Raw genomic sequence first — 144,179 nt, 5'->3', positions numbered from 1 at the left:
GTATGTAAAACACAATCACTTCAACAGGTGAATTTTACAACAGGCAATGGCCTGGGTGGGAATCAGCCTTCAGGGAACAGGTGCTATAAATTAAGGGGCAAGAGGAAACTGAACCTCTTCAGACTCTGTGAAGAATGAGCTGATGGGGAGAGAAGAAGGATGACAGTAGCAACCTTCCTTCTCTGGCATATTTTAAAAATTTTTGAAACAATTTTTCTTCAGGAGAGTTACCCATTTGTTCTTCTCAACTAGGACAAAGAACTCTCAAATAGCACTGAGTGATGTGCCAAAAGGTAAGAGAAGATAAATCCACATGCAATCAGTGGTCTATCATTTTTTGTCATGAACCTTGATAACATTTTTACCCAGGAATACTGCTATGAAACTCCTTCCCCAAATGCTAAAAATGAAAATGCTAAAAAAAGCGAAGCTAAAAAAGGTGAAGTAAATTCATGAAAAATAAATGTCTTTAGTTATTTTAAGTACAGATAGTCTCTGACTTCCAAACAGTTGGAATGAGACCCTGGCTCAGAAAGACTGGATATCAGGCCTTTTCTTAAGTTGCTTTCCATGGCTTCTCATTCTGTTTTACCTCCAGTGTGTTCTTTTCTGTTCTGATGGGGGCTCGAAGGGGGGTTGGGTCAGGGAGCAAGGCAGGGTTTGTAAAAATTATGCTGGGCTGCAGCTCCCTTTTGGTGTGGCTCAGTGTGTTCCTGTGGGAAGAGTGTGAGATGAAGTCTGAAAGGAGCAATGTGTGTGTTCTACTTGTCAAGGAAGTCCAGCAAACTACGCTTTGCTGCTGCGCTTAAATCAGAAGGTATATAAAAATTCTTTTTAAAAAGTCTTACATGTCACTTCAAAACAAATGTTTCCCTTATTTAGTTTTCAACGTGTTTCATTTTTCTAGTAAGAGTAAACTTAAAAAAGAAAAGAAATCTTCAACAGCTATCTTTTTTTCTTTGAGAGGATCTGAAATGTAGTTGCTTATCCATAACCGGTTTCTGCTCAGACTTGCCAGCAGCACAAGGGTGGATGAGAGGAGGCATCAATCAACTTTGTAATGTGTGTGCTAGGAAATCTAATTATCTGATTATTGCTGGAGCACCACAAAAGCAGGGCAGTGAGTCAGGGAATGACTGTGTGATTAGTAAGCTTTGTGGTAGTTTCCCTGGAAAGGAAAGTTGAAAAGCATCACGTTCAAAGTGAGTGCTGTGTACACCATGTTTTTCTTCTGCTTTCTTTTCTTGCAGTGTGGAATCGTGGCTTAATATAAAATTAATTAGTTTCCCATGCATATAGGAATATCTTCTGTGGTCAGCCAGGCAGAAACACTGAACATATAACAACATGCAAACCACTGCATAAAGGAAACGCCTCTTTTATACCCGCAGGGAACTCTTTAGGAGTGCTACAAGTTTGCCCTTTACAATGCAGATTGTGGGGTGAGTAGAGGTGACATGCAGAGTCAAGTGAGTGGGTCAGGAAATGAGCTTCGGTTTGTGAGGGTTTGTAGGATGTTCCCTCGGTACAGAGCGTGGTACAGATGCTCTTTGCAGTGTTTCTCCCTAGCACTCACAAGCACTAACAGCCCCAAGAAGCCTTTTTACCTTTACTCCATAGCTATTGAAAAGGCTCTTTTCTCCTGCAGGCTGCCGGTGATGTGGCCCAGAAAACGATAGGGAAGAGTGAATGGGCATAAAATGTGTGCAGGAGCTGATCAGTGAAGGAAGACTTTGTGTTTATGTGGTGCATTCCTGTTGCAGTAAGCTGGTAAATGATTAGGGGCTATTTGGAATTAAGGAATGATGAAATCTTGTATATACAGGCTTCATTCTTTTCTCAGTAGGATTTGAGGCATTGCTGTCCTTGGCAGGGCAGATGAACTGGAACCAAGTCAGAGGATGTGGCTCATATCAGTGAAGGACTCCTGGGTGTAGGCATGGAGAGCCAAGAAAATAAATGGGGCTGGCTATAGATGCAAATTCCTCTTTCAAGATTCCAGCCAATAATCATTCAGATTAACTATTGCAAGGGCAGGAGGGAAGAGTTAAAAAACCTTTTTATTTAATCTCATTAATGTCTCAATGACAGAACTGGGGGGGGGTGAGGGGAGGGATCTGCAGGGGTGACCTCTGTGAGGAGAGGCCAGAGGCTGCCCTGTGCTGGGGGCAGTTGGCTCCACAAGGGACCTGCTGCAGGACATGTGTGAGCCCACTGGTAAAGCTACTTGAGCCTCTGTGACAGCACATTTAAGAAAGGGCAGAAAGTGCCCAGAAAGAGGAGCAGTAAGGCCAGAGGAGCAGGAGCCCCATGGTAGAGCTGGTGACATCCCTGGGGGGTCTGTGGCACGTGGAGAACCCGCAGCAGGGCAGGTCCTGCCCCTGGAGGGTTGACAAGGGAGGGGAAGCTGGAGATGGGGGAAGGGGTGAGGGGGGAAGCTGAGCCTGGGAAAGGGGAGGAAAAGTGTTTTCTCTAGGTGTTTAACGGTTTGTCATCTTTGTTTCTGAATACCTGAATCAGTAATTAAAATGCTAACTGACATTAAGTTTAATTTCACACATTAAGTCAATTTTATTTGCAACAGTGGTTTTTCCTGTCACTTTGACCCTTGAATTCTCTCCTTTTTGTTCTTTCTGTTTTCTCCCCTGCCCTGGTAGCACATGAGTGTGAGCAAGTGGCTGTGTGTGTGCTTGGCTGCTGGCTGGGGCCAAGCCATCCCATTTTTGTGTGTTCCTTTTAAAATTTGTGAATTCATTGTGTGTCTTTCTCTTAAAAGATATATATTTAAAATTGTAGGCTGATAATATGAATTATGGAACACAGTCTGATGTATCTCTTACTTTTTAATGACAGACCTACTCATTTATGCTAATAAGCATATTACTTTGAAGTAGGAGTTCTAATTAGTTTTCCTAGAGCTCTTGGTAAGAAACAACAGTACAGTGGCAATCCCAATAACAGATCTTTGCATTCTTAAGCCTTGTTACCCCACACTTCCTCAGGAATTTGGAAGAGGTGATAGTGATAGAAGGTACACTCAGTGACAGGCTCCAATTGCAGGTGGCTAAACAGCCTTGTAAAATAATCCTCTCCTTTTTGTTGGAGGTAGCTTTTAGCTATTCGGGCTGTTATGTATTTGAAATTATCACACTCCTGAAACCTGAGGTTACATCAATATGTAGAGAATTAATCTGCAGTCAGTTTGTACAGCAGGTACATGTACCTGCTTTCTGAGAGTAAAATACAAAGTGATCCTTCCATAGCAAAAGCACTTTAAAAACAAGAAGTCAGAATGCCCTTTTCTGAGGATTAGATGTGTGAGTAGATGATGGAAATTTCTTTCAAATGACTGTTCTAGAAATTCCAGCTAAAGGAGGATGAAGTTAGTGCAGATGAACACTTGAGATGGAGATGGGCTCACATCTTTGCATCCGGCAGTTTTGCAAGGAGAAAAAGGATTTCATTATTGTCAGTGGCATGTAATGGCACTCCATGAACATGAGGAATGCTCCCCTGGAACTGATTAGCTGGGCTGGGAGCGCTGGGGGGTGGAACCCTGGGCAGTGGAAGGCAGGCATTTTTAACAATGGACTAGGTTTTGTTTGATTTGCCTCTTGTACCAGTGTAGCATCACTTGATTTTGGCAGATACATAATTAGTTACAAGCTGGAGTGAAGACAGTTCTTTGTTCCTCTTCTTTAACTGTCATGATCCAAGTCTGGATGTGTGATGGCAACTCAAGATCGGTGCTTTTCCAGCTTCATTCCTTCTGTGTACTGGAACTTAACTGTCCTCAGCTCTTGTAAGAAAACAGATCTACCTTTGGACATTATGGGATTCTAAAAGTTCTAAAGACTAGTTTTCCAATTTTTCAAGGGTAAATGTATTCTGATTACTGACAGTTTTATCTGTGTGATCACAGCATGAGCTGTCATTACTGAAGGAACAGCATTATGTCTTATGTGCCAAAGAGACCAAAAAATAACCTTTTCTAAGGTAAACAAAACCTTATGCAGAAAGAATTATCACCTGCATTATGTTGTACTCTTTTTATTTTGTCAGCAGGGTGAATATTTTAACAGAATCCAGATATTTTAAATATGACTTGTTTTTCTGCACTTGGACAGGATTTAGAAGTCTGTTGTGACTTTTAGTTTAAAAGCCTGGGTATTATTTGATTACAGGGAAGCCCCACCCTTGGTCTGTTGGTGATAAAGCTGTGCTGTGCAGCTTTGAGGTCACTGTTTAGGGAGTTAACTGACCTGGTTTTTCTTTGAAAGTTTGTTTTCTTTCAGTAGCTTAAAAAAAAAAGTATGTATTTTTGTAAAAATTGATCAGTCTTCGGAAAGTTTATTTTTTAAAGGCTCCTGTGTCTTTCAGTCTTTTTCAGAGAAGTAATTTTTATTCTTTTAGATGAGTCAGTGGCCTTGCCTGACAGGCAAATCCCTGCTGAGCAGATACTCCTTTCCAAGTGCCATCCCTGGCTAGATAACAAACAAACAGAAAGGTCTTAAAAATTTGCGGTTTTTTTCATTTTCTCCCACCCCTTTTTTAATGTGAAATAATATATAAATCCTGTGCTTGTTTTCAGATGACATCAAGTTATATGTAAGTTCCTCTTCAGGAAGAATTTAAATTAGTTAATCTTTTTTCACCTTTCAAGCAAAATTTTAGCTCACTTCTGGCACCATTAAATATGCCATTCACAGGAGTGTAGGTAAGAATGCAGCCTTTATTTCTTGATCCTTAACCTGGATTATAATGAAATAGGTCTTCTGTCAAAGACAAGTGCTGGTATCTCTTCAGCAGTTGGACTTGGTTTTGAGTCAGTCTAAATTTGATTACCACTGTCATTGGTTCCAGAGCAAGAGGCCTTCAGAGGTCATGTTGGGAAGCTTTGGAAAGGCAGAGCAGATCATCTCTTTTTTCAGATCTGGAGCTGCAATTAATAATGTCCTTTTGGGCTTTGTCTGTTACTTTTGACCGGTTTTAAATGTAGAAGATGAAACACCCTGTTCAGGTTGCACTGAGCAGAATCATAAAGAAATAAGAATATTCCAACCTTTTTGAGGCTTCCTACTCAGAGTAGTTTGGGAGTTACTTGTGTATAGAGTCGTAGGTTAGTTTTACTTTCTGTTGTAATGGTATTCAAAGTGCTGAACAATGGATAGATCCTGTACCATGGAAGAATCCACAGTCTCTCTAAGCTGATTATTATGTTTTACTGTGATTTAAAATGAATCTTATTCATCTTCAGGGACTTGGGAATTTGACTGTTTTCCCTTTGTAAGATACAGTAGTGACCGTTCATGTTCCTATCTTCAACTGAAAAAACTCAGTTTTTAGGGGCAGTGCTGCTGAATGGAGTGGTTTGTTACACCTCTTCTGGTTGCTACAACTATCTCATAGTGGATCAGATATATGGCCTAATAGTGTTCTTGATATTTGCAGTCTTTGTGTATCTTCTCTTAGTAACTTGAGGACTAAGCTGTTATTGCAGTTTGGGGAAGTGATTCCCACTCTGCCTTAGCTCTGTTGGTGCTCAGCCTGAGTATACATAGAAGCTCTGGGCTGCTTTGTGGTTTACTGTCCTGCTGTGCTTCCCCATGTTGTCTGAGATAATCAAACATGAAGATGTGATTATATAAGATCCTTGCACTGTCCCCAGCCCTCACACAGCTGACTGCACTTACAGGAGGATGATTTTTAGGGAGAGAAACATACTATTTTCCTCTGAGTCTGAAAATACTCCAGTGTGAAAGATATTACTTTTATTTTGATTGGGTTAGAAGACTTCAGAAATATTAGAAGAAATCAAAATTTGATGCAGACTGGTTTGACAGCAGATCCAATAGTACATACACACTCAACTTCATGGTAAATTGTAAGCACTGCTTGAGGAGGTTCACAGTTTGAAATCTTTTAGGCTGAGCTGTCTCAGGAAGCTATCAACAGTGGATGAAAGCTGCTGGACTCGTGTGTGGGCACATAAGAATGTCATCGGAGAGGCAGAACACATTTGTGTGTTCAGAACTGCTGAGCACAGACAGGTTCTGGAAGTACCTCCTGGCTGTAAGCTGTGTGTGGCAGGGATTCAGCAAAGGTGGTGTGCCAGTGAGAACCTTACATGGCTTTTTAAGAGGAGAAGGTTTAGTTTGCAAATGGTCCCAGGGGTCCCACATGGCCCCTTGTCCTACCTGGGTTCACTCCTCTGCAGGGAGACGTGTGTTCATCCAACAGTCTGAGCTCCTGTAGGAAGAGAGTGTTATGTGCCATATGGATCTTAGGGAATTGGTCAGACCATATTGCAAGGATCTAAAGAAGCTGGAATTCTGTATATTCCTGGGATAATTTTCCCTTTTTTTTGTCGTCGGGTTGTCTGCAATGTGCAAGATATAAATATATTTTTCTTGCTATGTATTGTATTTTTATTGCATGATAGATGACAGGAATTGTATTTGCACAGTTTTACCTTATTTGCTATACTTTATTTCCTTGTGTTTTACCATGAAATCCCGTTTGAAGAAAATCTGTTATGATTTAAGGAAATAAACAAAGGCTTGACAGGTCAAAAAATGCATTTATAGTGTCAACCTTATTTACTTAGAAGTCCTTGTGACATGCAAAACAAACAGTATGAAAATAAATCTTGTTATAGTCTCTTTGTAAGAAACTAAGGGAAAGCAGCAGATGTCCCATATGAATGCAAAATTTCCAAGAATGGCTGTCCTGAAGGGAAAACCAAATAATCCAAATGCTGAAGCACTATAAGATTTTAATTGCATACTTGACGTAGATGCAACTAGCCATTTACGTTTATATACTTCTGTACTGATTAAAATGCTCAATTTTGAAAAATCCTGGCCCAGACTTTCCTAGTGCTGGTAGCAGAGTGTGGGTGGATGTTGTGGGCAGGCCTGGGTGCCAAGGCAGGCCGGGGAGTGTTGGGTGGTGCCACACAGGCCGAGCTGGGTGGTGTTTAATGTGCTGCCCGGGGGTTCTTTCCCCTGTCCCAGAGCGCCCTCCCAGCACAGCCGGGAGCGGTTCCACGGCCCTGCCTGCAGTTTGACTGAGTCTGAGCAGCAGGATCATGGCTATTGCAAATCTTTTCCTGCAAATTTAGTGGCTTTTTTCCTTTCTCCTTATTGCCTAAAAGTCTCTTGCAGCGGTTTTAATTCCAGCCTCAGGTGAATAAACAATGAAAATTGAGTCCTAAGAGTGAAGAGCTTGAGTGTGAAAGGATGACCTGCTTTTTTATCACACTACCTGAGTAAGTCTTCCAAGAACAATAACGTGTTAATCTGCATACAATGGGGGCTTAAGCTATCTGAAAGGAACCCATCTGAGAACCTGGTTTCCTTTTAAATGATAAAGCAGGGCTTAGAATTCGAAATGGCACCTCTGGAAGTATATGTGGAGGCAGGAGTCAGCTTTACAAGCAAACTGAAACTGGAAAATAAACTTTCTTGGTTTAGCAATTACAGAAACACACAGTTGGAAATTTCTCTTTTTTTGTCTGAAATGTGTAAATAAGAAACATGATTAGTCACTTCATTTTTGTTATTCGGATATTTTTGTCTCCTGACTCCTAAGATTTGCATACCAAAGTGAGCAGCAGCCTTGCATTTGGGAAGTATAAGACTGGAATACTAAGCACTGAGTCTCCAGGGCTGGAAGAGTAAATTAGGTGACTCTGTACCATCTTCTGAAGTCTGTGGTGATTGGAAAACCTTACACTGAATATTCTGTCCTAAATTAAATGAACATTTACATAAATCTTGGATCACATGCTGCCTTTAAGCCACATTTGTGCGGATAGAGCACAAAAGCTGCTCAAAGCTCCGGAGGAAGCCTTTCTGGAGGTGCTGTAGGTGATTTCCTTTGTCAGGAGTCTACCCCACTGGCTGAAAAATCCTGTCCTTTCATTTGTAGAGATTAATGATGCAAATTGAGGTAAGTCCTTTATATTAGTCCAAAAGAAAAATATGCTGTTGTTTTTTTTTAATTCTGTCTGGACTTGTGAGCAGGCCTATACCAGTAATTAGCTTCAAGCTTAATCCTTGAATAGAAAATAACATCCGAATTTTGTCAGCAAGAGCAATAACCCAGATTTCTCAACTAGAATAAATCAACCCAATTCTAATTACAGCAGCTGATTTAAAGTGTTTGTTCGATGTAGGAATCATGCTGTGTTGAAAGTCAAATTCACCTGTCTTGAGTAATGAGTTCTTAAAACAGAGGAAAGCAAATGGCCAAGCAGTCCTTTATCTAGTACAGCCTTCAGGCCTCTAGAAGACAATGGCTTAGGACTTGTTTGGGCCAGTATGTCTGTGTGGACTAGAAGATGAGGAAAGGATTCTTTCTGAATGAGGTACTACAGTGAAACTAGGGAGATTTCACTCTTCTTGCATTACATAATTTCTGGGTACTATTTCCATTCTTGTTTTAGAAATTGCAGTGGTGGAGATGGTGGAGGGGAAATAACCCCATCTTCCCTCTCCCTTTCATAGTCTTTAGCTGTTAAAGGGCAGAGACAGACATGCTACTTGTAGAGTGCCTTTCTTAAGTGTAGGTGAAGTCCCAAACAGTGACAGAAATGTTTTGAAACTAAACAGGTTCTAGCAGGGAATGGCACAAGTCCTAAACAGTAGTTGAGCCATGATTCTGTTTTCAAGTTTCAGCAGCATTCAGGTTTGCTGAAGAGTATCAACCTTCTGGGCCTTCAATCAAAAAGACACTTTCAGAATTGAAAGGAAGTTTTAGTTACTCTTTAAAATGATGTGGTGTTAATTAAAGAGCAGGACAGTATGGGAGAATGGAATAATGGGACAGTATTCTCTCATACATCTCCACATTGTTCCTGACCTGCCACAGAGATTTTGACTAGCTGTGAGTTAATATTGGAGCAAGCACTGAACCTTCCTGCTGCCCAATGGGGAATTTTGGTGAAAGGAAGCATGGAAGATTTCGATTTCTTTTTAGGGTTTTGAAGTGAAGAAAGACTGATATGTAAGGGATAACAATGGGAGATTTTCGTATTTTCTAAGGCAGAATAGGATAAATTCATGTTAAAATTAAGATTTATTTGTAGGTTTTGTCTGAGACACAGTGGAGCTCTGAATTTGATAAAAGGCAGTTTTGTGAAGATGCTTTGAAACCTGTGATTGTTTACAGTTGATGAACCAGTTACGAGTGAAGCCACTGGAAAGGTGTCAGTGAACTATCTGGGAAAGATTAGAGTAGATGTGAATCTTCAAGAAGGAAAAGGAAAAAAACCAGCCTAAATAGCTAATTAGATGTGCTCAGTAATGTGAACCCTGGAGAGCCACATTTCACCCTTTCATGGAAATCAATCAAAAGCCCGGCATTGCAGCAGTAAGTTCCTTTCCAGAGGAATACGTGGGTTCATCTCTGTGTTTGCAACCTTCATTTGGAGTTCCACGTTGTTTGCAAACCATTTAAATTAAACTAATGATGCAGTGGGAAGTTTTAAAGCAGCCTGACATTAAATTAGATTTCTTGTGCCAAGATGCCTGCTTCTGAACTCTGGTAACTCCATCTTTATTAAATAAACCTTGATATCATTAAGGGTCCTGCAGATGTTTTTGCTGTTACAGGGTATATTTGCAATGTTTATTATGTGTCTGTTGCCCTACATCCATGTTACTAGGTTGTACTTTCAGAACTTGGGCACTGCTGAGAAAATTGTGTTTGTACACATGGAGTGTTTAAATGTTGGACAGAGATATTTGATTTCCCTTGTAGGGGCTTACTTTTTTCCCCCCTATTCTAGACCTTTGTATGCTAAATATTAATGTTGTCATTGGTTTCTTTAATTTTTTTTTAAACACAATGTCTGTGGAAGGAACTAGTGACTGTAAGTCAGCTTAGTTTCTGTACCCCATATTTGTGCTGAAGTGTTGCTTCATTTGGAGAGTTCAAACACTGTGATGGGACACACAGTAAATGGAAAATACAGGGAATAAGTCTCATGTGTCTCAAAAGCTTCAAAGGCAACATTCTTCCCCCAGTTCATTTGACTTGCTGTGTTCCATAAAAAAAAATGTTCCCTAGAACCTAAATTTTAACAAACTTAAGAATTTTTCTGGCAGTAGGTAAAATATGTTATTACTTTTACACTTGATGGTAAAAATTACATTAAAGTGACTCTTCTCTTGTTGCACCACTGTATTTACACAGTGTGTGTAAAAAGATCCTTTTGTTTTAATAATTAAACCTTAGATTTCTTTGTTCTTTTGAATTCTCAGCTTTACTCTCATCACCAGGCAGTGTTGCTTTGCTGTGTGAGAACTTTAGGGCAATATACTTGCTTTTCTGATTTGCCCTCAGTCTTTTGCTACTTGCTTTTCTTGTAGTTCACAGAACCAATTGTACAGAGATATTTTCTCCATGTTTTTTCTGATTCCTTGCACATCAGGATCCTGACTTATGTCGAAGTTCCTTGCAGTGCCCATGTTGTGCTAACTGTATATGGAAACCCAAATAATTTATAAGGTGCTAAAACGTTTTAAAGTCACTTCATAAGTTTCCTCATATTGTCGTCTTCGGGATTATTTGTACCTCTGTATTGTCATGAAAACCACTCAAGCACCCATCCTGTCTCAGGACAATGGAGGGCTTGGATGTGGAACAGCTCATCTGTTCCTGTGGATGGCACTGGGTCAGTCACAAAGGGTTCTTCAGTCTGAGGGAAAACTCTAAAGGTGAATGACTATTAATGTAAGAGAAGTTTAACAGGTGAGAAAAGTTCTGTTGTAGTTGTGACATGTTGGGAATTGTGCAGTTTGTTCTCAAACAGCAAACTAAATGTTACAGCGAGGGCAAAAGCGTGTGCAGAGGTTAAAGGGAGACTTTTCCCTTGTTCCAGCTCTCCACTGTGACTTAAAAATTGCTGTCTTGAAGGCAGTTATCTAAATAATGTGCAAGACTGCTTTAGCCAGGTGACTCCCTTTATTTTTTCTTACATTTTTCTACAAGCAGTTTTTCTATTGCAAGTTAAAAGATGTCAAAACCCATCAAGGGTCTTTTCAGGTTTGGTTTCAATAATTTTAAATGTTCCTCCCTCCTGTGTATAACGCCTCAGTGAGCACGGAATGATGGATGCCATGTAATGGCTCTGCAGAATGTAACTAAAATAGAAAGATCTTTCACATTCAGAAAATAGAAGTTATACAAGATTGATGTTTCATGTGCTTCAGAAATAATAAATGCCCTTCTTACTAGCAAATATAAATTGTAACGGAAAAATATGGGTGGGCTTCCTTAAGTGAACTTTATTTTTCTGTCTGTGATGCATCTTTTTAAACTGGCTTCTACCTTATTCAGCACCTTCAGTGCCACGTAGGAAAGAATTCCTTTTTTATTCTGAAGGCAGATACTCAGCATCAGAGTGTATCAACTTAGCATCAGGCTGAATCATCAGCTCTCCTTGAGCAGTCTGTCTTCTATTGGAGTATGTATCCAGATGTATTAGAAACTTAAAAAAAAATAGCTTCAGCATAATGATCTTTTGCCCTTGTTGAATCAGCCATGAACGTAAAAAGGAAAATATTTCATATTGGCTGCAACGTAGAATTATTTTCTCATTAAGAACCTGAGGAGCAGTGATATGGTTTGAAATTGAAATTAATTAGTTTCTGCTGAAAGCACTTATTAACTCTTACTATTGATACAAATACTTGGGGAACATGATCCAATGAAACACAAAATCAATGGTATAAAGTAGTGTAAAGGGGTGCAACAGAACTGTGCCCTTATAGTGCTCATTTTAAGGGATATCAGGGAAAGTGTCTGTCAAAGGAGAGGAATGAGGAATTTGCTCCCCAGCAGCTGACTGCTTAGGCACTACAGACATCAGACAATTAGAAGTTCCTCATTGAACACTGACAGAAGCAACCATGTGGCCACAGACTTTCCAGGACTGGGATGTACTGGGGAAAAATGGCAACAGTAGCAGGGGGTGCTGCTGGGGAACTTCTGTGGGAGCAGCTCAGGGGCTGCCCTGTGCCACTCTCCCTTGCCTCAGGTACTTCAATTTGTACGTATATAATGAGGATGCACTTGTCAAAAGTACTGGGAGGGGAAATAAAGAATCCCAAATGTGCACTGGTAGCAAACGTTGGTCTGCATAAGTAATTCTTGGTTGGGCCTCTGGTGGTAACTTGCAAGTAATTTTTATTTTCAGAGAGCTTCCTTCTGGCAGCCCTCCTCACTTAACATGATAATGAAGCTGCTCACATCCTGTAGGCACTGATGAATCAAGGTTTGTGCTACGTAATTGCTTTAGTTACTGAGTTGTTTAAAGGTGGATTTAAACTTATTACCCTGCAGGTTTTTGCATTAATTTTCCTTCATTGCTTTTATTACAGTTAACTCTGACAAGATCAGTTATCTCCTTTTCTTTTATTATTATTTTTTTAAATAAAAGTATGTCATTTTTTTCCTTTAGCAAAGTGAGATTAAGTTGCATCAGAAGAGAATAGGACATTACTTTGTTTACCTACCCAATGTTATGTTTGAACATCTACCCCCTTCCGGGAGAAAAACAACTTGCAGTTGTATGCTTCAATCAATAAACTGCTGTTAATTTAATGAGGAACACGGTGTGTTAGCAATATTTATTGAGTTTAGTAGAAGCTTTACAGCACTTCAGTAAGGGAATGTGATAGAATGTCTGATGCTCTTACCATTTTGAGAAAGTACAGCGATGTATGTGACTGAATGTCTTCAGTCCACCCTGTGCCTCTGTGTTAACAGTCACCCACAGGAGACTTTAGTGTTCCAGGAGAGAGACTGATTGGCATTTATGACACAGTAACACTAGAGAAGGCCATTCTTTCTCGTATAAAGATACACATTCTTATACAGGGCTTCATTTTTACTTTACTTTTTAGAAGCAAAGCTCATTTTAGTGAATTTCTCAAATACTGTAAGAGAACATAAATGCTGTGTAAGTTTTGGTATTACAGACCTGCTTTCTTTACTAAAGACAGAATTATTTTGCTACTACAAAAATGTTCTTGACCCTTGCAAAATTATTTATTTCAATGACAGTGACAGTAAGAACTGACGCCTTTGAGGCCTGAACACTGAATTGGAAATATAAAGTCTTTCTGGAGCTTCAGATTGAAGTCCCAGAAGGGATGATTCAAACCTTTGTCTCTTGGCTGCCAAATTAAGGGGGGTTTGCAGTTTGTTGTGACAGATGTATTGGCTGAGACCTTGCAAAGTCAAGTGCCATCTGGTCTGTTTTGGACATCAGGAGTCTTTGTCACAATGTGGAAGAATTAATTTTCCTTGGTCTTTCCAATTATATAAATGGCTTTATCTTCATAAAATGTCTTTCCAGTTTGTCTGTCTAGATTCCAATAACATGGGCTCTATATGAATCAAGTGAATTTGTCCCTCTAGTGAAAGGAGCATATGGGGTGAGAAGGAGCTCTCCAAACATTACAGGATTCCAAAATTGTTGTTCCACTGCCCAGCAAATGCAATTCTCAGAGAGCTGACTTTGTGCTGGACACCTGCAAGATGAGCTGCAGCAGTGCTTGAGAATGGATCAGCTTAGGTGTTTTCTTCACCTAAATGCTTTTTTGACCGTAAACCAGAGATCCTGTAATTCTAGTGGCGGATCTTGATGAAATCTTTTTTGTTGTTGCAAAGGAAAAAACAGGTGACACTCTGTCTTCCTCTGTGTGACCTGTCACATGAACCTTCTCATCTTTAATTTGTGTGTAAGCCTTAGTAGGTCTGAGCTTTTTCTACTAAGATGCTAATATCTTGTCAATGCAGAATATTATCACTAAACTAGATTTTAATTACTAGAATCACAATGAAAAAGAAACTTTTAATAACAAGCTGTAGTGCACTTTCAAGAAAACAAAGCACTAATATTCTGAAGGTCTAGAAGTATTGACAGTATCTTCAGAACATATCATTTTCAGGGCTCTGAAACGAGTGCTGAATGAGATACAGTAAAAGACTGTAGCTGATGGTTTGGTATCATACAAGGAGTTTTTGGGATCTCTGGTTTGTTAACTGCATATGCTTATTTACAAGCTTGTCCTGCACTGTTTCAGGATACTTTTGGCAGAGCTGAAATTGGAAAGCTATTCCAAATTATTAATAACAAAAGGGGAGATTAGAAGAGGCTGCACTATGGATTGTCCATTTTAGTACCCAGTACAAATCTACGGAGTGTACTACTCTAGCTTCAGATATAGGAGATCTTTAGTGGTACAGAATTAATTTGACATACTGCATGTAAAGATGGTACCTCTCTGTTTCCATATGGTTGTTTGTGTTTAGGTACCTATCTCGTGTATAAAATGATTCAGTGTATGGTGACTGCCACAGGATATGGATCCATGTTTGTTATGGCCAAAGAAACTGGGAGCTATTGATACTGGTCTTATTTCCTCTGTAGAAAGCAGAAGATGACTGAGGTACTGGGGTTTCTTTTCTGTATAATAACCTCATTAGAAGTGGGGAGTGGACAGAGAAGGTTGACATCATGCTCTGAAGGATACCTGTAAGTTTTGTCTTCGAGTTACACAGGCAATGGTTTGGTTTCCAAAAGATGAGGGGGTAGGTCCAAGGAAAGTGTAAAATAGATAAAGACTGTGGGAGATGTTGAAAGCAAGAAAAATCCCCATGCATAAAACAATAGTCTCATTTACTAAAAATATAAATGAGAGGGGAGTTGTTTTCTTTTGCAATTACAAACAACTGTTAGTAATATTCTAAAAATCAGTACAGCTAGGACTAATCACTGCAGTAATAACAGATTTCCTCCCTTAGTAAAAAGGAATGCTCCTAAGGAATTAATTAATTAAAAAATACTTAATATACCTATTACTTGAAGCAATCTTATCTATCCATATTTCCTGTTCATGCAGACTAAACTTAACAGCCTGTTAGACTTACAGACCCAAGTCATAGTGTGGGGTTTCTCACTTGTGATGGTAGCAGTACACAACATTTTCTGGTTGTTCCTGTCTTGTCACTGGTACATTTTCTGTTTCTGGATTTACACAGCTCTGGTCTGATGTTTCAAAAGTTGACAAACTTGTATGTGTGTGTGTTTACAGAAACTCTGGATTTTTGGTGCAAGTTCTTAAGTAAGATGTTGCTCTCTTTCTGCAACAACAACTAAAAATTGTTGAATGGAAATAGAATAGAATAGAAGTTAAAAAAACAAATGTTGCTTGTAGCTCAAAACACTGTCATTTAATGATACTTAACAGTGGTCAAATGACACAGTAAAGACTTTAATAGTCTTTCACTGTATATTGCCCCTCTACCTCGAGCATACCACTAGAAAAGGTCACACACCCTCAGCCAGATGAGAAATCATTGTGCAAATGTCAAAGACTATAAAAATAACTGCAAGGGACTTTAATTGAGTCTTGTGTCCATACACTGTGTCCTGACGTGTCAGAACTGCACACTGACAGCTGGCTGGAGAGGACCCTTCCAGCTGTGGCCTGAGGCTTCAGCTCTGTGGGCTTGGCCTGGGCACAGAGGTGACCCAGGGTTCTGGTTTTATCAAGATTGACCATGAGTTGGTCTTTACTGGGGCCTCCAATCATGGATCAGTGAACTTGCTTTCCAGTGGCCAACTTCTCGTGGTTCAGACCAAGGCTGACTTCATGCTATGAGTGAACATGGTGAATTCTGTTAATAAACTTACTGATCTTCCTCCTCAAGAACTGTAGAAAAAAGTATCAGCTGCACTTGGGGCAGTGGCAGAATGGAACTCCTTAAAAACTGTGTGCAAGGCACAGTAAATTCAGGATTTAGGATTTCAATGTCCTGTATCCGCTCAAGCTCCGTCCACCAACCCACTGGGTTTATGCACAACTTTCGATGGCAGGAGAGCAGATTAATGGCTCATTTTCTTTGTAACAGAGGTTGTACAGGTGTGAGATGAGTTTTTGCCTCACTGCTGCAGCTAGAACCTGAAATGGAAAAATAAATTGCTGAAGATGTCCAGTCATGGAGAGCTGTGGCTTTCCCATATTGAGAAAGATGATAATGCTTTAGGTAACTAAATATACGTTGCTACAGAAATTTGTAGTGTAATAAAATATGTTTTAAGTTTCTTCCTGAGGTTTGAAATAGGAAAATTTCTCAGTGAGGGCATTATTATATATGAGCTATATTTTATGACTAAAGAAATCAGCTGCTGCATTTTACATGAATGCTACTGCAATTTTATAAAATGCAAATAATAAGTTAGCTACTGCATTTTCCATGAAGACTACACTGTATGTGAAGATGATGCTTATCATGTGTGCAGAAAATGTGTGCTTCTTAGAAGAACCCCTAAAGAAAATTCCAGTAGAGTTTTGAAGATAAAACCAATTTATTGGACTTAGACTTGTATTACCCTTAGATACACAGCAGCTTTGTAATCCTAAGCAAAGTGTGCTGAGGATTCCCTTGTGTGTCTGAGCATTTGCATTCCTGGTGAGGTTTTCTGGTTGCTCATAGCTTTCCCAGTCTTTCTGGGGGGATGAGCCATGGAAAAGTAAAACAGGGCAGAGTCTTGGTGCGTGTGCATGTATTTATGGCAAGAACACTATAATGTATAGATTAGTCTAGTTAGGCTGTTGGTGTGATTTCTGCTGGCACTAGAGAGAAATTACATATAATTTTGGTGCATTATTACTGAATCTATTTATGTTGGTTGAGTAGAGGTGTCTGAGCTGATTTTTTAAATGATCCCAAGTTAAGGTCAATAATTTATTTTGCTAGTGCCGACATGTGAGAATATAGCCACGTTATCAAATGTACTAAAATTAAGGATTTGCATGCATGGATTTCCCTGTGCAAAATAGTTCTATATACAATTTATATATACAGGTGTGTTTCTGATAGAACACACAGTCATGGCAGCCATCAGAAATGGTTCATAAATGTGACTTGTAGAGAGGATACGTATTTACAGAATCCATCTATTTACTTTTAGATTTCAGAATGAGTCTTGGATTGCTGAAAAGCTGAAAGTAATTCTAAGGGCTGATGTGTTCCCTACATTGCTTGGCTCACTTATTGCTAAAATTTATGCAAAACAGTATTTGTAGCACAGGGAAGACTAGCACTTAATGAACTCCTATTGGAACAGAGCTTTAGTGTGGCAAGTTGTAAGCTTCACCTCTGCTCTGCCAAATCTGGAGTGAATCCACTAATTTCCAAGTTGCTGTCTCTAGTGGTAAGAGGTTTAATAGGAATGTAAGCCTGTGTGGTGTTCTGGTTTGGGGGTTTTTATTATAAATTTGCAGATTGAGAAAGCAAGTGCTGTTGTGTTTTTTTCTCCTCCTCTAGTTTTTGTTACTTACCATTTTCTATTTCACTGCAGCACTACAATAACTTTGAAAATTTAAAACTTTAAAACCTTGAGATGCACTCTGCCCTTTTCCAATGAACCTGAAAGTGAGAGTAGTTTTAAACTTGTATGAGGGATAACCTAACCAAACTGCTCTTTCCTGCTTCTTTTCTTAACACCACGCAGAGCATCAGGCAGGGTTTGGAAACTGTTATGAGAAGTGTTCTAAGTGCAGTTTGCTGGTTTGCCTGGGCTGTGGCCAGAGGGATTGTCAGCACTGTCTGTGCCCAGCTCCCCTCTCAAGGCCAGGAGGGAGGGCTCGTGTAGCAGCACAGTGAACAGGAGCCCACCAGCTGCAAATTAAACAATGACCTTTTTCAGTGACAACCTCACTTGGATTTAGGGTCTGTCAGTGCTCAAATTTTGACACCTGAAGGGAAATAAATTCACTACTGTGAATTTGTGTGATATTGTGTGATAACTACTGTGAATTTTGTGATAACTGCTGAGGATTTCTTTCCCAAAACTGTTTTTCTAAATGCCTTCTTGTTCCATGGAGGAGATGGGGTTTGATTGTCATTGTCTGCATCCATTTTCTTTTCTCGATGCAAGTTGTCCAACTTGCTTCTTATTACAGGTGCATTCTTTGCCTGATTTTCCAAGCTTGAACATTTTAAGAGGAAGATTAAGCTAGTTTTCTACATTGAAACGATGTCTTTGATGAGGAATATTGTATTGCCATAATTAAAGGGAGGAGGTTCAGTACTTTGACCAGAAACCCTTCAGACTTGTACTCTGATTCTCTTTGTTGCACCATTTAAACTTCAGAAATAATTAACTTTAAAATTATTAACATGATCATGTAATACTGCAATAACAAGTGTCAAGTGTAATTGCTCAGTTGTGGTTTCAAATTCTGTCAGTTTGATTTGCTGATCAATTATCTTATGGGATTTATATTGCAAGACAGTAATGAAAACTCAGACTCCAACCCTCCCACACTGAACAGGACAGCAAGGCAAGCTTTGAGAAAGGAATCCAAGTTCCTCAGACTGCTTCATGATAATGTAATGAAGATAAAGCTTTTTAAAATAGCTGTATACAAATAATTTATGGTCAAATGTCACTGCAGAAACTGATGCCCCTAGATGGTGCTATAACTCAGATCCTGATTTGCTAGGAAGGCATTTTCCTGATCAGTTGTCCTTTGCTCAGATGATGTATGAGGCTCACAACAAAGTTAGTGTGAGCTGGATTGACTGGAGAGAAGAATTAAACAGAGGAAATGTTATGTAACATTACTACTGGTGAGGTCTCTTTAATAGTATGAAAAGATTGAACTGTACATTTGTGAGGGATTTGGATTTTTGCCTTTGTTTTGTTCTGTTGATTTTTTGTTTGTTTGGTTGGTTTTTTTTTTTGTTTGGTTTTTGGGGGGGGGGTTGGTTTTGGTTTTGGGATTTTTTGGAAATATGCAGTTGATGCCCTGCCAGGAAAGAGGGTCACAGGGATCTGTCAGCCACATCTGTGCATGCACAGCATGGAGACTTTGCACCTGTGTCGTACCTTGGGTGAATAAATAAGAATCGTTTGCATTCATTTAGTATAAAAGTAAAGTTGATTTTCAATTAACACACTGAATTCTGCAGAAGTAATGTGTAACAGTGCCATCAATTTAACGTTAGGCACATCTGAATGTTACCATATCAGTTTATCCCAAGGGGAGCAGTGAAACCAAGCCAAAAGCTTTATGTTCTCATTGAAGCTCAAAATTTGAGGAGATGTGCTCCTGTTAAATTTCCTTCATGTAAATTGATATTTGGCTAGATAATACATTTTCTGCTTATTTTGCATCAATTATATAGGAATAATTCTGATAAAATTCATTTTCCCAAGCAGAGCTCTGGACACATTTTCTATAATGATACGTTTCTGATGCAGTAGATTTGCTTTTCATTTTTTGTTGTTTGAATAAGTAAAACCAGAATGTCACACCAATAGAAGTACAGTGACATAAATAGAATCAGAGACATGTTCTGACTAGATATCACTAAAATAATCTCTCTGAGCTATTTTGAGGCACTTTTTAAATTTGAGTTTTTCTGCGTGAAGAAAAACTTGGCTTTCTTGGGACCTTTTTAAATTATCTTTTCCACACAAGCCAATTGCTGTTATTTAACATTGCTAAGCAGTTGCACAGATTGAATAATATCTGTAAAGAAAACCTTGGTACTGCTGGGATCAATAAGTTGGCTTCAGCAGTTGCATTTTAATCAATCCCAGTTCCTAACATTTATAGAATTTGTTATGATAAATAAAATTCAATTTCCAGCCATAGATGCTGTGTGCTTAATTGTGTGTAAATAAAACATAATTAAGAATAAATGAGATAAACAGCCTTTGAATTAAGGTAACTATTTCAAGGGGTCCTCAGAAACTCCCAAATCAACTCTACCAGTTTGCAAGTACTGTAAGGGTGGAATGTCATCAAGTTTATAAAGTTGGTTTTGAATTGTATTAAGATGCTTTTCCTGGTGGGGGTTTGGAAGTGTTTGGAAATGTCAAGGTGCACCTCTGTCACATGAAGAGATGACTTAATACCTCCTCCTAATGCATCCAAAGGTGTGAGTGAACACCACCCAAGGAGCCAACAGAAAATCTGCATCCTAAACTGAAATTCCAGGGGCATCCTCTGTGTCCAGTTCTGTGGAATCCATCCATGGGCCTTTTTGTCATGCTGAGAGTGCAAGGACTATTCCTTGGGCACTTCAAAGATTGTTTTATTTTTTTCTAATATATCTTCATATTGGTTTGGTCAGTCAGTGGAGAACCTGCACAGCTGAGTGTCAGTGAAATTCAGGTCCTTTCCTGTGCCTTTATGTGCAAGACAGTTTTTATCCTCCTGCTCTGTTCCACTGGTGCAGGTTCGTCATCAATCACGAACTGCCGAGATGTTACTGAGGTCCTAATTTGATCTGTAAATCTTTATTACTTTTGATAGTGCACGAGGAGGGAGCTCTGTGCCTTGGCTTTAGGAGTTTTCATGACAGCTGAAGGAAAAAGTATTGCTGTGGGTTGAACAAGCGGAACTGTGAGTGCTCAGAAGTGGTCATTATGGAACCTCCCAGCTGCACGTTCAGAGATATTATCTGAGTGATAGACACGGGGCTGTAAAACATTCCCTGCTTTTTAAAGGGTCATTAATTCCTACATCTCTGGAAATGAAAGCTAATATGCAAAAAGAGGGGAAAGTAATTTAAAAATCAACCAATCCAGAAGGGCTGCTAAACCCATGATGTACATATTAAGTATCTGCTTGTGCAAACTCCTCTTCAGCAAAATGCTTGAGCCATTTGGCTGTATGACAAATTGTGCCAGAGACTCTGATCAATAAAGAAGCTGTTTAGCCCTAAGGTTGCTTCCAGCAGGGTGTTTGTCCAGAAATATCTGTGAATTTGGTGTGGGTGGGGTTTTGTGTGTGTGTACATGCCCAAATGTACATTCACATTTGTTAGACTTGTACGGATCTCTTAAAATTGGAGGCTTAGAATTGTAAAGCAATTAGCTGGAATATTGGAGGGGGTTTTTCTGAGCAGTTAAAAACTGCCACTTAATGGCCTGCCATGTGAAAGTACTGCTGCACAAGCCCTGTGCCTGCCCACTGTGCTGAGCTGTGGGAAGTGTCCATGGCTCAATGCTGTGCCCACAGAGATGCCCCCTGGGAGTGTTGTCTTCCTTTAATAACAGACCCCTGTGACTTCACTGCTGCTCAGCCCTGTTTGCCCAAGTGCACCCAACAGAACTGTTGCTGTGGAAGTGATTTTTACATCTCTTTGTGAATGAAATTCCGAGGGCAATTAGGTTTTAGTGTTCGCTGTGGGAGTAGGGAGGCAAATAAGAATAAATACGTTGTGTGGAGCGTGTTGATGTTCTGCCTTTCTCCCAAATGTAATCAGAATTTGACAAACCATAGAAAACCTGCATCAAGAGTGAGTTTAGACCCACTACTGCCATTAGTTTCTGTATAATAGAATTAAACTGAAAATAGAGTATATTTATGTTCATGATTGCTTAAAACCAGTCATTATCATTTGGTATAGTGATGCCAGTGGGCTGGGGTAAACTGGTATTAGTTGAAGTAAATCCAAATTAATGTAATGGCCTTCCCATTCTGGATGAGTCAACAGAATTAACAAATGATGTAATCTTGTTTAGTCCTCAGTGGTTCATATAAGTAGTTCATAAATAGCAAAAGCAAATGGTATGTCAGGACTGCCTGTGATCCAAGAAGGAAGGGATAAGCTTGCTTTATTCTCCTCTACAAACCTTCCTGTTTCAAGAGTACCTTATAATTTGACAAAAGACCTTCTAGTCTTAAAAGGCTATTTGGGACCCTGTTATAGATCACTTACCCTTTGAAGAGAAATAGTTAGCAGGGTATTTGCCTTGCTCTAGCCCACACATGGCAGAATAAATATAAGGGAGAGGTGTTTGAAAGCCGAGGGGTCTCTTGACTCCTTATTTCCATTAGGAGTAAGTGAAAAGCTGGAGCCTGCCCCAGAAGAGACCTGTGTGCTCAAGTGCTCCTTAGCCACCTAACTCAATGATTTTGTGTCTGCTTTCAGATCTGGACTTCATCAGAGTGAATTACATGTCAAGATGACATTTTTGTCTTTTAAAATTTGCTTCCCTGACGTATTTGCAAGTATTGCCTCAAGAAGTTGGTTATTTTTTAATGTCTTTAGTAGGGAACCATGTCCTTCTTTGTTTTGCTGTGACTTGCATTCTCTGCTCGGTTTTTTTATTCCAGAGTGCCTTTGTTCTGGGCCAAGGCACTATAACATTTGCTTTGAGATGGTTTATCTTTCTATTACATTCCAGTGAGAAAGGATATCAAGTCCTTTAAGCAGTGGTCCTGCTCAGCTGGGTCAGAGAAATGCTGTAATTGGAATTTGAAGGAGAAATTTATTTTCCTGGCTGAAATTCTGGTGGAAACTAGATTACACTGCAGAGATTCTGAGCTGAGCTTCCTGGGGTGATGAAGAGCTTTGCTTCAGAAACAGCTTTTGAGGGTGGCAGTGAGGTTCTTTACCTGACTTTTACCTGTTTAGAAAGAGGAACACAAAAGAAATTACAAGTGTCAGAGGTGTCCTCTTCTACAAATTACTCCATGAGTTACCTCTGCCTACATTTTTGTTAAAAAGTAGCTGCAGAATTAAGTTTGCAAATGTCAGCGAGAATTATGAGTAACTAAGGGATGCAGCCAAAAATTCTTTTTTTTCCCTGCAGACTATTTCCAAGTTTATCTCCTACTTAAAAATAAGAGGGTTTGTGTTTCAAATTTGCAGTTTAATTAGGTGCAGTTTTCCCCTGCAGATTGTTCACAAGATGAAGGCTTAATTTTTTTTTTAACTCTATTATTTTCTTTTTCCCTTTTTTTTTTTTTAATTCTTATAGATATTGTGCAGATTTTAAACCTTTAGGCAGCATTGTAATGGAACAGTTCCCCTTGTGTTTAAAAACCAATTCACATGCTGCTGGATGTTTTTATATAGAAAAGAATTCTAAGAGCACAGATTATGATATGAAGATCACTAAACTTTATTAAACCTCTCAGTAAAGATGCTTATCTTTTAAATTATCCCACCCTTCCTTTGCCTGTCAACCACTACAGTCAGTAATGAGGAAGGAAGATTGCTCTCTTCACCAGCAGAGAGTGTGTCAGACTCACACCCAGTGGATGCTTTTGGCAGCTGCCTTGGAGATTAATATTGCTGAATTTTGCTGAACCCCCACTGAACAGCAGGTTCTGACAATGAGAGGTTCTCACTGGGAAGTGCAAAAGGCAAAAACGAGCAGTGGTAACTTTTTAGCTTATTAATCAAGTCAAATTAGGCTTGTATCAGTGGAGTCATGATGATGCTTTGGAAATCAGCTCTTGGCTTTTAGAGTACAGGAAGTTTCTGCTTGTAATGCTTGGAGTTACTGCCAGTACAGGTTCCCCTTCTATCCACACATCACACCTCTCCTCTTCTCTGGAATGCTCAGTGACATCTCATCTCAAAGCTGCTGTTAGGGCTCTGTGCTCTACAGCTGGTGCTGTTATTTCAAATTTTATGGAAATGCATCTTGCACTTTGTGTATTCAAATCTCATGAGTAAAACCGCATATTAAATGTTATATACTTAATTTACAACAAAGTAGGGTGTAAGGGGCTCAAAAGTGAAAACTGTGTAAGCTCAAAAGAATAGAAATACCCAAATGATCAAATCCTCCTTCCAGTGCCGTAACAGGTCTATAATTTGTAGCCCTTCACTACAAATATCCTCTGTGTTCTGGAATTGCTGCTAAGACCAGCAGTTTCCATGGTTTGGAATACCAGCTTAGTAAAGGGAAAACAACAGGAGCTGGAAATGTTTTGGTCCTCAGCTCGAATGGATTTGAAAGTTATGTTTAATTTTGGCCTTTCCACAGACGTTGCTGTAGTGTATAGCCATAAATAAAGAGGCTATAACTGAATTGTTATACTATAGTCTTGTACAAACAGGAAATAGCTTGAAAGTGTCTTGAAAATACTGTGCTTATTCTAGAGAATGGGTTGAGGCATTTCCAAACTATGAACTCACAGAAAATGACAAAGGTTTTTCTGAAAGTTATTTTAGTACCTGAATATCAGTCAACTTAAAACATTGCAGTACTGGTTTTAATATTGCTAAGGAGGAATAACTCAGAGCAAATCAAGGGAGCTGTGAAGCATAAACCAACCCACATCAGATAAAAGGTACCTGTGATTTTGAACCAGCCTAAACATGGTCTTTTGAACCTGCCTGTACTGATTCCAATGTCTCTGGATAAAATCACTGCAAACATGGTAGAACAGGGAGGCTGGACAACTTCAATAGCTTTAAGGCTGATAGAGACCCAGAAACCAGGGAAACTAAGGAGGTACTGCAGGAAGAACCTTCCTTTGGCCTCCTGAGTTTCTGTCAGAGCAGCTTTCCCGGGGCTACAACCCTGTGCAGAGCAGGGCTTGGGTTGTTCAGCACAGCCTGACATCTCACTGCTCCGTGGCCTTGATGGAATCCTGTCAGAAGGGGCATGGGCAGGTTATTTTGGGATATTTATCTTGGGGTACTCTTGGACTAAAGAAACTTACCTTTATTATTCACTCTTGATTTTAACATCTGTTCTGGTGCTGAATTTCATTTTAGTTTATCCCTTTATCATTCCAGTTGCCTTCTGTAACTTCGGTTCTGTTCTTCAGTAGTTGATTGGAGCTAATTGGATCTGAATTCTGGCACTGGAACAAATTGAGAAGAGCAAAGTGATCTCATGGTCTTTACTGCAATTCGGTTTTCTTTTGATAGTCATTCTGTCATTCTGTTACATTTGGGCTCTTGGCACTGCTCTCTGTTTTTAGCAGAGCTTTTGAGATGTATGAATTTGTTGTTTACAGTGTAGTTGACTTTGCTAGGAAATTCATAGCCATTCTCAAGGAGGTGAAATATCAGCATCCAGTTCTAGGTAATTACATGAAAGGAAAAGGGAAACTAATTTTTCAAATTGTCTTTTAATTTCTTTGAATTATTTGCCTGTTATAGACAATATATTTTGTTGTTGTTGTTTTATTTATTGAAAATGAGTACTGAAGTGATGGAGTGAAAGCTTGTTATGCAGAGTAATAAACTGGAAGAAAAACAAATCTTAATTAATGATGAGCATATATAACTTGCCCAAAAGACAGTTAAGCTCCTCGGGTTCTACACTTCATTATAGTAGGGACTGTATTATTATTATTATTTTACTGAGAAAGAAACTCAGTTCTAGGAAATCAAGATTTCTTTTCTGTTTTGACTGTCACATGTTGTACTACATTAAATTGGCTGGTGTCACAACGCTGTTGGCATCTCGTTTCTGACTCATACTTGTGCATTTGAACATGAAATGAGGAATTACTTTGTTTTTATCTGTTGTTTTGCTGTGATGGGGAAGTGACTTGGAGTTCTGCAAAGTGCAGCCAGATTTTCTGGTGTTGTGTTCCCTATGATATAGACTAACACATGGAAAGCCTGAGAAATTTTGAAAGGCAATACTGAATTCTTTCTATTCTTTCTCTTCTTTAAAGAGAGAAAGGGAGAAGGAATTCTATAGAATTCTTAGTCCTGAGCTTATAGTGTTAAATGCCATTTCATTATTGCTGAGGAACTCTGCTCTTCAAGGAAGCAAATTAAAGGAAATCTGAAAGGTTAGCTCCAGAAATGGACACTCTGGATTCTTTCTTACAATTCCCTGTCTTCATGCAGAGATTTCTTTTATTGGCTGCGACTGGAAAAAGTATTTGGAATTTTAAAAAAGTTTTGGGGGAATGCACCTGCTGATACCTAGAGGGAATTGCTCTGGGCTCAGATGCTGTGCTTGCATTTGACAAGAATTCCTGCTTCACTCTTCTACATACATTTTTAGACTAACATCTGAGTTTTTTCCAAGTCTGGAAATTTCTCTAAATTTGTCTGTTCTAGCCCCAAAATAGACCTACAGACAAGGAGGCAGATGGAGGCCAGTGCTGGAGGTCTGAAACCCTTTTTTTTATTTGACATCCCATCTGTATGTGCTGTCTTACTGAAGAACCCATGCTGGCTTTGTTTCTGAGGTTAGGAAGCCTGTGTGCCTAACAACTTTGAGCTTTGGCAGTAGCAGTCAATCTAATCCTCTCTCTCGAGGCAGTTTCCAGTTGCTCTGTTTCTTACTCACAGCTGCTTTGTTTATTTATTTATTTCCCCCTACTCACCCGTTGATTTACAGAATCATTTTTTGTCTTTCAGCTGGCACTTCAGCCAGTAGGTTTCTGTGCAGTCTGACAGTTGCCAAAGGCTTTCCTCCTGTTTCTCTCCATTTCTCCCAAATACAGTCAGGTGACTGAAATAAGCTGTTGTAGCAATTCAACACATGCTATAAGCTCTCATGGGAGAGGAAAGGTTGGTTTGATCTTCTTCCTGCTCAACTGTCTTAGGTGGTTGGAATCAGAACAGTCACTGTTTTCTCGAGCAAACAAACCACAGATACTGATGCAGGTGCCAGTCAGGCAAGCACAGCATGTGTGGTTAAACGAGAACACTGTACAGCCTCACATTCCCATTGTCTTCCCTGAAATTCAGTAAGAACATCACAGCTTACACAGGCTGTGGAAACAACTTTCTAGTTATTCTAGACTACTTTGTGAGTCATTATTCTGCACTCTTGGCTCACAGGATGGTTAGAAGGTTCCTTTCCATGTGATGGGGTTTTAAAGCTTTTGATTTCTTTTGTCTGTAAGGCTCCCTGTGGTCCTGCAAGTGGAAGAGGAGGATATTACTGATTTCTTTGTGTCTCTGAGCCTGAAAGATTCAGAAGGGGAGGATCTAATGAAGTCAACCCCTTGTGCTGTTCTGTTGCAGTAAGGGTCTGCAGATAACTGGTAATATATACAGTAAATACAGGCCAGAATGTTCCTCTTTTATTCCAAGTTTTATTGAAATTGTGAAGATGAATGAGATATCAGAAAGAATTGCCATGGAAAGGGAATTTTAATCAGGGTCAAATCATTGCACACAGCTGTGACAGATGAATGCAAAATTTAGTAAAGTATCTATTGTGAGGCTGTAAATTAGATGTCTCAAACAGTTGACATACTACTTGGCAAGGTAATTAATCTGGGTCAAACACTTGCACATAAATTATTTTTGCAAACAGTTCCTTGAGATGCTGAGATACAGCCAGTGAATTTAAACTTTGAAAGAGATAAATGCTCTCTGCTTGTTGATCATAGTTTTGGAAGAGGTTAAAAACCACTAATTTGTAGCACTCACTCTCCTTCTTTCTTTCTCTCCAGATATTTGAGGGAGTAAAAGTTGCTGGAGACCTCACCCTCGATTTCAAGTGATACTAATTTGTTTTGTGAAGGGAATTACAATCCTTCTGTTCAATATCTTGCTAATCCTTTTGGAGGCTGAAGTAGAAAATTTCTAAAGCTGTATGTCTGTCTCCCTCATTAACTCTCTTCTTGTTTCATTGCATCTGCCTGTAATTATGTTGTTTCACTCAGGGATTGTTAAAGCACTACCCCTACAACGTGTCTTCTGTCGTTCTTCTTTTGGAAGGTTTTTTTACACAGGCAGGTAAAATAAACAAATAGGAAATTAGACCTTGCATATTTTCATAGTTATAGCTTAAAACTCTGTCTGGAGCTGCAATATGGGAAAATGTAATAAAATTTGGAAACACTGAGGTTCATCAGTTGGTTTCCAGTCAGGTGATGTTAAAGGCCAATGTTTCTTTGATAGTTTTCTTTGATACCTCATTTTAATTAATGAGTCAGATATAGCTGGAAGTTTTGGAAATGAGTCTCTGGAGAGTTATTGACAGGTGGCATGTATGGAAGTTTTATAAAATCATTACTGGCAGCCTGTCTTCAGCAAAGACAGGTTGCAATGTGGCTGTGCCAAGAATGTACAAGCAAGTTTTTTTTTAATTGTAGCTTGTTGCATTTCAGAGTAAAAGCTGTTATGAGAGATTTGTAGAAATGCTTTCTGTGTGGTTCTGTGAAACATTCCTCCCCAAGCAGAGCACAGTCTGACTAATCAGTCATTCCTAATTTAGCAGTGTAATTTTGCTAAAACAGTATGTTCTGGTGTTACTGCTTTTTGGTTGCCGTTTTCACGGTTGAAGCACAGCTGAGCAGCCGATGCCTCGGGCCCTCATTCCGGGCTCCTGCAGCAGCAATGAGCGACGGCAGAGCCTGGGGCACACTCACCTTCCTGCTCGGCTGGAATCCTGGAGTACTGATGCACTCCAGGAAACTGTTTGCCCTTATTAGAGGTGTCTCCTGCAGAAAGCCTGGCCAAGAGAATTTTAGGGAGTTCTTCTGTAGGGCTTAACTTCCTTTATCAACCAAATCCAAAATGCATTTGACCTGATGCTCACCTGGGGCAAGGGGGCTGAGAATTGACAAAAGCAAGGACAGAAACTTCATTGAACATTTATGTGACTACATCTTGAGGCTTTCCAGAGTTTGTGGATTCACATGTGCTCCTTTTGAGTGCGTGTGTTTATGAAGAGAAATAAAGAGAAATAAATGAAACTGGTTTTGATACAATTAAATAAAATTATTTCAGTAGTTAGACCCTACTTTGGGATTCAGTGTTTCATCACTGCTAAGTATAAAGACTCAAATGCAACAAAAACGTGCCTGAATACATCTGGTATTCAGAGTGCAAAAACTGGGTGTTTTGGGTTGCCTGTGTTCAAATGGATTCAAGTTTTCTGCATATCCTAAATACTTAAAGTATCTTAACAGACAAAATGTATGTAGCAAGGCTTACATTAAACCTTTTAGAATGAGGACCAAATCTCCACTGCAGACTTACTGTGTACCACAGCTTTCCATTTGGAAAAGGGGAGGAGGAGAATATGGTGTGAGAGTAAACATATTTAAGGTTATGCCATATTCAGTGGCTTTTTAATAGATACATGAGTTTTTAATCACTGCAATAGTAGGAGCTGCTTGGAATATCACATAATAGCTTTGGCAAACCTATAAAAGAGCAGTCCAGATTCAGGCCATGTGTCCTCATGTGATCTGTGTGTGTGTACATGGATACCAAGTTCTCATTGATTTCTACCTTGTGTGAGAGAGAATTTTATGTCTCATGCATCACAAATACAGGCACACTGTGCACCTAATAAGCTTAATATATTTCTTTCTTATTTTCCCTTAGAAGGCCAACTTGAAGAACACACAGTATTGACTTTGGTGTTACAGCTTAAGACAGAACTCCACTGACTGTGATGTTTTGCTTTGCTCTGACGTGAAATTGTGCATCCATCCAGGCTGCAAGGAGCTGACAGAGAAAAAAATCCCACAATACTTCAGACATCTCAGTTCAGGGGCTGCTGAGCAGCAGCAGCACATCTTGTTGTTTGAGATGATTTATTTCCACATCCTTTTCATTATTCAATTCTGATGCTGCTTGATATGTTGTCTATCAGTATGCTTGCATCTTCTGATTTGATCTCAAGGTGTCACCTTGCCTTTGCAAACCTGTAATAACAGCAATATATAGAAAGATCCTTGTCAGCTTGAGAAGCCTCTAGTGCAGCTGAAGAATGTAGGTAGTGATCTGACTCTGCTGTTCACAAATATGACTGAACAGAACATCTCCCAGTCAGATTTATCCTGTTTGCAGCCTGAATAGTAAGTACAGTAAAATCATAGTAGTGGTGCCCCTAAACAGGCATTCTTGAGATATAAGACATATCAATTTTCATTATTTTTAGGAAACTCATGCCATGGAATGTTATGGTCTGATGTGTTTGTTCTTCTGATGTGCAGTAGTTCATGTTATTCCTAAATTAAAATAGACTTGGCTGCATTCAGCCAAATCATAAGCCTTCAACATACTCATCACTGCTCCTTTTGATATGTTCTTTCCCAGTACACTTCCTTCCTGCTCCCATGGGAATGTTCACTTCATTGCCAGGTGAACAGCAGAAACATTCCCAAGCCAGAAATGCATCAGTAGATTGATCCTTAGCACTCGCTACACTGCCCAAGATGATCCCTCAGCAGGTCCCTTACAACAGTATTCACTGCAGCTTCAAGCAAGCAAAGAAAAGGAGCTTCTCTCCTTCAATGTTTTAGGTAAAAAATAATGCAACTCTCCATGGGAAATCAGTTTAACTGCTTTCCCATCACAAGGTGAAAATTTCCTGCCTAAAGAGTCATACTAAGGTTGGGAGAGGAGAGTGAGGGAGAAGAAATACCTGGACAGCAAATCTGTTCCATGGTGATACCTGTTACATTACTTTTGTTTGCAGCAAGATCTCCTCCAAGTCAGCACTCTGCAGAAGAACCAGGTTATTGCACCTCCAGCAAGTACACAGTTCCATAACTGCCACTGCTGAAGCGTTTGGGTACCAAAGGATTCTGAATTCAAATGGTGCAATTTCAGTGTGGGTTGAAAACATTAGTATATTACTTTGCAGGTTTGTACCAAAATAAGCTTCTGTTGTCAAGCAGAGGTTTCTGATAATATTCATCTATGAGTTACTGTCTTACAGTCCCTACATCCTACAAAACTGCACTATCAAAATTTAATACAATTTTTATGCTGTGAAAACGCAGGGGCCTTCAAATTCAATCTAGATTAGACTCTACTTCATAAAAGCTGATGGAAAGAAAAAAGTCTTTCCTTTTATCTGGCTCTACATTCACTGCTTTGAAGTTTAAGTATGAAACAATCATCTAAAATGTTTTCAAGCATCAGCAATTACAGTAGCATTTTACATTGATCAAATCTTTTGTTGACATAATCTCTTGTTATATAAGATGATCATTGTCAGATAAAACAGAAGTAGAAAGACTTAGTTATTCTGTGCTGGTAGGCCCTGTTGTTTTCCAACTGCTCTGTGCACTCCTTTTCACTGGGAGCAAATGAATTTTAATGGGCTGCTCTGTGACATTGCATGACACTCTACCTCCACTGTGGTAAAAAGTGTTGAGATTTGTGTTCCAGTGTCCTCTAGCAGCAACTGGTTTTAATTTCATCTGTATGCAAACCATGCAATGCTGAACATTAACCAGCTTCAGAATGTTTAAATTCATCATTCAAAAGGTGATTTTGCCCTTTCACGTCTTAAAGCAAAACTTTGGCTGAATGAATTGGAACATTTCTGACTAATTAATGAGTTTTATGTGTCACCTCGTTGAAGAAGGGATATAAAAGATGGATTAAATGTTGCCTGTCTTCCTCCATCATTAGCAAACGTGGTTGTGCCAGTGTTTGTAAAGTTAGCACTCATGCATGAGAGAGGGATTAATGGGATCCCTGCACTTCGTCCTTACCTGCAGACTTGCCACTGGGAATACAGAAATACAGGACTAGCAAAGTTTCTGCTATACTGTGCAAGAGAACCAGTGCCAGTCACTCTGAGATTGAGCTGGAGGTTTTCAAAAGCTGGAAATGCAGGCACAGAGCTTTTGCTAAGGAGAGCAGAAGGTGCCTGTGTAGTCTGGGAGGCATGAAGAGACTTGAGGCACCTCTGTGGAACAGAGTGAGCAGTGACTCATTCACAATAAAGCTTGAAGGGTGGAGTTATGAATGAGTAAAAAATTCTTATGGAATTGGGGCATGTGTTTTGATTGAAGTATGAGCAGCTTTTCATGTGCTGAATCTGTTTTCCCAGCTTGCAACAAGGAAAATTCAGCTGGCTTAGGAATCATTAGGAATGATTTGTTAGGAAGTGTGTGTTGGAAATGTTGCATCTCTAAGAAATGCAGGAGCCAGCCTTCATGAATGGAAGTCGTGGTCTTAATAGTGAGTGACTTCACCTTTTCCAGAGGCTTGGGTTTTTTTCCTTTTTGTTTGGTTTTGCGGCCTCTTGAAGTGTGCATCAGCACTGGATCGGTACAACTGCCTGTTCAGAGACATCCTTCATAGCAACACACCTGGTGAACTGCAGTGCAAAAACTAGGATTTAATTTAGAAAGGAAAAAAATCTGTCATGAGTATGAGTGCCTATTGTTTGAAGGCAACAGAACCATATGCTGGGAGGGAGCTGCCAGAAGGGATTCCCCTGATTTAGTCCACAAGTCAACACTGAAAGGATAAATTAATATATTAATATAGTAATTATTATAGTAATTAAAATATAATAGAATGGTATATTAATTAATATGTTACTATATTAATCATGCATATAATTAATATGTTAATGTTATAATTAATATTAATAATAAATAAATGAAATGTGGATTATGTTGTAATGTGGCAGCAGTGGAGGAAAGACTAATTTTTTCTGAAAATCACTGTTGATTAGCACTGATGAGTGACAAGAGAAAGTGTGTCAAATTAAGTGGGGTTTTGATGCATTATTTAATTTAAATAATTTTACCCCAATAGGTAGGTACTTGTCTTTTGCTGACCAGAACATCCAGTCACTCTGTCATTGATTTTGCTTGGACACATCAATATGGCTTTGCTGAAACAAGCAAAACTTGCTCATTATCTTCTCTTGTTCTTTCCAATTCATCACCTGGGGCAGTCCTGTCTTTATATCATTTAATAAATCCTACCACATTATCCCTAAGGCTCTGAGCACTCCAGGTTGTGCTGGATCTCCCAGCCTTGGATCTATTTATTGATGCAAGCACAAGCACGTTGGACTCAAGGATTGCAAACTGTCTCTGAGGCACAGCTATAAAAGCAGAGAAGTACTTCTCTAATTTTGAAAACCACATTTTCCCTTGTAAATCTTATTGAGGCTTTAAATTGTAATTTGCTGGTCATTTCTTGTACCTGATAATACAAAGACTTTAAGAGGCAATTTAAGATTATCTGCTTATTTGTTTTTATCACCACATGGAAGTTGCTCAGAAGGTGAATATTTTGAAATATACTTCTACCTTAGAATGCTTTATTTTTCTGCACATCAACATTTGAGTTATTGACTCTGAATCACAAATATGAAGAGCAGCCATAATTTAATGAATCTGTGCTCATTCTTGTTCCTTGACCTCCTTCCTCCTCAGAACCTTCAGTACTTAACTGTCAAGTTTAGAGCTTAAAGCAGCAATGAGGAGTTGAATTTGCTTCCTGGAGGTGACAGGTGTGTTGTCCCTGTGTAACAGTAATTCACTGCTGAGCTGCTGATGCTACAGGTTCTATCTGTGGTGGTCAAGATGGGAGTGGATGTTGAATATTCTTGCCTCCTTGACTGTCTGACAGCAAGTCAGTTTGGTGGTATGAAGGCACAGTGGGGAAAAAAGCCCAAACCAACCAAACCCAGTAAGTTAGATTGGTGGAAAAAACAGTATGAATTACTAAAGTAAAATTAATGTATCCTATTAAATAATAAACATGTCGAAAAGAAGAAATTAAATATGTCTGGTGAAGATGCAGAACAAATGCAATTTCTAAAATAATTCCAAACATATTGTGGAGAAAGATGTTTCTACAAAATGAAGACAATGAAATTATTATCCAAAATAGCTTAGTCCCATCTCACAGGGACATAATGCCCCTGTGAGATGGGACTTGAAATTAATGTTAAAATCCTGAAATGAACTCACATCAAATTTAACATCTGTGCATTAACTAAGAACAATCACAGAAAGCATAGAACAATTTCATTTTCCATCCCAGAGCTGCAGTTTAGATTTTACAGTATTTGGAATAGTAGATCACATCCATAGTAAACTTCAGCATCTCAGTCTCATTTTAGAAACTTGGGAAGTGAAGTAGCAACAGTAGACTGGGAGGAAGATTAACTAAGGTCCAATTCAGCAGCACAAAGGAGCAACCTCTTCCACATTTCTTTCAAACCACATGCATTTCCTGTTTTTCTTATATCTTGCAAAATAATGAACTAAATATTAAGATGAGAAACACTGACATTTTGGATTGTAAGATTAAGAAAAATGAAACTTCTTATAGAGATAGAAATCATCAGTTAACCTAATAAATGCAGTAATACCTTTTTACTTTCAAATACCCCCCCCCCCGAGTATCAATTGCTGCTCCTTTTTAGAGCTGCATATTTAATTATTTGTGTATAAGCACAAAGGATTCGGATGTGATAAGGCAGGATACCATGTCCAGGTTTTGCTTGAAGGTTTGGAGTGAGGTTCAGGTGCTTATTAGGGAGCACAAGGTGTTCTCTCTGACACTGTGCAACCTGCAAGGAATCAGTTCTGTGACCAACTGGATTTACACCATTCTGTCACCCTGTAACGCCCAGCTCTTCATAATTTCTTTCCCTCTGTCTTTGACTCAACTGGAATTTTAGTTTTAGTTATTATTGTCCAAAAGCTTGTAATTGAACCAGATGATTTTTTTTTTATCAGCTAATCTGGAAATTAAATAATGGAGCAAATATAATTAAGAATGGGGTAACATTATTTTCAAATTTATGTTATGAAAGTACCCTTTCAAATGATCTATGGAAAGCACATATACTTTATCTGTTGGTGAAATAAAGTCTGTATGAGGGTAGAATGAATGTGAACTGTGAGATCACCAACAGAACAGAGCAGTTATTGAAGTAGCACCATAAGAGTCAGTAAAACAATTATTCTTAAGTATCAGTTCAGTATAAAGTATGGATGAGATTAACTCACAAATAAAACAAAATTATTCTGGACACCAAAAAGGCCATGAGAAGGTGAAGTATAAACTGCAAACTAATTCATATACCCTGTCAAACCACCCAGAGTTCTCTTAATAAAGCTCCACATGCTCAGTGCTCTATGTGCTTATGCTGGGAGACCTAATAAATACGCTAATTTGTCATATGGTGAGTGAAACAAATGAGTTATATTTTCTATTAGCATTTTGCTCTTGTAAATCTTGTAACCAGCTCACACTTCATGTACAATTTATGGCACAATTCATAAATTGCTCTGGAAACTCATAGAAACCTATATCTGCTCTGAAAAAGGCAGAATGTTTTGCATTTTTCAGAGAGATGTTTGAGATGACAAGATTTCTTTTCATCTTTCTATCACATTAAGCCACTGTTTCACCATTTTCATTTTATTACTGTCTAAATTTATGTTGACTTTGCTATTCAGATCCTTTCATGTTCTCTGCCTTCTCTCTGTCTGTGAGTTGTTTGGATAATGCATGGCTTTATAAAATTCTTTAAAGTAAATAATATTTATTAACACACTTGCTATGGTATTTGACAAATAGCACGTGGCCTTATAGGCCTTATTCTAGCAATATTAGTTTTTGATAAAAGTTCTAAAATTGAAATCAGAGTAATTTGATATGTCAAGAGAGCTTAAATTTCAGCTCCCTGATTCTTGCTGTAGTAGTTATCAGTTTAAGCTGAGCCTTTTCACTGTGCTAAGGTCTCTCATTTAAGTTGTGTTGCCTTTCCTATAGCAAAATCTTTACTAGGGTTCACAAAGTTCCTAATAAGGGTAGAATTGCATGGACTGTGATGCTACTGAAAGAGGATTCACACAACCTTCAAGTTACTCCTTAGAAAGGAAAAGCCACCTCCCTGGCATTTGACTTTGTGTCTCAGCTCCAGAATCAATTATAGTGAGCCTCCAGCTATTCCCATTTTCATAGGAGTTTATTCTATATAGTTAGTTCCTAATTTTATCTCCTTCACTTCTTGCTCATATTTATTGAATTGCATTCTGGGCAATCAGTCTCTCTTCCAGCAGGAGTCATGTCAGTTCTTTGTTCTTTTGGGATCATCATGATATCATTTATCAGTGTTTCCCCAGGGCTTCCCAGGCACTTGCTGCAGTGTTATGTAAGCTTTTTAGATGAGCAGAATTGGCTGCTGATAACAGATTACCTTTCTGCCCTATGTTCTTTCCCCTCAGCTAAGAACAGATGCAAATCACAACTACTACCAGCCGAGTAACAGCATAAGTCAGTGCTTTGTCTCTGTGCAGGCATCCCTGGCAACATGCTAAAGGGTTTCACTGCAGAGGGACCCAGAATTTTAACTCCCAAATTCCCTTCTTTCTACAAACACAAAGTCTTTTTTACTGACTTGGTTATACTTCCACTGTAGTTTTGCAGCAGGGGTTTCTGCAATGCTGTTCTGGTGACTGTCAATGCTTTCCAAGGTCTCTCACACTGTCAGCTTCTTGATGTACCAGCAAAAGACTGTGTGGGTGGAGTATTTAATGATGTAATCTCATTAACACAGATATAGGGCTTACTTAAAACTGCCTAATGTTTGCACAAAGCCTGCCTTTCACCTTCAAATAGAGCTATAAAATTGAAGTTACTTTTCCAATTCATTACATTGTTAATATTGCTGAGAGAGTAAAGTAAGACATTAACATAATCATTTAAAAGATTTTTTAAAACGGATTTGAAATCTTGTCCATGTCTTTACGTAGGTTTCCTCTCAAAAGATGTGATCTGTTGTTAAAATCAATCAAAAGTGTCCCTTCTACAGGAATTATGTCAATTATGCTGATACTTTAATTAATTTTTCAGTATAAAGCAGTTTCACCGTGTCTTATTTATAGTGGAAAAGAAACTAATGGGATTTCAGTAACAGTGGCTTTCCAGTTGATGCAAGTTGGACAGTCTCGTCAAGCTATGCTGAGAGCGTGGGCTTGTTTGTTTACAGCTTGTCTGGTTTCCTGTCAATGCTCAGTGGTTTGCACTGCTCAGCCCACCAGAATTCTGTTATGTTTATTTATTTAAAAAAGGAAATAAACTTCCGAGGACTTGGTATATCCTTTCTGTAATAAAACACACTGAGCTGTGCTTCCTAGAATCTGTGATTATAGATTTGATTGGGTCGGGTGCCAGTTGAAGCTTTTGCTTCTCCCATGTGTTAGCCTAAGCAGTTGCAATTGGTTTTGCACTTAAAAATTCCTTTCGACACTTCCTAAAAAAACCCCAGAAAATCAAGGAGAAGGAAAGTTTCTGCGTTGTTACTGGCTGCAAAAAGGTAGAATAAATGGTTCCATTACCTTTGGAACTGCAGTCTGTACAGTGAATATTGTGTGGTTGGTAGAGAAAATCCAGAGTATCTTTGCTGCCATAATTTCAATGTTGATGTAATAATACTTGTGAATGCCCCCCTTCTGATTTCAGTGGTGTGATCTAAAATCCAGCTGCAGAGTTAAATGTTGGTGTCCAGTTGAGCCCAGTAATGTGAATAAAAGTCAGTTATTAAGATTAGTCACCAGACTTGAGCGTGCAAAGCAAATATGCTTGACCCTCTGGTGTAATGTCAGTGTTGTCAGGGATTATTTCAGTAAGTCTAACTCGCAAGGAGAAACCTGGAGATGCCTTCCTGGATCATCTGTTGTCATTTTTTTTACTTAGAATGACCTCTACAAGACCCATGATCTTTGTACTGTGTTTATGTTCTCAATAACAGAAAGGTCTTTCTGAATGTACATTTATTATACATAACATGATCATTTTAGTAGTCTGCTATTTCTGATTTGTTTTTAAGTTTGTGCTTAAACTATACTTCATAGCTGAGAAAGAGTGAAGGATTTTTGAGATGTGATACACTGATTGTGATTTCAATAAAACAAAAGATAAGGAATGAAGATACAAATTCAAATGTCCATATTCCTCTCAACTGTGAAAGTCAAGAACCAGCTTATTCTTTTGTGTCAAATACATCTATTTCAAATGCATTATTCATTCCTTGTGGTGCTTATGTGGATTCCCAGTTTCGAAATACCTTTCCTGGGAACACTTACTGCCCATAAATAACCAAAGTCACACTAAGTATAATATTTATTAACTTATAGCTGTGTAAATTATATACAGGTACACTAGTCATTTGTATTTAAACAGAGAATTGATTCCTTTTGATACTGAAAAACATCCAGCCTGTATTATTAAGTTTTCTTTGAAAATGTTAATGTAACTAAGCTGCAGGAAAAGCTGTTTGAATGCTCCGGAAGCCACCAGTTATTTCAGAAGAATACAATTATTCCAATATTACACAGATTTAAAAAACAAAACCAACAAACATGTGGTGTGGTATTATTGACAAAACCGGTTGGTTTTACTTTAAAAACATGTAAATTTAAAGAGGCACTGACTAAAATACCTTTATCTCCAAAGCTGGATGCTCCATACAAAGAACACCTCAGCAGTTTGAAGTTTGGCCCATACAAATCTAACCTTGAACTGTTGTATGTGTTGTTGCAGATCAGCCGGGGTCAGGAGAACACGATCTCTTCTCTTCTCAGGATGCAGTAACATGGCCCAGCTCATTGGCAGCATGAGAATCCATGACCCAGCAAAGACAGAGAGGTAGGTGTAAGGCCTTTTTTTCTGTTTTGTTTCCACCATCACCACACTCTCTGTAATTTGGGAAGATGTATTGAATACCCTGTAGCTGCATAAGAACATATGATTGTTCTTATGCCTGTTCTCCTGGCATATAACTGTTGCTGTTCTCATTTGCTGTCACAATAGTCTCATCAGTTCAACTTCTTAATTAAATTGAAATGGGTATGACAAATTCATTCTGATTGATAGTGTTGCCCTTGATTATCAGGTTGTGAGCTGGGTGTTGTGTGCTCTGGGTGCTAGTCAGTTGTCCAAGAACATCAGTCTTTACCCACTGGTGGTAGTGGATTGCCACTGAACTTGAAGAATTTGCTTGCACTTTAATTTGCATGGGTTTCGTTTTCAAAATAGGATCAGAACTTTCAGTAGAAGTGTGTAACCCAGAATGTGCATTATGAAGAGTTACAAGTGTGAGTGTAAGGGCAAGCTTTGTTTTTGGATTAAACAAGAAATGCCTGATTAATCTGAACTGTAGAAACATGGTGGTATTGACTCTGCATAAAGGGTAGGAGGAGGTTTGGTCGTTACATCTGTCCCATACTCTGGTTCTGTGTGGCTCATTATGCTGTGAGATGAGCAATAACTCAGAAGTAGCTTTTTTAGGACTCTTGGATGGACCAACATTATTTTTAGTTAGAGTGAGTACTGTCTTTTGATATCCAACTTGCTTCCTGAAGACAGGGAGATTTTCTATATATCTTCGTGCTATTCTTGCTTAAAATAACCAGCACAGACAAAACCTTTACCCATTTGCTCTCTCGAGTACACTTTACTTAAGACTAGGTGTTATGATTTAACTTTCTAAAAGTCTGTTCATCAACATTGGTTTAATAGTAACTTCAGCTTCATATTTCTGTTTTATAACCTCAGATGCTTTACAACTTTAGTAAAGGCAGCAGTAACAGGAACAAACAGCCTGGACTGCAGACTTGCCAGTGAATCACACCCATTGAATTTGAGTTTCACTTCCCTCCTTTGCATGTATCCAGAGAACCTCAGTTAGTGACAGATGGCAGCTATGGCCCTCATGCAACTTTGTGCCCTAAAGTATATAGAAACTGTTGGGCTGTATGAGCACCTAACTATTTCTCTTTCAGTCTTTAATGATGATAACTTGGCATAAATTGTAAAAGGAGCATAAGTTCCTTCTTTCCTTGACAAGACATACTGTGTGTATACTATGGAGTATAACATCTGAGGCATCGTGCCTTAGCTCACACCAGCAAGCCAATCCTTGCTATTTGGAATGTTCCATATATCCACAGGACAACACATTTCCCTGCTGAATAATGATATGCTTCTTTGTAAACTATAGCCATAATATTTAGTGGATTATCAGGAAAGGTGTGAAATCCAAATAGCAGATTTTTTGTGACTTATCTATTAGTTGGGGATCATAGCTGGGGAGGGTTTGTCCAGCTTTCAGGAGAGCATTTGGAAGATTGTGAGGAGGCTGTAATTGAAACTAGAACCATAATGTATCTCAGTGTCTCATGATACAATGAAATCTTTGCAGGTTGATGCAATTAGAAATGACAAGTAGGAAAAACAAAGTCCTTTTTTCACGTTACAGTGCCCATTTCCAAAATAAAATGCTAATCTAATATTCTGCTCTGTATAAGATGTTTTTATGCTATTTGTGCCCTTTCAGATGCTTCTGGTTTTCAGCAAGGTCTTGCTTTTGGCTCTTTTATGATGACCTGATTAGAGTATAACAAGAGAGTTTATTTGCTCCAAAGTTAAAGTAATGTAATTAAAATATAGCTAACTATAAAATGTACTGGAGTTCAGGAGTGACCCAAAGTCTCGCAAAATTAAATTTTGCAACAATATAACCGTCCCCCCCACACCAGCAGAGCTGTGTGCTCTTGCTGTGACCTTCAGGGGATCAAGGCAGTAACATAATACATCACATACTGTATGTCTTGGCCTTTTTTCTGAACCTATAAGTTCCTTTTTTGTGAACTGCCTAATGCAATTCTGATAATTCTAATGGTGTGTGCTGATCACAGCTACACCTATGGAAGCTCCACAGCTCCACGGGCTGTGTGAAAACCTAAATGAAATGGTGAGATCTTTTCTGTGCTTGTAAGTGTAGCAGAAAATCAGCTGAAAGGGGAAGATGGAGGATTATATAAGGAGCTGGGGGACTAGTATATGCTGATTTACAGGGTGATGGTTAATCATGTTCCAAATATTAGAGTCTATTCCCTTTTTTGCTTGTGATAGAATTCTTACTTAGCAGGGATTACTGTCTGTGCTACTTAATACAACGATTAATCTTCCATACAATTCACTAAAGACTTATGTTCCTGTCATCCCTGAACTGGTGTTTTGGATATGTAATTAGAAAGTAATGTACTTATGGGTAACATTCCAAAGCATCAGCAGCTGACCTGCTGTGAGGGGATGAGTTCTCTCCAGTGGGTTCCAATGCCCCTCACACACTGTGCAGCTCTTCAGCAGGACCTTGGCAGGCTGGAGATGGGCAGAGAGGAACTGTCTGAAGTTCAACAAAGGCAAGTGCAGGGTCCTGCACCTGGGGAGGAATAACCCCAGGCACCAGCACAGGTGACCTGCTGGAGAGCAGCTCTGTGGAGAAGGACCTGGGGGTCCTGCTGAACCCCTGCTGCCCTGGGGGCCCAGAAGGCAAATGGTGTCCCAGAGTGCATTAGGAGGAGCAGTGCCAGCAGGTTGAGAGAGGTGATCCTGCCCCTCTGCTCAACCCTAGTGAGGAACACCTGGAGCACTGTGTCCAGTTCTGGGCTCCTCAGGACAGGAGGGATGTGGAGATCCTGGAGCAGGTCCAGTGAGCACAGCAAAGATGATGAAGGAACTGGAGCATCTCTCTTATGAGGAAAGGCTGAGGGAGCTGGGGCTGTTCAACCTTGAGAAGAGACACTGAGAGGGGACCCCATCCACGTCTATCAATGTCTGCAGGGAGGGGGCAGAGGATGGACCAGGATCTGCTCAGGGAGGGCCCAGGAATGGGACAAGAGGAATGAGCAGGAACTGAAGCCCAGGAAATTCCACCCGAACATGAGGCAGAATTTCTTTACTGTGCAATGACTGAGCACTGGAACAGGCTGCCCAGAGAGGGTGTGGAGCCTCCCTCACTGGAGCTACTCCAGAACAATCTGGATGCAATCTGTGCCACGTGCTCTGGGATGGCCCTGCCTGAGCAGGGAGGTTGGACCAAGTGACCCACTGCGGTCCCTTCCAACCTGACCCACTCTGTCATTCTGTGATTATACTTACTGACTTTTTCACTCAAGGCTCTTTATCTTGGAAGACATCTCTAACTACTTTATTTCAAAAATAATTTTGGAAAGTGGATTTGATATGCAGGATGATTATTTTGATTATAAAAAGATTTCATACTATATCGGATCTAGGCTTAGTAAACTGATAATTCACCAGACATGAATTCTCTTCTGTTTTAGATACAAGTATATCTAAAATAATGTTGAATGCAGTGATATATTCCTGGCAGATCATGCTTAATGTCTCTGCAGTTATGTATTAACTGAATTAATGCCAAAAGAAAAAAAGAAAAAAAAAAGGCATTTATAAGTCAAGGGTTGAATTTTGATCTTGGGATTAAAGCACTTTCTAGCTGGATCTGCCTTAGCAGAGGAAACAGAATTTACAAGACACATGGAAGCAGACAAAGGAGGAAGCTGTTTTATAATAGATGCCACAGCATTTCAGATATTTTAATATATATTAAGCCTAATGGTGAAGAATTGGGGATATTAGGCAATGTGGATCCACCAACTATTTTCTCCTAATGGAGACCTGCACAACTAGAGAGTCCAATTGCTCCTGGCACTGGGAAGGAAGACAGCTTTGGACAATTCTGTGCTAAATCTGCTTGGTCAGGCTTTGTTTCAAAGTGTGGAGTTTCACGTTCAAGAAAAGTGCTACTCATCAAACCAAAAGCCTTACAAAAGGCATTTCAGCCTTTTTGTTTTCACAGTGGAAAAGAACCCTATTTATAGCAAGAGTCCAAAACATTTAATACACTTGTCAGTAGAACTACTTAGACATCTCTCAATTACCCAGGGAAACGGGAGATAAGAATGGGAGAGAAATTAAGTGTAGTACAAATTGTATGCAAATTAGGCTTATAAGAATATATTCAGTAAGTTCGTTTTTGAAAAGCCTGTAAACAGATTGCTGTAGGGAGTAGGTGTGGGCTGCTTTAAACATCAGAAAGCAATCAGAATGCAAATGTCTTCCCCGCAGTGACTGGGAGCAGGGAGAGGAGCAGCACAAAGGCAGGACCATCTTCAGGCCCTTTACCAATACAAAACTGTGAACTGTTGAGGATGGACCGTAGATCCAACGACAGCATCAAACACAAGGGAGGGGACAAAGTATCACTGGAGCCCTAAATCAAGCATAGAAGAGGATTAATGCAAATGAAAAAGCAAAGAGAACTTCCTGATGACAAAACTGTTGCTCTAAGTCCCACAGCAGGATCAGAAGCTGCCAGCTCTGTGCCAGTGTCTGCTGCACTGCTGGCCTGGCTGACCTGCTCCTGGCTTTTAAGTGAATTAGAGGAAGATAGGAAAGCTTAAAAGTGCATGCTGACTTTTTCACTTTTTCTTTTGCCACATATTTTCTTCCGCAAGTGTGAACAAAATTCATTAACTGTTCACTAAAAACATTGAGAAAGTCCAGAGGTGCAAGAGGGAACCATCTATTTCATCATCATGGGATTTTGTTGCTGTCAGTATGTGCAGTAAAGGCCACATTTTGTCTTCACACACAATGTTTCCTCACTGGAATCCAGGGACAATATAAGCAAAGCAGTGGTTTCTTTTTAAATATTCAGTACTTAGCATACCATTTAAAAAACTTTGAATAAACAAGTGGTTTAGCTGTGCTGGGAATCACTGACATTGATAATCATCCCCTTCACGTGTATCCTCTGTAATAATTAGTCTTACATGTTCATTGACTGATTACACAGCATCTTCCTATTTAATTCAGAGTGCTACATCCTCTTGAAGATACTGAAAATATAAGCAGGTGTGCTTTCTCACTCAGGAAGGGATCTCTCCACAGAGTTGGTACAGACTGCAGAGTCGGTGCAGAACACATGCTTCTTCCTTGTACTTAAACTCAGTCATTTTCTGCTTTCTTTTTTTCAAGAAATATCCCTTTCAATATATATCTGATCTGAATTCCACTTTTTCTCAGTGATAAAAGCTGCAGAGAACTCAATACTTTCCAGTTTGGGATGTGGCCTCTGCTCACTGGTGACTGTCCTTTGTTGATGATGCCATGGAAATATTCCCATGATGGTCCTGCACTCTGTGGAGGTCCTTCATTTAAGATTGAATATGTTGCAAATGAACTTGGAATCCGAATAACAAATTGGTATTAAACCCTCTTAATTAAAAAAATACATTGTTTATTAAGCTATAAAAACAGTGTTTGAATTTCTTTGAGTGAGTTAAGGAATGAGAACTCTGAATTAGTTAAAAATGCAGTTGTGGTGTTTCTACCCTGCAAGGCTTCATAGCTTTTCATTTTTAATACTTCTCAGATAACAAGTAAAATAGAATAGTAAATATTCCTGTAGAATAGTAATTATTCCATAATTATTAATTTCATTTAAAATTTGCATTTGTATATCTTTAATTAAAATGCAGTATACTGCAATTAGGCTATATTCTGCTGGTAATATCATCCAATACACACAAGGAAATGCAAATTTAAGGCTTAGTCTGTACCTAAATGTTATCAAGGAGCCCTTGAGGGTAATATCCTTTGCATCCAGCTACTATGGATATACTTTGCACTCTGTGTACACTCAGGAACTTGTAGGGACTGGTTTTTTTCTTCTGTATATTAAAATAAATCATAGTAATTCTGTTCCTGTTAAGAAGTTTATAGTTCTGGTAGATAAAGGAGATCAATATCAGGCCACTCCTTTGCAGTCAGCACCATTTTGCCTTCTAACAATGCCTGAGGGCCTGAAGAAAGGACAGTTATATTTTCAGTGGTTTGAATCTATTTGAGTTGTTTGCAAACATTTCTATTCAATATCTTATGTGTTAGCCTACAACTCTTGAGGAAAAGCAGGTGGGTGGGTAAATAGCTTAAGTTTTATTGGTCAGGAATTGAAATATATCCAGACTATGTGTTTGTCCTATTAGAGAGGAAAAATTGAGTTTTGCATGATTTTATCATCAGTGATCCAGTGAGTTTGGGTGGCGTGTTGTAGTACATACCTATGCCATTAAATGCAAAAAGATGGCTTTTTTTTATCCTTTCTCAGTTTGGAGAAATAAAAAGCATTGAAAAGAACCAGACTGTGCTCTCTAGATACAATGTATGGACTCTTGATTTTTTGAGAACCTATAACTTCTTTTCTTCAGGGCATTACTTTTCCTCTCTTATTCTATTTGGGAGAAAGACTTTCTTTTGTGAAATATCACCCTCACTGATGTTAGCCTCTTTCTGTTAAAAATTAAATTTAATATGCTAATTTGATCTGAGCAAAAGCAAAATAATCTCCTCTGCATTAGTGACTTGTATTTATTCCAATGGAACACTAATTATTTCTCTAAAACTGTTTATTTTGGACTATAGTAAAGAATCAATATATAATAATCACAATATAGCAAACATATGCATCTTATCATGTTATCATGTAGCTTAAAAGATTGGTTACTTCTCATAGTAGTTTTTCAAAGCAGAATGTACTGAATGACCTCTCTGAGGCTTGAGACAGTTTGATACCACCAGAGCTCTGACAGAAATCAGGAGGGACTGGAGACAGCAAGTTTGTTCTGCAGTTCTAACAGTGTCACTGGTTGTCAGGACTGTACCTGGCCGTTTACTCAGGGCATGGGAGTCATTAACTGGTTATCCAGGGGATGGAGGAATTCCCTGGCTGTTGGTCTGTACAGAGGAGCTCATGGAGCAGTTTGCACCTGGCTGATTGGCAGCACTCTCAGCCACCTTCACAGTCAGGAATTTGACCGATGGCTTCAGGATCTTTCCAGGGGCAGTTTTGGTTGGTTCTCCCCTGCCAGCTCCTGCTGTGTCCAGTTCAATTTGGTGCTTCAATTATGGCCCTGGGTGGAGTGTCCAAGAGATTTCCTGCTGCAAAAGAGGGCAAATGGAATGTAGGCAAGATATTTGTATGTAGTCTATAGATATAGTCTATAGAAACTGTTCCTGTAGGTGTGAAAATGGTCATATATAGTTAAGATCAAAGCAACTACAGCACACAAGATAAAATGCACGTGCTGGAGTGGTTGTGTGGGTCCATGGGCCAGCTGGGCTGGGAGATTGGAGCAGAACAATGGTCTGGGTGGTCTCTCACAATCCAGATGTGGAGGACACTGCAAGGACAGAGGCTCCCACTACCTTCCAGACAGACACTGGCCACCCTGGTAGAGAGATCTGATTCCCCATATCAGTGTTACCTGGTCCTAAACAATTAGGGTTTTCTTCTTAATGACCACTCTGTCCATGGATGTCAGTGCAGCAGAAAGCACCATTAAAAATCAGTGCCCTTTTTTGTCCTGGTAAAATTTTACCATAAAATGGTTAAAATACTCTATTTTCTCTGTTTCATTTAATTCATAACTTGTTCATAAAGTCACTTTTGACTGCAGTCTTTCCTCACTTCTGTCTCTCCCAGATACTTGCACCCTGTCAGATCTGTCAGCTCAGCTGCTTAAATGAGCCCTGTCTGACCTGCTCCAGCTCTAAGAGGATCTGAGGGAGCTTTAGCTTTTCCAAAGTAGTGATCAGATAGTGTTTATTGGATTAATAATTAACATGACCGTGCTCTTGCAAGTATGCATTTTTTATTGCTAATTCCATTTTGATAGTAATTGAAGCTGATTTATGTTTTCTCTTGATAAACAAACAAGACTCTTTGTTCCCCAGTTCACTTTGCCAATATCTGCAACTTCCTTTGTTGACTGTTCATTCCAAACAAAGAAATAGCCTGAAACAATTATTAATATAGCTAGAAAAAAATTTAAAGCTTACTTTAGTTTAAAGCTTCTGTCACTGTTATGATGCAGCCTTAATAAATATCTCATAGCTTCTGCTTTCTTTGACTTACTTTGTTCCTAGCTGACGATAAACGAGGCTTTGAGTGATGATGCTGATGGAATCATCACCACTTTGGCAATGAAACACTTCTGCTACTTTTTCAGTTTTTCTTTTTTTTTTTTTTTACCAGCTTGGACATGGTATCACTTTTAGATGCATCAGACCATGGCAATTACATAGACGTTATCACCAGTGTAGTGTTTCCTTAATTTTTTTTCTTGGCTACAAGACATGATGATCCTCTTCCATTTGCCTAAAATGCTATTATGTTTCCCACTGAGCTGTAAAATTTGTTTTCCAGCTTTCACTTAGCAACTTTTCTTTGTTATTCATGGTTTAAATGGTAGTAATTATTCAAGTGTAAAATAAGTATGCACCCTCTGTGATAGTTAAATATGTTTTTCCACTGTGCAGTACTGTCTGTTGATTTATAATGAGTGATTATAATGTATTTATGTAACTGTATTTAACCACATATAACCATGTTTATATAACCCCTATAACCATGTTCTGCAGAGGATGAAATGGAACATACATTGTGGGTCTGTGCTTTAGGATTATGCATCCACAGTAACAGCAGAGAAGAGGAATAAATTTGGGTAACTGGGAGCTTTTTACAGCAAATATCTATAGAATGTTTGAAAGCTGATTTTACTCAGTGAAAATCCCTAGGAAGAGGGAATGATATCATAAGTGAAAGTGTTGCTAAATCATGTAGGGTGCTCATGTCTTATAAGCGAAGGAAATTGTCTCCAGAGCTTTTCCTCCTGTTTCTGGTCAGACTGAGAAGGAAACAAAGCAGGGACAGGCCTTCTCCAAGGCTCAGGATGGAGCAGGCACTGATGGCATGAGTAGGGTGCTGAGACATCCCAATTTCACGAGGGCAGCCCTGGAGTGAGAGCCACCATTTGATACCAGACTTTATTTGTGAGGTAGCAATTTCCTTTGGTTTTCCCCTTTTCAGACCTTAGAGCACGGAGCCCTGCCCTCCAAAGGGAGTGTTTGTCCCGTGTAATCCTGAGCCAGCAGCACAGTTCTCAACATCTCCCCAAGAGAGACTAAGATCTCGTGGCATGGCTTATGTAGTCTACTGATGGGGAGGCTGTTGGGGCTCAAATCCTTGTTTCCATAAGTTCCATGCTCAAACACTGGATAGTTTTAAACCACAGTGGAACTCCTGTGACTGAACTAGGAGAGTGCAGCAAAGCCCTCCCACCTGCAGCATCATTTCTAGGTAGTAGCTGTTGTGACAACAGAAATATGTGGAGGTGTGGATCTTGTCCTATGCTTCAGCAGCAATAGGCACTTTTTACAGTCACTAAATGCTGTTGTGAATCTTGTCTCTGTGGCAACCATCCAGAGCAAACCCCAGCATGTGCTTCTACCTTCCATTGCTTTCCAAGCCAGGCAGGACAGAGTTCAGTTTGTCTCCAAACCAAACACAAGAGATGCACAGGGCAACACTGAACAGCTGTAACTCCAAAAGGGAAATTTGCCTGATTTTGTGTGCACATAGCATATTATTAGGAATATTCTACTAGGAAGAATAGGGCAAAAATATGTAACATTTTGTCTGTGTGTATATTAGGAGAGAAGGTGGTTTTCACTCAGATGCCTTGTCTGGTTGGTTGTTTGATGTACCTTAGCCAGACATGGGGCTGAGAAAGTGGCTGTCTTGTGCTCAAATGGAAAGATTTGAATATAAACAAAAGGACTGAATTAGAATAAATGCACTGTAATCATTTTTTCTCTATACACAGTTATAATAATGCTGCTAGTCATGGTGCTGATGTTTGCAAAGCTGCAAATGATTAACTAGGGCAGATGAAGATTATTTGGTGCTTCCTGGGGTTAGTATAAATTTCCAAAATATTGGGAGACACTGATAATTTACGTGGTAGGAAAAGAAAATGCTGCTTTTGACTTTTCTTGTGTTCCCTTAATGCACATCTGTAGCAGAAGATAAAATGTTCTGTGTGTGCTTGTTTGTGGTGGTTGCTTACAAAAACTGCAGCTTGAGGGGCTTATCAATATTAATATACCTCTGCAAGGCTGAAGTTCCTCTCATGACATGAATACTTACAGTAAGAGGCTTGGATACAAGCATCAGAAAAATTTTATTTAAATGCAAACATAAAAGGACCGTTAAGGGTAATGTCTAGTGTGTGTTTGTGTGTACCTTATTTTATATGTGTGTATATATAGAATCTATACATATACATGCATGCATAAATATATATGTTCACATATACATGTGGACGTACAAATTTGTCAAAGGGTAAAGTTTAAAGCTCCAGGGTATGTTTCTTGAACAGCTAATGGAATTGCCCGAGGTTTTCAGGAGAAATTTGTAAATGCTGCTTGTGTGTGCACCAACATCACCAAAGATGGAGTTCATGGTCTTCAGTGGGAATAGTTGCAGAACACTGATGATCTGTAAATCTGCCAGTCAGCAGTGCTGACTGTGTCATGGGGGTTCTTGTGCTTAAGTGTCCAGAAGGAATTTGTTTTAATCTTCATCTCTGTCTTCACAGCTGGATGCTCTCTGGAAAAAAGTGGTGTGGGGGTTTCTGTTTGTTTAACTCTGCTGCTTGCTGAACTTCGGGAAAAGACTTCCTAAACTTTGTCTCGGGCTCTGACATAGCCCGTTGTAGCTGGTAAATTCCTTGAAAGCATTAGACAAGAATTCTCTCTGCCACTTCCTTGGAAAGGGTGCAGAGGCAGGAGAGCCACTTGTGCAACTAATTGTCTTTGTTTTATATGTAGTCATTGCTGTCAAACATTATACTTTAGTAACCAAGTGCATTATTTGGACAGGTCTCTGACAACCATTTGCAAGCAGTTTAACCTAAAGCAGTTACTGCACTGTTCAAAGTTATAGCAATGGTTTTCCTAACTTGACCAAAGGGAAAAAAGATTAAACCTTTGCTCCTTATTTGTCTTTTCAGATAGCTGTGAATGAAACAGACTTTTTTACATGAAATGTCCCTGCAAAATTATCATTAGATCAATTTTTTTGATTCCAAAAATAGAAAGAATATTTACAAGACGGAAGAAAAGAAACAAAATCCTGTTTTATTACATTTTACAACAGTGGGGGAACAAAACCATTAATGTTTTGGCTGTGAATTAGCGACTAGTTAAGAAGTCTTGCAGTTGTGCTAAAATGATGTGATGCTGCTCATCTTTCTGGCATATTGCTGGTTCATTGCTTTTGATGCTTTCTTGTTCCCTAAAAGAGTTATAATATGGGATGAATTATGCTGTAGTGTGTGTGCCCTTGCATCTCTAAAACTGTGGCCCATTACTTTGGCTCTCAAAATAGATGGGGGGAAATTTTGGTATAAATAGCTTCAATACAATTGCTAGGAAAAGCATTATATCCCTGTCATTGGTGTCTATGAGAATACCTGTCTCTATTTCCAGTCAGATTTAATACCCTTGGGGTCTAAATCAATAGCTGCATTCACTGATGGATGGTTCCCTCAGTGCACAGTCCTTGTCCTCAGGTGTAAGAAGTTTATGGATGGAGAAATATGTAAAAGCAGGAAAAGACTGAGGATGCTTTCTTGTCTGTGTTGTGGAGCTGCTCTCCACAGCATCCTACAGAAACAGGAGGGAGAGAGACTCCTCCAAGGGACAATCCCAAGCAGCTTGATGGGTCAGCCCTCTGTACTGAGCTGTCCCTGGAGAAGGTCACCCTTCTGGTGCAGCTCTGAGCACCTGCAGTAGCTGGTGACCAACAGGTGTCTCCCTGAGGTGTGTCTGTGGACTCTCCCTTTCCATACAGAACAGGATACTCGGATTGCTTTGGCAGGGAAGGATGTCAGAAAGATTCCTCCAGGGAGAGGAATTGCAGACTTCCTTTCTCATGAAGCTAAATCCAGATAAGAGAGAGTGTGTCATTGAAATTCAAATTAATAAAATATTTTGGTGTTAGAAGTCTGAGTTCATGCAAATGTGGCCTTTATACCTGCTTTAAGTACAGCTCACAGGCAGAACACGTGTTTGAGAGGCTGCAAACAGTAGGAGTCAGCTGAGTTGGTTTAAATGTGCATCCCCCCTGCTGTGATAATTAGCAAAAAGTTGACAGAGAATTAAACGTGAGGGGTTTGTTTCTTAAACATTGCCTTGTGGATGAAGCATAAATAATGAAGCAAAATACGTCCATAATTAATATTTTGTAATTCCTACAGTTCACTGAGTATTAGATCAAACTGCAGGAGCACTGGAATATTAAGTAGCTTGTTCTGCTCTTTAAGGAGCTGATATCAGAGTTCTGATCACACTTCTTGTTTTTGAGGCTGTAATGCAGACCTATTTAGAAACCCACAAATAGTGAAGAATTCAGCTTCGTGTAGTACTGGGAGTCAATTAAGAATTGTCTGCTGTTCACAAACAGCCAATTTTAGAATTATCTGGCAGAAATTCAGATTAAGTACTTGCTTTCCAGATTAATAGTGAGGAATATGTCTTCCCTGCTGGCATTTTGAAACATTATGGGAGTCAGTCCTGGCTTCAGCTGGGACAGAGTCAAATTGTATATTAAATGGTAGACAAATGTACTCATTCTGTGATGGTGAAAAAGGATCTGAACTTTAATTCAGAAAGAATAATCTGACCTTTATGAATTTGGAGGTGGTAAATAAATGCTCTTTGAAGTATTATCACTCATTGCATGATAATGCTGTAGATGCAAACTAAATATATGTAAGTATAAAAAGACCTAGAATACCTTTTATGTAGTAGTAATTGCTAAATTTGAACTCATTTAGGAACAAAGTTGGAAGTTGCCAAGCATTTTGTGAACTTATGGCCTTTCTAGTGTATAAAATTCCTAGTAAATCATTAAAAAAGTGTGAACACACCTACATATTTCATGGATACATTTTCAATTTATGAGTAGATCCTTTTCCATGGTTTCCATCACTGAACTCTGGAGGTTCAGACACTATCTGCAGCTTTGGTTGGTCACACTCATTACAGAGTGAAATCTTCTTGTTGCCTCCTGGTTCATGTTAGTGTTGTCCTTTGGATTTGAAGACCCATTGATTTGATTCTCTCACTAAAAATTTGTAGAATATGGAAAAAAATCTGTTCCAAATCAGTACAATTTGTAAACAATTTCAGGATACCTTTGAAAAGATAGGACATGGTTTTGTCATTCTGTCAACTTCTCATAATTGACGAGAGAATTTAAATAAAATGTGTGGGCATTTGTGAAAGCAGCTCTCAAAAAATTGGTTGTGAGAGTTTTATGCCTGACTCTAGACACCGTGTGAGGGAGGTGGGGATACCTGGTGTCCTGAAAGCAACAAGTTAGGAGGACAGAGTACTGCAGGGGCAAGGGCTGGTTGTTTTTTCTAATCTCAAAGTAGAATTCTTCCCTCAGTATTTGACTCCTGAACGTGGAATCGAGCAGAGCCTTGCTGGAACAGGACACCTGTATGTTCTTACCCCAGGGCTTCTGCTGCCTCAGCAGCCTCTGTAGTGTAGAACTGCCTTTTCAGATGAGAATTAGCAAACACAGATTTTGTAATACAGCATTAACAAAAAAGCTTGAACGATTTTTCTGGGTTTAGTAGTGCACAATCTGGGAAAAATTCTGATTAGGACAAGTGATAACCTTCCACTTCAGTCAAGCCACGAAAGAATTTATCTGTAAGAATATTGAGTTAATTCTTGCAAGCTCAGTTCCCAAACTCATCAGCAGAAATCCAGTCTTACTGTAATTATACACTTAGTTTTGAAGATTTTTACTTCCTAGTGACTTGGTTGTGTTGATTAGTCTGAGGCCATCAAGAGTGTTACTCAGAGATTGATGGCATAGAGATGTTCTTCAAATGAGAGGAACTTCAATTTACATGGTTTAAATCAAATCAGGATCAAAGTAGTTTATTTGTCTTATTAATGACACATAATTATTCAACAATCAGGGAACTGTAAATTCAGAATTAGAATGTTTTCTATCAAGTTTCTAAACACATGTATGCTTTTATTTATTAAAATGAGATATCCGAATTCCATTGCATTACATTAAACACCAGAACAAATTTGCAGTGTTTGAAGTAAAATTACTTAGAGTAAAGGAGGCTGTTAGAGCTAAACACAAAGTCCTCTCTGCCTTTCACAGCCTCACAGGCAGCAGTGAGGGTTTGAAATCAGGAGCCAGCCAACACCAGCATGGCTCAGAGGTTCATGCTGTCCTTCTGCCCGTGTCCTGCGCGGGGCAGGAATTGGCCCTTCTGTAGCCTGGTCACCAAGGGAGAGGCTCTGGTTTGGTCTCCAGCACAGAGAGAAAAGATGACACAGAGACTGGAGAGGCCACGTAAGCAGCAACTTTAATTATCCTTCTATCTTCTCAATACAGCCTTTGAGAATTGATAAATTAATTCTGGGGGGACACAAATGTGACACTACAGTGTTTCAAGGACAGTGTGACTGCAAAGTTGTGTATTACATTAATGTAATCTGGTAAACAAGTTTAAGCTCCTTCATAATTGTGTGGGACTCCATGCTGATCGAAGTGGAATAGCCTGGTTATGTGTTATAGCAGTGGCTTGTGTTCCTTTGTGTAATGTTTAATATTTGGTGAGTTCAGGTGATTAAAAGCACATGTTAACCTTGGATCCATAACTTCAGTTTAGTTTCTAGTAAGGAGGACATTGTCTTGAAGAGCTTGGCAGCTTGAAATCTTTTGCAAATGAAGAACCTTTAAAGTGAATTTCTCCATTTGCAGCTTTGTAGATCGTGGCTTGCAGTTCTGATACCAATTTTTACTAATGAATTGAATCCTTCCTAACATGATGTCAAATTCTGTTTCATTTTTATCTTGCATAGGGTGAGATGTTGCTTTTTCAATAGCAAACAGAATGCAAGATCAAAGAGAACTCTATGACTCAAACGTTCCGAGCATTGATAGTGTGAATTAACCCATCCATTTCCTTAAAATAATCTTTGCATCCATAAGAGTTACTGAACCAGGGGCAGAATGGATTCAGTGTCAGCTCACTTATTTGGCTTAGTGGCACATCAGGAAGCAGTGCCTTCAAAGCCCTGGTAAGGGCAACTCCAGTGTGTTGTGTTCTTACTGACTTCAGGTATTTGCATCATGGGAGCACCCAGCTGGCTGTGACTGCACCTATCAAAGAGTGTCTGAGCAAACTAACACTGGCACACAACACCTGGAGTGCTGGAAACACAGAGGAGCTGCAGCTGGTTTGGCTGGATTGCTGCAGCTCCTCTGTGTTTCCAGCACTCCAGGTGTTGTGTTCCAGTATTAGTGGTTTTCCATCCAAGCCACTGGCAGCACTGGAGAACAGGTTTTAGAGGTCTGTGTCCTGCTGGAGTGCCATATGGGTTTTTTTAAATCATGGTTAGTGCTTATTGAGCTTTTTGAACTTCTTTCGGGGTGTGTAGAGGTGGAACTGTTTAAAAAGTTGTTACAGCTTCTTATTGATAGAGCAGGTGGAAAGTTTGCACTGGTTCAGCACTAAGTGCCACACACCCCACAGAGAGCCCTTCCCACCCTGCATCTGAGCTGGGGCTGCAAGGCTGACAGACACACAGCTGAGAGCCAGGACATCTTCCAGGGGTGGGCTCAGACATCTGAAATCAGAGTTAACTCTCTTGGATGTTATAATCTTGCCTCGTTTTAGTAATCTCAGAACAATACTTCTGATTAAGGGCAGAAATAGTAAGTACAGATTACATAACTGCAATTTCTAGTTGAACTTCAGTTGCTTATTCTGATGAAGCTGTGTTATAAACATAGCATTGGATTGTTATACTGCTCTTTAGATAGTGACAGATTAAAGGTAAGGCAGGAAAATATGAAAATTAAGGTGAGGTGAATCTTCAGCTCCTTTGAGGAGCAGAGACTTTGAGTGAAAGGACTGGTGCTATGGTTACATGATAGTTACAAGACTTAACATAATTCAGAATTATTTGGAGGTCTCCATAATATCACTGACTTCTGGCATCCTTTAAAGACTGTAGTGGCCACCTGATATTTGAAAGCAAAGGAACTCCCTCCTATCAGTGTTCTCTCTTCTGCTATGGGATTCCACCCTAGGATTAGTACTCCTCTTTTATATTTTGTGAAATGCAGTCATTCTGAGCAGATCACTGTGGCAGCAGACATGGAGACTCCTAATGCACTTGCAGTGCCCATGTCTAAAGTAGCCCTGGGTTAGTATTGTTACTAATGAAGTCAACACTGATCTGGGTTTGTTCACCATGCTGCATAATTTAAGTCTGATATTTATACCCCTCAGTGTCATTTTAAAATGTAGCATATATCTTCTGGTGCTTTGTGTTATTTATTCTTTATCAGCTTTTTAAATTTAGCAGGGTGAGTAGGAGGCCACCCCGTACACGGGAGGAATGCCAAGGAGCCCAAGTTTTGGAGGAGGCTGCAAAGGGAACCAAGCTGGGTTGAGGTGTGAAGAGCTCACTGCAACAAAGGCAGTGTCCCTTTGCTCTTCATGCTGCTTTTCTGTAAACTTGCTCCCAGCTGCAATGGAATTTTATTCTCTCTCAGAAGTTCTTTGATACCCTATTTACAGTTGCCATCTGGCTCATCAGTCCTGTTAGATTAGACATCTGTGCCCTGCTGGTTCCTGCTTTCACTGCATCCTGGATATCCTTGGGCTTTTCTTTCCCCTCTGCATTAACTGCCTACAAATTTGTTCCTTGGGTTCCTGTGCCCTGATCACATTCTTTCTGGCCAAAACCACTGAAGAGAACCTCGTGGCATGTTTGTTGCCTTTCCCCACCAATTCAAAGGGGAGTGTTAATCCTCTTGATTAAGGTCAGCTTCATCTTCATAAATTCTGGGGAAAAAAGAAGCATCATGTACCTTGCTTCTGCCCCCTTTGTGGTAATGGCTGATGGCAGGCATTTTGAGTAAGGAATCATTCACAGGTTGGTTGCCTTTAATGGTGTTTTGATGATATGGCAAAATTCCCAGCAGTGCAGTGATGTGATTATGAGGTGTGAGAACATTTTCGGGATGTTTTGAATATGAATGCATTCATGTCTGTGAGGCATTACCATCCTGTGGTGCTGAGCCATATTAAACAATGTTATTTATAGTTTCATTTTTAGTCTTTTTATTCTGACACGTTTACAGAGAATTGAGAATATATCAAAATATATATGGTCATAAATAAGTCAAGAAAATGTTGAGATTTTTATGTGTTTAATATTTGTTTAAGTCATTATTGAACTTCTGCAATTGCTGAACCTCTTGCATTTGATTTTTTTTGTTTTATAATGCAACAAATCAATGTGAAGCTAAAGTGTAATGTTTTTTATTTTTTCTGTTTCATTCTATATTGTTTTTTTAAAGGTCTTTTTCTTTCTTCCATTGATTAGTGTAACCAGTGGCAGATTTCGTAGCAGCCTGTAGTCAGATCAAGTTCTTTCCATCTGTAAACAGAAAAGTCCTTGTGCTTATGTTGTCTGTATAGTCTCAGTGAGAATCATGCAAGATTTAAGTGCCCTTGCAAGATGAAATGCCAGACCTTGCTCACAAATCAGCTCTTTAACATACCTAAAGGAAGAAACTGTATCATACTGTTTTATGAAGAGTATGATGAGTGAGGAAAGATTCAGTCTTTTTGCTTTTTAATTACAAGGTAGCATGGAGGTTAAATCAGACAAATTTTAAACCCCCTATGCTTATGCTCAACATTTCAGTTACATATATCCTTGGCTTATGAGTATTCAATGATGGTAAGTTTTTATATATTCATATATCATTTTATATATCTGCACATGCACAGATATATCAATAACATGAGACAGTTAAAACATTCAGCTTTATGATTTGTGGAAAATCTGTTGCTTTTTGTGGGCAGCTTTGTAATAAATGAGTGGATTGTTCATAACTGGCATCACTGTGCTGTAAAGTATTCAGAGATATGTGTTATGTTACAGCAACTCCTCTGGCAATCTGTCCTTCTGAGCTTTAGTCTTACAGGGACTCTGGGACCTCAGGGAGTGCATATCTGCATATTCTCCTGCAACCTCTCACCAGGAAATGGAGAACACCTCACTTTCCCATTCTTTGTTTTCAACTAGTGAAAGAAAGTCGCTGAAAATCTGTATTGCTGGTGAGTGACAACACTGCACTCTCCCTGTGTAACTTCTGATTAAACCAGTGCTTTGGCCACCTCCTTCAGGTTGAAGGCAGTGAGAAGGGAAAGATACTTAGCTAATTCAATGTAAGATTATTTTATTTCTAGTTATAGCTAAATATAAATCTTTAGCAAGTACCTTTCTTATTAAGAATGAGATTAGTTAGTTTTTGTATGCAGTTTGCAACTTTAACACAATTAGTGATCACACACAATATAGAGATCATTAAGAACAAAGTAAATGTGAATTCCTCAGTACTAGTATGGGTGGCTACAGTAGCTGCCTTAGCACTCAACAAGATTTTTGGAGATACTTAATGATTTATTTAGAAAATGGAGGAGGAATATTAACTGGTTTGAGACATAGAGAGAGAAGCGTATTTTTCCTGTTTTTCTTTATCAGAGAAGAGTTTAAAGGGTCCCTATAAGGAAAGTTTTCTGTCACTTTTACATTTGTAACAACTTTTTTCTGTCCTTGCATCCCAAGTTGTCCTTTATGCTGATCATAAAAAGCCATTTCATTCAAGTGCAGACACTTCTGTGGTGGAACCATAATGCAGGAGAGGAAATGAAGAAAAACATCATTTCCAATTAAAGCTGCAGAGAGAATTTAGGTAGATGGAATGTAATTACACAGATTGGAATCTGTCCAGTGTTCCAGGTCTAACAGCTCTGTAATGAAATAAAAATCTTTTGTTTACAAATATATTATTCTCATGAGTGCATCCTGCACTCAGTTCCAACCACTTCCAGTATTACCCAAATGAAAAAAAGAAGACAGTTTGCTGCTGTGAGTAGCAGTTGCATTGTAGGTGCATCCTTTTGTTGATTTGTTCTATGATTTTTTACCTCTTGAACCGTGAGATCTAATTTGTCAAATTTCATTGTTCTGTTTTTTCCACGTTCACCCCTACAGGAGATGAAATCCTACTCTGCTGATCAAAAACAGGTGGTTCATTACAAGGAAGGGAGGTCTGATGGGTTTTTTTCCTCTCTCTCTCTCTCACAAGGGATATCAGGAAGGCAGAAATACCAAAAGTTTGGTCTTTGCCTTCTGCAGTAATAAACTAGTCTTGATTTAAATCCATTTCTCATTCCTTGCTGAAGGTCAGTGTGACTGTTTTAGCTGTGGACATATTTCTGGTTACTGTAGGGGGATCCTTATCTGGAAAAGTGCGGTGTGGGGTTTTGAGGCAGAAAGAAGAAATTAATTAGAGTCATCATTATGTTTTAATGAGCTCAATTTGTTCTTGAAGGAGATTATTTCTTGTATGTTCTTCTGCCCAAAGCAGTGGGGGAGGAGTGTTTACTATAGTGACTGTTGATAGACACAGAGTAAATAGGCTGACAATCCAGATACCATTTGGGATGGGTGTGAACTCAGAGGTGCTGTGCCCTGACAGATCTTACTGCAAGGAAACTTGGACTTGGACTTGATTAGTGTTACCTACCCCTGAAATGATCCAAACAAGAACAGTATCTTTATTATTTTGTGCTGTGAATAGTGTATCTAGGCAGCCTTTTTTAAAAAATATTAAGAAAGCCAGACACCAAAATTTCTTTGACTTTCAGTAACTAGAAGAACATAACTCTTTTTAAGCAGATAGAAAAATTGGTTTACAACAAGCAATTGCAAAAATGAAATGCATTTCTAACCTGAAAAAAACCCCAAAATTTCAGCCTTAGAATATCAGGGATGGAGTTCCACTGGGGGAAAAGAGGAGAAAAACCCCAGTAACAAAAGTGTTAATGGACTGTGACACACAGAAGGTAAAGCTGCATGGCTGGATGACCTTTATGGCCTTAAACTCCGTGACTTGGAGCCTGTCACTGATACTGCTGGTATAGTCCTGAGCTGTGTTTTTAGCACACTTGATATGAAATCATGTATATTTTTAAAAAATGAAATTAAAAAAACCCCAAACACACAAAAGAGTCGTTCTAAACACAATTCCTTTCTCTATCTTGAAAAGGAAAATGCAAGCAAACTTGTGTGTAATACTGAAAATCCATAAATTTAAGCCATACCTTTAGCTTCTCAATTACCAGAAAATTGCAGCTTACTAAGCAACTGCTGCAGAGTGGAGCTACAGCCTGTTAAATATTTAAGTACCGAGAAAGAATCCTTTTCTGAAAATTGTTCCATGGCTATAAAACACATCAGTTTTAATTTTCCATAGTAAGAAGTAGTTGTGCAACAGATTCCTTTCATTTTTTACCGCAGGCACTTGGGATTTTTAAAAAAGTAGATAAAATAGTAGATTAAAAGTTATCAGTAACCCAGCTCTACAGCAGTGGTCTGTGAAAAAGAAAGTCCCGTTGTAGTAGGTGCTGAGATGCAGAGTTCAATACCAGTTCACTCTTGAATCACTTGTGATGCCTGGTGGCTTCTGTGGTGCTCATACAATGGTCCTTCAGGAAAGAAGCACTTGCAGTGGAAAACAGGTTAAGAGACTGTGTGTGAAGTTGTGTTTTCTGGTTTCAAATGAACTGCAGCACAGCAGCTCTGCACTTAGGAGATTGCACGCCAGTGTATCTGCACAACACAGCCTGCCTTCACCTCCCCTCGGGGCTCTCGAAGCAGACTTCCTGGTAGGACTCCATCATCCATGTATGAGCAGCAACTTGGAAGCATTGTCTTATTCTTCTTCTGCTTGGGATAGATGCAGGCTGGATTTGAATAGATAGATACAGACTGGATTTGAAACCTGGGAGCTCTGAGGTGCTTTGCCTGGTCAACAGGCACACAAAGATGGGAGCAGAGCCTGTGTCTTTTTCATTATCCCTGATATTGTTTTGTTGATTCAAACAAAAGGATGTTGCAATTTAAAGCATATGGTTATTCTGTAGTACTTTTTTCCTTAGTATTTGTGAATATCTTTATTAAACGTACTTAATTATGAGTCTCCATAACACACTTTTCATGTTTGAGATCTAAAAAGATTTACTTGTGTGGAGTCTGGCTCTTCACAAACTGCCCACACTGCTGGTATAAGATGGTGAAAACCACTGTGACCCAGTAAAATACACTGTGATACCAAGTCTGCAGTGGTAACTGCCAGCTGTTTTCCCACACTCCGTTTATTTAGATTAGCAAGCCAGTGAACACAGGAAGAGGAAAGCAGCAGGCACAGGTAGGCTTCTTATCCATTTCTGCCTGAGGAAATATCTTCATAGGAAACTGTCTGACAAAGCCAAAGAACCAGGTTCCATACATGGATGTACTCCTTCATATAATTCTTCTATAAATAATTAATCTTCCCAAGCTTCCAGGAGTCATGGAATAACTATAAAATGAAGGTGCTGTTGCATCATCATTAATTTGCATTTTCCTAATGATGAAAATCTGTATCTGCAGATGGTGATTAGTTTATTATATCTGATAAACATTGTATGAAATTTAGATTAGTTAAGAATAGCATGTAACCACGTAGACTGATGGTCTTTGTAATCTTTCTCATGATTAATTAGAGCCTTAGTAGTGGTTTTGTCTTTTTTAAATACACTATCAAATGTATTCCTGAAAACATTTTCAAAGGTTGTTTCCCTGCAGGCATGATAGGTACAGATATTTCGGTGAAGTTAACACATGGATCCAGCCTTTTCCTTCATCCAGCAGGATCCATTCAGCCCTGTTATGACTCTGCAGATCTGCAGAATTCAGCCCCCGGGGTTTCAGCAGGATGTCACTCCCTTGGCTGTTCTTTGCTATTCTCTCTTTTGCTCGTGTTTTCTCCTTCCAGTCCCTTAGTGTAGAAGTCAATTTTAAATATCGTACTCCTTGATTAGACCTCCTTTCAGGAATGGTTTAGGATCATCAACCCTGCTTGAAAGAGAGGCAGGAAGAGAAGCAGTGGGGAAAGGGAGGAGCCCAGCCGAGGTGTGCCGGGTGTGCAGCAGGAGGAGGCAGCAGAAGCCAGCCGGCCTCTTCAGTCATTCACAGCATCTCCACAGGAGACGTGCAGGTGAATTCAGTTTGTTTCTGCCCAGCAAATATAAAATTCTGATCAGGCCACATACTTTCTTCTTCCTATTCTCCACAGAATGAGCATGAACAGACATTATGAGCCAACTCTTGCCTTTTTCCAGGTGGCTCCAGTAGTTTTAATCTTTGCACGTACTCAGAACCAAGTTGGATAGGAGGTTGCCTTTTTATACAAAGAGATGGATCCAAACTCCACTGGACTCAGTGGGATTCTTCAGCATTAGTGGCTTTAGCAAATTTAATCTTGAGCCCATAATCAATTTTATAACCCTACTGCAGTTTAAGTTCTGCCTTTTGCCCTCTAATCCTTTTACCATTCCTCACCTTTGAATTATCCTCCCTCTCCAAAACGGGTCTCTCAGTTGAGTCACTGTACATTTTGTTTAAGCTGCTTGCAAAATTTTTAATTAGAATAGTTTAAGAACTGAATCCCTCCAAAGATTTTCCCTTGCCTTGCTTTTTATTTTTATCTGTTATTTAGGATTATGCAATTTTCCAGGGAAATACCCTTTTGGAAGACAGAATGAGGTTGGCAGTACAAGCTTCATAGTGGGTTTAGGGAACATTTGCTAAAAAATAAATTTCAAAAAGTCTCAAGATAATACTACTTTTATGCTTCTTGCAGTACTAATCAAGGGTTTGAAAGAAGGTAATTATTTTGTCTTGAAAGTTCCTGTGATGATACTGTGATACTGCAAATATAATAAATGATGCTTTTTAATGGACAAATGCACATGTATAGAGCTATGCTCAGTCAACATATAAGCTCTAAAATTAATAAAATGCATTTTTAGAGTTGTATTTACAAATTTACAGAGCAGTGGCTAATATTGGTTCTTCAAAGAAGTGAATATACTTTCTAATTTATTTCCTCATGCCCAAAATAATAATGGTTTTAAATAAATTAAGAACCTGAATCTTCACCCTACTTTTTCTGTTGCTAAGTGCAGGCCACTTCCAGGCTTAAGACATTTCCTGTCAAGGTAGTTTTAAACTGACATATTTGATATGTCCTATACATACCCTGTACCCTTCTTTTGCAGTTGCCTGGAAAGCTTCAGAAGCAGAACTTTTCAGAAAACCTAAATGAGTTGAAGTCCACAGACAGATACCATGTTTTCACTGAGTTTTGGAATAAATTCTGAATTATTTAATGGACCCTAAGGATGGGAATTGGTGATAAACTGCAAGCATTGAGTGCTTACAGTCTGATAAATTTGAACTTGAAAAGACATACATTTTGAAAGGGGGAGAGTTTTGCATGTGAGGAATTTCACATTTCTACTGGTTATAAAATGCAGATATTGCTGTGCAGTAAATACTGCAGGCATGGATACACAAGGAGTATGCTAGAATTTTGCAGAACATACAAAGCTTGTTCAGGATCATGTAAACAGCTTTTCTAAACTGCAAAATTATGTGAAGACATGTCTCAGAAATGTTAATTTTATTTTTCTTACATAAGCAAAATAGTAACAATGGTAGATTTTAATTTGCCAGGTCACACAGATACCATTCAACCAAGCCTATAATAGCCAGAACAGAGAACTGTCACTAAGACAGCAATGAAGCAAACAGGGCTGTAGATAGGGTAATAGTGGCTTTTTTTAAGACCTGTCAACCTCACAAGCTAAATTCACTGTCTTGGTGATTTGAGATGATTATTGGAGAGGGAGGGAGGGCTGGATGGGGACAAGGATTTTCATAATAAGCCACCCCACCCAGGAAGATTGTCTCTCTTATCTGCTGGTATCACTCAGTCTTAATGTTTGAGATCCCGTGGTTCAGTTTTTATCAAGGATCTATAAAGCATCTTGATCCTGCTCCACAGCTCTTTTACAGCTCAGGTTTCACCATTATTTTTAGGAGAGGACCCTGATGCTTCCTTGGGAAGCACAAGGCTCAGTGTAATAATAGGACTCAGATAAGCCATAAGAAAATTCCTGCAACAATAAAATAAGGAATAGGACGACTCTGGGAGCAGATTGGGTCATATTGTACTGTTCAGTCTGTCCTTTAATTTGAAATTCATGTAACTTCCCAGCCTGTCTTTTAATTTCCTTAATACCACTGGCTCCAGGCCTGTCTCGTTATCTGCTCACTGTTTGCTTGTGCAGTTCTTTTCTGAGAGCTGAAAGCTGACTATGCCATTTCAGAAGCTTCTGCACTAGGAGTGCTTCACAGATGTGTCCCTCCAACAGGGACTGCTGGCAGCTGTTATTCATAAAAATGGATAATGCAGCTGCATTTTAAGCAGAGTAGTAAAGTAATAGTTAATGTCCAAATAAAATTCGTATGCGTATAATAACAATTTTTTCTGTACTACAAATAATTCATATATTGACAAAACCCCCATCTATTCTATATGTTTTAAGTGTTTTCTTGATGCTAATATTTCACATGCACAGGTCACAGACATTTTCTGGCTAATAACACTGTACTTGTGCCATATTGTTCACCCTTGTGGTATTTCCTTTGCATGAAGGGTGTGCTTTCCACACGAAAATGATACAATCTCGACATTTTTTAATGCACAGTCTGTATTTTTATGCTGAGGTATTTCCAAATACCTCCACTTTGCTTCCTTTCCCGATTAAAACAGCTGGTTTCCCCAATATTTTTATAACTGAGTAGATTTCTGGCAGCCAGTCTGTAATCAAGCTCTGCTGAGAGTATTACACTGTATCTTGCTCTGGAAGCAGGAGCACTCCTCCTCACTTGCTCTGCCTGTAAACAGTGGGCTGAGAGTTACAAGAGCCTTATATGAAGTCAAACCCAATCCCTCTCTATTGCATGATGGTAAAGACACTCCATTTTTATCAGTACACTAGTATATTTTATTGGGTCGTTCTCATCAGAGATTAAAAGTGTTTTCCCAGAGAGAAAGCAGGAGGTTTGATAGCCCAGCAGCTGCCCTTTCAAATGTAGATGCCAGTGACTCACCCAGGAAATACGAGGAGCTAATGAATCCTACCAGGAACCATTCGTAGGTTCCTCACAAAGCCGTGTGTAAGTACAAGCCCTGTTATGCCACACAAGGTTATCAATTGTGAAGCCACAGGAGGAAGAGCAGGTCCACCAGGGTGGAGGATGAATCGTTATCACCTACAAAAAGAGCTTGTCTGTCTCACTGCAGGGCTGCAAAGAGGGACAGGATGTGTTTCTTCCCCAAGCACAAGCACTGAAAATAATTGATTACAAACTGATAGCAAGTATTGCTCAGGCTTGTGGTGCTTTTAGCCCCTGAGCACATCCTCCAAGATCACACCTTCCTTGGCACTCACTCACCGTCTCTGCAGCGCCAGAGGTTTGTCAGCCCACCTTGCAAGTTAGATGAGCTTTTCAATAAAATAAGAAAGAATAGATTATTTAGTGAGTATTAGGCACAGTCACATGGGCAATCATTGAAACAAATAATGCAAATAAAACCCAAAAAGACTTCCTGATAGTTCCAGGGATTTTTTTTTTCCCAAAAATGTTGTGCTGGTTTTCATGGGGCAATCCTGTCATCCCACAGGCTCAATTGTAACTATTCAGCAATTTGTGATCTTTAGGGTTGTTGACTGAACATTTTTGCAGACACAATTCTTTAGGAGGTTGCATATCTGTTTCTGAAAACTAATTTTCAGATCTTTATTGCATTCTGTTGTCTTTCTCCCATTCTCCTTCCTACTGAGACAAACTCGTGGAAACCTGTTGAGATCTAAAAACCCATCATGTGCTCTTGAAAATTTGACCCATATTGGACACCAGTTTTGTTAAACTCGTGGTCTTCACAGTATTCTGAACTTTTGATAGAAACCATTTAAAACTTACATGGATGTAGTACTTAAGAATTGCAGGCATTGTACAGGGCACTGGTCCTGCTCTCTCTAAGGGGAAGCTGCCCACTGCAGTCAGTTCTTCTCATACTTCTTATTTCTGAGGATTTCTTCCCTGTAGAGTTTTGCTTTTACTGAAGTTCTGCCTAATTTTTTCACGCTCCTTGCAGACTATTGGCTTGTAGCAAATGGCAGTGTGACTCACAGTGCCTGCAGACCAGCATCTCCACACTCACACATCCTCGGCAGCTTCTGACTCAGCAAGAGCTCGTGCTCTGCTCTGTCACAGAACAGCAGACTGAGTCCTCTGCAGTCTGGGAATTGAACATTTACTGCCTTACAGTTTCCTCTGAACTGCTTTTGTGTTAAAAAATTCATCTTGCTTCACGAGCTCCTTTAAGTACATGTATTTTTCTAGCTTTGGTCTGCTCTCACGTGTCTGGGGTTCCAGCTATTCTGTGATTTCATCATTTAGAGTAAAGGACAGTTTAAAACTAAAAAAATCCTGGAATAATAATTATGCTTTGGGCTACAATCTATTGCATTCACTCATGCTACCAAAGTTAAGCAAATCTTGGAGCATAAGTATGTGTCAGGTAAATGAAAGAGGAGTGATTTTGTTGAAGTGTTTTTTGTCAAGTGAATGGGAAAATCAATGCTGCTGACTGGAGAAAAGCACAGGAGTACCTGTAACCTCATGATGCTCCCTAATACAGATAATTTTTCCAAATCAGTGATGCAGTTCATGGCATTATGGAGAGACTGTTGAAGTTTCCATATTAACTCTGTTCAAGAGAAAACATTCACCACCCTCACTGGAGGAGAAGGACAGGTATGAAAATTGTCAGTAATGAAAGCTCTTGGACCCAACACACTGAATTGTTAGTGGAAAATTGGGACATGAAAAATACCATGTCTGATATCCCAAAGAAATGTCTGAGCCCAAATGGCCTAAATTAGGTGTCTGTATGAAAAGTGACAAATACTGGTTTTATGCAAAAAGTTCTGACGTTGTTTATCTTGGAGAAACCATCTTTCTGTTGCTGTTATTACTATGCCTGCTGGGCAAAGACAGGATACCACTATTCTTGGGGCCTTTGGAGCAAGAGACAGAAGAGTTTGAACTTGCAGAGGTTGCAAAATGGAGGTGTGTAATTTATATAATATTGGGCTAAATCTGTCATTTACTCTGATATACGGTAAAATCATAAAGCCAGTGCCTGGAGACTCAAATCTCAGAATTTGCACTGTGCAGGTTTTATTGCTCCAGGTAGACAGGATATTTTCCAGTCCACTAGGGAAAGTGCATGAGAGAATAAATGGGCTTTTATTATTGTAGTTAAGAGGCATGAATCCAGTCTATCAGAAGTGAAGTTGGACACTTTAGATGGCTGCAGTGCCATTCATTACAGGTTGGCTTCTGTTGGGTGCAGGGAGCACTCCATTAAATGATTGCAAATGAACACTGAGGTGTTGAAAAGGCAGACTTTAGTGTGCTCAGGGTAAAAGCTGTGCTGGCTGCAGGAGTTTTCACTTGTACCTCATTCAACCCACACAGATTGCTGCAAAATTTCAGCAAGAAGGGAGTCACAACCCCACTCCATTATCAGCTGGCACACTAAAAGCCTGGCATAGGACTGCAACTGAAACCTACTGGAAAATTATGGATTCCAGTATGTTTTTTAGCAACAGAAACCATGCTGGTTTTGAGCTAACACATACGTATCTTCTGCATAGATTTTTCAGAATATTTTGCAAATGTTTATTTACATCTTTCTTTCAACCCTGTCTCCCCGAAGAAGCAGATTTTATATGTATATGTAGAAATAGGGCAGTGAGGAGTTCTCTGAGTTAGATAAAGGGAATGAGGGTGCTTCAGGCTGTGACTGGCTCTAGCCCTGTGCCCATGTGTGCCATCAAATGGAGTGCAGGGCAGAGCAGGTGTCACAAATGAGGCTTGGCATGGGTGTGCTAGGACTGAAGTGAGGCCATTTGTGTGTGCTCTGTTCCCAGTCAGGGTGGACTTGCCCCCTCTCAGCCCCCACCTGGCACAAACAGCACAGGCTGTTGCTCAGCTGCTGGTGGTCACAGAGACTCTGGTGGCTTTCTGGGCTTTGTGGGGCAGGTGTGGTACTGATGCCATATGACACAGCTCTCTGTTGATGGTGATATCAAATCTGCCTCCCCTCGTTCTCTGCCAGTCTCTCATATGCTCTTTTATCTCTTACAGTTTATTTTAAAAGGTACAATACTTTGGCCTCTTGTCCTTTTTTCTGGTCTCTTCACTGCAAGACACTCTCAATTATAAACAACATGGACAGTGTGCATCATTAAGCAATGTTACCACTCTGTTAACTGCAGGCAGGATAATGAATGTTAACCTTGACTGCAGAGAAAGGTGCAGCAGTTTAACTTCAGTAGGTTTTAAAAGTGGTTAGTGAAGAAAACTACAACTGCTGTCCTTATCATTAACCTGTTTGGAGCTTAGTCCAGTTTAAGACAGTGTCTGATAGTCTTAAGAAAAGACCAGGTGGGCTGGGTATTGCAACCCATAACTCCCAAGTCTCTTACATTATTACCTTGCCAAAAGAAATAAATCTTTTACCAGCTGAGCTAAGCACTAACTAACTGGTTAAACCAGCATATACTGATATCCACAGACAGAGCACAGTCAGGAGAACTGGGAAAACTTCCTTCCCATGCCCCACCGTGGGAGTGGTGAGCCTGCTTTGCCCTTCATTGCACTGCTGCCATCTGTGAGGGCTTCCTGCACTCTGACAGGTTTCTGTGCACTGCAGGGTGGGCACGAGCAGTCCTGGGAAGCACCTTCCTTCTGGGGCACAGCGTGGCACAACAACGTCAAACTTCCTGACGACAGTCCCTCTGGAGTCAGGGGTTAAACTCACGTGGGATTTCTGAGTGTCAGGTCTGTACCATCTCTTCTGACCAAAACAGGGGGCTAATTAGGTTTCACTCGGCCAGAATTTGGAAGAAGGACGGGGAGCAACGAATGTGCTGTGTCAGACAAAGCAGCCTCAAACCGGAATTCTTTTATGGGAACAAAAGTTATTCCAGAAATGTTTCCCAGCTGTGTGTAGTCCTGTTGTCTGAGGGATGTTGTGCATATATCTTGCGCTGGGATGCAGATTTCTTTTCTTAAGCCTAAAGCCAAATGAATATAAATACTTAATATCAGGCTTATTCTTACTCGTTTGCATGCCTGCCATGAACCAGACTAATACATAAATGATAACTGTGAGGTTTGTTGGACTGAATATGGTCCTGATCCCAGAATTCTCGACTCAGTAGAAAGATTTCTCTGCCTTACACAGGCACTGAGACATTTGGTTATATCCAGAATTGTTCAGTTGCCTCTTTGGATGTTATTCTCATGTACTCATATTCCAAAGTAGCATTATATTATGTTACAGCTGTTACATTTCTGCTGTGTTTTGGATTTGTTGGGTTTTTTTTTTTTTAAGGTGAAAATATGTAGATAGTTCAAATTATTTTGAAGTTTAAAGTGCTATTCCTGTATAGCCTCATTACAGGGACAAGTCACTGCAGCTCTGAAAGCCCCATGATTTACTAGTGATACCTTTACAATATCTGTGCAGTGAGGGTATAGATAAGACACTGATTTGAAGTTTCAGACTTGAATAAGTTCATGTTCTGTGAATAAATTGCAGTTTTGAATGTGTTCACTGGGGTGTGAGAGATTGTTGTTTATTCTGTCTCTATGCCATCATCTGCAAATTGCTTAATAGTATAAATAAATGTTACATAAATCTTAAAGGGTTTTTTTAAGAAGCAAAAGCAAAAAATAATAGTGGAAGGCTTTAATTTGTGGTTGTTGTCCTGTTGAGTTCCTGTTTGATTATCTGCAACGTGCAGATTCTGTTTAAGCCTTGTAACATTTGCTGATATTTTAATATGAGGTTAGGCTGAGAAATGACTATGATTGTCCTTGCTGGATTAAAACTGGATGGCTGATAGTGTTAATCTCTACAAGACCCAGTGCTCTGATGGACTTTGCCACCCTCAGGGCATTGGATCTGCTCATGAGGAAGCTCCTAAACTATGGCAGCCTTCAGTCTGCATATGAACCATCCAGATGCCCCAGAGCAGTGGCAGACAGTGATCCCCACTCACAAGGGCTTCCAAGATGGAGTGTGTGTGATGGCAGGGCTACAGACAGTGCCAGGAAACTGCCTGGGGTGTGTTAAGCTAAGCCTGCTTGACCATGTTGAAGTCACACTAAGTCTGACACATGTCCTGCTTCTCAGCACTTGAGGAGAGAAGGCAGGGCTTGTTGGCAGAGTGAGCAGCATGAGCCTCTTGAATAGCTGACATTGTGACCCATGGCAGCTCTGATCCAAAGACAGGCTGGATTTCAGAATCACAGAATCAATTAGGTTGGAAAAGACCTCTGAGATCATTGAGTCCCACCTGACTGAACACCACCTTTGTCTACTAGACCATGGCAGTAAGTGCCACGTCCAGTCTCTTCTCAAACACCTCCAGGGACAGTGACTCTACCTCCTCCCTGGGCAGCCCATTCCAGTGCCCAGTCACCCTCTCTGTCAGAACTTCAGTAACAATTTCGTGCATGTAGGACTTGGTGTGCTGTCCTTGACCAAACTGCTCTTCATCAGCTGTTCCTTACAACCGTAGGGAAGCATGAGGAGAAAAAAGTCTTGGGTTCAACAACCCTTGATTCTTTACTTCTGGCACATGCTCACGTGGTAGAGCTGGGAAGCTGTCTCAGCATGGGGGCAGTACAACTCATCTGTCTGCAAAAAACTGCACTGACATGTTTTTTTTTCATCTGAGGGGTATTCTGCTGGTTAGATATTTTTTTCAGCAGTAGCCAACAAACAAACTTTGCAGCTGGCAAAACCAACAATTTATTCAGCTGCTATGAATTTGTTTTTTCTCTCTTGTTTCTCTTCTCTGTATTAAACTTCAAAAAGTAAATTAATACTGGTATTGAGGCCAGTCCAAAATTTCCATGGTATTACAGACCTACTCAGTTAACTTTGATTGCTTATGTAAGACTGAAGTAATACATGTTTGGTGTGGGACTGGTTTGCTGGGAGGATATGGATGTGTTTTTAATTATCAAAGAACTTTGTCATCTCAGATTGAAATAGCCAAAGACATTTTTCTTTCTTTTATGGCTATTCGTGTTTTCTACCACTTGAGTTTGTTTCCATCTTAGCAAAATGAGAAAGAATCAAAAGTCTCTTGATCTAAATCTTTTATTCGTACTGGACTGAAAAGGTATTGAGTTGCTTATATGACAATCAGTACCTGACAGATGTAACATCTCTTTCTAATGCCCTTTATGCAATGTTTCTTAATGTAAAAAGTAGTATAACAAAAGGAAAGAAAATCTGGGGCTTTGGTTTACCTTCTTTTCTTGTTAAAGAAGGTGAGGAGCTGAAATGTCACAGGTGAACTGAGACTACATCCTGCAGCTAGAGACTGTAAAGAGAATTTAAAGAAACCTTTTAAAAAAAGTCTTACATAGTATTATCAATTCCTATATAAAATAATTTAATATTTGAAGTACTGTTTAAATAATTTTTCTGTATTTAAAACTAACTTTTTAAATTTTATGTTTGGAACTTTTTTGGCATTAACACTTAAATAAAATTTTTAAAATATTAAAAAGTCTTTTAAATATTCAATACAATTCAATATAAAAACAGAAAAAGCAATATACATTGTTCACACATAGTATTGTACATGACAGCTGAGCTCTAGAGTGAGCTTTTGAATTTGTCAGGCAAGCCACAGCTTAGTTGTGGTGAACCACTTGCTTACCCTCTGGACTCTTAAGATTATAACAGATCCTTCCCATCAATATGTAGTCTTTAATATTATATACACATACTGTATACAGAATTTAATTTCCATCTCTATGCCCAAATTGTAAATAAATATTTTTTCACAGCGTTTAGATCAAAATATTGTTTAGCATACACAAATATATTTGACACACACAGTTTGACAAGAAACATACCCATTTTGCTCAGCTCAGTTACAGGGGAATGGGACTCACAGGTGCAAAAGAACATAATGGAGGAGTTGGCACTGTTATATTTAAAATGTATAATAAACTTACTACCAAATGTCTACAGGTTGTGTTAACAGCAGGAAAATGAGGGTTCCCTTGTCCCCTTGGTGCATTTCCATGAGTCCTGCCAGCCATGAAGGCAGTGGAGGAGGCAGAGTGCTGGTGCCTCACAGCTCCTCTGTCTCACACCTCTGGGGTTCTCTGCCCGTGTCACAAACTCCCTGTTACAGACTTTGGCAGGACTTCACTAAAAGCCGAGCACCAGGCTCCAGATTTTAAGCCCAGGCGTGTCTGTCACTGATAATGGAGTTTACTATCAAATTGTAACTTGCTTTCTCCATCCTCCTGTATTTAGCAAGATGATTTCTACAGATACTGTAGGTGGATTTGGGTGCAAAGAGAGGGACTCTCATGCTTCCTACATTACATGTATCATGATTGCATTAATTGTGTCCCATTGTGCAAGACAGTCCTCAAAAGTCTTCATTTCTTCCTAGGAAATTATTCTCCAAGAGGACCCCAAAAAACTTACAAAGACTAAAGGGAACGCTCTACGTAGCTACTTAGGGATACTCGCAGAGAGGAAACTACCAATGCAAATCAACATTCCCACCAGGAATGCCAGCCTAGGAACATTACTCAGGGGAGCAGCACGTGCCACATGATATGTGTAGTTATTCACAAATGAACAAAACTCACATTTCAGATTTTGGACTGAAAGTTTCCCATTCATATGCAATCTACAAACTAGAAACTACTTGCAGGAATTAGTACATGGCTTATTGTTAATCCTTGTTCCTGAAAACATAACTCCTTTATAGGTAATTCTATGGTTTCAGGATGAGCTTTCAAGGTGGTGTTGAATGTTTTGCTCGTGTCTTTGCAGTGTAAGATTCTAATGCACCTTCAGGAGGACAGAATTCACAAACTGTGAGAGATATCCTGCCTTCCTTTCACTCCTCCTGCCTATCTCAGGCAGGAAGGTGCTGGCACAAGGTGTTCACTCAGGTGATGGATGGTACCTGTGGTGACTCTAGGCTTGGTCTACATGAAGTTTGATTCTCCTGCTTTCAGGGGAGCAGACTCTGAAAAGGAAATCATTACCTAGGGAGAATAAGCATTTCAGTCACTTTATTTTAATCCACTTAGAAGATAAACTGAGGCCTTGAGTTTATTTCACAGTAAAAACATGGTACAACAGGCCCCTGTTCATGTCTCTGAAGACCTCAGCCAAAAAATGGGGATTTTGCAGGATAAAAGAAGCAGCCAGTGCTAAAGTAATCCTCCCCCACATCTTTTACCACTTACATCACTGGTTGGGAATACTGGTGTGCCAGCAAGGGATTAATTCTCAGCTATTTTGTACACACAAAGTTTCAGGTCCTGGTATTCTCAGCTCAGTCCTTTTCATTAAGACATCAAAGTGACATGAACTATTAGTTTTGCCTTTGCAAAAGTCTGTCTAGGAGAATTTGTATTTAAGTCTTAACCTTTCTGTGGATGTATATGCTATGTATATATAAATGTATATTTATACATTTCATAGTTTGTATCAGACCTGAAAAGCTTTATTATTCATTAGTACTCATCTGATGATAAACTGAGCAGAAAAGGTGCAGTTTTCTTGTAAAGACAATGTTATGGTGACTCAACAGAAGGAGTTCTAGAGAAGGCTAAGCACACAGCAGATCAAACATTCCATTTTTAAATGAAAACATTGATCTCAGGATTTAATGGCTTCTTTTCTTTTGAGTCCTCACTTATGCTTAAGCCTGTACAAGACACTGAGTTACTTTTCCCACACTGAGGTCTGGTTAACAGTAAAGAGACAAGTGTGGGGGTTGCTGGTTTTTTTTTTTTAAACAAGTGATGATAAAGGCATCCTAAATCAATCATTTTTCTTTTGGTAGTTAAAAAGGTCATCAGTTGGAAGAATGCCTTTCTGGGGAGAAGGAAGAAGTAGTAAACACTGCACAAATTACTGTGAAGCCTGTTTAAGAATTCAGGCCATATTTCTAGGTCAGATCCAGAAAGATATGGAAGGACACGTTATATGGTGTGTCCCCTCAACTTTCAGATCTTTGATTCAGAATTCTGAAAGTCGTTTCTGCTCTATTCAAAGTGCATGGAGGGAGGTACAGGCTGACTGGTTGTGAGTGAGCTGGAGAGCTACACATGACAGCTCAGTAAGAAGCAGTAACCAAAAAGCCAACTATTTCTCCCTTTTCTCTCTGCTGTTTGAGCATCCATGTGGATTTTATCCCCTCCTAAACATCAGTGTTTACAATCACTCATTCTAATAGTTAAGATGGACCACATTATCCTTTGTAACAAAATCTGGAAGAAGTGACATTTCTGGCATTGTCTACCTCTGATTTTGTAATGGCCAGTTCAAACGTGTGTGAGAGACTGTGGTGCAACACTCTGTCATTCTGAAGGGACTTGCAGCCACTGCATTTTCCACAAAAGAGCGCTCAAAGGAGCTGTGCCCAGGCAGCCCAGAGAGAAATCCTTAGCTTCCCTTCCGAAATGGTGCCACTCTTCCAAAAGGAACTCAGGACCAGAGAGGGGGGCAAAAGAAAGCAGACAATGAGAAGCAGTACACTCATTAGAAACAAGCAATCAAAAACCCCACGTTCTTATTTGCTACATACCATTCAGAGAAGCAGGTTCTAGTTGGGAGTTAAGCAAAATCTTTAGACACGGCCTCTACAAAGTTTGGTGCTGACATTAAAATACCAATTGTACAAATGATGGTGAAGACTGAAAAGGCCATCAAGCAGAGCCGATCCACTACAGAGGCTGCAAACTTCCACTCGTTGCAAATGGCTTCCTCTTCATCCTGGTCTCTGAACCGGTTTGCAATGTACCTCACCTCTTCCAAAATCTTAGCCAGATCTGGGTCGCCTTCAGAGGGGTGGCCACTGTGCAGCAGGTTTTCTTCATCTGTTGGTGAGCAGGTCATCCTCCCACAGATTACCCCTGAATCGGTGGTGGGTGTGCAGTGAACCCCCTCCAGCCCCCTGAAGCCAATGTAGAGCATGTTGCCATTGCTGGACTGCTGCCCGCTCACAGTGTTCATCTCCACGCTGGACAGGCTGCAGCGGCGCTGTTTGTGTTGGCAGGCAGGACGCACTTTCTCCTCCCCTGGTCTTTTCATCCTCAGAAACCAAGCACACCAGTTCAGAAGGATGATCCTTGTCTGAAAGAAAAGGTTGAGAATAAACATCTCTTCACACAGCCACTGTTTTTGGGTGCTGCTGGTGTTGGTGCAGCCTGGGGGACTGTCTGGTCTGTGGTCTCTGCTTATTCTGAACAGGAGTTCTAGAAAATGGGGACAGTTTTCCTGCTGGTTAATTTGCCAATCACTGAGGTTGCTTGATTGCCAGCTTGCAGTGCTGTTGATTGCCTCAGACTGACTAGGAGCACTAGGACTTCCCCTCCTCTGATGGGAGTCTCCATAGTCTCCAAATACTGTTAATTTTTCCTGGCATTTGAACAGTGGTACAGCAATCTTTTCCACCTTTACTAGAAACCATGGGTTCAACGAAACAAAACACTTACTGAAGAAGGGTTACTTTGTAATACTCTTAATAGCACTACTTTGAATTGTAGTCAGTAAGTTTACAATTCTTTTACTTGTGTTTGTGCTCTAATATTAAATTCCCAGGCCATTACTGTTTGGAAGGGGCTGCTAAAACAGATTGTATACTGGACTGGACCACCAAGCTTCACAATGGTTTGGCTCTGTTTTCACGTTGCGTTCATGACAGTTGATTGCAGATTTTAGAAAACAGATCTCAATATAATATGGAGAAAAGACAGAAAAATTACTTTGATTTAAAAAATACCTTTCAGACTTAATCAGTGCGTATTATTCTATTGTTTTCCACATTGCCTTAATCCAGCCTTACCAAAAGTGCAGGCAAGCCAGAGACTGTTCCAGTTCTGATGAAAGCTTCTATAATTTATTTCAATCAGATTTTAAGGGCTCATTCCAGCATTTCTTTTCCAGAGCACTAATGAAATATTATTGTCTTGTATAATATGCAAATTTTACACTATAATTATATTTGGTCCATTTATTCTGACTGTGGATTGCCACTCAGAGTAGATTTTATATCCAGACAAGCATCCTAACCAGAGATAGATCTTTCCTTGTTACTCTCTTTACACTGTCAAGGTTCACCAAGAAGGATAATATTCGTCAACTGTGGGCCTGATCCAAAATCCACCATATCCAACTCATGTTTGTTGGTCTTCAGCTTCTCAACACGACAGCTCACTGTTCAACCTCAAGTACTCTGTTTTCTGAGGACATTTGGCTCAGTTCTAAATATTTCTTCCCTTTCGGTCATCAAACATGAGTCTAAAGAGATACATCTTTTATTCTCTTCATTGAAATTTATTTTAAAGTCACTACTCCAAAATAGGCCAGGGGATATCTCATTATCTCTTATCCTCAGGGCACTGCTGTGTGCACATTCTTTCTGGCTAGTAAGGATAATAACAACTCATTGTTTTAGAGGGAAAAAAAGGAGAAAGGTCTCTCCATCTTCAGAAATGCCTGATGCTGCTGTGAGCTGGGGGAAGTCAGAAGAGGGGACAATTGGCTGATGATTCTCAGCAGTGTGTAGTAAACCAATATGAGCATAATGTTCTCTTTAAAAACAACCCCTCATAAAAGTACTTTCTAAAGAAAGTCTTATGTGCTTATAAATATGCTTTAATTCTTCTTTGCACTTTATAGATGTTCTTGAACTGAGATTCAGAGATCAGGATTTTCAGAGCAAGTTTCACTTCCCCTTTAACAGCCATCTTTAACAAATGCTTTTTAGGATATGGATGTTTCTGTATAGACAGCACCTAAATATGTAGCAGTTGCACCTTGAGGGTAGTGTAGTTCATGCATTGATCATCTCCAGCAGCACCTTACTCTTTTATCTGTTTCACTTCACTTCATTTATTTGTCTGGAGCTTATTTGAAAATCCCCTTCATTTATATACATAGCTTTAGCAAAATCCTGAGTTGCTTATAGCTGTTTTGAGGGATATCAGAAGCAAGTGGAGGTATATTCATTCTCTCTCTTGCACACACATTCTCTAAGAAACCAACCACACAAAACATTTCACTTCTGGTGAAACTACTTTTCCAAACAAAATGTTTAGAAAGGATTTATATGTTTTTAACAGTAAGAAGCGATCAGAGGCCCTCAGCTATCTGTCACATCCCTGACCTGGACATTTGTGAAATGGACAGTGAAGGAAAACCAAACCTTACCCATTTAGGCATTTTTCCGCCATCTGGATCATGGTGGTGGTATTGTAGAACAATAACAGTGACAACCACAGAAAGACCAACAATAATCATAGTGCTGGCAAAATACTGAGCTGCAAAATAAACAGATAATTACAACAACATACTTTGGCTGATACAGCTTTTGTAAGGCCTGTTTCTGTACATGCATACATAGTGTTTAGCTCTTTTCCCAGTGTAGTGATACACATGCTACCTTAGGTACTTTTGAAAGACTTCTCAACAGCAGAAAGATCAGTCATTATTTAGAGCCAAAGTTTAGCAATTGTTTTTGTGGAACTGAGCACCTGCCTCTTCTAAACAACCTTGAAAAAAATTGTCTTCTAATTTTCTTTCACCTGTATTATGGAGACTGGCTAGTACTTCTTTTGAAAAGTTTCTTTTTTTGTTTGAACAATTACAAGGGGAAGATTCCATTATGTTTAGCTCTAATTGGAGTTAGGAATACAGAGCATAATCTGGTGAATTCTGTCAAAATTGCAACAAATCTTCCATGGAAAATTGACTCCCTTGTGCTTTTCCCAAATACACATAGGTTCTCCGCTTCATTCAGAGCAGAGAGCACCACCAGAGCCTCTCCTCAACTGGCAGTATTTTTCTAACCCAGCTGCAGTGGGCACTGCACAGGTGGGGATTTGCCTCCCTGCTGCCCTTCGGGCCCGTCACTGCGCCCTGTCTGACCAACAACCCCGAGGGAATCCAAGCTCACCGATTAAGGGCACGGAGTCAGAGGTTGCTGGCATAATTTCAGCCACAAGCAGCATGAACACAGTGAGAGACAATAAAACTGTGATACCTGAAAGATAAACACGAGGTACGAAATTAGATCAGTAGCTCGTAACTACAACACAGAGAGAAACAAAATGAATCTGAAGGAGTGCTCTTGGCGAGATCTATCCCACTGTGCCCCTGCACCAGCACGTTAGTGGTGCTCCTGTCCTTCTTCTACCACCTCCAGCTCAAGGGAGCAGTGCTGCCAAAGTAGCACCAAAGCTTGCACAGACATAGATATTTTTAGATCCTTGTAACTGTTCAACTTTTCTGACCATTTGCTAATTAGCTGGGGTAAATCAAAGCAATTCTTGTACCATGTTTGCTTTAGAAACATGGTGTGATTTTGAGTGTTTGAGCATGTGACAGTTGATTAATTGTCATGGAAGCTACAGGTGGTGTCATGCATAAATTTCCTGAAAAGCAGATTTGCTGTCTTGGATAGACTTTGATATTGTCTGACATCAGCTGTTGGGTTCTGCAGGGAGCTGTGCCCAAGCACTCTCGACTGTTGATTTTTAGAGTTTGACTTCTGTTGCTCAGTGATGAGTTCCCATCTTTCTAGAACAAGGCTTAACTGTTTTCTCAGGACTAGTCTTACACAATCAGGAGTCATTGCCAGCTGGGAAAGATTTAGGAACAAAGAATTCACCTTAAAATATTGGGAGGGACTACTTGATTAGGAAGGCTATTGCTTGATGAGGGAGGCTACCACTTGATGAGGGAGGCCACTACTCATTCTGGAGAAATGTCAGTTTTGTTTCTACCTTTAAACAGCTTTGTCTACTTAGTAGAAGCCAGTGCATCTGAATTTTTGTATGGGACTAAAGGTTTCTTTACATATTTAACCTCCATCTTAAAGATCAAACACTCAAAATCAGATTTGTTTCACAAACTAATACTTCAGTTAAAATTTGCTGTAAAAAGTAAAATAGGAGCAGTTAGAATCAATCTTTCTGAGAAGGCACTGTAGGCTTTTACTACAACTCAGTATTAAAAGGAAATATTGAGAAGAATTCCATGTTAAAGTGTTCAAATGCATATTTGTAAACTTAAGCTTTACTTAATGAATCTGAGATTTTTGTTAAGCAAAAAAAATAAGCCCCTGCTTCTTAAGGAAGGTAGCCAGGAATTGTTTGTGCTTCTGTTGGTTCTGTTTGATGTTTCACCATCAAACAGTAAAAATAGCTCATGAGCCAGAACAGGACCCACAGGCTACTCCTCCTGCTTACTAAGACTGTTGACAGGAATTTTTAAAAGGACAACTTCTTTTGGTTTAGTCATATTTATAATATCCTATTAATAACTTACCTAGTGAGATCTTTTCTCCTGAGTCTGCTGGAAGCAGGAAAACTAACAAAGCAAGTGCTGATATCAGTACACAGGGAATAAGGAGATTGAGTCCATAATAGAGAGTCCTACGTCTCATGGTTACTGTGAATGTTACATCTGGGTAGGGTTCTTTACAACACTCATAAAAGCTCTCAGTCCTCTTCCCAGGAACTCCTGTGTAGGAGGAAAGAGGAAAAAACCCCAAAATTAATGTGAGTAAACTGTATATGATGTAGCAATTATTTTCTAAAAGGATAAATGTAGCTTTCTAAGTTCTACCACAGATAAAACTACTTCTTTAAGCTTAATTCCCAATTAAGTAATTTTTTCTCAGACCATGAAGGAAAATCAGATAAAAGATACTTACAGAACTCAAGCAGCAAATTTGCCAACTATTTTTTCATGTTGATTTGCATCTCACAGCCGTTGTCACAGTTTCAAATGCCACCAGCCAGGGCATTTATTAATTTAGTTTCTATCTTCATTTCACGATTGTTATTCCATCCATTTCAGCAGTGGGGACAAGGCTGCAAGTTGACAGTGTAAATAAGAAATCAAGAGCTTACCTACTAAATCCCACTCCCCATTTGAAATGTAGCCAGATATATCTGCTTCTTGCATCTGTAAGTCCAAGGACCAGCCTCCATAAGTCCAGGATCCAAACTTCAGGTTACATTTCTGAACGTCAAATGGAAACCAGCGCACATCTATGTAGCAGGAGCTTTTAAATATGCCTGGATGGGATTTGAAACAAGAACACTGAATTTAAATGCTTCTTCCACAGAATTTCACATGTATTTTTTAACCAGAACTTGTTCTGTATCACGCCTTCTCTTTTTCACTTGTAAAGCGTATTTAACCTCAGTTTGTCTTGACATGTAATGAGCAAAAGTCAGTCATGGAAAAGGGGAAGAACTGTACCATTAATGTATTGATGTTACAAACTATTTCTTAATCACTTTTTCCATTTTGGCACGTAGTGGGAGAATATTTATAGAAGAGCTCGGATTTCTAGATCCTGTATTTCAGAAAGAAATGAAGCAGAATATGTAATCTGTTTCTATTTCTTTTACTGGCTAAAGCAAGAAATCCTGAAATATTATTTGCTGTACTATTAGATTTCTATGATCTTGATGTATTCAGGAAAGCTAGCTTCTTATTTTTCACTTGTTGAGTCAGGCCCTGTCCTTCAGCAGCTTTCAGAATTGAGTTGAAAAGCCTCCACCAAATGGAATATCTTAAATCAAAAGAATAACAGGTAAACCCCTGAAATCCCCTTGGGATCTTAGGTGGAAAAACTAATTTGTCTGGAAAGCACTTGGCTCTACTGCTGTAGTTTCCAAAATTCAGATTCTGAGAAGAGTTAATTCTAATAATTATGCTAATTGAGTTGGGGAACAGAAGCAGTACTCCACTGATATATATCCAAAGTCAGTCATATATCAAATAAATGGCTACTTTCCTCTCAGACTAAAAATTGTGTTGATGAAGCATCCAGTGAATCATTTTAAATAGAAATACATCCAAGATATTACTAAATATCTTACTGTAAAATCAACATATTAGTAAAAGAAACACTACATTAATTAAATATATTTTTATTAAGAGGCATTACCACAGCTTTAATAAAAACTACCTTTTTATAGTAAGGAATTTTATTTTTTATCTTTTTTTAATATTCCAAACTTCTGAAATTGTGCATTATGACAAAATTATTTACATAATTGTAATAAAACATGTATCTTTGTGGTGCTTTTCCTGCAAAGATGTAACGATGTAACTCATAATGCACCTAGACTTAAATCTATCAGACGATGCCACCCAGATAAATAAAATATCAGAGAACTGATGTCAAATTTGAAACCACACCATGCATAAATGGTCTGAGTTACCAACATTTGTGGCATGCAAACGGCCTACCTGGGGGCAGGTATTGGCAATGTCCTGAAGAATTGACTAAAACGTTGGTGTGAAAAGTCGCATCAAACCTTTCATCAGCACTAGAATAGGGAAGAAACAAAAGGGGTTATATGCTCTGTGACTGGCTGAAGAGTATCTGAGATGAATCTGTTCTTCATAAAAGGATTATTTCACCCCAAAAGCTTGACAGCTTCTCTCCTGTCACCCGTTTTCTGTGGCCTCAGTGTAGCTGGTCTGATACTGTTGGGTTTGTTGCTGATTATCAGCCGTAAGTGAAGGTGGAGCCGCCCCATTCCTGCTGCTCACCTGTCCCAGCAGACTCACTACAGTGCCTTGGCTCTATTGCTTTCCATTTGGAAAGTAAGCTCTTTCTAAAAACCTCTCAAGCATCTGTACAGGTAACTCTGTTCTCCTGCTGTCTGTGTTACCAGCAGCTGATGAATACTGGGGAGATGGATCCTCCAGGGTCTGGGTCTTCCTACCTTTTTGCATGGCTGAACATCATTACTACCTGTCATACACGAGATGCTTTAATGCAGCTCCAGCCTTCGTTATCCACCTCAGAACCCACAAACTGGGTTCAGAAAAAAAGGAAAAAGAGGTCCTATTAGAAGTGTCAGTGCAGTGGTGCTGGCCAGGACCACCCTGCTGTGCTGGTCTTACAAGTCTCTAGAAAAGAACCATAATGTTACATGGAGAATGCTCCAAATTATTAACTGGCAGCTACTGCCAAGGAATATCTCAACTACATCTGGCACAATGTCCCGGGAATTTACTAGGCATTAACATTTTAAGAATTTCTGTACGGGAAACAACCTATTTTCAAATATTTAGATGATGAAATAATGACTCTTTCTTAGGAAAAGAAAGTAAGTTTGCTGACTAAACCCCAGAAACCTTTGGTAGAGATATTTAGATTACTTAGCATTGCAATAGACATTTACCCATTATAGTATTGTGCCTTATTTCACAGTTCCCATTTACTACTGGGGGTTTTTGCAGTAAGGGATTGGAGATTCTGATCTGTACATTCCTTAAAGCTCAGGGCCTGGGTATTCAAGAGATTGTCAGAGTGACTGGAATAGGTGCCTGGGTTAAACTGCACACAATGTGTTGGGAAGGGACCAGCAGGGAATGGTGTCAGGAATGGCACTGGCAGTGAAGGGCATCTCGGAATTGTTTCAGGAACTGCTGTGTTGAATCCACCTCTCATGGCTGCTGGCCCTCATTATAGACAAAGGCTCCTTTCTCAGGCCTTTATCTGAGCAGAGAACAAGCAAAATGAGACAGCCAGGCTCCTGTACTTTGTTGTGCTGTTTGTAGGTTCCAAAGAGCCACCTCGGGGGGTGGGTTGGCACACAAAGCAAATGCAGTGCCAGCTGTGCTGGGCAGGGCACAGGAGGGCACACAACGCTCAGGGCCTGCTTCCTGCAGCAGTCTGGGCTTTCCTTGATCTAAAATCCTGGTCTCTCCAGGTCGATTGGAACGTGAGAAGTTTCTGATGTCTCTTTGCCTATTAGTGGTTCAGTACCTCATAATTTTCTAATCACCTTTTAAGACATTATCAGAAAAATACAGCAAAAATCTAAGATGGGGATAAAGAGAAATATTCGTCATTCTAGCAGAAAATAAAGTATCTTAAAAGGTGGGGTGTTTTCCCAGCAAGGGAAGACCCTTATTAAAATATTCTTTTTTAAAAAGAGGACTTTAATATTTAATCTAGTCTGATGCAAATTTTATATCTCAGGAGCTAAAATAAAGCAATTGTTATTTTAGAGATTTTTAATTTGCATTTTATTTTCCTCTCATGTATTTGAAGAAATTAGATTTAAAAAAATATCTGGACTGGTCTGTGAAATATGCAGACAAGAAAAAGCTAAATCCATAATTGCCTATACGGAGTTGCACTTTTTCCTGTGGTGAGCAGAAGGCTCACAAGTGCTGAAAATATTTGCAACTGTTTAATTTGAACTTTAAAGGCAAGCAGAAAAGCGTAAATATTGTGACTGTATCCTGACTGGATTCTAGCACTTCGAGGGGCAAAGGCAGTTCAGCTCTGAGGCAGCTGAACCAGCGTGAGCCACTCCTGCAGCTCCACAGCTCACGGCTGCATTCTCTGGCTTTGTGTTGCAGTTTCTCTTCCTGTTGGAACTCTAATTGTTTTCCCTCCACATTTTGGCTGCTTGCTTTCGTGATATTTGTAAGAAACTGGTACTGCAAAGATCTCTACTCCTGGCACTGCCAAATCTGGTAGAAATGGAGTCAGGGGATACTGGGGAAGGGGGTACCAAGATCATACACAAACACATCCACTGGCACAGGTGTGCACCCACACATGTGCTGAAGACTCATTTCCTCAGGAAACCAGACTGTAAGTCCTCCAGCAAGGTTCTATATTAGACAAGTAATTGCTTTGATTTGAAATTAATAAGGGCTACATGATGGAACTCAAACAGCCAAATTCGGGATGTAAAAACCTCCATGCCATACAAATTTCTTGTAAAGCGGAAGGTAATGACTCCTAGACTAGATTCCCTTCTGTTCCTCTGGAGCAGAGGGCAGTTAAGCACCAGGGAGTTGCTTCTAAGACCTTGCTGCTGTTTCTGGTAACTGGCAAAAATATCATTTTTGAAAGAACACAAGTGATGAAGCAACTCAATTTTCATTGCCACATGACTTTGCCTTTCATAAGACACATTCCTAAAAGAATATCCAGTGGTACTCAGATTCAAAGATGAAATTCTTTTTTCTGAAAAAGGGGGATATGTGTTTTTCTAAGTCATGTTTCTGATTGTTTTATGAAGTGCACTGCTTCAACTGGGAATGCACCAAGTGACTGAGCCTGTGCTTGATGAGACTTTGGACTGAAATGTGATGACAGAAAACTATTTCTGCTACACTTCTTCTTCAGGGTATAATGACTTGAAAGCAGATATTGATTGCAGCACAGTGAGATGGCAAAGCTGTACCTAGCAGATAGAATCCCACTGGGACCTATCTGGAGAATCTCAGGTTTATAAAACTGGAAAAATGAAACTTAAAATGACACGTAACTACCACAATTCTTGTTATTCCATGAAGTACCAAACACTATGTGGCCGTTTGGAAAATAATTCTACCAGAAATGAGCACTTTTAATAAGCCTAGTAAAAAGCGGGAGAAAGCTATACATGACATTAGCACAGTCAATCCTGGAATTTGTACACAGGCCAAGGTTTTCTTCCCTCAAAAATATTACAGATTAACTGGCCCTGCTCTCTTCACAATAGACTGGTGGTAAAATTTAATACAGCTGCCACAATTTCTCTGTCCTGGGCTGCAGCAAGATGTGTAAGGATTCAAGACATAGTGAAACAAGCATTCATTAAGATGGAAAGTGAATTTATAGTTCATTAATTTCTTTGTAACTGCAGATGCATGTCCCTAGTGAAGCATATAGCAATTGAAAGCATCTATCTCAAAATGGCATGTCACTATACGAGAGCATTGTAATATTCCCAATGCAATTTCATACAGGAATAAGAATTTGTTTTAAATAGCTTTGCTCTCTGACTAAACTCTGAATAAGAGTTTTGGATTAAATATGAGTTTGAAACAGAAACACTGTAGAATAATTAATTCATGACTGTGCCATAGTTAACAATCCAAGGATTTGAAAACCTATATTAACAGAAAAATTGTGGTTTCAGTTTTTCAGGTTATTGTCACCCTTCTCATTGTATAAAGCACTTCAGCTACAGGTAGTATGTATGTATCAATATTACTAATTTCTAAAATACTACCCTTTCATTTTGGATATACTTACTTAAATATTGTAGCCTAAATTCTTAGACACATTGAATGTCTCCCTCAGGTCTGTGATTTATGTGAGGAAGAATACTGTCATACTCAGTCTTTTGGGAACCTCTAAACTGCTGTTGCAGAGTACCAATTTTATGGCATACACAGTGTGTTATTCAGCAGGAGAATGGAAATGAAGGTGTGATTTGTCAGATTCTCCCAGGAACACTGCCATTGATAGAATCAAGTTAGCTAGGAAAAACTGCTCAAGAAAACAAATTTGCATTGAAAGATACGTTAAACAAGATTAATGTTGCTAAAAACCACCTGTCCTGGGTATCAGGCTGCTCCATTTTGTGCACAGAACTTTTGAAAGGTTTTTTTAGGCTGGTTTATGGACAACTGAAGCACTCATTGCCATGCTTAAACCAGAACCAAGGAGTAAATCAGCCAGGCAGTTCCCCTAAGGATGGTGAACTCTACTGGAGATCACCCCAAATCCTTTAGTGTCAGTTGTACCTCCAGGAGAAGCACTGCCAAGAGCACAGCAGGAATGCAGGCCCCAAGGGAATGACAAATGCTGCCACTGGGAGCTGTTATCCCACTCTTACAACTCAACAACACCTGTGACAGTGACATTGCTCACAAAGGTGGTCACCAAAAGAGAGCACAACTGCAGCTGATACACTGGGTGCAGCTGTTCTCTAAGTCTTGTTGCAACAAAAAGCAGCTCCTGAGGTGGGAAGGGGGAGTCACGTTGATAACCCACAGCACGGGGTGTTCTTAGTGGACACATGGCAGAGAGACAGAGGAAAAAAAGCCATCAGGAAGACAAAAGGTTCATGTCACCTGCATAGGCAAAAACCCCCCAACATGCCCTGGCTGCCACAGCAGAGCCAGTGCAACATGTACAGAGCAGATGGAAGTTCTTCCCAGTTCCTGGGGAACAACACACGAGCCCCAACAACGGCAGAAAAGGCACATTATTGACAAGCAGGCAGCTCTCAGTGCTTTATCTCGTTAAACTAAATAAATTCCACAATGGGAACTGCCATGTAATGGTGCAGCCAAAGAATCTCTCAATGTCAGCCAAAGGTTCTGCAGTGGATTGATGGCAATCTGTGTGTCCCTGAAATAGGCCCAACTCAGAACAGTTTGAAGAGGACAGCAGCAAATCTCACAGCTATTTTTATAGCAGAAAGAAAGAGTGACATCCCAACTGGACATGGAAAAATGCAAAGATCCTTATTGGCTTTACCTGTCCTGTCTATAGTGAAACCCAAACTAAAACTAGACAAGCATGCAAATGTCAGATTTGAATTCACCAGTAAACTTTTAGACCAAACAGTTTCAGAAAAATTATCACTACTTGTACTATTAAACACAGCCAGAAAATCTGCTTTTCTTATCATCTCACAAAAGCCAACCAACTATAGTTGGTGGTGGGGATGATATTGTTATTTATGAAGTATTTGCAGATATGACCTTCTGTTATGTAAACAGGAGACTGGTAATTTTCCAGTATTCCAAAAACCTGGCAAGTTTTGGAAAAGTATGTAAAAACTTACACATTTTGCTGGGATGATTATGTCATTTACCTTGCCTTATGTCTGTGACTGGACAGGGTGCTACATAACCTCACCTAGACTCCCTTTTCCATGAAAGGTTGGAGCAGCTGAACTTTCAGGGTCCCTTCCAACCTGGGCTATTTTGTGATGCTATGATTCTGTATGATCTTCTCTCCTTCCCCATGTAAAAAAATGGAAAAAAAAGTGTGTCTACCTGTTATAGAGAAGAATATCAGGCTTCCAAATCAGTCCATCTGGGAAACGGACGTTCTTCACTCCCGGGTACTCAGACACGTTCCACTGTAGATAATGATCTGTCCAGTACTAAGCCAGACACACAAAAAGTGGGTTAAGTCATCTCACCCACTGGTTCACTGTAGTTCTCTAGGGACTGGATAGACTAAAACAATAGGTGTTCTCTTGGTTCTGTTTAGCTTCAGGCAGTGAAATGTTTTCGAAGGGTGAATTAGGCCATGAGCAGCTCAATGGAACACATAAAAACCTCATTTTCAATTCCCACTGCAGGGCACAAAACAGCCTATACAAGATCTGGGGTGCTTGTGTTTTACTGTTCATGCTGTCTCAGGTGCCAGTTTGGGGTTGAATTGCTTTTCTAATTCACACAGTTACTACTTCTCATTTTTTTTTCATAAATTTTAAGCGCACTTTTACATTTTTATTTATTTCAGAGAACAGTAAAATGACATACATTTACCTTAAGCATGCTTTGAATCTGTCTAGTACCCCATTAATAGACAGTTCACAAGCAAACACTTTTTTTTTATGTGTGCATAGGCCAAGAACAGTGGCTACATTTTTTGCAGTAACCAGATGGTCTGCTCATTGCAGTCTTAACACGTTCCATATCCAGTATGTGCTAAGGTGAATAAATCAAAAGAAATGGAGAATGTATAAAATAATCAAGAATTTCCTTGGGGGGGAAAAAACCAATCTCAGAAAGGATAAGGATGCTATGGGATAAAAGAGAAGGAAAAGAAATGATAGCTTTTTGAGTATGAATTGTTGTCTGTTTTCCTGGTAAGAAATCATAGCAACTATAGTCATTGTAGCTCAAAGCTAAAAACATATTATATTTGACAGTTTTAATCTTACTGTACAACAGGCCTGTAAAAAAACACGAGTTGAATGCTTCTTCCATGTCAGATTTTCTTTGTGAATAAATGGAATAGCCATGCTACCCTTTATAGGGTCACCAGTGATACACATATATATCACTCATTTGTTTCCTAAGGCCTAGCACAGTGCAAGACAGGTGCCCTATATAAAATGTTACAATAAAAGAAAAAATAATACACTTAAACTGATTGAGCTGGTTAAAGAAACTGAAAGGTGTAAAGTTTTTGCAGAAGCAGAGAGATTGCCTGGAGTAATAAAAACCTTCTGTAAACCTTTGCTTCACCCAAACAGTGTCAGGGATTTAACTAATGGCAAATTCTCATCCTGGCTGCCACAGATGGAGAAAGCTCCCTGTATCACCCTGTGTCTGTAGAGCACAAAGTCATGGCAGAAATGGAGTCAGAAAGTTAAGAAGCATCTTGTTAAGTCTAAGGGATAATTTAACCTTTCAGAGAAAAGAATTTCAAAATGCCCTCACAAAATTCTTGAACAACCTATTATTTGTTCCATTTATTAACAAGTGAGTGAAAATTAACTCCTGTCCAGCAATGCCATGAGTTAATGTGGACAAAGTTCTCAGCTGGGGCATCCAGTGGTAGCAACAGATAGGGGTAAGTAGTTAGAGAGCATATAAAATTCTGTGACAATTTATGGCAACTAAGAATTGCAACAAAAAGGTAAAATAAAGCTACTGTTCAAAAAATGACCACCCTATGTGGGCAAAACAAGTTGGGAAACCAGGAAAAATTATACTATTCCCAGCTGGACATTAAGAAACTGGTGTTCCAGTTCCTCTGGCAGTTTCTCAAGGAGACAGTCAACAGAGCAAGTGGGATGGCAGGGACACTCATCAGGACAGTGGCAGCAGCTCTCAGGGATAATGAACCTCTTTGGAACCATTTTTCCCCATATCAGAAGAGTCAGCTGCCAATTTTCAGAGTGCTGGTCAGAACAGCTACTGCAGATGAAATGCAGTTCTTGCATGTTCTCTGTCACCATCAGGTGATTTACCACAACATAATGGCTTTGTTGAAGTGAGTGAAAGGCACTTGCACCTGCAGTTGCTCAGCCTGGGACTCTCAGGTCACCCTTACCCTATGACAAGGAAGACTTTAGTGTGACTGAATCAACCAAAATGAGTTCATAACTTATTTAGATGTAGTGACTCAAATTCTTTAAAGTTCTCAGAAACATCTAGACCTAAAGCTCAGCCTTATAGTTTGCCATTCAGTTTAGCTTTGTCCACTGTGCAGCAAGATATAGAACAAAAGCCTGAGAGTTTTCTAAAATTCAAACCTCTTACCAGATTAAACTCAAATATCAAAGGGGGAAAAACTTGTTTCAAAACTTACCATTTGTAGCCAGATATTTGTTGTTAATACTTGATTCTTTTCATCCTGGGTGGAAGAAGAAGGAGAGGAAGAAGAAAAATAAAACCCATCACATCTTAGTACCATACAGATAAAACAATACCAGTAAATATATTTGACTATTATAAAATAGCCAGTTGTGCTAAGGTACCTTTCAAAGCAAAGAGAATCACTGCCTCTCACTTAATGCAACAGAAGTTTTCACAGCCAATGATGTTTTAATGTTATTTCACAGCCAATGATGTTTTAATGTGTTGGGGCCACACTGAGCAGGTTCTTAGCAGGCCAGTAGCACCACTGATCCCAGTGGAACTGTACAAAAAGTGTTGTATCAGCTTTACCAGAGAACTCTTGTCAGGGCAGAATATTATTCTTCTGCCTGGAACAGTTCCAGTTTGAAGGCCTTTCCCCTTGCCTCTTGTGACTATTTGATGTAAGCTCAGGTGACACAATTAATGCTGAAGGTAATTAAAGAGTTTAATTATTCACTTCTCAGACACAGGAAAACATTGGCGACCTTTTCCTGTGGAGGCACCATCTCAGTATCCACCTGGGTTGTGTGAAGCTGATGGAATATCCCATATACAGTCAGTATTACACATTCTCCAGTCTGAACACCCAGTCCCTGTAACACCAGTCACAGCTCCATTTACACTCTAAGTGTCTTAGGAAGTTCAGTCACATGTGCAGCAGCAGCTGCCAGAGCTGTTCGTATGTCTAGACCTCTCAACTTAAATCTGTCACTCTTGAGCTTAAATGTTGTTCCTAAATGCCCAAAGATGGCTAAAAAATATTTAATTGCATTTTGTACCATAAAAACAGCTCTTTTTTTGTTAATACAATTTACTAACAGTCAATATTTTTTACTCTTTTGCTGTTGCTTTTGTGAATTTATAACTGAAGAGAGATCCTGAGAGGCCTTTAATTGAAGCCATTTTAGATCAGCACAATAGTAGAAAGTTACACAGCATGTAAAATCAAGTACTCTGCAAGGGATAATGGCATTTTTAAAGAAAAGGAAGCCTTTTGAGAAGCAGCATCACTAAATATATGGCAGGGTTGCTAGGTTGTGTATAATCACAACTAAATATACAATATACAAACAAATAGAAATATTTTAGATAAAGATCAGTAATGTGCATGAATAAAATCTGCCCTCAAATGCACACTCTTATCTTGCTTTAAAATGAAAAGTAAAATAAAAAATATAAATAAGTACAGACCATAGCTAGTGGTTTAGCACCTTTCCTCTATATTTTCTGCTTCATCACCTCCACGAACCTCAAGTGAACATCTCATTTAAATGGCATCCTAGGGAAACAGGTCTAACAATTTAGTTTCAGAAATCCATTATTAAACTGCATTGAATTTTCATGCTGAAGGCATTGCTGAAGATGTCAGGCAAAGCAGTAATTAATTTGCAATAGTAGCTGTTATTCTCTACCATATAAACATTCATTTAGAGCCTCCCTCAGCAACAACCTGCTTATGGCACTAGAGCACAACAAAACTAGTTTGCATGGGGGTTTTGATTCATGACTAAAGAGCAATCCTTAAGAGATCGTTCATATCACCGTGAATTAAAGTCTGTCGACAAGTGTTGAACACTGAGGACATGTGAAATGTTTCTATTCATCATAGCCAATTTTAATCAGAGGTAAATACCACCAATGGTTACTTAGCATCCAAAGTTTGACAGCATTTTCTCAAAGCTCTGTGTGCTGTCCCAGATGAACCTGACAGGTTCCTATAACGCAATATCTCAGGTATTGCATCTGAGCAAAGCCAAGAGCAGCACTGCTGGGTGGCTTCTCTGCACAGCAGACAGTAGTTGTGTTGCTTTGCATAACTGGCTACTCAGGAGTGCAGAGCGATTCCGAAGCCATTATGTTGTGGGAAGCTTGTTTCAGGGTTATTAGCTGAATGGCACGTCCTCCTGCATGGTTAAACTCTGAGTTAAACTCACATTTTATTCCCAGTGTGATCTCTTTCTACACACGAATGGCCCCAGCTTTAAATTAGTGATGTTTCAGAAAGTCTCTTTTCAGTAGCAGGAAAAAACTGTACTAAAGCAGGAGTGTTGCTGATGCTTCAACTACTGATAGGCCATGGGGAGATCTGTCAGCCCTGAGCCCACAGCACAGGCACAGGGGCTATTTTAGGAGTACCAGGAGGGAGCTCCACTATCAGCCAGTGCACATCACAGAACCAGAGCCATCACTGAGCAGTCAAACCAGCACAGCTGAGGGCGACAGCAGACTTTTAAGCCAGCTGTGCTGCTGGCAGAATGATTCAGCTGCCACTGCCAGGCAGCTGGACACCGGCAGAGTTATCTCAGGTTTGCCTGCAGGAGACCCTGCAGACACGTTCTGAAAGCCAGGAGTTACTCTGAAGTGTGATCTTTCCCTCAAACCTACCCAGGAGAAGCTATCCTGAGAGCACTGACTCAAACAGAACTTGTGTAGTGAACACAAGCCCTAAGTAAGAAATGTGTTAACTGTTGACTTTCAAAAGGATGTCAGCACATGTAGTATCCACACTAGAAAAGTTATGCAGGAAAAAGCAAGGGGAGAAAGAAGTAAAATAAGCCTGCATGCCAACAGACTGGCAGGCAGTGATGTGCAGAACCTGGCAAGAGACACGTGCTTCCCGGAAAACTTGCATGAGGTGACTGAAGTCTATTAGCTGTAATTCTTGCACTTCAAATCCAGATTCTTTATTTTAACACAGTTGAATCTCACCTAAATTACAGAAAAAGTAACAGCTCTTTGAACTCGGTTTCAATTACTTTGAACCTTAATAAAAGGCTTTGTAAAAACATTTTAAGATATCACCTGTTACAGCATAATGCTGAGTTCCTGAAGCTAATAATTGTAGTCTGAAGTTAAAAATAGCCTGGCAGCCAGTGAGAGACATGTAAGACACTCCCATTACAGATTTTCACTTTTATTTGCTTGAATGTCATCCTACTGAAAGCAGCAGGTTAGTCAGTTCATTAGCTCTTATTGTCTCAGCACTTGCTCATTAAAGATTCCCAACATCATTTGGTTCACAAAGCCAAATTACCTGTGCCTAATGACATTTTCTCCCCCATCATTTAAAACCCTGTTACGTTTAGTTGCTGCTTCACCTAGCTTGGGGTTTTCTTCCTGTTCATTTTTAGGGTCATTTACTGAGCTCACTAAACGGTATCACGTGAAAAAGCCTGAATTTTTATAGGATTAGTGCTGAGAGGGTGGGCTGGAGGGTGGGTTAAGCGCTCATAAAATGGCCAGGTGACAAAAGACTGATGCTGTGTCCACACTTCAGGCAGCCATAATGGCAAGACGAATGTGAGATCCTCAAAACTTACGGAGAGCAGAGAAAGGGCTGGACTTGTGCATTCCTGCCCATCGTCCTGGTGCACACCAGCACCCTGTGGCCAACCTCCAGGAGGCCAGAGCAGGCTGTGGTCCAGCTTCACCCACCTGCATCCTGCCTGAAAGCCCCATAGTGGCCTCTTAATCTTCATAACACTAAGGCTACACGGGGGTCTACTGCCCTTCTCCCCTCCTCACATGCCAAGGTCAAAGCTAAACCTTTCTGTTAAAGGTGGCTCAAGGCTTCTTAGTACTGCAGGCAACATTGAATTTTGCTGTCTCAGGGGTGAGGATAAAAATCAGTTACTTAAAAAAACCAGCCTGGAGCTTCTGCAAGGACACTGAAATGAAGATGCAGCTGCTTGCTGAGGACCACTCTGATCATCCAGAGGTGGGAGCTGTAGCACCAGCAAGTCTTGATTCTGAAGAACACAGTAGAGGGTTCAGAGTCGGGCTGCCCCACCGTGGGTTTGCAGTCATTACTCCCAAAGCCTAAGCATCACCCACATTGCTAAAAGGCAAGATAAATTAAAATGCAAATTTGAATGGAGTCAAGAATTTTGGGGGAGGCTGCACAGAAAAGCTACACCACGGGTTGTCAATGTGAAACAGGTTTCTCAAGCAACGTCAGGATGAAGAAAAAGGCAGTGTACAGGATTAGTGAAATGAAAAATCTGAACTCCTGATATCTCTTCCCCACCTGACTTCCCTTTCACCATGAAAGGAATAGGTTACTGTAATTTCCCCTCACTTCTGCAGTAGTCAGCAAGAGACCTTTTTATCACAGGAAAATGGTTTTGACTCAGCTTACAGCACACATTTCCAATTATGCAGAAAATGCTGTATAAACAGGCATTACCAGTGTATAAATAATATTAATAATATTCCATGATCCAGTATGTGAGATTCAACAGCAGGAACAGACCATGGAATGTTTCTGATTTCTTGAAAATAGGTGCAAAAAACAGAAAATGATTCAATAAAATGTCAGAAGTGGAAAATAAAAATTTTCACTGTTTCACTGCATTTTTGAGACCACTTCAAACTTGAACACACATTTCTATTTGGTGACATTTGCCATATTGGTGACATTTTTGTATGAAAGGAGAACTCTGGCATCTATGACTTAATCTTGTAGTGGTACAGCCCACTCCTGGGAAGCAACACTCCTTCAAAATTACAGGAGCTGTTGCAAACTGTTGTTCAAAGGGAGTTTAAGATGATGCATCACTTCACTGTCCAACCAATGGTGCACCAATCCTGCATGACTTGGCCTTGATTTAGACCAGCCTTACATCAGCTGCTAATTTGCCCTGATTCTGTTGGTGCTGAGCAGCTCCTGAAAGTTGCTCTTCATTATTTTATACTCAGCTCCGATCCAGTGACATCAGTGAAAGCTGAAGGTGTTTAGGACATCACCTTCTTTTCCACATTCCACTTCAAAGCCAAATTCAGCCTCGAGGCACCTTCACAGCTTGGATGATACCTGCCTGACTCTTCTCACCTGCTAACTCAGACTCTGGCTCCTTCAAGTCTTTAGGGATGAAGCATTGCAGCTGTGCTCAGGGTTTAGTTAAATATCTCCTGTAGCATTAAGCTGAGTTTTGCAGTTAAATCTCTAAAATCCAGCCAGAAAACATCCTCCTTACTTTGTGTGCTTCTTAATCTTTAATTTCTTCTAGCTTTTTTTTAATTAAAGAATTAAACTCTAAAGGCCAACCAAAACGCGAGTACTTAATTGAAGTGAAATTTGAAAACTTCTTTTCTATTGAGCTTTTAGGTTTATTAGATTTGTGATGGATGGCATGGGAATGGCTCTTGATACTCTGCATGCTTGAAGGTCCCTGAAATAGAGAACTGCTCAGATTGCTACCTTTATCCACTTTAATTTGTTAAGAAAGCTGACTTTGGACTGTAATGAGGAGCAAGGCAATAAATGGCTATTCTGGGACTAACTGAGATATTTAGACTCTTGGATGGGAAACAGAGTTTCCCTGTAGGGACACCCCCTCCTCACTCTCGTCCAGTCCCTGCTTTCATTTGTGATGCAGTGAGTAAAGTTAAAGTCCTCTAAATCTTTAGCATTTTCCTGGTTTGGACTGGTTTCACTTATTCAATTGTTCTTATTTCAACCCACAAGGTTTATCTTTTCTTTCCAGTTCTCCTCCCCAGCAGGGGAAGAGTAGCTGAAGAGTATTTGTGAAAGAGTTGAATCCAAAGTGTTAGGGTTAAGGACTGTTGGATGTGTTGGCTCAATTTTGTAAAAAAATTTAAAATACTTGTAGGAGAGGGTCATTGTTAATCCAGTGAAGTTTCCTGCATGGGACGGGCAGGATTAACGTCTGACTCTGAACTCTCATTCTATTTATTTATTATTTTGTTTTAGAGCCGTGTGATACATTCAGTAGCTCCTCTGCCTGGCCATATTTACTAGAACTATCTTTTGTATAAATTAGGAGTGGGCCACACTTACTAGAAATAGTGCTGGATCAACCAAACATTCCAGCTCAAGTAACCTCCCCTTAGCAGAGTGCTCTTCTTGCTGTCACTTCAATTCTGTGCAGCTTCTCACCTTCAAAATATGACCTATCTTCACAAATGTTTCCTCAATCAGCATGTTAATATTTAAAGTTCATTCTATGGAAGCTTTATTTCAAAGCAATATCTACTTAAAACATTTTCCTTTCAAATGCACCCATCCAGGCTGGCCTACATATATACCTGTAATGTCATTTTCTTTGTTACTTTCTGGCATATGATCCTCAGTGCTTGTTGAACGTTTTCCTGTCTTGACAGTTTGCAAACATGTCCCTTCCATCAGGAACATGTGAAATTTTTCAGACTACTTATTATCCTTGGGGGTTTTTTAATTAAATTATTATAAATGTGAATATATGAGTAGAAAATCAACAAATGGTTTGGGAGGTTTTTTTGGTAAAATTTCTTTGTAAATCTTCCTTCTAACCTACAAGCACATTGTTTTCAGCAAATTAGACTAGACTGGCTGTAGTTCTGGTCTGCTTTTAACACTTGAGCCAGCACATATTTAGTACAAGGTATGCTGTGAGTTTACATAGCTACAATTCAGACTTAGTGACTTATGTGCAAGTCTAAAAAAATGTGGATTTTCAGGAATGTGTTGTGCCTGGGTATTGAAGCCTGGAGTTCCTCTGTCCCATGCACTGTTCAGTTCCACAAAAAGGAGAGAAACAAGAGTAAACCTGAGTACAACAGACAAGTATGCTTCTGCTTATAGTAAAGTTCTGTGAAAGTTGAAAGTTCTGTGAAAGTTGAAAGGTTTCTAGAGTTAAAATACCAAAATGCTACTAAAGCATTCTGTGCTGCTGGGATAAGAGTAGATGCTCATTTTGAACATCTCATTTTTTGTTTAAAATAAAAATTAGAAAAATATAATTTGAATTTTACCTGAGTTAATGTTGGGTTTGGAGTATGAGATAAGGAGTCTGATTGTTTTGCTTGACTTAATTCAGGTGAAATTCTGAGGGGGGTTGTTTATTTTGCTTTTTTTTTTTTCCTCACTTGTGCCATGTGTGCTTTATTTTGCAAGTCTGGAAAAGGGCAGCAGTTTCTCCACACCAACTAATCTTACATACCCTTACAAGAAGCATTTGCTTTCTCCTCAGTTACTTTATCTTGCTTTAAAAGAAAGGCAGAGTTTGCTCAAAACATACCCAGGTCTCCCCAGACAGAGGCAAATCTTACACAGCAGAAAAGCTGTTGCAGAAAGAGCAGAAAGAGCCAGCTGAGCTCTGAGCAGAGCTCCTGGGTGAGGAGCCTTAGAATGGGGGAAAGTCTTTGTGTCCCAGACACTCTCTGACAAGTTTGCTGACTGGGCTGGCCATTGACTGCACCAGGGCTTTGTCCTGGCAGGGGCTGGAGATGTATTTTCACCAAGTTTCAGAGAAAAGAAATGGAGATTATAAATATGTGTAAGAGCCTCATGAGGTACCATTCTTGTTACCATGGGGACATAATTGTAACAGCAGCCTTTTTTCTTGTTTGTTTTTTTTTTCCCCCCAGTACATCATTGTTAACAAGAGATTGTATTTAGATATGAAAACATTCATCTTTGCAAAGACAAGTAGGGATGAGGTGTATGAAATGAGCAGAGCAGAGCATAACCAATAACATACTTCAGCACATCTTGTGTGAAAAAATATTTGTTGAAGAGCAAGATGGGGAGGTTGCAGTTTTCAAGTTACCTCGTGAATTCCCACGATTCACTGTAGGTTTCACTCAGTTCAATTGTTAAATATAGTATTAAGCTTCAAGTGCAGTCACACTTATCACAAGCATGCAAAGTAATTACTGTGTTCAGCTGCTTTATTTACAAATAATTCTTCATTCCTTTGTATTCTACAGGGGCTGAACCCTGAATTAATGTTAAATACTGGCTCTAGGTGCTGATTAGCACTGCCAGTCTGACACAGACAGGCATCCCGGCTCTGAACACGTGCTGGCATCTGGGAACTACCAACCATTCCACAGGCTAAGAGTGAATGATAGAGCACCCACAGCCCCACTCCTTAGACAGTGTTAAAACCAGAGGGAATCAAAGCCTTTGAACTTGATTTATTTTCCTAGAGGTAGCTGAGAAACACAGCAGTTGAAAGAAGAGGTTGTTACACTCAAACGTAGCAGTGATGCCAGGGCAGCACGATATCAAAGGATGTGACTCTAGTTTTATTCTTGCTAATCAACTTTAAGTCATATTTGACTTTTTATTAAGCCTTTCTTCTCAGAAGGTTTAAAAGTCATATGATAATCCTGTTACAGCTTATATGTTTAGCAAACTGAAGTGGAAGGAAAGTGGGTGACTTCAAGGAAAGAAGAGAAAGTTATGGGAGAGCAAGGAGCTGAACAAAGCTGTCTCTCCCTGTGTGTGATCAGAGCACAGAGCTCCAGCACCACTCTGCTGCTGGCATTCACCTATCCTATTTTTGTGAATAACAGCAACAAATTTCCACACCTGACCATGTTGTCCATCAGCTCACATGCTTAAACCTTTGGGGAACATCAGAGCCACAGAGACAGAGGCACCTTACTGGGACATAACCACAGGGAATAGTTAAAGGCAGTGCCAGAGGACAAAGAGCCATTGTTCACCCCAGAGAGTTCCCTCTAACCATACTATATCCTATCTCCATGTGTAGGCAAATTAAGCAAGAAGTTGCTCCAAAATTCCCATGATATGTAACATAATCCATCATCCTTGATATCTTGGGGTCTCTGCTCACTCTAGGATACAGCACAGACATCACCATGGCAATTAAAAAATTGCCTGGAAAAGGATAGAGAACATTGCTTATCCTGCTGAAGGTCTCTGCAACTCTTGACAAAAGTATTGATAAGATACTTAAATAATTCAAGAAGAGAAGATGAATCAGCATTATGGAAATTCCAGTCCTCTTATACAGGGTCTTAATTTTCAATTTTCCCTAAACATCTATACAGTCCCCTCTTCTCTTTAATGCCTGTGAAGAATAATTTACAGGTACTGACAAACAAAGCTTAGCTGGAGGAACACATTGATGAAAACCAACTGTGTATCTGTTTCTTCACAACTGCAAGAAGCGTCATGACTGAAATGTCAGAACACCTACACAGTCCTTCAGGCTGCTGTTTTCTGCAACACAAAAGAGCAAACTCTCCTCTCTGAAAAGAACATTTCTGTCTGGTGGGGACAGAGATGGAGTGAGCACTCCAAAATCCATTAAAATAGTCATTCAAATTGCTTGAGCTCAGCCAGACTTACCCGTGCTCATTACTTCTTCTGACTTCATCCTTGCATTTAGTACTTTGGTGAGGGTGGATAAAAGGCCTCCTTCATTCCTCTCCAACACCAAACTGACATAACTGTGTAGTTACTGAGAGTAATTAAGGGGGTGTCAAGCCCAGAAATATGCTCACACTCAGGACTGAGCGCAGGAAAAACAAGCCAACAAAAGTTCTAAGCGTTGTATAATTAAACATGTGCGTGGGCCCTCCAACTCTGCACATGGTGATTGCTCCTCTCCCCCTCAGGCTCCTCCATGATGAGGACCATGTAAGTAATGCAGAGCCAGGATTATAAACCACGCAAATGTGGCTTCTCATCACTACCAGATGATACTGGAGAGATAAACTGGCTGAATATCATATTCTTATCTTGCTGCCAATGAGCAGCAGTGTGGCTTCATGCCACGCTCCTAGTGCTTCCCAGTTAGCTGTTGTTGAAGCCAGGGCTACCAACCTTTCCTTCTGGCAAAGCAAATCCCAATTTCAGAAAACAGGCGTGAAAATGCAAGCATAACCGAAGGGTAACTCTGAATAGATATTTACTTCAGGCTGCTTCTGGTTATTTTTGGAGAATAATTCTTTTAATTTTGAATAAATTAAAAATAAATTGGTTAACACACTTAAAATAAATTATTCAAGTAATTAAAATTCTAAGTGAGCTTTGAAAGATTTCTTTTTCTATGTAAGCTCATGTACAAATGGGCTCCCTGCTGCCAACCCATTGTGAGATCTTTTTTTTTTCTTTCTTTTCTTTTTTTGTAACTCAGAGATATATTTAGATTGGGAACAGTTGGTTTGTTTAGTGGTCTATTCAGGCAAATATGGTGAAGAGTTCAGGAGAAACTGAAGAATTCACATCTGTATCATCCAAATTTGAAGTAATTAACATTTGAATGTTTTTATGTTAATATGCTGTTCATAGATAGAGAATTGTTTGCTTCCAATCCATTGACAATACTTTGTTCAACTGCTGTCAGCAGTTTTGTAAATTATTCTTTTTGGTAAATTCTTTTTGCAAATTTTTGTAAATTACTGCAAACTTTTGACAGTGTGTGCTGTTCTGAGAGAAAAGTGGGCAGTGCATCTACATGGCTCTGAGCACAGAGCCCTGGATAGGAACAGAGAGCAGAAACAGAAACACCACCTTGCTTTAGTGACTCTTCCTGCCTTCCCTTGCCACCATCCCTGCCACTGCTGCAGCACATTTCCTGCCAGCCTGCAGCCCCACACAGATCCCAGGCTGTGATGGTGAGTTTGGGGTTGCTTTTCCCATCCCACAGCATCTCTAGAAGCCTTCCCTGAAAAGAAATGGGTTCAGCAGGGGCAGCCACCTGCCTCTGAACTCCCTTGTCGTGCACACGGACCCTGCAGTCAGAGGCAAAGCAAATAAACAGAGCCAAGTCAAGTCCCAGGTGTCCCTGCACAGAACAGGCTTTGCCAAGGAGCAGCAGGTTTATGGAGCACGTAATTGGTCTGGGTGAGCACAAAAACCCGCAGACAGCAGGGACCAGACTGCACACACAGAGCTCCTCAGGGCTGGCACTGGACCTGCAGGTCCCCCAGGAGCCTGAGGACAGGGAAATAATGTACCAGGAAAAGAGGTCTGGAAATGCTGATGGAATACTTCATGGAGCAAGATGCTCAGCCAGTGCAGTGTAGCTTCACTGTCAGAGGACAATAACATTTATAAAGAAAAATATGGGGCTTTCAAACATCTCATACAAATTGCCACAAGCTGATCCATATTGGTCAAAACAAAGGATGTGAATTTGTGTATTAAATAGTGACATCATGTATTGTCTTGGACTTCAATATGACAGACTTTTTAGAAGAGAGGAGCAATTCTGAGTATTACAGGCAATATATTCATTTCATGCCCAAGCTTCTGTGAATTAAAAGCTTTGTGCATTAACTAATCAGACATGACTCCCAGAAATTATGTCTATGTGGTAATTTTGTTTTCTTAGCTGATTACTGAGGACTACCAATAATTACTAGATGAAGCAACTTTGCAAATTCTGTTGTTCTAGTAAGAGGTTCAGTGTAAAATGTGAAGTATTTGTGGTCCCAGTGCTCTACAACAACCAGTCACAATGGAATCTGTTTCCTAGGACCTTAACCCTGCTTTTCACAGTGAGGTTGCAAGCCTTTCTCATCACAAGTGACATACCAGTAGATGCCTATTGTCTTTTTAAGTTAGTGGGGCATCCATAGCAATGTAGTTAGAAAACTGAGCTTTTATGATTTGTGCTGATTATTTGTATCACAAAGAATGAGGAAAAGGTTTCAGAAGTTGCTTGGTTTTACTTATATTAAAAAAAACCCAACCAAACAGAAAAACCTCAAATGACTTGTATTACAAAAAGTTCCAAAGATCTTTGGAACCAGAAAGCAGAACAGAAGTTCTGATTTTCACATACAATGAACATCTCTAATGTCCTCCAGCTAACTGTTATCAGGAGGGTTTTTTTATAGCCTTTAGTCAGTGCTTTTCTCCTTCCTGCAAACTGCCTTTAATTAGTGTACACTCATTGCTTCCCATTCCATCCTACACATCCTCCTGTGTTTAAAATATCTTTCCAGATCTAACACTGTTTGAGCAGACTAGGTAAAAGAGAGATGCTGAAAGAATAGTCAAAAAAGCCAGAAGATATTTAGAAGCACAGAAAAAATGGACAAATATCACAGAAATAAGGTTGCAGTTTCTCTTAGTATATCAATATCTCACCACAGTATGGCAGGAAGTGGTGGTGTCTGCTTGTTTAAGTAGATCCATTATCAGAATATTTTAGACTGTTGTTTGAAAAGATCTGTTCTTCATATTTCATGGAAAAGTAGAATGCTCTGTTTTCTGCTCTAATCCAGTAACTTTCATGGTATTAAACTAACTAATAATACCAGAAAGCATATCCCAGCACCTTTCCAGTTTCCTAAACTCTCACGAATAAATTGTGGTAGAATGGAAATGGCTACAAGATGAGAGTGTGAACAGTTTCTCCCTTTAGCATGGTGGGAATAAAAATCAAGCAGCAAACTGAGAACAAAATAAAGCTTGGAGAAATGTTTTCTAACGTACACAAATGAATGCTAAAATTAAAAGAATAATGCAGATTTGATGAGCTTCTGCCACAGCCATTGTTTGCAAAGAGGCTGCTGAGGTTTGATAAACAGCTTAGGAACTTGGTTAGCACCATTCTCAATGAGCCTCCTGATTTGGTTTTTTTGTTTGTTTTTCCAGATTTAAATTTCTTTTTACTTTTTTTTGTCTTTTCTTTTTTGGCGGGGAAGATGTTTGTTTTACAGTCTGTTTCTTTACAGAAGCTGTTCTGCTTCTCTGAAAGACAGCATAATTTTCTTTTCTGAATTTCAAGATACTTCCCATGACTGTCTTGCCCAGTGGGTCTGGGGTGTTGGGTTGCCAACAGATCCTTATGCAGAGGCTTTGCTGAGCACTGTATGTAAGCCATTGAAATCAGCTGTAATCTCTTCACTGTGTAAAATGAAACAAGGACAAAAGCCCTTGAATATCTAAAACTAAGTCACACAAGTAACCAAGGGCAATGTAGGATAAGCAAACTTTGACTTAACTCCAGATGAACGTAACAAAAGTTTGCATGCTTTCATTTTTCCTTTGGACTGCACAAGTGAGTTGAACAGCCTAAAGGAACAGGATTTCTCTTGAGATTCTGCTGCTGCTCACTACATGCAAACAACTATTCAGCACTTTTCTTTCCCCTAACTAGAAATTTAAAGAAAAAGAAGCAGGAGAAACCAGAAAATAAGCAAAAACTGTTGTGTAGTAAATGATTTAATTAGAAGCAAATGTCTGGAGGAACCATGAAAGATTCCTGACTAAATGGTGTTATGCAATCTAAGTAAGAACTTCAATATTCATGAAGATAAGTAGCTAAATTCAACTTTCTTAAATAAGTTATTAAATGTTGATTCTTCAGCTAGTAAAAAAAAAAGAATTAAGTAATTTCTGATCAGAGTAGACCAAAATGATCACATTCATACCCACGAAAATGTTTGTCTTGCTGAAGAAGTCACCAGGTAATATAATATCAACCCAGCATTCTCCAAGTTTTGCAACATAACTCAGAGAGAGAACTCGCTTGGGTTTTTGCCAAATACATAAAATTTTAAGTGAAGAACCACCACGGGTACTTTGTGAGCAGTTTAACCGAATCTAAACCCAAAGCAAGTGCAGGTCATCTAGAAAAATGAACACGCCAAGAGTGGATACAGGTAGCTGCTCAGTCAGAGAGGCACTGGCACAAGCCAGAGCGGTGGGAGCACGAGCCCAGAAGTCAGTGGGATCATTGAGTGACTTTCAGTAGCTGAGTGCCCCCATCAGCTTAGGACACCCCCAAAATGGTGCCCCAAGTTCCACATAGAAAGCTGGTAAAAATTCTAGATTCAAACCAGAAAGCCCCAGAAAACAGTAACATTTCAAACAGTTGCAGAGTAAAGTTGCTAAAATTCCTTAGAAAAATCTAAGAGATGTATTAATCAAAATTAATATCAAAAAGCCATTGGTCTGAACCCACTGCAACAATTCTTTATGCTAAAGTTTTATTTAACACTGTTTTGTAAGTGTCAGTAGTTCTGACATGAATGACTCTGATGTTAAAAAACTCTAGACTATCAAAATATAGTTAGTTTGTAAATGTTTTGGAACAAAGATGATCTTTTCAGCTGTGTTTACATATCATCTAGTACAGAGAGAGGCTGGACTGTGACTATAATTACAGTTGATGGAACTATAAAAGTAATACAAATCTCTCTCCTCATACAGAGGCAGTACTGACCTGCCTTTGATTCCAGTTAGGAAAGCTCTTAGGCATCAAATTAAATTCCTTAAATAAAACCAAAGCCTCCAGCAGATGGATTATTTCCAGTGCATCCAAATATTTCTTAAGCTATAATACTCTAAATTTCACATAATTTAGGCTTTGGGAAAAAAAAAAAAAAAGGCAAAAATTGGGTCAAACCAGTCCTTTAACTCTACTTTTATAAGACAGTCTTAAATTCTGGTTTTGCCCCCTGTATTCTATGAAAGCCTCTCAAACTTATGTCATCTGCAAATTTAATAAACATATTATCTATTCTACCTTGCAGATGAAATGAAAGGAAAACAGTGACTCGATGCAGTTTCCTGGGGAATCTCAGCACACAACTAAATCTTACGTTTTGAGAGTGAACCATTGACAGCTACTCTAAGAACAAGTTCTGCCATGTGAGTTTACCTTATTCTTTAGCTTTCTGCTAAGAATGTTATTCAGAAAAGTGTTATTGAAGTCAAAATACATATCTTGCTCAAAATAGTCAAGAAATCTGGAATACTTCACCAAAAGTATGTTTGTTGTGTACCCAATTTTATTGAAGAAGGAAAGGTGTATCATTTTTCTAGAAGTGTTTTTTAGTGCTGTTCCCAAGTTGGAAGATGGGCAGTTATGCTTATTTGTTAGGAAAACAAATGTACCATGATGATAGTGAACACTGAAACAGGCTGCCCAGGGAGGCTGTGGAAGCTCTCGCTGGGGAAGTGGTCAGTACCTGACTGGACACAGTCCTGAGTAACTATTTCAGACATATTTGAAGTAGGGGGGTGGACTAGATGACCTCTGCAGGCCCTTTCCAAACTAAAATAAGATTTTTCTACTCTTTTAGATAGCAGTAAAAGTTGAATTTGAAGTGTCACTGTGTATCTCAATATATTCCTGTTCTTCATGTTTGTGTCTCTAAGCAGTCATTTGCACTGTAAATGTGTGACTATTTTACATTAATTTCTGAGGTTTCATCTTCTGACTTTTGGGGCTGGAATACCCTCAGATATGTTTCTCTTAGTTGTATTAACTTACAGTAGATGCAGGTATGTCTGTTATAAAAATATCAGGCTAGGCACAAAATTCATACCCTCATGATCACTGCATTTGTTTGTCTCTGCCATTTGCTATTCTGTGTGAGGTGTAGCACAGCAGGAACAACACTGCTGTGTCTATTCCCAGCATTCCCTCTAAACCAATGGGCAAGGGCTGAATATACTCCTCTGATGCTATTATTGGGATGGATGTTACAGGAGCAAATAAGAGTATTAGAAGGTATTTACCTCCATACAGTGTTTAAAAATCTGGTGGCTGTAATTTCTTTCAGTGTGGAAATTACATAATATCAGCATATTTCAAGAACCTGTTTCTCAAAAATGAGTATGCTGGAAGTTTTTCCTAAGCATAAGTTAGGTTGATACTCCAGGCCAGCACTGAAATACCAGACAGGCAGAGGCCAAAGAACAGCTTTTTGTGCAGGTTAAGGGGTTTCCATGAGGTGAGACGTAGAGAAAAATAAATAGCTTCTCCACATCCTATTCCTTATTTTTATTGACATTCTACTGAAGGTATGACCTTGAGCAGCCATGACCACCCATTAACCCTCTCCCTCTCCTTCCACTGTCTGCCTCAGTATTGGTCTCTTAAGATTTTCCTTCCATGCTTTTTCTTCAATTTTGTTTAGTCTTCTTAAGTCAGACATTTCCAAATATTTTCTCATTCAGATCCTGAGAGATGTTTATCATCAGGCTATCAGTTCGGTATACATTCAATATTCATTCCTACAAGGAGTCTTGAAACAAGATTTCAGTAAATCAGAGAGGAAGTAGGTTATTTTTCACTTATTTCATCAACTTGCTTGGCATTTCTGATTTCAAGAAAATTGAAACAAATAACTGTGAAAAGCAAAAGAAACCTCTTAATCCATCTTCTGATATTATAAGAACTGAAATACCCTTAAAGAACACTTCTGCCAGTTGGCTGTCTCCACTTTGTTTTCACTTCAGGGCGATTTAGTTGCAGGATTGTTTGCGAAGGTTCAAGAGGACTTGATTTTTCTGTTAAGGAATTGTCAGGGTTTAACCCAGCAGGTAGCTAAACAACACACATCTGATTGCTGTAGAATTCATGGGTTGAGATAAAGACAGTTTAACAGGACAGAAAAGGAATAATGATAAAAGAATTAGAATACACAAAACAAGTGATGCACAATGCAATTGTTCACCACCCCCCAACTGATGCCCGGCCAGTTCCCAAGTAGCAGCCCCCTGGCCAGCTTTCCCTGCAGTTTATACACTCAGGATGGTCCCACATGGTCTGGAATATCCCTTGGGTCAGCTGGGATCAGCTGTCCCAGCTGTGTTCCCTCACAGCTTCCTGTGCCCCTCAGCCTCCTCGCTGGCAGGGTGGTGAGGGAAGCTGAGAAGTCCTTGACTTGTAAACACTGCTTAGCACCAACCAAAATATCAGTGTGTTACCCACATTATTCTCATCCTAAATCCAAAATACAGCACTGTACCAGCTACTAAGAAAATTAAATCTATCACAGCTAAGACCAGGACAGGACTACAGCAAAAAAAAACAAACTGAAAGACACTTAAGATCTCTGTCTTGAAAGTTCCCATTAACTTGACACAGAAGCTTTTTTTAAGTTCACTCTTTCAAATCTTATTCTTTCCATTTTGCCTCCCATCCTCTTCCACCCAAATTCCACCTTTCTTCCAAATTCCTTTGCTGTATCTTAGGCATTCCATCTCCCCCTCTAAGCACTCCCTTAATTTCCCAGCTCTCAGCTTCACCCGTGTGTCCCCAAAGTGCATTTTTCTCATGCTGCCACTGTTCTTCCTCCCCATTTAGAAACATTTTGTATCATTTACAATGCCAGTTTGCATTCTCATCAGACAATTCATTAACTCTATTTTCTAGTGAACTACACTAAGTTGGGGTAATTGGCACTTATAGATCCATCATTATGTAGCCCTGACACTAGCATGCATATTAATGTACAACACCAATAAAAACATATCTGCAAACATTGAATAGAAATAATGTCTAGTTTTAAAAGGAAGGGTTAAGCTAAAAATGTAAAGTAGGAAACATCCACTGTATTTAGAAAAGATTTCATCTACTGCCTCCTCTTTCCTGTCAGCCAAGTCAGAGTGGAATGGAAGAGACCTCAAGTAAGGAATAGCAGCAGCCAGGATCCAGCCTGGCTCAATCTGTTCTGGCAGGGATTTGATGGATCAGCTCTGGATAGGTCTAACTCCCAATTAAACTCAGCTGCTAACAGCTGAGAAGCCATTAAAGGGAATATATAAACTGCAGCTAAGTATGATGGTGACATGTTTTGTTTCTAGCTTGTTAAACCAGTAATTGTTATTGCAAGTAGCTGTCATTCCCACAGCATTGGTTTCTTGTTGACAATGAAGAAAACTCATTTGTTTTATAGTGTGAAGCTTAATTTACTTCATGGTTGGTTTCCTTCTCTGCCTGTCAATCCCAGACCTCTGAGAAAGAACTGCAGTGAGTTTTATGACAAGCAGAAAGAGCTGTACCTAAACAGCCAGTACAAAAACTATTGTTTCTTACTGATGAAGGGGCTTTTGAAAGGCACATAGGATCAAAAACTCCATTTTGAATCATATTAGCCAAGACTGCCAGTCATTGACTACACCCAGATTGGCTAGTGATCTGTGTTTTGTACGTAGCAATCCCTTTGTTTTGTATGGTTTTTAATTAAATTTGACAACTCCAGAAGAAATTAACTCTGCAAAGTTGATTATCTGTTGGCCTTTAGCCATTTGTGTCTCCAACAGCCAACTGTTCATACCACCAGTCAAGAACATGGTTATAACCACATCAGGAGTGTATGGAAGAGAGAGATCCATTATTACCTCATGGAAATGCAAATGAAACCTTTATAGTACAGATGCAATTTATGTAGAAAAAACATCTTGTTGGCATTCAGGTTATTCTGTTCAGGAAACATTTCTGCTGACCTAAAGAAGGTTTCTGTAAGCTGTGTCATCCCTAGGAGGGTTTGGCCATACAACAAACCTTTCCTGAGGTGGTTAATATTCAAAACCATGTTACCTTAACATAGTCAGGCTACATCTGTCTGTACAGAATGACACCAGAAGTGCGGTTTCTGAAAGCTGGGGAAAAAACTTGAGTAGTACAAAAATCCTTTGATGGCAACTGTACTGTCCTGTACCAAAGCAAAAGTTCCTCCAGTAGCTGTGAGAAGGCACATACTGCAGCATGAGGGCATTTCCCTACAGGGAGCTACAGAAGAAGGCCCTGTAAACAAAGTCCATGGTTGAGAAGGGTGTTTTTTGAAGCCTGGTTTAAGATTCAGTGGAAGCACCATGTACTGTGCTGAGTTCTGCAGAGATACATTAAAATGGGGAGTTTTATTCAGGTACCCAGTTTGAACAGGCCTTGAACAGACTGGCTAAGCCTTCCTGAACACAAAGATAAAAATCTAACTAAATCCAGAGCTATGCAACTGAAGACTCCAGCCAGCAGGAGCTGTTGCAGAAGCCACTAAGAGGCCCGATGCACAGTTAAGAAGAGCAAGACCAAAGCTCCATCACACAGATGAGGGGCTAAGAGAACTCAGTGGTTATTCCTGCCCTGTCTTCCACATTCTTTGCGTACATGGCAAGAGACCCATGAAGGCTGGGGCCAGTGAGAAGCTGCAGCAGTAACCTGGTTGGGGACCTTCAGGCATTCAGACCTTTGAAGCACTGTCTGTTCCACACTGCTCTTCACTTCAGCTTCCTTCTCTTAGTTTCCTCTGACCTGCCCTGTTCTCATGCCTCACACTGCCCTTCAAATACCTCATTCTTTGTGTTACCTCGACACATTCTAAACAAATCCAATTAGAAGATGACAGATAAAATTAATGCATCCCTCATTAACACAGTATCATTTATTCATCTTGTGTTGTTCCTTGCTTTTACACTTTCTCTGTCATCTGTCATTGTCAAAAAGCATTCTTGCTTACTTGTCTGATTAGGCTAACTCTGTGTTAGGAGAGCATCCAGCATGAGGAGATCTGCTTTTTAGCAAACCTCTAAGCCCACCCACAAGAAACACCATTAACAACAAAAGCAGGCCCACATACACTCAGTAGGGTGTTGGTGTCATCCCTTATATCATCCCACCGCTACAGGCTTTTATCTCACATCAAAGTTTGGGTCTAACACCTGGCTGTCCTCCCCTGGCTCTCAGATCCCTGTGCAGTCCAGCCACAGCCCGTTTGGAGTTCAAGCTGCCAGCACTCTTTCAAACTGTTGCACTCTGCAAAACACATGTTCTTCACCCCCCATCACCCAGAGAATATGTGACTCCACACGGCTCCTGTTCTGCTAGCTGGTATCACACACATTAAACCCCAGCTGCTGTCACAAGGATGGAACTGCCGTAGTTTGCCTGTTGGCTTTAGTGGCCCCATCAGGGAAACAGCTCCCTGCCTGCGACTGCCTGCTCTCCCTTCGGCAGACAGGAAATATCACACCCAAAATACACATCCTAGTTTTCACCTTAGGTCCAATAAATCTAAAACTTTCAAAAATGGGTGTAGAAACTATGAGCACTGGCAGAATTCTCTGTGTCTGCTGACTTTCAGATACTAAATAAACAGTGTCTGGATTTTGGCAACTGGCAGCATGCAAGGGAACAGATAGCAAGCCACTTGTCATGAATAATCTTATCTTTCTTTTTTTTCTTTTATCCTTTCCTTGTGTCTTGAACTTTAAACATCTTATGGGAAGATAATGGCATTTTGAGATTAACTGTACTTTTAAGTATTTAACTTCTTCGTTAGTTATCGTAGCTAGCTGAATTCACTAAAAACAAATACTGTAAACTCACTCATATGCTGAGTTTCATCTCTGTGCAGCTGTGACAGAGTGAAGCTTAAATTACTCATATTTGAACCCAACAGATCCTATAGTGCATTTTACAAGCACAGCACAGAAATATCTATTGATATACCAAGCAACTGTGGTTGCAAATAGAGCAGCTATTTAAGCATATAAAATGTAGCAATCTTGTCTAAATACCACAAGAAATAATATAATTTGGATTTTGGCCAGGATTTCCTCTCCCCTCCATCTCCAACTATAAGAAGCTCTTAAGTGATCCCCAGAAATCAAGAGCTTTGGTTTTGCATATCCCTCCCAGACTACACTGCTTGTTAGTTCTAGGTACAGTTAAGGATTCGAAAGGCAAAGTACACATTTTGAGCCTCCCTTGAAGTATTTTGTACTGCTAAGAATGCTGGGAATTTCTGAGAAGAGATCTAAGAAAGACATAAACTTTACTTTTCAGTTTAGTTCTTTTTTTTTAAAGAAGTCAAAATTTGGCACTGTATCTTGAATTATTTGTGCTTTCCAATATCTTGTAATCTTCCTTCACTATGACACATATGACTTCATTCCAGGAAGGAAAAATCCACCCTTTGAAAGAGATAGTTTCCTAGAAGGTTACACACTTACCACATCCATGATCTGCATGAGGCTGAGAGTGAAGTAGACAGTGAGTGGCTGGGAATCATTTGCAACTGGTCGCTCCAGAGGGTTGTAATTTTTCAGCAGCTCCTTGTAAAGCTTCCTTTGGAACTCTCCTTGTAGGGACTCTTTGGGCACAGAAGTAAATAGATAAATAATTGGGATTCTATATCAGAAAAAGTTGAGACATATGCTTTTTTACTGCTATCAGATATTATGTATCCGTTATTACACCTGCTGCATTCCCAGGAAAATGCCACTGTATTTCACATAGTTCATTAGCTACTACTATAAAATCCAAATCACAAACGCATCACTGTTCATCCCAGCCTGTAAGGTGGATTGCCTCTGATAATTTCTTGATTGGCCAGGAGTGATAAATTTTATATGCTAGTGATGATTCCTCAACATACACACCCTTCGGTCCAGCAGCAAGAAGTGATGAGGAGGAAACACACTACCTGTGATCTGACACCTGTCCTGGCACAGCTCTACCAGAACAGCAGACCGGGGATACGGCAGAGGGCATCAGCAAGACAATGGGAGAAAAATGGCCACAGGTTAGACCCAACCCTGCTCTCAGGCTGCTCCAGACCGAGAACTCTTTGGGGCAAGTACTGTCCACTTTGTTCTCTGTTCATGCAGCTATTAATGAAGCGGGGTACGGGGTTCCTGACAGAGATGAGAGGTGCTACATTAATTCACATGATAATATTCAGGGATTTCTGTCTCTTTTACGCTTCAAATCCAATCTTTACTCTGCCGTTTTTCTGTGAAGGGAGAGGGAGCAGGTCCGCATGAATGGAGCACAGTAGACCAGGGACAGAGGCTTTTTCGAATGAAATTAAATCTGATGCAGGATAGGAACAGGTCCTCTAGATGCGAGCCCTCCTTGTCCCACTCCAGACGGACTTCTCTCTTCCCAATCTTCTAGTCCTGAGCCTAGAGCCGCAGCCTCTGCCCTGGAGCAGCCACCATTTAAGTTCCCTGACGGAGTTCTGTCCCCATCCCCATCGCTCTGCCCGTCTCCCGTGTCCCTTCCCGGCCGGTCCCAGCCCTCGCAAGCCCCCAGTGCTGCCGGGGACGGGGGCGCAGCGCAGAGAGGCTGAAGGGGACGGCCGCGGCCGGAGACCCGCCGTGCCGGGGCGGACCGGGGCAGCTGTCCCCGCTGTCCCCGCCGTGCCCGCTGTCCCGCCCGCCCCGCCGCTGCTCCCGGCGCTGCCCGCGGGGCCGGCGCCTCTCACTCACCGCGCACGATCCCCGCCGCCGCCAGCAGCCACAGCCCCAGCGCCGGGAGGCCCATCCCGGGAGCGCCGGCGCCGCGGGGGACGGACGGACACGGCAACAGCAGCCGCGGCTTCTCCCGCCGCGGATCCGGCCCTCTGGGAGCCGCCGGGAGCCGCCGGCGCCCCGGGCACCTCCGGCAACTCGGCCCCTTCCCGCGCCCGCAGCGTTGCTCGCCCTACGGCGCCGCCGGGCCGCGCGGAGCGGAGCGGAGCGCAGGGATGCTGACGGACCCGCCTCCGCGCCTGCCTCCCGCCGGTGGAGCTCCCTCCGCCCCTAATCCTCGAGCGACCCCGCGCCGGAGGGAAGGGAGCGGAGCCGCTCGCAGGCGGCTACGGCAGCAGGAACGATGCGGAGCGGTGGGCGAGGGGCCCCGGCATTATAGAGGCGACAGAGGGGGCCGCCCCTTCCCTGCTGGGCAGCCGCGCCCGCCGCCCTCCCCGAGCCCCGCCGGGGACGGGCACCCGCAGCGGCACCGCGGGGAGCCAAGGCTGGGAGGCAAGAGGGGAAGGGGAGGGAAGGGGAGCCGGCACAGGAGCACACCCTGTCCGCGCCATGGCCCAAAAGCCACGGGGCACCAGGGCCCCCAGGGCCACGGAGCTGCCCCCCAGCTCCCCTGCCCTCCTCGGCACAGGTGCTCGGTCATTCTCCTTCGCCACCGGCAGCGGCTGCTGCTGTGGAAGGCGTGGATTAGCCCAAAGGGCAGCAGAGTGAGTGCCCTGAGTACGATATCCACTGCCGGGGGCGAGGGGAGGGCAGCCAGGGTGGGCACCCAGGGCAGTCCCTGCTGGCCTCAGCCAGCAGCTTGGCTTAGGTCACATTTGGGGCAGGACGGTGATGGCCAAAATTATGTTGCACACACAGCTGTTAAATCCCCAGCAGATGCAGGGCTGTGGGCTCAGGTGCTGGATCTTTTGTCTAGATAAGGGGAAAACAGCCATGGCCATGGGGCATCGTGTTTAGTGCTTGACAAACACATGACAGAAAAAATGATGCCTGAGCTCTTGCCTGGTGTGGGTATAATGCATCACAGTTGGAAAGCTGGCCTAGAAAATGCAATGCATTTTGTTGATTGTCTGGTTCCCATTTGCAACTCTAAGCACATTTTTGAGACCACGCATGGGTTCTTTCAGTCAAAATCCCTGTCCTTCAAATCCAGTTGGTGCATTAAATGAATGTCCAAGGCAGTTGCACTTCAGGAAGAATGGTTTTGAAGTGTGTCCTCACTTGCAAGGGGTAACTAAATGCTTGTTTTTCAAATAACAATTAAATAGCAGTTTGTTAGTCCATGCTAATTCTCAGCTTTAAAAATCCAGGTTGTCTGTTTCGTTTCAAGCAGTGACCTAATTTATGTAGCTATTGTTTAAGTATTTTTAAATGTTTAGCAAAAAAACAGATGAAACCGGGGTCAACCTGAGTAGCCCAGCACATTGGTGCATCATATGTTCCTGGTGTAACACACAGGAGGACCGAAACATTCCCCTTTTCCAACGAGCCAACATGCCAAACAACTTTACCAAGGGGTAGTGGAAGCCAGGAAACGGCAAAGGTAACTCTCCAAAAGCCAAGTCATAGCTGATGTTTTTTGATTTGTGGTGGGTATTTTTTTCAGTGAGATCTTGACCTTTTTGGACCAGCTAGTAGACAAGGACAAGTTGCTAGGGGAGCTCTGTATTATTTGCCGAAAAAAAGAGTGTTATTACTCATTTGTACTTCAACCTTCCCATGGCAGTGCTCTCAGTACCTGGATTTTTGCCTCGTTTCATTTTGGAAAGGAAACTAATTTTCTTTCCTCCTACTCCTGCTACCCACTGCTGTTTTGGCACAGGTGCCCCAGATATTTTTGGGTGTACAGTAAACAGCAGGAATTGTTCAGGCAAGAAATCTGGAGACGAAATCTACAGTTCATGGCTGACCTCTACTGTTGGCTCTTTTTTCTGCTTTACACGTTGCTATGTTGACAACTGCCTCACCCCGGCGATGAAGGCACGGCAGAGGTGGGCACAGCCCAAGGTCTTCGGGGCTCTGTTACGGGACTCAAAAGGCAGACCCTTCAGGGGATGGTGCTGAAACACCAAATTCCAGTAGTATAAGCGTGGAAAAAAGAATTTGTAACTATTTCTTTGATAAATTTTGATTTATTTTTGGTTCTGGCAGTCTCGTTTGCTTTTGTTGTTAGCAAATTGACTTTTATAAGCACTTCAGAAATTCTTGTCTTTTGATAGCAATCAGCACCCTTGCTCCTTGATTAAACTGTGTTCAGTCAGGTGCATTCCTGCTACAGGTTTTACCCTTTCTAGTCAGAGATTTTGGTGTGAATGTACACAAATGGCAGGAAGAGGTCGTATCTGCTTTCAGCATCATCCTGGCTAATAAAAGTGAATTTCACAAGTATTTATGAGGGTTGCTTGTGTAGACACTAGCAAAGAAAGATTAACAAAAACTATATGGAAGTCCTCTAAAATATATCCTTTACAAAAGGCAAAAGTCTTCACTCAATTACTATTTCGGGTCTATTTTGAGTGTGAGGCACAGAGCTATCAGAGAAACAGCTATAGGATTCTGAATTAATGTGTCTAGACCCTCATCATAAAAAACATGTTTGTTTATACCCAAATATTATCTTCCTAGTTATTTATCTTCCTACTTATTATCCTCCTAGTTATTTATAAGGTTAATCCCATACACTGATCAGTAAAAAGAGCCAAGGACTGAAGAGACTCCAGAATGACTCGTGCAGTCATTACAAGATGCTGCAGTTGTCCAGGGGTTATAATATCCTGCAATGGTGAGGAATATCCTCTTTTTCTCTTTGCACAGATTTACAGAAGACTAAAATCTTGCATCTTCCTAATGAAGAAGATGATAAGATAGCCCTGAGATTCGGCTGATAGTGAATAAGTGACCGTCTCATACTGTGTGTTATGTGCATCTACAGTGACTGCACACTTGCTGACTTTGTTCTAATTATTGTGCCACTGCCATGACCTGGCACTCCCACAGCAGAAGAAAATCTGCTTCTCTTTCTTCTTAGAGAAGAAGGTAGAATAGGCTAGGTTTTAAATGGTGACTTCGAGCATATGTTAGAAGCCCACATTTATTTGAATGTTATTTGAATTAAATTTCCTCTTCATTTGTTAGCTTTTTGTTACTTGCAGGTAGCCCTAGTAATTACATCTCACGTTATTCATTATTTTCTGTTGTTTATTTTGCACAACAAGTAGTCTCAGTGATGGAGTGTGCATATGTGATGAGCTTGATTTTTTTTCTGCAAAATGTCCTGAAACAAAATATTCTTTCTTCCTTGCAAGAGGTAGCAGGTAGTTTTGATGTTGAGTTTTCTATTGAAGGATGAATTAGTGATCTGAAATCTGGTTAATTTTGTGACTAAACTTTATATTCGATACACCCACACTTGAACAGAGGTTCGCAAAGACAAGCTCTTCCCAAATTCTTAGTTCCTACGCCAGTCTGTGATTTCCAGAAAATGATCCATTCCCCAGATGATCTTCTGTTGGGAAGGATAAAGAAGAGCACAGACTATTCTGCTGTTGAAAAATAATAAAGCTGCTGCCCTCTCAGTTTGTAAAAAGTAATTACAGAGAGAACATTTCCGAACAGTGCTCAGATGTGAAGAATGAGGATTTGTAAAATTTGCCTAATGACTGTGTAACTGTGTAACTAATGAATAGGGCCTGTGGTCATTTGTATAATGCAAACATCTTTCAAAGTTCATTCTTGTCTTCTACTACCATTAGCAAACACAGTGTGAGCATATTAAACTACAGTGGCAACACCACTGTGTTACCGTCAATGAAAAAGCTCAAATGGAATAACTACAGAGATTTCTCAGCATATCTACCCCACAGGTGCTTTTCTCTGTCCAAAGAAATATCACAGGTTTTCATTGACATCATGCTTAGCACGTTTGCACTTTGATTTCTGTATAAGGAATTATTGTTCCTCTCATTTTAGCCTCTGTCAGGCCCTTCTGAATCATTTTGTAATTCCAGGGCTTGGAATTCGTTTCTCACTCATACAATTCACATTACAGTGTCACTTTGTCATCTTTTTGGATGAGTGTGAACAACACAAAGTTGACAAAACAGCTTTTCTTCACCCTGGTTAGTTTTAAATAACTACATAATTTAGGGTTCACAGAAGCTAATTAAAGTTGACAGGAAATCTGCATTTTAGGCCTACAGCTTTAACAGATTCTCTTCTATAAGCATCTGAAGATCAACCTTATTTATCTTGTCCTAAAGCAACAAACTAGAAATTTGTTGAAAAAATTACCATCTGCTGCAATTTAAATAGCTAACATGAATTCCACAAAAAATGGTCATTTGGTCTGTGAGGACCATTCCAATAAGGCCACTGACCATAAAGCCTAGTTTAAACCCTGTCAAAGACAGAATGTTGTATCAAAGCTGAGGCAAATGCATTTAAATTTTGGGCTCATAGTTGAGACAGGAGATAGGGGACAGGTCAGTCTTGCAAAGCCAGATCTCTACTGACAAGATTTCTAAAAAGAAAAGTAGCCAGGGTGCACTTGTCTGCTAGAGAATGCCAAATTTTGGCCTTCAGAATCATAATGGTTAAGTTTCAGTTCACCAAATACATACATTTTAATATGGCTATGGGGAGAAAGAACATTTCATTTTTTTTCAGGTCTCTGCATTTTGTCTTGGAATGCATGGATTGCACATTTGCAACTGCATGTCTTACCTTGCATAAAACCAGCATTCCCTAATATTCCTTCCCAGCTCCTCCTGCAAAGTCTTGGTATCACTCCTGAAGCAAATCAGTCCAGTTCTTGTATGATTTATTTTAACTAGACGCTGCTGAAGGTGAAGTTGACGGTTTTCAAGCATGTGCAGCAGCAAACATCATGTATCATCTTGTGTTTTAAATGAGATCTGGTCCTTTCTCTAGCACAGTGCACTGATAGCAGCAGCAGAAGGCTACAAAGGGGCAAATGCCAGTGACTCACTGGAGATGGGAGAGGAATTCATCGCTCTGGGCACTGCAGAGTGGCAGCCTGTCATGGCTCAGTGAGAAATGCTGTTTGTCTCCAGTCAGCTGGTGACAGTCCTTCACGGAAAGTGTTGCAAATGGGACCATCCAGAGAATGGAAACCAAAATGAATGATTTTTATTGTCAGAATACAGCATGTTTGGAGGCTGTGAATCCTTCAGAGACTGGGAGGTTTTTCAAAATGAGGTTCCTTAACTGGACTCAGGGGAACTCTCAAGGCAGCTACAAGGTTGTTTCACTGATGAAGAGCTGTGGACCTCCCAGAGGAGGAACTGAAACTATTTTAAATATAGGTTTTATTGGAAAATTCACTACAAATAATTCAAAACTCTAGACGTAATCTGTTTTATCTGGATCCTTTAGATAGAGAAGTACAGGCTTCAGAACTGTTTGTCTGGAGCACCGAAGGAGATGGGTTATGGTTTTGCCACGTTCAGGAATGCAGGCCACGTTTTTCCGCATGGGAAGCACAGCATGGAGCAGCCCGTGCTCTGCTTCCCAAACATGGCAAATGTGAGCAGCAGACAGCTCCTGCTGGCTCCTGGGCTTGCAGAAATGGCCAAGTGTGTGGGAGGAGTGGATCCCTCTTCCAGCTGGACATCTGACGTTACTGTTTGTGACAAAGCGAGTGGGACTTTTCCCTCCTCATTCCTGGTTTCGAAGCCCATCCTGTCCACTTGTTCCATCAGCTGCAAAGCCAGAGCTGGGGGTGGGTGCTGAGTGTGAGCAGCAGCCCTCAGGAAGCAGAGTTGCACTCTGGCCCTCGTCAGTGCAGTGACAAAGCCCTGGGCGTGACTAACACAGCCCTTGGGGAGCAGCCCCAGAGCTGGGCTGGTCCCCAGGGTGGGGATGGTGCATTCCTGGGAATGAATGTCTTGTAATCACATATTTAAGTAGATATAGCAAATATAGCCCTCAGCCATATGTGACTCAGCCCAGCACTGAAGAACCTGACAGAGTAAATGGCTGACTAATGGTCCCAGCCCAGATATCTGGAGTAACCATTTTATGAGTGAGCTGGGTGAGGGCAATCACAATAGACACATGCACAGAGGAAAGAGTTTTCCAGTAAAAACCTGCCTTTAATTTTAGGGATAGTTAGCTCTTAAAATTTGTTTTCCAGTAACATCAAAAAGGTTTTTGCTAGTCATTTGAAAGCCAGTTGCTTTCAGTGTATTTTTCTTGAACTAGATTTAAAAGACAACACATAGTTCATAAATTTATTATGGACAATTTTTTCTAAAGCTTCTTCTTATTATGACAGAGAGGATGAAAGAAAGGAGAATGGGGGCATAGAGAGAGGAAGGAACTGTCTGTTTTTTTCAGAGATTTTAATTAGGTAGCAGGAGTTTTCAAGCTTGGATAAGCTTTCAGGTATTTACTTAAGCATCTGTTTTGCAGGAGGAATTTTAGACCACTGATTGTTTGAATAACTAATTATAAATTAAAAGATATGGTAAAAATAAAGACCTGACTTATAATTTGCCTTATCTTCTTATGTTCAGAGATAAACTTGCTTCACACAGCTCTAGGACTTTGTTCTTCTGCATGTTTTGCTAGGGCAGGTATAAGGAGCCAAATCCTTCATTTCATAGCTGTGGTGGTCTGGAGTTTGAACCATTTGGTAGGTTATTAGAGCATGAAAACATTATTATGGTTACCTGAGTCAGGCAAATAAATAAACTGACAGCAGCTTATTGGAAACTTTCTATTTTCCCATTTTGAGTTCATGTTTAATCAGAGCTGTTTGGATACCCAGGCTCCTTTTAATGAAACTAAATTTTCTGAGATTTGTTTATTTTTGCTCTATACATAGAACATGCAACTAACTAAAACAGCGTTCCTGCTTTTTCTTATTTACATAAATGAACTTAATTTTTAATTAAACCTATTACTCCTATTAAATCCTCTGGGGTGCCTAAATCAAAATGCCGTGGGTCTCCTTAGAGGCTGTAGTTCAAGGCTATCTTTTTATCATGGTCAAAATTGTTATTCTGGATTCCCACTTAATTATGAAGATAATGCAATGTGGCAGGTCAGAGGCAACAGTGACATTGCTCATGCCAAGCTGCAAGGATGGCTTGTGAGTGGCTGAGATGGCTTGAATGTTTTAAGTAATAATTTAATTTATCTGTTTGCTGATGGATTGTCCATGGTACTGATTTTTATAACAAACATTTCAATGTTTTCATAATGATGATCAGAAGATAGAAAATATTAATAATTGTACAGTTTTCAAAAGCACTGCAGTGATTTAGAGCCTATATAATGCTTTTTAAAGAGATTCTGATCACCTGGGAGCTTGAATCTTATGGGAACCAAATGAGTTTATATGCCTAAGAGTGGGTTTTCTGAGCAGGCAGCAGCATTTTATTCATAGGAATAAATAATAAATTGCCAGAATGTATTTGAAATTTTTACCCTACCATTTGCAATTTTAAAAGTTTAAATATTGTGTAACGAGCTCATTTAAGCTGTTGATTTTCAAAGCTGCGAACGTCCAAGTCCAGAAATCCCCAGTTAAAGGTGTTAAAGGGCCCCAGTTTCCCCCCGTTTCTCTGCAGAATGCAGATCAGCTGAACCCGCTGGACAGAAACCAGGCACAGGTGGCTCTGCTTGCCCGGGGGTGTTTTGTGACACGGGACTGCTCCCTGATCTCAGCGGGCTCCTGGGAATTCACTGCTCGGCAGCGTGGCTCTCACACCTCCTCCTCACTGCTGCCCTGCTTTGGAGTTGGTTCTCTCCAGGAAATTGTTCTGGTTCATTAACAGGTTCGGAGCTGCTCTGGGTTTTCTCCTGCTTTTTTTTTCCACTCCCGTGTAGCAGTTTGTTTGGTTTGTGCATTACATTGCCAGGTTCAGCCCCAAATCCCAGTTTTATTGTATCATTTTGCTAGCTTCTAGGAGGAGCTTTTAGGCAGCATTCCTTTGAGGAGAAGGAGGAAATAGTGTTGTCCTGTGGAAGTGCCCAGGTGATAAAGAGCAGGATGCTGATGGATTTCCCACCTGAGGAAGACTGACTGGGTTTTAGGATTAAGGACAGGAACAGGAGAGAGAAAAGTGCTCTCTTGAGAGTACTGGCTCTATTAGAGTGGTAGCTCTCTTTTAATTTTTTTTCCTCTTTTTGTATTGAACTGGTGTCTGTTTAGCCTTCCCTTCAGTGGAAGGATTATGTGAGTTTTTTATTAAATCTTAGTATGATGTTTGTTTTCTTATGAAAGTAACTAATTGCAGAACTGCTGATTTGTTTGGGGTTTTTTTCTCATTTATTAATGGTGTCTGGGCATTCGGAGAGCATCTTATTGATGGTGTTAGCACACATTCAGGTTAATTATTTAAGAAATGTATTCCTGTAATTCATCATCCACTGAGGATTATTGAGATATTTTCAATGCATCCAATTTCTTCCACAGGGACTACATAGAGCATGAAGAAAATGAGAATATCCTTGTCAAATTGATGGGGCTGAGACACAGAGCAAGTTAGAAGATGACAGCCAGGTAAGTTTTTGAATTTCTCTCTTTGAACACCTTGCTAGAGCCACATGAATCTAGAGAGTCTTCTTTTAGGAAAATTCCATTAAATTAGAATAAAATAGGACTAAAATGAAGTATGGTAAAATATTCAGCAGAGCTTCTACTTCATTGCTTTAATGCTGAGGAACCATTGAAAGGACCCCAGATTTGTTGGAAGCTGTGGTATTAACCTGAGAGCTCCCCAGTTTCATTCAGGTGCCTGGTAGGTACCTGTGGAAAACTCAGAGGGGGCTCTGTGAAGAGCAGTACGTGGGTGGAGCACCACCCAGGGCAGAGTGGTGAAGAGATACTGGGAATGCATGCAGGACTTACATGTGTTCCTCTCTCTCCATTTGTACCTTATAGGAGTGGATTCAAAATTCATTAGGAAAAATGAGTATGATTGTTTAAATTAGTGCTTGTACTGCTGGTGGAATTGAGGCCTAGCAACAAGGCATGTTTCTGTGTATGACATAAGCTATCACAGTCAAAGGAAATGATCAGGGAATCATGGAATATCCTGAGCTGGGGGGTTCCTCAACAATCACTGAGTCCAACTCCTGGCCCTGCACAGAACAACCTCAAAGGTCACACCATGTGCCTGAGAGTATTGTTCAAACACTCCTGGAATTCTGTCAGGCTGGTGCTGTGACCACTTCCCTGGGGAATCTGCTCAGTGCCCAAGCATCCTCTGTGTGAAGGATGGCATTGCCAAGGCAGTGTTATTTCAAACTGCAGATTATCCCATATACAATCATTTTCCTGACTTTTCTGAGTGACTCCTGTAAGGTTTTTAGGCATCCAGGACAGAGTATTCCCCTTCCTGAATGCTGTTTGTAAGACAGATCAAAGAACCTGTTCTTACAATAGATTAAAAACCCATTACTGTCTTCAAAACTAATTCCTGTCCCCTGGGAGAAGGAAGATTCCTACATGATAAGTTGATTTTGTTTTTTGATTTATAATACAGTGTTATTTATAAAAGTTCTTGAAGTGAATCACTGAATTCTGAACTTTAAATCTCTCTGCAAATAGCAGCAATGAAACTTGCCTTAAGTGTAAATGAGCAGCAATTTAAATATTAACTATCAGTTGATATTTCACATTGCTTCCCACATACCCATTTATAAAACAGTCAAGCTGCAAGCTTTGTATAAATAGCATTTACTTACTGCCATGGTTTAATTGAAAGCTTGGTGTTTGAGGATGGTTAATCTGGGGAAGTGGGAACTAGTAATGACTGCTACTACTTGCTGTGTCATAGCTTTGCTGTGTAGTCTTGAGAGATGACTAAAATTAATGGTGTGCAGTTTCCTCTGACTTGAATTGTTATAATCCCTATCCAACAGAGATATTGTAAACCTGATAATTATTTTATCATACAACAAAGTTCTACTGGCATGGGTACACATCACTAGAGTGCAGCAAGAACATGTTTACAAACAGTCCTTCACCTTCTGGGAATTTGAAACCATCAGGTTCAGTAGTGGGTGAATTAAAGATGATGGGTAACCAAAACCCATTAATATAGTACTTAAATTGCCTTGAGTGAAGGAAAAAAACATAGAAAGAAAGACCATTACTTGTCTGGGACATTGTTTTGCAATGGTTTTCTGTCAATACCAAACTGGGAGTTCAAACTGGTCCCAGTTTGCGGGAACCAGACCATTGCATTACTTGTTGTTGTTTGCACTTTCTCTTTTTCTTTCTTGCACGAATTCCATTCAAGTCTCTCATGACTTTTTTTTTTTAACTCGTGCACAGACGAGGGAAAATTCGGGATTTGGGGGTAGTAGATTGTCACAAGAAACCTTAGTGTGAGTACAAACTGCTCTATGGGGTGTTGGGTGACAGCAGAATTGAAACCACAGTCACAGAAAGGTATCTATGTGTTTGATTAATACATTCACAGTCACAGAATATTCTGAGTTGGAAGGGACTCACAAGGATCATTGAGTCCATGTCTTGAGTGAATGGCCTGTACAGGGCATTTGGCAGTTCTAGGTCATTAGACCTTGGCAGTTCTAGCACTGAGCTAATCAGGGTCAATCTGACACACCCCACATGAGCAAAGCATTTAAAATATGTCTTGTACTCATGTGCAAACCAGGTTCATCATGCATGAAACTGCAAATTTGTTTAAATGCAAAATATAAGATGTATTGTAGACGCCTCATATGAGTATGTATAGACATTTCAGTATTAACTGCTACAGGCTTCTGTGAGCAAGAGTATAAATAACACCTGAGGTTGTTTATCATTTTCAATTAGTCATGACACATGGCCTTGGGCTAAAAAGACCCTGAGAGCCAGACCCTCTGCTGCTGTTCCTCCAGGCCTTTCCTTGTTTCTCTGACTGCTCGTGAAGCAAAAAGCTCCCAAATGAGCATTGCTGGGCATTTTATTTATTTGTTCTTCTACTTCTGAATGACTATTAAAATATCTTCTTAGTGAAAATCTTGTTGTTCTGTTCTTAATACCATAATATTCCATTGCCCTTGGCAGATGCAAACACAGATAATTGTCTTGTTGTAGGACAGATGACCCCATTCCTGTCCCTGTTGTTTAAATCTTGCCTCGGATCCTCAGCTGTTCCCCTCTCAGCTCTGTGAGCACTGTTTCCAGGGCCAAAGACAAGCAGGAAGAGCTTCACAGTCAACATTAAATGTATGAGGTTCTTTGGTCTCTGCTTGGGCTTAGATCTTTTCTGTCTTATTTATGGAGGTTTTCCTCCTTTAGTTTGCTTTATTGGGAGCTAAGCTGTAGTAATAGAGGGGGAGGAGGGCTTTTTACCCTGATGTGGTGTTTGCCATGTGAAGTTCCTGCCCATTTGTGTCAGACAGTCCCAGCCTATCCCCAGCAGATCACAAGGAGACTCACCCTGAACTGAATCTCTGGCTTTGCCTTTGAAATAGATTTGTTTTAACAAGTGCTGCCCACGAGGCATAATCCTGTGACTTATTGAAATAATCTGTATGACTTTCCTGGGTGCTTCCTACCTGCTGAAATCCAGTTCTTGCAGACACGCACCTGCCTGCCTTTGCCTGACAGGAATAGTGACATCAAGTGGCAGTGGGGCCTCAGGGACAGAATAATACTCAATTCCCTTCACACTTTTTCCTCATGATTTTTTTTTAATTTGACATTGTGTGGGAGTTACCACAGCCTGGACAACCTAATAAAGGTAAAAATCTAGGGAGTTTAGAGAAATAAAGGGAATGGGCCCAAACTAGCCCAAAATCTATCTGTAGATTAAGGATTCCACCACTGTGCTCTGTCTCATGGTGTCAGTATTGGATTTTCTTCATCTCCCCTCACTCTGGATAATGAAGGTATATTACTAAAATAAACACTGATAATATTATGCCGTTCATTTCTTGTTTCGTTAGTCCATGATAACTGGGAATCCAAAATTTGAAGTAATGGTTGAGATTTTGCCATTACTGAAAGGTCTTTCCCAACCTAAATGATTGTATGATCCTAAGATACCAGGAGACCATACCAGAGACCAGCAGTCCCTTTTGTTTTGCAATATAAAACATTATACACGCAAAGAGGAAAGCAAGCAGTTTCTGCTGTGAGCTGCCACGTTCATTTTAGGGAGATTAATCTCACAAAGGAAAGCATATGTGGAACTGGGTCACAGCACTTCACATGTTCAAGCTTGTGTAAGATACAAAGTGATCAATCCCCATAAGATCTTTGTAAAGTGAACAAGGTTTATTATTTATAGTAGTAAACAGGCTGGCATTTATCTTTTCAAAGCATGGCAGAAGCATAAAATATGTTTTAACTTTTGTTGTTTTCAGTTATTTGCATTTTAAAAGCTCTACTTTGAGTCGTTATACCTTTCTTGAGTTTCATAATTTATATAATAAGATACTTGCATGTACTGAAATGACAATTCTCAAAGCCAGTGAAGAATAAAAGCATGGCACAGCATGGAAATTCAGTGTTATAATATGAAGGCATATATATTCTAATATGCAATTATTGCACCTTTTTAAGTTATTCTTAATGGAGATAGCAAGATCACAAAGCCCCCCTAGCAGAGTGGATGCCCTACCTCACAGTCCTGATACCATCAGGAAATGTAGCACAAGAGTGAGACAGCACAGTCAGCGAAATTTGTCTTCCTTTATAGTCTAATTCAACTCCAATCACGTAGAAGGGGAGCCTGTTTAGTGCAGTGGTGTTAGAAAATGAGCCTTAGCAGAAGCTGAAGTCAGGTTTAATGACAATAACTGTTTGGAGTATGTGCAGCAGTGCATGATGTGTTTTATTTTAATTCCTGTCACTCTACAAGAAGCAATTTTCCTTTCTCACCAGCAATTCCTACTCATCCTATCATTCAGTTTGGGCTTTTTGTTTTATGACAATTACTGCTTCAGTTTTCTCCTTAAACTTGATCCTGGTTAGCTATACATCTCTAATGCTCTGCTGAGCTAAGAGCATTTTTCACTGATCTGTGCCAGCAAAAGTCATGGCTCTCCCACATATTTTGTAACGTTGAGGCTATTTATTGAGATAATCCTTGCATGGATTGAGAGCAGCTTTTTGTATTAGGCCCAGAGCTTCATCTGGTGATAACTGTTCAGGTTATCCTGTGGTGCTTCAGCCAAAGTCAGCCTTGGAGGGGGAGGAAATGCTGGGTAAGGAGCTTCTTCTGCAGGTCTGCAGCAGCTCCTGGGATGACCAGTGTGAAATGCTGCATGTTGCTCTTTGAGCTTTACTTGATTTAAGATCTAATGCTTTAGAAGTACTGCCCCCGATTTTTTTTCTGGATTTGGGAGCTGGTTTGGGAGTTTTTCATGCTTTGTGTTGACCAAAGTTCTGCTGACAGAAAAGGTAGCAGAGAGCTTTGGTCCCAAGCACCATTCCCTGTGCATTGTCCAAAGGAGCATCACAATCACCTTCAGAGTATTTTACTTAATTAATCATCTGCCTTTATTGAGATTTTACAGAGTGATGCCTTTAGAATATTTTTTTGCTTTTGTCAGAGTACTGTTAAATACTTTTTAGTATTTAACTAGTATTGTTTAGCATTACTAGTATGGTAATAGCGTTGTTAAATACTTCCAGCCCCATCTCAGTGGTATTGCGGCATCTGTGGATCACACAGGTACATTTAGCATCGTCCTTCACTCGCCAAGAGTAACAGTGACACCCTGTGGCAAATTCAGTAGAGGCCTTGCACTGAATTTCCTGGTTTTCTTTCAGATTTGCCTCCGAATTTCTTACACCGTGGGGAGTATCACAGGAGGATCCCTCCTCTGCACATCAGTTCATCAGGGGGTCATCAGTTTGTCATTTGTCTCTCATTATACGTTTCCATTATTGGAATACATGTCTAATGAGCTCTTTAATTCTAAGATACAGAGAACACTCTGTGCCCCAGATGGCCAGATGCTTGAGAAGGTGGAACAGGAAACACAAATTGAGAAAAGAAGAAAATATTACATTTCAGTTTAAATTGACTTCACAGGAATATACTGCTGTTCATTGGCTTTCATACTGTTTTTCTCTGACATGGAAACTGTCTACTGAACTGTATCAGAATGTAATGACAAAGATATCCACAATATAAAGGTATCCACAATACAAAACTGTACTACATAAACAAATACATGTTGAAGTTAGGATCCTCCTTATAACTTACTTGCATCATTCCTTTGGTTTGCTTAATGAACCTAAATAGCACAATTGCTCTGTAATTACTGTCATAATTCTGATTCCCAGTTAAGTCCCTCACTGCACAATACTGTAGTTCTACTGTGTTATCTCATGCTGATATAAAAGGCATGTACCCCAGTTAAATATTTTTCAATGAGTTTAACCTTTGACACTCATTATGCCTTTCAGGCAACATAGCTGGCTGAATACTATGGTCTGCACACTGCAAATGCTTTAAGCCTCATGCATGCAAAATAGCTGACAAAAGAAAGATTTTAAAACTTCGTGAGAGGAAGTGGTCTGCTTTTGGCCATTTGGGGGGTTTTATGATTGTGGGTTTTTTGAGTTGGGTGTTGTTGGTTTGGTGGGGTTTTTATGGGTGTAGGAAGAAGAAAAAGTTAAGAAATATTGGGCAAATACCTCTGTTAAACTTCATATGAATCTTCTGTTATACACAGATTGCCTTAAAAAAATTAATGGACATGCAGGGAAGAATGTCATAAATTAGATTTTGTGTCCTCTGTGCTTGAAATTAAGCTCATTATGTCTTGTCCTATCAAGAGTCCGTTCAGTTTAGTTGTTTGGGTGGCAGGACAGTTCTTTAAGCAGTGGAATAGACTGCATTAGTCAATGGTCTATTCTTCAGAGATTGTTGTAAGCAAGTTACACAAGTGCCTATGGCAAATATTTTTGGTAGAGTTAGATCTGTTTCAAAGCAGAGAGAGGGAGCAGATGACTTCCCAAGGCTCCTCTCAGTCCTTCCTTTAGTGAGTTTATGGTTGTGTCAGTGAACTTTGTGGTTTAAATAGTATTTTGTGCACATCTACTTTCCCAAGTCTCATTCTGTTTGCTTAGGTTCCATCCAGAAAAACAGTGCCCCCTCTCACTACCTCTTCCCTTTGGTGGGCTCTGCAGCCCTGTGTTTGGTGCCCACAGAGAGTGAGTACTTGTGTTGAACAAAGCGAGCACATTGCTCCCACCATCCAAAGCCCTTGGTGTCCCTGAAGGACTGGCACACAGCAATCCCACTGGAGATTTCCCAAGGGAAAATAAAGGGGCAGCTCCACTTTCAGGCCCAGCTGTTTCCTTCTCTTTGGCTTTACGGGATGTCTGCAGGTCAGGGCTCAGAACGAAGCCCTGGTAGCCCCCCATGTCTGTGCACTGCCCTCCTGGCTCCCTGGTTGTTCCCCGGAGGCCTTGCTGTTCCTGAGGGAAGAATTCTGCTATATGAGGTTAAGCTGAAGACACAGGGACTGCCACTGTCCCTTGAAGAACTCACTTATCCCATATGAGCACTCCCTGACAGCCTGTGCAGACTAGACATTGTTGACCTCTGTCTCCCTCCAGGGAGCACTTCAGAGCTTGAAGACATGGCTTGACATTAAGTTTTACCTCAATATTATTTTATTTGGGCTCTTAGTTATTTGCTTTAGCTGAAATTTAGGGAAAAACGTTTTTAAACCAGAAAAAGTAAAATTGGATAGGGCTTCGTGTGTTGTTTTTTATACAGATCAATCACACGAGATTTTTACAAGAGAAACATTTTATTAAAATCTTGAATAAATTGTTTCTCTGATTCCTCGTACGCTCTTCATATCTTACCAGATTCCCTCAGGTACAGACTTCCAATTACAGCACAAAAAAAATTATTTGGTGTTTGTTCTGTCTCTTTTTGTTTCTTTCTTTGTTATTTTCTTTTTTTTTTTTTATGTGAAACATCAGCAATAGCTTTTCCACTGCATATGGCTAAATATTTAAGAATAGATAAGAATACATATGTGGAGTAAGAATCAATTTTTAAGACAATTCTTAAGAAATATTTGCAAGCATTTCATCGTAACTCTTTAGGGAACTGGCCTTTCCCCTTAGCTGCCCTTGTAAATACATTTCAGAGCACATGGATGGTAACAAAGCTGCCTCTGTCATTGCTGCTTTGTGTCAGCATTGGAAGCCAGAGCTGCAAAAGCTTCATGTATCTTTGAGACTTTGCATTGCTTTCAGCTATATAGGAAGTGAATATAAAATGAGGTGTTAGACCTGTGAAGATGAGTGCGTTTCCTTGATTTTTACACACTACACTGTCTTACTCAAGTTAATGGTGTAAGTTTTTGGAGCAGGTTTTTTATTCTTTGTTTGTTTTAAATATGGTGACTCTGTGGGCCAAACCATCTTTCATGGAAGTGATGAGAAATTTGCCACTGATTTTCCAACTAAGAATAGTTTTTGCAATACTAGCTGAAAGAAAAATCCATTAACAATAGTGTAGAGACATCCTATTTATTTATTTATGTTAACACTAATGCGAATTGTGTGAATTAGTAGTATTTTTGTATATGAATTACTGTTAATAGTATAAATTAATAGGATACTGGATGAGGTCTTTTATTCTTCTCGAGTGTTTAGTCCTGCATGACTTGCAAACATGAGGAGCAATATATCATGCTCTTAATGAGGAAGTCAAATTAACATATATATTTTTTCCTATCTAGATTAATATGCCCCATGGGTGCTGCCTTTGATTATGTAATCCCTTCTGTGAATGGAAATTATTATCTGGAAATACTGTGAATGCAATTAGCAATTTGAATCTGCTAAACTATTAGTCTACTTAAATATGATGAATCAGTTCTTTTACTTCAATGAATATTTCTAAGGAGAACATAAACTGCATTTTATTTTGCATTACATTCTCCAGGCAGGTTAGATTATCAGCTTCTCTTTTGTTTTCAAACCTTTCTAAGTTTTTATCAATACAATGAAGCAAGTCACAGGAACACATGCCCACTTAAAAAATATTTTATATACATGTTTTACCTTGTCTCAACTCCACCTGGTTGTTAATTCTAAAAGGTTACAATACTTAAGACCATGTGATTAAAGTTTCTTATGTTGTTGATGAATCATCTTAGTCTACAACTACGTTATATAACACTATTTAGTTTTCACACACAGAGGATATTTGCAAAACTAAACAAACATTTTCTGATGGCATCTAGGTTTTGAACATTGGTTTTTTTAGTGCCAATTCTACCTCCCCAGGAAGTCAATAGTAGAGAAAGTCACTGTAAAAATGTCCACTGATTTCAACTAAGTAATTTGCCTCAAGATGGAGAACCTTGCCAAATTCAGATTAAGCAAATTATATCAAGTTGTCTTTATTTTTTTAAAAAAGAGGGATGGGGTGGAATGGGGTGGGTGCAGGTGCTTATATATAAAAGTGTGCATATATATATATATATATACTGCCCAAGCCTGCAAAACTGGAATGCCTTTAGCAAATTAGGTGCCAGCTTCACCAATATATTACTCCAGTTTTACACAGTGCTTAATTTCCTGACAGCAACTAGAGTAGTGCAGTGGCAAATGAGCACCTTAGCCCTGAGGGCTGGTTGTTGGTTATCCATGAAGAGCCTGCATTTACTGCTTTGAGCCAACACACAGACCTGGGCAACAGCAGCATGTCACTGGTACATGCAGGTAATTTGGGTCACAGACTGGAACAAGACTAGAGTCTGCCTACTGAGCCAGGTGAACATGAATCTCTCAGACAAAATCTTGCAGTCATGGTCCAGCCTCTCCCCATCTTGGAACCTCCTGCTTCATTTGGTGGATCTGCTTCTGTAGTTCGTCTCTGTCCAGCTTCATTTTTGCTTCTAGAACTTGCCGCAGAGACCCAATGCTCTCATAGATGGCTGCGAATCCTAATTGCAGGTGAGAATTCCATTAGTTCATACCCAAGAGCAAGAGCATCACATAACCCCTGTCAGAATGTGCTTCCCACTGTAACACCCTGCTTTGCACTAGGAACAGCAGAAGTTCTGAAGGGAAATAGGATGTAACTGTGTTGGTGGCAGAAATGCCCCCGGTCCCAGCCGAGCTATGGCTGTGTGTGCTCTGGGGAGGGCACTGCCAAGCTGGCAAGATAACAATAATACCCCTTATTGCTGGGAATGTCACACACAGGGAAAATCCTGATTAATGCCACAGGTGTAGCCATTACATCTGCCCCAAAAGTATTTAAATTACTGTGATACAAACAAGGACATTTTGTGTATTCTTATAAGTTGTTCACTGTTACCACAATTCAGAAACAAGGACTTGATGACTATGGTCCTACCAGCATTAACTTCGGCTTTCATTTCTTTTATATCTTCGTTTATCTCATTCTGGAGTTTGCCAATGCGAATATTTATCCTTTCTTCAGTCTGTTTTGCTTCATGTGCTTCCATGGTTATCTTCTGCATTTCTTCTATTTTCTCAATTTTCTCTGCCATTTGGTTGAATTTCATCTCAAAAGCTCTCTCACTCATTTCCTGGAGCCCAGAAAAAGAATTTTAATGATTTACTCTGCATATGAAATAACAGTAGTCTTTCAAAAATATTAAATAGATATTGACTGTCTTTTATCTGGAATTCAAAGGTGTAAGGAATTATACTTTTTTTATAAAATGATTTTAACAGACTTGATTACTGTAGGCTAAAATACTGATCTGTTTAGCACTGATCAGATTTATTTAAAAATTCTCAGGTTGTGGGATTGTTACACTTTACATCAGTGAAGACACTTAGGCAAATACAGAGGCAGTTTGAAAATCTCACTCAAATAGTAGCTCAATTATATCATCTCAGTTATTAATAAAGCATTTAGAATACTTCCTGAGCAGTACTATAGGATATTTTAGAGAAACTTACCGTGTTTTCCTTAAAAGTCAGTGAGAGTTGTTCAACTTTTTGCACAAGCTCTTTTTCAATCTTTTCATGTTCCTGTTCCAACCAGCTACGTGCAGACAAAATCTGACTGCTGAGTTCCTCAATGGCATTTTTTAATCTAAGAGCACAACAGAAATTAGCAGGTACAAAAGGGCAGAACTGGTCATTCAGCAGTGACTTTTTTTATGAACGTGTTCATAAAATAACATAATGGCAATTTGATACATTCTTCTCACCATATGAAGGTGAGTCTTTGAATTGTAAGGCTACTAAACTGGATAAAGTAACCTTGTTTTAGAAAACAAAGGTGAAAGAGCACAACAAAATAGCAGTTATTTATACAAAACTCATCACAAATTTTGAAACCTAGCAGATGAAAATTCATTGTGGTATTGAAAATAGAATATGATCATCCATTCAGATTATAATCTTTGTGCCCAGAGGTCTTAAACCAGAACAAAGATTTGGTAACCATTTATTATGGTGGCAGTGCTGGTTCAAGTGGCTCCACTTACATTGCCTGTACCCACCTCAGCTTCACACCAACCAAATGTGCCAATCAAACTGTTTCTTTTCTCCAGTGAGTATTTGAAATCTGGGTCTATTCTCTCATCTGGTTGCCAACAGTTCTACTGGTGTAACTGGTGGGATTGCAGGAGGATGGCAATAAGCAGTAAGGAACAAGGATGTGGATGGCTTATACCAGAACTGCCTGGAGAGGAGTTAATATCTGAATTGAATATAATGTCCCCATATAATGTCTGGTAGTAGCACAGTAGCTTATCATTAATAATTTAGGTATTTCAGTTATATTCGTGTTTGAAGCCAATTCAAAGCAGTAACACTTTGTGAATGCCGTGCTTTGCTTCCTGCTTGAGTTGAACATTTTGCCCTGCTCTGGACAGCCACCTCCAGCTTTCATTATTTGGCACAGTTCTTGCAGAAGAGCAAGGAAGGCACCAGGCCACTCTTACAAAAATCCTTAGTTGTGTCGTTTGAGTTCTGCCCAAATACTTAACTAGGGACTTAATGAACTTTTCAAAATTGCCTAAGCACATCAGGGGCAGGATTCCTGGTGAAAGCAAGTCCCACTTGATAGACCATTGTGCTTTTGGAATATCTGTGGAGCAAACATGTATTCAGAGAGGTTCATGCTTTTGTAGACCTGAAGATTGCAACAGTCAGACTTGGAAAACTGAGGCCCTGCCTCCCAGGGTGCAGGGCAGCAGCACTTACTTGGTGTCCAGGAGTTGTAGCTGTTGGTTGCTCTCTTTGTAGGCAACCTTGAGCTTTGCTTCTTGCTGCATTATCGATTGCTCTACTCTGCTCAGCAGGTGAGAAATCTGAAACAAAATTCAGAATTTACTATTTTTCAGCAGCATTGCATCACAGTTTCACCTGGGACATTTTTATAACAGCAGGGAAGGTCTTAGATCACTTCTGCTAACGTTTCTAAAATTATTGAATTGGCATATTTTACTTTATCTTGAAAAATACAATATCTCTTAACATGAAAGTATCAACATTTTGAAAACTGTAATTTTTTTTTTGCCTTAAATAATTGCAATAGTTTTGCCTTGACAGCATCTCCCTGCTCCCCCCTTGAGACAGCTGGATTTGCAGAATCCATACATCTCCACATTGCCACATAAGCACAGTAAATAAATAGCAAAGCACTCCACCAGCAGTGAGGGGTGTGCTCCATCACTCTGTGTATAATGGCTACTGCAGGGACAGAAGGGCTGGGTTTTACTGGGGATAGGTCATTACTAGAAGAAAATATTTCTCACCAAAACAGTCATCCCACTTTCACAAAACAGTTCTGGCTTACAAGATGCATGACAACATCCTCCTGACATGCTAAGGTACTACACTGAGCCTTCTGAGAAAGGTAAAGTGGATTTTAACCATTTACCTACCGCAAAATGAAGATGTAAAATACTTTTGTTGACCAAGAAAATGGGAAGGCCTTGAGATGGAGATATGAAGAATCCTTTTCCTTAATGTCACAAGTCTCTGCTTGTATCTAGTGCTCACTTCCATTCTCAAACCCAATGGAAGAGAAACCTGACGGACAGATTAATGGATTCACAGAACCCAGAGCCAGTTTTGTTTTGCAGACCTTCAAAAATTGTGTTCAAACAGATAAAGAATCATCCTGGGAAGGCCAAAACATACAGGGAGAGACACTGATGCTTGCATTGTTGTAGTTTTGTGGAGCATCCCTGCCATGTTCACATTCCAACCTCAGGAAGCCATTCAGGCCAGAAATCACTGACTTTTGTTCGTTCCTGGAGTCCTTTCAGATGCCTTTACACACTAGTCCCTTCTACACAGGATGCTGAAGGCAGAAATTAAGGACCTTTTTTCAGTTAGACCAGTATACTAATGCAGGTAGGTACCAATATTCAATGTAATAACGACTGTGAGCAGCTACACCTCTCCATTTGTAAATCTGTGACCTCCCAGGATAATAATTAACAGTACTGGAATCTGTGGGAATTAGACTGTAACGCTTACCTGTACATGGACTGCTTTGGTCTAAATACCATACCTGTATTTCTGCCTCTTTGATTTTAGATTCTAAGATCAGCTTGGAGGTGTGTTGGTCTTTACTTAGGCTCTGAAGTCTTTCATATGTAATTTTATGCTCTGCAGACAGTCTGGCTAACCCAGCATCACACCTGTTTCAATAGATAAAAGAAAAAAGCAACAGCTACATAGAATAGGAGGTTCAGGCTTTTTAAATTTTCCAGTTTATACTGGCCATTTCTGGTCTAGGGAAACCATGTGGCTGTCTAGGGAAACAATGTCTTATGAGACTGTAAGAATTGTCATGTATATCTCATAGTATTCAGCAAACTGCTCCCAAATGGGCTCGAGGTCCAATAGTCTGACACACACATTGCAGTCATCTGGACACTGCCACGATATGGGCAGGCTGTGTTATCAGTCAGGGAAATCACATCAGAAAGGCAAAGGTGCACAATTTCATTACCTTGTGTTTTTGGCATACTCCAGAATACATCTGACTGGGTGTGTATGATTTCGCCTTAATGATTAAGGACCATTTTTTCATGATTGTAGCTTTGTATTTTTATTTGTGAAACAGTAGTATACAATTAATATATGTAGTAAACAACACGGGGCAAATTTTACAGTTCTTAGTCTTTGTTTAGGTAAATAAATAAATAGTCACTGAAAGCAGTGGCAATTTTGTCTCAGAAAAGATTATGAAATGAAGTCCTGGAACACAATAATTATTGTTTCTTTTCTTCACATTGGAACATTTGATGCTGTAACATTTTCAGTCTAAATGTGCCCTAGAATATGTGCATTTTCTACCAGATTTCAAAAAGAATTTGACCAGGTGGATTTCATCTACAGTAATACAATAAAGGCATTAACTGAGCTGTAGAAATGTACATACTGTGATTTCAGGAGTAAGACCTCTGTGAAGTATGACTCATGGACAGTTTTTTGCTAAGGGAAATATGTAACCAGCAATGTTACCAAATTTGATCTAGAAAACTGATGGGGAACAGACAGCAGTTACAATCTGAGGGAGAAAAAGGCAATAAAATGGAACAAGCTGAGGCAGGTTAAGTCATTACCTAAACCAATGACACACTTTATGCTCTTTTTAGTCACATTTCAGTTTGCAGGCTTTCGTTTCAACATGCATTTTCATCACCTCGGTTACAGTAACTGCCATTATCATTAAACATGAAGGGAAAGTCCCAACTCAGATGGCAAATGGAGCATTTGCTTATTATTATGGTACGATTTCAATAAGAAAATCATCAGTCATGCAAAATAGCACATAGACATTATAAAAGTTTTGGAAATCAATTTATGGTGTGGCGGCTGAGCACAGTGAGAGCAGTGAGTAATATCTGTAGGAAGACCAGCTGAGGTTTACACAGCACTGAACTTTACTTCTGGGTCTCACAATCAGGCACTTCTTTTAGAAAGATGAGGAAAACCAAATCTCTCCCCATTGTTATGATCAGAGAGAATCAGAGCAATGAAATCATCTCACATCTAATCACCAAAATGCTGTGGGCTCCAAAAATGGTTAGTGTTGTTTCTCTGAGACATGACTGAAAATATAAAAAGCAACAGCTTTGAAACTACTGAAGCAAATGTAAACAGCGAGCATCTGTAATTCTTTTTAAAGCAAATAAATGTTCTGGCTTTAATCACAGAGCATTTCTTTTCTTCATGGAACTCAGTTACCTGGTCAAAGGGTTCATGTAGTTCCATGGTAACTGAAACACTAAAATTCTGACTGTGTTAATTTAGTGTCAGCCTGGTGTGTATTGATCAGATTATTTTGGTTTTTCCACTATATCTGTTGTACACACCCACAAACACCTGATCAGTTTTGACCTGGAAGAAAATATTAGTGTTCAGTATCAAAGAATGAGGTTCTGACATTAGCTATGTGAGTACACATTTTGAGTTAAAAAGTTAGGACAGTTAAATAACTTCACTCCTTGCTTCCACTGGCTTTCAAACAGAAAGGGAGGCAATAATGAGATGAACATATGGAAAAGCATGGGCTTTCTAACACTTTTGATTCAGGTTTCTACCGTATGATGGGTTGGAAGATAATCAACAATCTAAACACAAGGGAACATTATAGCTTGCAATTTTTCCCTGTTAAAAAAAAAAAAAAAAGAAAGAGAGGGGAGAAAAAAAATGGCACACTATAATCCCCACTGAATTCCCCACACCTCTGGAAGTTCTTTTTTGAGTCTTCTTTATGGATTCATATTAAAATGACAATAGAAGTATTCTTAAAAATAGAAATACATGTTTCTGAACACTGTATTTGATTTAATCTCTATAGATGTAGCCAGTGGACTATAAAGACATAGGTATAAAGACAGAGGTTGGAAACAAGTTTCAAGGTTTGGTCATCCTAAAAGCACAACAAAAGACAGGAGAAATAGATTAAGATTTCTAGGATGGATCCTGGTTTAAAAATATAAGAGCTGAGTATAAAACAGTTTTGTACAAAGAAGTGCACAATAAATAATTCTCTGAAATACTGAAGCAGTCCATAAAAATAGCCCAGGGCAATTTTTCATATGCAGTTGCAAACATGCACTGTTGAAATTTGGACCAAAGGTGCACTAGAATGTGTTCATTTTGCTACTGTTTCATTTGGGGGGACAATTTCTGAAAGTTCTGATTGCAAGCTGTGTACTATGGGGAGATTGGTAAATGAAGACTAAATGGAGAGTTTTCATACTGCTAAGTATTATCCTCGATTGCAGAATGTAGTAGAATTCTAGAAACCAGTAAAGTTTATTATAAACAGTTAAATTATCAAACAACTGCCTTCCAAGCTGTAGTAAGCAAAAGCAGTAGTTATTTTTCTGGCACACTGAAGAGCATTTTTGTTGTCTTCAGCCTCTAAGAAATCCAAAGACAGTGGTCGCTCCAGTTGGTATCACTAGAGCCTAGAGAAGGCTGAGAGCTGTGCCAATACTCTGCACCACCTGGGTACTCTATACCTGTGCTGTACTGGTACCCAGAGAGATGTTAATGTTCCTGTTCTGTTATAACAGGAGGGGTTTCAATTAAAATGCCAGTGTTTCAGTGAAAAACAAGCAGTGAAAGGCAAGTTGACACGTGCAGGGCAGGCAGCAGGAAGGACCAGCAGAGCTGCTGGATGGTGCTGGTGTGGCCCAGGAGCCCAGAGCAGCCCCCCCTGCTCACCTCCTACACAGCAAGAGCCAGAGCACAGCAGATTTATTGTACCCAAGGAGTTCACAAATTCAGTGCGTCCCAGACGCATCAGACTCATTTTCTGTGCAGTGCAGGAAAATCTGCCTACATCTAATGAGTCCAGGTTGTCTGAAATGAATCAGTTCTATAACGTATATAAAAAAATCATCTATATATGCAAAGTAGGCCCAGTTAGAACACGCAGAGTTGCTGTTTCTCTGCATGTTTTAGCCATCGGGAAGCTTCTAGAGACAGCTATTGATATCTCTACAAGGAGGCTGCTGCATTTAAACTTTCCAGACAAATGTTCATAGTACACAAGTAATTCTCTAAATAAATGATAAGGCACTACTACTGAATTTTATGACTTAGTATCACTAGAAAAAGAATTGTTAAATCTATGCTATATAAAATTGAGAACATCAGGGACAGGAGGCTGGAGAAATGGATCTACTGGCACCTATCTAATTCTCTGCTGAATGTGTCACTGTATTTAACAGAGGTAATATTTTTTCTTAAAGTTAATAATCATGCTGATTCTTGGGAATCCTTCATGGTGAACGCTGTGATAATGCTTTACAAGTTCATCCATAAATTGTGCTTATTGAGAAATGGTCCAAAGACATGAGCTGCAATGTGTATTCAGTCATTTCCTGATAGCAATAGTAGTTGATTTTATGATGTGAGTGAGGTGTGTCCAAACCTCATTCCTCCAAACCAGGGGAGTGTGGTTTGGAGCTGTGGTTCAGAACTGCATGTGCATGTAGGGATCCCTGTTGTCATCATTAGAAGCAGCAACCCTCAAGAAATAACAAGACAGTTGTTTGATGATATATTGACATGTTACAGAACAGTTGGTGTTAGGAAATAATCACCACTCTCTTCAATATTGAAGTTGAATAGGATGTTTAATGTGCATGTAATTACTGGAACTGAAATTTGGCCAGAATCCTAAGACCGACACTAAAACTATTACATGACCAAAGGGCTCAGATTTTGGGATTTACTGTAGTGCAGTGTGTATGAACTGAGCCACACCAAGTGTGTGTCTGCACACCACCAGCCCAGAGCACACGGGTTGGACTCGGAGTTAGTGAGCCTGTCACTGCAGCCTGAGCCACACCTTCACTGGGGCTGAAAGCTGATGCAGAGTAAGTTGGTGACCCACAGGAACTTGATCATGTTTCTAATGTTTCACTCTGAACTCCTCTGAAAGCTAGCACGGCTAGATGTGAAAGTAAAATTGCATTAGGTGAGTAAAGTTTATTTTACGTAAGGAACATTGGCTAGAGTAATTAGAAACTGTTTATCCCAGGGAAAATTCTGTATTGTGCCAACAGCACAACAAACCACTGTCTTGACCATATTCTCCAGCTGGTGCTGTAATCATTATTCACAGCAACACTCATTTTCGAAGTAGAATATGTCTGTAAATAAAGGCAAACAGTTTTCCCTCATGGAACACTGCTTTAACTTGATTTCTGATAAAGGGAAGATATTTTTTTTCTTCCTCATTCAGGGAATTTTTGTCTGTAGAGAGCATGCTGAATAGAAGCACAGAGGGCACAAGCAAAGATAACAGTTAAAAGACAATAAACTGATTCTCTTAGGGTAATGACTACAAATAGCCTGCAGTTGTTGCCCAGTCTGACATAAGGCAGATGGGTTTAATCTCATACAATTATCAGATAAATTGCAACCCAAGCGCAGTACCAGGGCGGTGCCCTCAGTAAATAAAGGAGGAAACTCTGGCACAGAGTGTGCCAGTCCCTCACCACTCCCCTTCTGAGCACTCAGGGCAGGCAAGGGCCCTGCTTTGACGTCCAGGCCAGCACCTGTTTCTTCTCTTGAGTTCTGTTATTGAAGGCAAAGACACTACATTTTGCTTCCCAAGGTGTCAGTAATGGTGTTGCTCCAAATGTGGACCTGTCAGGATGTAGTGTGATCTCAAAGTGGACTTTTTATATAAAGAAGCAGGAAGATCTAGGCATGTATTTAAGGGATTTTTCAGTGAGATACATATGTGTGTGTGTGTGTCTTTCTCTTTCAATCAGTTTTCTGATTTGACAAAATAAACTAGTTCATTCATTTTTGCTAAAGCATAGTGCATAACATACTAAATTTTTAATTCTTTTTAAAACCTCTCTGAAGTATTCTTTACAAAATGGGCTATGAAAGTTACAGTGGAAGCTTCAGGCAACTGAATAATTTATGAGAAAAACTTCAGTTCAAGAAAATTCCGCCCTGATTTTTTCTGTAGCCTTTTGAAGGTTATCACTAAATCAGCTGATGTACAAAGAAGAAAAAAAAATTACCTGTACAATATAGACAATGGGTCAAATTCAGGACAAGTATAGCTCCATCAGAGTTATCAGCCAAGCTGCTTTAGGCCAGATTAGGTCCTTTCCCTGTAGCTGTACATATCCTCTGTCTTTTGTGTTCAACTTTAGGGACACTTAAGCCAGTGTTGCTGTACTGGGGTTTGTAAACGTGTCGTTGATGGCACAGTGAAGTCTGTGTAGCTGCACAATTGTAAGCTGGAGTATCAGGCAGCCTGTAAAACCTCTATTATTGTATAGCCTTCTGTTCCTTATGTGTCACGTAGCCTGTGGGTTTTAATATGGCTAACCAACAACTGAATGTGCAGATTTTTATTTCTAAAAGATATGCAAAAATGTGCAACTATTTTGTTCTTCACAAGTGCAGATTGTTCCGTGCTGTCTTTCTAATTGTGCTAATTAATGTGTTTCAAAGATACATGAGTCTAACCACAGTACTTTTTAAAGCTGAACCAAATCCAAATTTGCCAGAGGAATTCGAAGTAATTTATTTAAAACTAATTTCAGGAATTTTAGGAATTAAGTGTGATATTATTAAGTTTAATATGTAATACTGGAATGCAAAGGATTATTATTCATTCAACATAGAACAAAATTATCCTGGGAATTTTGCCAAAGTTGAATTCAGCCCATTATCATTCACATTAATACTTCAAGATTAAAGCAACATTAACTAGTCCCCAAAATACAGTTCCATGTTGACTTTTACCTTGCAACTCTTCCCCGAAGATCCCCTAAGCCAGAAAGCTGCCGCATTTCCAGACTCTTCAGGGTAGAATTTGTTCCGTAGCTGAGATTGTCTCTGACACGTATCTGTTCCTGCAGCATCTACAAAGCATTCATATGCAAATAAAAGCTCAGTATGTCACATTTAATGTACACTTAAAATGTCACTCACTATTTTTCAGTCGTTCACTACCCTCAGATACCATTTTATTATTACTTTATTAAAACTTCGTTCTGCAATGTACTAAACCAGATATCTTTTAGGCATTTTATTATTTCTTGTTATTAGTGTCCAATCTGCACATAAATACCATAATATGCAAAAGTATAACTTGACAATAAAAATGAAAGGATAAAAGATATTGGTTTTTATCCTTTCATTTTCCCCACCACACCCGTGTTGCTCACTGCAGCAGAGGTCACATGTGAAGTCATGGATCTGCATAGGATTAGGTCATAAAAATGAGCAGTTGGGTTTGGTTACTTGGTGTCATCGGTGAGTCAGAAGGGAAAGAAAGTTTATTACAGAGCTCAGGCATTTCCTAGTGTTTACACAGCACAGCCTTTGGACTGAACTTGAGCTGGGTATTAGTGTCGCATTAATTCATTTTTTCAAGATTTTCCAGTGCAGCTTTTGAAAGCAAGCTTATTAGAACCACAAAGGCTTCTGTGTTTATATGCTAATATCCTGTGCTATTTTCATAGCCCCTGAAAGAATTATGTAATTTGCAAACACTTTTTCAAGTTGTAAAAACAGTTTATAAACTTACAGGATCTTCAGACCTCGTCTGACCTCTGCTTATCCTGTGGTATAAACTGTCTTAGGAAATTAGCAGGAATGAGTAGCTGGGATGGCGTTAGTGCCGTGGAGCATTCCCGACATACCTCAATGTCCCGATTGAGCTGCCTCACTATGGCCGTGATGTTTCGGATGTGCTCCTCCAAGAGCTGCCGGGCCAGCCGGTCTCCCCCCCCTTTGTTCTGCATTCTGTGCAGAGTGTGAACAATGTCCTCCTTAATGCGGAAAGCGTGTTCCACAAGGGCCGCCGTTGTTTTCTCATGGCTTAGGATTCTGTCTTCCAGCTGATCCACCAGGCTGGCAGATGCCAGCGGCACCGCTGTCAGTGCCTGGCTGTGCAGCGGGATGTTCCGAACCCGTCTAGTGCAGAAGAATATCCAAGATATTGTAAAGTTCTCACGCAAAACTCTGCAATGTCTTTCCACGGGAGACAGTGCAATGCTATCTGAGTACTGGGAGAAGCCCCAAAATACTCACAGAGAGAGGGCCCACTCCTACAAATAAGCAGGTGCTGTGTTGGCTACTGCGTGTGTCTTGTACAAAGGCAGGTCAGGCTCCCTGTCATTCCCCTTAAGGGAGCTTACAAAAGCATAGGATCTTAAGAAAAGGACATTAGCATAATAAAAGTAGTTACAATTCAGAACTAGAATTTGATTAAGAATCCAAATTCAAGCCCCTTTATTGAGTTTCAAAAGTAATGTTATTTGTCTCTGCAGTTCTCAGGCTTAATCTAAGCCGTAACTGTAGAAGGTAGGTGTTGTAAATCAAATGCAAACAGACTGAGATTAAAAAGCAGTAGCCTGTGTCAATTCCTTTTTTCAGTCTCTATAGCTATCCTGTAATACACACAGAAGCTTGTTCCCCCATGAACTGGACAGGAGCATATGTGGGTATAGAAAGATCAAAATTATTACAAACTTCTCATAGTCTTAGAACACAAATTTTCCCCCCAAAATAGCTTACATTTGGGTACCTTGAATATTTGTCTATATTTTTCAAGGGTGCAGTGCACTTGCATAGCTTCCATGGAATGCAATGGAGCTCATGGGTGCTGAAAGTAAAACAATTAGGCTGCTAATGCATGCAATCTTTTCCTGCCACTATATTCTGTAAAGAATAATGAAAACTTTCAGAAGCATAAGGGGAAGATACAAATTCAACCCTACTTTGAAAGAGGAGATCTTTTCTTAGGACTGTATTATTTACTGTGCATTCTCATTTTCATTCCTATTAATAAGCCAAATCAGCAGTTCAGTTTCACCATGATGATACTGTAAGAGATGCATGAGGATTCTTAATACAGGTCACTTTTGGCTCTGAATTTTCACACTCGTTCCATGCTATTAGAAGACTGGCTAAAGTAAAATATTGTAGGACTTCTAGTCAGTTACAGTTTAAGTTATTTAATTTATTTGGGAAATGGTTAAGTAAAAGCTGAGGAATTGTGATTTGGGCCATGATTTGAATGTTTACAGTATTTCACTTTGCTTTGCATACTAATGCCAAAGTCCCAAGCCACGGCACTACTATATGTAGGGAACCAAGAGACACATAATACTCTGCAATACGAAGATTTTAATTTTTATATTCCAAACTGTACCTTTCAGAAGGGGCAAGAGTTGGGAAGATTGGGCTTCGGTGGGCCATTTTCTGGTCAATAATTTATGTCTGTTGAAAAAGTACACATTGAATTATTGAGTAGTTTATATCGGCACTGACATGACTAAATTCTTCTGCTTTAAGTGCACCTTTAAGTAAAGTTTAAGATTAAAAATAGATACAAAAGAATGAAGACTAAAAACTGCTAAAAAGCTTTTTATAGTGAAAATTATACTCTTGAAAAGGCAAGGGTGACAGCCTTGAAACTGAAATCTGCTGTTGACCTACAGAACCGGTTTGGCAGGACAAAGGTAAACAAACTTCTTGTCCCCAATCTGTCTACTGGTCTCAGACATAATTAATCAGTGAATAATAAAGTAAGATCTACAGGATTATCGTAAAACTTAGGAAAATATTGACTGGAGAGTCAAATACAAATGTTTCATTACAGTAGATTATTAGGGATGAGGTGCTTTCCAGGTAAAAGCATTGGCAGTCAGAAACCTAAATAAAAGGTGTGACATCAGCATAGTTTAGCAGAATTGAGTCTTTTGCTAATTTGTCTTGAAATCTAAATGATCACACTTTATGTTGTAAGTAAATTCTTCTGTGGTAAGAATATAGATTATGGCTTTAATTTTTAGACACTGCCAGCCAGACTGTGACAGACATTGCAGCAGAGTAGGTCTATTCAATAGCTTCAGAAAGATATTTTAATATCTTACTGTGATACCAGTACCTGGCTCAGAAGCTTTGTCTGCTGACAGAAATTAAATTAATGACAAAGATGTTAGCCTCAATCAAATCCAACTATTCTACCCTATATAAAACAAATCAACATTTTTAAGTATCAAGAGAATGAGAACGGCCTAAGCCTGAACTCCCTGGGAACCTAAAATCCTCCCTGAAAACTAAAGGCTGATGTATGAAAAGAATTTTGCAATTGCTGATGAAATCCTGTGCATTATGCTCTACCAGTAGAAAGAGAAAAATGGGTTATGGAAATAAAATAGCCAAACAGTGATTGTGAAGAAGCAATAAGGCTGCCCTCTGAGATCTCAGAATGCAAAGCATGTTTGTGCTTTAGAAATGTATGAAAGCAGTGCCTGGGAGCAGAGAGCAAACATTGTCACAGTGTGTGTGTTCTATTTATAGCACGGTGCTTCAGAAACTACAAATTAGGAAAAAAAATAGTTTTAAGAGAAGGTGGGTTGCTGAGCAGCAGTGACAATAGACAGGAATTCAGAAGGTCGGAGTTTAACTCCTTGTTCAATCTCTGACCCACTGAACTTCAGACAAGTTATTTCCATGCCTAATGACTCAGTTTCCCCATATGGAAGAGAGAGAACGATACCTACCTCCCTGTTTAAGTTCTTACATGGCTATAAGTAAAAAGCAGGGTATAAGAGCTGGGTATCATTGTGATGACTTCTGCGTTCAAAATCCTGCACAGACACTGAAGGTCCAGTTCTGCAATCTGTTCCTCACACCGTCCTTTCCCAGTTGTTGGTTTTTAAGCAATGCCACCACTCTCCAGATGTCCCTCCTGGCTGTATCCCCAGGCTACACCACCTGAGATCATGTACTCTTAGACCTCTGGGCCTTAACACATTTTAATGATCTTGATGCAGTGAAGCATTTGAACACAGTTTAACTGTAAACACAGGGGTTATCCCACTGATTTAAGAAGAGCTGTGTGTGCTACAGCAGCAAAGCACTGGATGCTACCTAGAAGAACAAAGAACAAATATTAAAGTTGGCACAGTAGCAGTCTCTTAGTGAAATAAACTTATAAAAGACAGGCAAACAGTGTTTTAATCTTACGGCCTTTGGTATCTATTTATTATCAATTGGAAAAAAATGTTTGCAGCAGAGGAAGCATAGGTTTGCTTGAAGCTTTAACTTTTTCTGCCAGATTACCATTAGACATGCAGCTAAATGCAAGTATTTCGAGAAATTGTGCACATGGAACAAAAGTCACACAGATGAACATCTCAGTCATTTGTTGTTGCTAACTTAAGCACTTCCTTCAGTCACAGTGAAATATCAGCAGTTATTGGATTTCTTGATCTGATCCAATAGCCAGAAAGGATGTGTTTAAGATCTTGTTCAGCGGTTGTACAAAACTTTCCTGCAGTTTGAAGATATTTGCAATAAACTGTAACAAATAGATGTCAGAACTAATGACAAATTCCTTCTCTATGAGTGTATGTAATACCAACTTAGACTAGTAAATATAAAAGAAAACATAAGATGTTCTGACACCTGGATTCAGAGAAGTGTAATTTCACATGGCTGCAATTCTAATGGCAGTAAACTGGGACCAAGTTAAATACCAGTTTAAATACTCTCTACCGGTGCTTAATTTTATTTTAATGATGTTGTCTCCTACTTAATACTGCTATAGCAATTTAAGTCATGATATATTAACCCAGTAAATATTGGGTTGATTAATTTAGGTTACTGAATATTCCAAATATACTTGTCACATGGACAAGATAAAAGATTTTCCCCAGCTGTGAACTGTATGCCTGATTGCCAAAAATAACAGTTCACCTGACACACAGGGCAGCTTTTCCATAAAAACATGGATTACTTCCGTATTGTTTCTTTAAGTCATTGACATCAGATGTGTAAAAATCACCCATGGAACACGATGAAAAAACACTTTTAGCAATGTACAGTTCACTCCTGGCTATTTGTGCTGTGGCTTCCCTTCCCCACTTCTCAGACTGCCTTGCATGTTTATTTTCTGTGGATTCTCCATTTCTCCTGTTATGAAGGATAATCTCATCTGTAGTGTTCAGATCCTCATCTTCCATGATAACCTACGTCTAATACTTGCTGTAATGTCTCTGCACCTCGGAGTGTTTTTCACATTCATTCTCACAATATGCCTGCGGGGTAGGAAAGCATTATTATCCCTGAAAACATAATTTCCTTCTGTTGCTGCTAGGGAAGTGAAGCACGGGGTGGGCTATGTGACTTGCCACAAGTCACACGGGAATCAAAGCAGACTGAAATACCTGCCTAGGCAAACACTTTAATCACTCTTTTCTTCTTAAAATAGCAACCGCTTTGGTTGCTGCGCAGGGAACGTGTGACACCACCCCGGCAGCTCCCCAGTGTTACTCTGAAGTGCTCTGGGGCGACGCTTTGGAGTAAGAGAAAAAGTCCTTGTGTTGCACCTCAGCAAAAAGACGGGTCGAAAGGCGGCGGTGTCGGGGAGAACCGGCCCCCGCCGGCCCCCTCTGAACTCGGACGCGGGGTGCGAGGGGGTGCGGGAGGGACCCCCCGGCAGCGCCGCGACCGCGCCCGCGGCTCCGGGCCAGGCCAAGGGCCCTCTGGGGAAACAGGTGCGACGGCCGTGCCCGTGCCGAGGGCTCTGAGCTGGGGGATGGCGCCGGAGCCCTGCCCTGCCCTGCCCTGCCCTGTCCGCGGCTCGGCCCCGTGGCGCGGGGTCACGGGTGGGCGCAGCGATGGCTGCGGGGAACACGGGGCGTGCGACAGGCGACAGGACACCACGGGTCACACACCACTCACGGCCATGCAACACGGAGGGACAGAGCCGGGACGGGCTCTGCGCTCACTCACCGGTGCTGGCTCGGGGCAGGGCAGGGCTGCCCGCCGCTCCCGCGCATCCCCGGTCCGAGCCCCGCTCCGCTCCCGAGCGCCGTGACCGCCGCTGCGCCGCCGGGGGCCCGTCCGTCCGTCCGTCCGTCTGTCCGTCTGCCTTCCCGGCCGGCTGCGCGGAGCGGCTGGGCTGGGAGCGCAGGGGAGCGCTGGAAGGGAGCGCTGGATGGGAGCGGGGCGGCCGCCGCAGGCCGGGCTGCGGGAGCGGGAGCGGTTGCCAGGACGCCGTCGCCATGGGAACGCGCTGGAGCCCGGGGCGGGCGGGAGGGAGCCCTTGGCATCGCCCCCTCCCCGCAGCTATTTCCCGGCAGCGCCCGACCCTCGGGAAGGAGGGAGGGGAAGGGCCCCGCGCACACTCGAGGCTCGGGGTCGAGCAGTGGGCACGGAGCGGGGGCAGTGCCCGCGCCTCCCGCGCCCGCAAACACCGGCCCCCGGACGGAAAGTTCGGCGGTGGCAAACAGCGGTGACTCCGAGTTTCGAGCCGAGAGTATGACTAAAGGCACGGGGGTTTCCAGGGCTCATATCAAACCGTGTCGGAATACAAGATTGTTGAAATCAATGGCAAATACTAATCTTGTTTGTGAGATTTCCAGGTTACATTTTCAAACGAGATCTAACGTGCAGCTTCACTGAAACTTCACATATCACAGCAAATGAGAGCTGTCTGCTTGTACAGCGGAGGCGTGCGAGCTGAGAGAAAGTATTACTGGATAAACAAATCCACAGAGGGTGTGTCTGCCTTCACTTTTGTTCCTGCTTGTGTCGTTCCTTGGATTTCGTTAGTTACAATCACCTTGGGTAAACAAAGGTAAATGAAATCCGAGGCAAACTGCACCACTTCACTCTGAAATAGCAGATTGTCTCTGTTTTTAGTTAAAATTCATGCCACATCCCATATTGTTGTATAGGCAAACCATTGCAGGACTGGGAATCAGTCAGATGTGAAGGGAGAAAGGGTTATACTGTGCACATGCTATTGTGGAAAACAAGACAGGGTCTGAGTCCACACTCTGATTGACCTATTTATTTTAAAATTCGATGATTATTTTATCATCAAAAGATCGGGCCAGAAAGAAAACATGCCATAAGTGCTTTCAAAATTATGAACTGAGAGTCATTGGACT

At 40.1% G+C, this 144,179-nt stretch overlaps 2 protein-coding genes and 1 long non-coding RNA gene across 4 annotated transcripts; 1 reads left to right on the top strand and 2 right to left on the bottom strand.

Moving 5' to 3' along the window:
- Window positions 1-38,100: 38,100 nt before the first annotated feature.
- On the top strand, window positions 38,101-117,794 carry LOC120325009. The gene is made up of 3 exons (XR_005566769.1): window positions 38,101-38,148; window positions 101,780-101,897; window positions 117,736-117,794. It is a non-coding gene; the product is annotated as an uncharacterized LOC120325009 (long non-coding RNA).
- CHRNA7 (cholinergic receptor nicotinic alpha 7 subunit) lies at window positions 69,861-109,648 on the bottom strand. Its single transcript, XM_027736916.2, has 10 exons — window positions 109,251-109,648; window positions 107,991-108,130; window positions 87,483-87,527; window positions 85,208-85,317; window positions 79,646-79,725; window positions 78,292-78,459; window positions 77,705-77,899; window positions 76,332-76,418; window positions 75,587-75,696; window positions 69,861-73,507 (listed from the first exon to the last, which is right to left on the bottom strand). Exons 1-10 carry the CDS (start codon window positions 109,303-109,305, stop codon window positions 72,989-72,991), a joined length of 1,509 nt encoding a protein of 502 aa, XP_027592717.1. The 5' UTR covers window positions 109,306-109,648; the 3' UTR covers window positions 69,861-72,988.
- A 3,742-nt stretch (window positions 117,795-121,536) lies between the features above and the next one.
- Window positions 121,537-143,255, bottom strand: FAM81A (family with sequence similarity 81 member A). Of its 2 annotated transcripts, XM_027736917.2 has the most exons (11): window positions 143,017-143,255; window positions 140,781-141,150; window positions 139,424-139,491; window positions 138,797-138,874; window positions 137,910-138,183; window positions 137,008-137,126; window positions 130,775-130,904; window positions 129,457-129,563; window positions 128,203-128,338; window positions 127,628-127,823; window positions 121,537-127,211 (listed from the first exon to the last, which is right to left on the bottom strand). In XM_027736917.2, exons 3-11 carry the CDS (start codon window positions 139,468-139,470, stop codon window positions 127,072-127,074), a joined length of 1,227 nt encoding a protein of 408 aa, XP_027592718.1. In that variant the 5' UTR covers window positions 139,471-139,491; window positions 140,781-141,150; window positions 143,017-143,255; the 3' UTR covers window positions 121,537-127,071. The 2 variants fall into 2 exon arrangements, with proteins under 2 accessions (XP_027592718.1, XP_027592719.1); XM_027736918.2 differs by lacking the exon at window positions 138,797-138,874 and having other exon boundaries at window positions 126,807-127,211; window positions 143,017-143,254.
- Window positions 143,256-144,179: the final 924 nt, after the last annotated feature.

This window comes from Pipra filicauda, unplaced genomic scaffold (genome assembly GCF_003945595.2).
Source record: "Pipra filicauda isolate LSUMZ 115617 unplaced genomic scaffold, ASM394559v2 scaffold7_size6619720_pilon, whole genome shotgun sequence".
Classification (NCBI taxonomy): domain Eukaryota; kingdom Metazoa; phylum Chordata; class Aves; order Passeriformes; family Pipridae; genus Pipra; species Pipra filicauda.
The sequence above is the reverse complement of the archived record's forward strand: the minus strand, read 5'-3'. Positions and strand labels throughout refer to the sequence as shown.

Bases quoted from the DNA above. Each gene is read 5' to 3' on its own strand.
- CHRNA7 (XM_027736916.2), bottom strand. From the start codon at position 109,305: ATGGGCCTCCCGGCGCTGGGGCTGTGGCTGCTGGCGGCGGCGGGGATC. The intron at 78,460-79,645 runs GTAGGCCGTTTG...AATCCCATCCAG, and splicing joins TTGCCAATACCTGCCCCCAG to GCATATTTAAAAGCTCCTGC. The intron at 76,419-77,704 runs GTAAGTTATTAA...TTTATCTTTCAG, and splicing joins AGGAGAAAAGATCTCACTAG to GTATCACAGTTTTATTGTCT.
- FAM81A (XM_027736917.2), bottom strand. From the start codon at position 139,470: ATGGCCCACCGAAGCCCAATCTTCCCAACTCTTGCCCCTTCTGAAAG. The intron at 138,184-138,796 runs GTACCCAAATGT...CTTCTGCACTAG, and splicing joins AATATAGACAAATATTCAAG to ACGGGTTCGGAACATCCCGC. The intron at 129,564-130,774 runs GTATGGTATTTA...ATTTTGTTTCAG, and splicing joins TCAAAGAGGCAGAAATACAG to ATTTCTCACCTGCTGAGCAG.